The 144179-nt window shown below is 41.7% G+C and overlaps 1 protein-coding gene across 3 annotated transcripts; it reads right to left on the bottom strand.

Annotated features, from left to right (window-relative positions):
- Positions 1-35097: 35097 nt before the first annotated feature.
- PAX3 (paired box 3) lies at positions 35098-136536 on the bottom strand. Of its 3 annotated transcripts, none has more exons than XM_005887477.2 (9): positions 136235-136536; positions 134701-134936; positions 133243-133372; positions 131941-132075; positions 68712-68917; positions 58906-59071; positions 57527-57741; positions 37015-37261; positions 35098-36520 (listed from the first exon to the last, which is right to left on the bottom strand). In XM_005887477.2, exons 1-9 carry the CDS (start codon positions 136317-136319, stop codon positions 36486-36488), a joined length of 1455 nt encoding a protein of 484 aa, XP_005887539.1. In that variant the 5' UTR covers positions 136320-136536; the 3' UTR covers positions 35098-36485. The 3 variants fall into 3 exon arrangements, with proteins under 3 accessions (XP_005887539.1, XP_005887540.1, XP_070236155.1); XM_005887478.2 differs by having other exon boundaries at positions 133243-133369; XM_070380054.1 differs by lacking the exon at positions 35098-36520 and having other exon boundaries at positions 36540-37261.
- Between the last annotated feature and the right edge of the window lie 7643 nt (positions 136537-144179).

Below are 144179 nucleotides of genomic sequence, written 5' to 3'. Positions count from 1 at the left end.
TCAAAATAATAGAGCATGTTTGATCACATGGCTCTCATTAAAACATAAGTAGTATTAATTGAATTAAATATGTTAATAATAATTCTAGTGAGAGCAAAAAGAATAAACCATATAGAATAATGAATAAGATAAGGCTCAAAAATTTATAAAATATAATTTGTTTCTTCTTGAGAGCATCCTAAAATGTTTAACTTGCATTATTATATATGCTTTATGATGAACAGAATGTGCTTACATAAAAAAGAAGTATGTAATTTTAGGTAATTTATAAATAAAGTTACTTTGTTTACAAATAAAATTACTTATTTTTAAATAAAGTTACAAATAAAATCACTACTAGGAGTTTAGGTTTTAAAAAAAAGGAGAGGTAGATAACCCACTCCAATGAATATTTCTTAAAATGTGGTCCTGGACCTACCTGCCTCTGGATCACCTAGGGTGCTTGTTAAAAATTAAAATTCCAGAATTTCACCCCAGAACCGCTGATTCATAATCCCTAAAGGTGCAGCTCAAGATTTTGCATTTTTGGCAAGCTCTTCAGGTGATTCTTGTACATGTTACAGCTTGAAAACCAGGGCCTCTGGGCCAGAAAAGTATGCCTATCTCTAAGCTACCATACGCACTATTTGTGCCTGAGACCAAAGATTGAGTATAAAAGGTCCATCCTCTTGGTTGACAGTAATAAACCCATTAGCCCATTCTCACACTTACTAAGATTAACTGTCAGGGTAAGTAGCAGCTATATGTCCAGGAGAAAGAGATCACATCACATATACTCACCTGAAAGAGAAAAGAATTGGTTTATTGGGAAATTTTTAACTTTTCTAAAACTTATCATTCCTAGCATTCATGTTAATTCATGGATGTTAACTTCTTCAACCGCACAGAATCCTATGGGCTTGTCAGAAGGCAAGACTATGAAATTCTTAACATAAACTACCTAAAGGATAATACCATAAAGAAATATATATATTAAAATAGGCATCTATACTAGTTTATCTCCAAGCAAAATTACAAGGAAATAAAGTGTCTTTTGCATCCAATAGTAAATACATATTTCCCCCCATTTTAGAAATAAATTGGACTTTGCTTCACTAATGTATAACCAAGCAGAGCAATTCCAGTGCTTCCTGAGCGCCTCCCTGGCTTTATAACCACAAAGTCATATGCTTTTGGGATCTTACCTTACAATTTGAAGGAAAATCTCAGTTTTCCTCGTCAAGCAAAGACTTTCTGCATTTTCTTAGTCCTGTTCTGTGTCATCTGCCTGTCAAGAAAGCAGTTGCCTGTTTGATTGTTAATTGCCCTTGTTTTTATTATAGAACATATTTGAATTTTGGTAACTAACATGTTCTTCTTTGTAATTAGATACAGTAGTTAAAACATCTTTCAATTCACCATGCCATTTTCCTTTAATCAGCACATCAGCCGGGCTTTATGATGATGGAAGTCTATCTGTATTTTGCCATAGCGGTACAGCTCAAAGAAAATTGTGTTGTGAATACATGTTATAATTGGAATGAAATTCAAAGGTAGGAGTGCTTTTATTTTACAGGCCTGAAATGTGTCAATACGTAAAATAAAATGCAGATATTTCAATTATTTAGATTTCTGAGATTCAAAGATTTCTGCAGGCCTTAGGACATCGATAGCTATAGTTACCTAGTGACCATGTACAAGGTCCTGCTGAGAGGTAACTTAGTAGAGCAGATAGGCAAGCTGGAAATTCAGGCAGGATCGATGCTGCTAAGAGAATTTCTCCTTCTCCAGGAAACCTCAGTTTTTGCCTTTAAGGCCTTCAATTGATTGGAAGAAGCCTGCCTACATTATCAAAGGTAGTCTCCTTCACAAAGGTCAGTGAGAAATAAGTTTATTCCTGTAGCATAAAAATCTGTGCCTTGGGATTTGGCGAACTCTCAGAAAGCATGCTCTGCCTCCTGCTGCTTGTGGAAACATTTTCCCTGCAAAAAGTTGTTGAGATGCTTGAAGAAGTAGTAGTCGGTTGGCGAGAGCTAAGGTGAATATGGTGGCTGAAGCTTCGTAGCCCAATTCATTCAGTTTTTGAAGCGTTGATTGTGTGATGTGCAGTAGGGCATTATCATGGAAAAGAATTGGGCCCTTTCTGTTGACCGATGCTCGCTGCAGGCCTTGCAGTTTTCGGTCATTCTTATAGATTTGCTGAGTATACTTCTCAGATGCAATGGTTTTGCGAAAGCTTTTCAGAAAGCTGTAGTGGGTCAGAAAGGCAGCAGACCACCAAACAGTGACCATGATCATTTTTGGTGCAAGTTTGGCTTTAGGAAGTGCTTTGGAACTTCTTCTTAGTCCAGCCACTGAGCCAGTCATTGTTGATTGTCGCATAAAATCCACTTTTCGTTGCACATCACAATTGAATCAAGAAATGGTTCTTTGTCATTGCATAGAATGAGATAATGACACTTCAAAATGATGATTCTTTTTCTTTTTTTTTTTGGTCGACTTATGAGGCACTCAAGGGCTTCCCTGGTGGCTCAGACAGTAAAGAATTGGCCTGCAATGCAGGATACCTGGTTTCAACCCCTGGGTCAGGAAGATCCACTGGAGAGGAGAATGGGATCCCGCTCCAGTATTCTTGCTTGGAGAATTCCATGGACAGAGGAGCCTGGAGGGCTACAGTCTATAAGTTCACAAAGAGCTGGACACGACTGAGCAACTTTCACTCACTCATGAGGCACCCACTTATCAAGCTTTTTTCACCATTCCAACTTGCTTCAAATGCCTGAGGACCGTAAAATGGTCCACATTGAGTTCTTTTGATGATGCTCTCAGTTGGTCGTTAACAACTTCCAGTGGCCTGCCATTATGTACCCCATCTTCAAGCCTCTTGTCTCCTTTGCAAAACTCCTTGAACCACCACTACACTGTATACTCATTAGCAGTTCCTGGGCCAAATGCATTGCTGATGGTGTGAGTTATCTCCACTGCTTTACGACCCATTTTGAACTTGAATAAGATGTTTGCTTAAATTTGCTTTTTATCTAACATCACTTCCGTAGTCTAAAATAAATATAAAATACACAGGAAGTAATAAGTCATTAACAAAAAAAAATAAAGGGAGAAATGCACATTAAAATGGTCTATAACATAACCACATTTATTTAAGAATGTATTCCAGTATCAAACAGCAAAGTTCAACAATGCAAAACTGCATTTACCCCAACCTCATAAAAAAAGATAGTGGGAAGCTGCTGTTTAGCACAGAGAGCTTGGCTTGGGAGGTCCAAGAGCGAGGGGATATGTGTATACATAGAGCTGATTCACTTTGTTGCACAGTAGAAACTAACACAACATTATAAAGCAATTAAACTCCAACAACAACAACAACAAAATCTCAAGGTAACAGCCTAGCTAAGATGACATAGAAAACGAAGCATCACAGAAGATGAGAATGTTTTAAACACTTCTCATTACATCCCCTTTCACGAATGTTTTATTAGCTTCATTTTAGGGGTAAAGAAATTGAGGATTAGATAGGTTAAGTGATTTGTCCAAGATCAACCACAAAAGGAAAGAATAAGCAAATCAGTCAAGCTTCCCTGAGTCAAGCTCAGGATCCATGGAGTATCCATCTTATGTGGTTCTCTCTCTGTCGACCTGGAAACCATAGGAATGGAATTCTATCATCCTTGCTTCCTGTGTTTATCTCCTAGTGAGCTAAATCCACTTCCTCCCTTTACCTTGGAAGGAACTCGTTCATGAATGAAGGATCAATCCCAGTGACAAACTGGAAAATAGGAATCACTGGATGCAGGAAGTGATTGAAAAAGTTCTGGAGTCAGTCTCCTCTAGTTCAAATTTCAGTTTTGCCATTTACTACTTGTGTGATCCTGGGCAAGTAACAGAATCTTTCTAAGATTGAAAAAGCAGGATGCTCAGTGCTTAGATGCTAGAGCACACACTGCCTGGATTTGATCCCAGCTCTACCTCTGATCAACTGAGCAACTCTGGGCAGCTCCCTACATCTTTTTGCCTCTTTCTGTCTATGAAATGAGGACAGTAATACCAATCACATTCCTTGCATACGTGTTCAGTCATTTTCGACTCTTTGTGACCCTGTGGACCATAGTTCACTGGTCTCATCTATCCATGAGATTCTCCATACTGGAGTGAGTTGCCATGCCCTCCTCCAGACCCAGGGATCAAACCCACGTCTCTCGGTCTCCTGCACTGACAGGTGAATTCTTTACCACTAGTGCCACCTGGGAAATCCACCAACCACATAAAGTTGGGTTTTAATGAGAAAATGTATGTGGGGCACTTAGATCCAAGTCTTACACAGACTAAGTACCCAGTTATCATTAGCCATTACCTTAAAGTTCTACTTCCAGTCTGTAAAATGAGAATAAAAATAGGACTTCAAGGGGTTATTGTAGGAACTAAGTATGATGTTGAGAATGGAGTGCTGAACCCAGTCATGGCTCACTGGTAGACGTCAACAGCCAACGTTGACTGTCCAGTTGTCCACTGAAACGCAAGTTCCTAAGAGTAATGACCTGTCACCACTCCTTGCCACTGTATCCCCACCACCTGATATCGGTCAGGCAATTGGAAACGTTGAGAAAGACACTTAATATTATCTGCAACTGAAGGCCACACCTAGCAGAAGGGTGAACTGGGATTAGCACTCACTGCAAAAGAAGGGGGCTAGAATGTATCACTGGGAGTAAATACACAGATTGTGTTTTTTGAATTAAAAAAAAAGAATTGGAGACAAACTATTATTTTCCTTCATACATACACATTTTAAAACATGTATATTTCTCTACTTTTGTTATGCTTCTTCAGAAAGCAGAAACAAACACAAGCACAGCACTTAGAAAGAAGTGCCTAGGATGGGGTCCTCGGTGAAACACCTGAGGACCAAATCCCACCGCCACCTGTTTGCATATGATCCCCTCAGTCAAGAAGAGGTCCTACAAATAAACATTTACAAATGATTTGATGATGAACTGCTAACTTTGAGCCCCAATTAAATGAAATGCTGAGTAGTGGTGGTGGTTTCGGACAAGGCAATGGCACCCCACTCCAGTTCTCTTGCCTGGAAAATCCTATGGATGGAGGAGCCTGGTGGGCTGCAGTCCATGGGGTCGCTAGAGTCAGGCACGACTGAGCAACTTCACTTTCACTTTTCACTTTCATGCATTGGAGAAGGAAATGGCAACCCACTCCAGTATTCTTGCCTGGAGAATCCCAGAGACAGAGGATCCTAGTGGGCTGCCATCTTTGGGGTCGCACAGAGTTGGACACGACTGAAGCGACTTAGCAGCAGCAGCAGCAGCGGTAGTGATTTAGTTGCTAAGTTGTATCCAACCCTTGCAAACCCATGGACTGTAGCCTGCCAGGTTCATCTCTCCATGGAATTTCTCAGGCAAGAATGCTAGAATGGATTGCCATTTTCTTCTCCAGGGCATCTTCTCAATCTAGGGATGGAACCCAGGTCTCCTGCATTGCAGACAGTCTGCTGCATTGCAAACAGATTCTTTACTGACTGATCCACCAGGGAAGCCCACAAATGAAATGCTATTCCACCCCCCAAAAAATACATTCTTCTCATTAGTGGGCCTGCATTACAAAAATTATACACAGTGAGTATTATGACTATTATATTTTTAATCTTGCCAGTTAAAAAATCTATGGAAAATATTTCTGTCTTGTGACATGAGTACTATATAATATCCCTGATTTTGTCTACTAGCCTGCAAAAATTAAAATGTTTATTCTCTGCCCCTTCACAGAAAAAAATCTGGTGTCAGAGACTCTGCCTTATGACTTTCTGTTTCCAACAGCTGGTTACCATGAACTACAAGCTTCTCACTAAGGAGCACATCTGCTTTGCAATGGGAGAGTATAACAGAGCTTCAGAACACTTCTTAAACCACAGGAAAAAAAACAAGTCCTATGCCTTGGTATCACTGACTCAATGGAGATGAGTTTGGGTAAACTCTGGGAGTTAGTGATGGACAGGGAGGCCTGGCGTGCTGCAGTCCATGGGGTTGCAAAGAGTCAGACATGACTAAGTGACTGAACTGAACTGATGCCTTGGTAGTTTTAAACTAAGGAAACTTTAAACACCCAATTCCAGTCCCACGCACTTAGGCGTGAAACATATTTATGAAACCATGTGATCAGAAATATTGTGTAGTGTTTTCTGGTCGTGGGAAACAGGGTCGCCTTGTTGCCTAAATGGACCCATTCTTTGGAAAGAAGTTATCTCATATCACATGGTTGAAAGTTAACTTCCAGGAACCTCTATTGAGGTTCAGGAGGCCATCATCCTCTAATTTATTTCACTTATTCATTTCAAATGTCACCTTTTCCCAAGAGCACTTAAAAAGTACACTCTACTTCAGTTTCATGCTGGATTAAGACATTTGGGCTGTTGATATTTCTTAAATGATGAAAGCTCTTCATTTCAACCAGCTTCAAATATTAAAAGTCTATTAAAGAAAAACATGAACTGAATCTTCTGTGAGGAAAGACAGCTCTTGCCCAATAGCCAGAAAGTTACAATTTTGGAGCTCTGAAGCCTGAATGGAAGAGAAATTACAGAGACAAAGTCCTTTATCAAGATCCTTATGATCCAAACAAGGTTCTTGCTGGAAATTAAAAAATTAGGATCTACACCAAGTGGAAAAAAAAAAGGGGACCACCAAAATAAGCTAGAAATTTGTAGCAGTCTCCAGTGAAATGGTATATATATACACATACCATTTGTTTATATACACACACGTACATATATACACACACACACATTATATTAATATATATTAGCAAAATATCCTAAAATATGTCAGAATATGAGAGAAGCAGGAGTGCAGAAGTGTAGAAAGAGAAAGGCTGTACCAGATGGGCTTGTCTTGTGTTCCTCAGAAAGTCAGTAGGAAAATGAGGTTGAATGCCAATTATGACACTCCTCACTGTCAGATCTGCAGATAATAAGAGAACATTGCAAACACTGCTCTCCCAAAATAGAAACTCTTCACTTATAGAAGGCATAGGTCATGACCTCTGGGGTTTTGGCCCCCTTATGTACCATCCAGTCCTAAAATTACCCTCCACTTCTGCCTCAGGGGTCCATGCTGGGAAAAGAAACAAAGAGGTTTTGATGATTCTTAAAAAGTAGAAAAAGAAAAACAGCAATGTCTTTGCCTTTTTCCCCCCTTTTCACCCCTTTGGACAGGGAATGTTAAATTCTATATGTAGATAGTTACAGATAATTTATTAATACATCCAAGCGTTTAAACAGTTTTGGGGGGTTTAACATGTCTTAAGCACCCATACATCTCTTTAAAAAGGCAAATATGTATAATTTCTCACCACAAAAATTCAAAATACACATTTAAACTAAATAATGTAAACTATCAAAAGACCTTTAATGGTGCCTTACATTGACTTGAAGTTCTCATAAAAGGGTCTCCATAATTCCATTGCTTCTATAACAAGTTTTACTACAGAAAGGAACAAAATCAAAGAGAAGCCACAGAACCACAAATTGTAAAGATGAAATTGACCTTGAGACATTAATTACTTCCTCCCTCCCTGCTTCTCCTGCCTCCAGATTTACCCCACACCACAACCCAAAGAATATCTTTCTGTTTAAGCCTCAAAATATGAGATACCACAAATTTCCTAAACACGCAACTGCCTCTTATAGAAAATTCAACTTACTAGTGACCTACGTATATAAATGGCCACTTCCTGTTCCCTTTTGATTCCACACTCACAGGTAGCAGTGCTAAACCTTCCTAAGGAACCCCTCAACCCCCTCACCCTTCCTGGGACGATTCCCCCCATCCCACTGTCCTCCTTCAGCCATTCATGTACAATTCTCATGGCAGCACCTTCCTAGAAGTCACTGGAGTTTCCAGACCCTATTCCCAGTGGACAAGTCTCTGCCTCACACCTTCTTCAAGCCTGTACCTGACTACACCTCTGTACTACAAGTTTGTCTAAATAGACTAAAAGGAGAATGGGAAAAGCACCAAAATTAAAAGGCATGTATTTATAACCATACAAATATACAAGTGCACAACATATACATAAATACAAAGATTCGTAGGTTTATCTTTACATGTGTTATATGCACATGGAATTTACAGATACAGATAAACGTATGTAGAGGAAAGAAAATTTCTTGATGTGTCAAGCTAGACAAAAGTGTAGTAGACACAACTGGTCCTCCACTAAGTTCCTCATTACTGAAGTGCTGCTCCCCAACTAGTTGAGATGAGGGCTGTCAGTTCAGCACTGTACCCTTCTCCATCAACTTACTCCTAACTAGAGGAGAGGCAGCTTCCCTGGTGGCTCAGAGGGTAAAGAGTCTGCCTGCAATGCAGGAGACCAGGGTTTGATACCTGGGTTGGGAAGATCCTCTGAAAAAGGGAATGGCAACCCACTCCAGTATTCTTGCCTGGAGAATTCCACAGACAGAGGAGCCTGGCAGGCTTCTGTCCATGGAGTCACAAAGAATATGCTGCTAAGTCACTTCAGTCATGTCCGATTCTGTGTGACCCCAAAGACGGCAGCCCACCAGGCTCCCCGGTCCCTGGGATTCTCCAGGCAAGAACACTGGAGTAGGTTGCCATTTCCTTATCCAATACATGAAAGTGAAAAGTGAAAGTGAAGTCGCTCAGTCATGCCCGACTCCTAGCGACCCCATGGACTGCAGCCCACCAGGCCCCTCCATCCATGGGATTTTCCAGGCAAGAGTACTGCAGTGGGGTGCCATTGCCTTCTCCAAGAGTATGCTAAGTCGGTAGAATTCCAAACCAAAGGCCTGCCTCCCTTTCTCAAGATGGGACAACTCTTGGTGTCTTTCATGCCCCAGAGGTCCATGTGGGGTCAAACTGAGGTTTGGGCTTCAGCTAAAGTCACATTCTGCCTGTCTCCCATCTCACTCTGCTATACTTACTCCCTGCCAGCGCCCACTTGAAAGCACTGCCTCAATAAATCAGTTGCTCAAGAATTACTGTCTCTGGTTTGGCATCTAACAAATCCAATCAAAGCCAGGGAGCAACAGAGGAAACAACCAAACATAAAATCAGAAGAAAGATATGTATGTTCATACATACAAAGTCATCTGTTACTTTAGACGTTTGCTAAAGAACGTGTCAGCTGGAGAAGAATCACACACTGAGAGGTATTGCTGCTATTGTGCCCAAGAAGGAATTGAACCCAGGGAGAATTGTAGAAGAAGCACAAACCCTAGATTGGGGTGAGGGGTGATGGTCGTGGCCTGCTGCGCTGCAAATGACAGATACCCACCCAAACTGGTTAAAATTAATGCAAGTGGTGGTGGTGGAAATAAAGATACAGACTTACGAAATTCAAAGGAAAGCTTGACAATCAGCCTCAAAAAGAATAAAGAAAAGGAGAGCACTAGGACCTCAGCAGGATTTTGTGAACTTTTCCTTTCATGTGCCACCAAATGTTGTTCCTTTTATTTTTAATAATATCTGATGTAGGCATTTAAAACCTCAAGTAAAACTGCATAGGACTCTAGAGAGATGGCTGAAATGACAGCAGCAGTTTGGGGATCTTCCTGAATCCCTACACAAAAATTACAGAGCAACTGGAACGCAAAATCAAAACTTCACAGACATTTCAATAAAACGAAGTGACAAGGATGAATGAGTAAATAAATCATAATATGTATCTGCAATGGAATATTACCATATTCCATTAAAAGAAATGCAGTAAGAGTACATGCTACAAAGTGGTTGAACCTTGAAAACATTATGCTAGGTAAAAGAAGCCAGGCACGAAAGGTCACGTGTATATGATTCCATTCATACGAAATGTCCAAAGCAGGTAAATTTACAGAGATAGAAGGCAAATTGGTGGTTGCCAGAGGCTGGGGCCCTGGGAGAACAGCGAAAGATTGCTTCACAGCTATGGGATTTTCTTCTGGAGTGATGAAAATGTCTTGGAAGTAGATAGCAGTAATCGTTGCCCAACATGGTGAGTGAACTAAGTGACCTTGGACTGTAAACTTTAAAGTAGTTAATTTTATGTTCGGAGAAGTTATATGAATTTCACCTCAATTAGAAATAAAACATTCCCAGCCAATGCACTAAATAAATAAACATTTTTTAAAAAGAAACTGAAGAGAAAAACTAAATTATGTGACAAGGCAGTCTTATACCCCAAAATATAAGTATTTGGGGCCAAATTGCCAAAGGCTTCTAGATCTGTATGTTATTGGTTCTGAATAGATGAAAGCACAGGGGAGCATCAGGGCATCTGATAAACCTGAGAAGAGGAAAATAAAACAAAAAGTAGACAGATTTCCCTGGGAAATGCGAAGGGTCCATTTGAAGTCCACAACTTGAAAGGGTCATGGCTACCCCAGCAGTGGATTCAAAAAAGGAGTTTCCCAAGGATTCTTGAAGAGGCTGGGGCAGGGCAGCCCCTGTGAACTCTCACGACTGGCCTCAGGCTAACTTCCAGAACAGAGGTCCAGCCTGAAGGGAAACACTAGAAGAAAAACAAACTGAATAGAAACTGGGACAATGGAGATGAAGAAAAGAGGTGGTTCAGATGAAAAGGATGAGAAGAAGAACAGCCAGGAAATCTCAGAAAACAAACTGCCATTTTTATTGAACATGTGAAAAATGAAAGAAGAAGGAGTTCTGTGAAGTTGAAAAGCTTTCTGAACCCAATTTCTGTCTAAAGTTCAGGAAACCTGCATAGGCAAGTAGATTCTTTGCCACTTGTGCCATTAAAAGAATCTGGCTGCAACGGAGGAGACCTGGGTTCCATCCCTGGGTCAGGAAGATCCCCTAGAAAAGGGAATGGCTACCCAATCCAGTATTCTTGCCTGGAGAACTCCGTGGACAGAGGAGCCTGGCAGGCTACAGTCTATAGGTTCACAAAGAGTCGGACACGACTGAAAGACTTTCACTTTCACTTTCACTTCATTTTGTGGGAAAATGAAACTCTCTTGTTACAGCCCTGCTGATACCATCCAGGGTTCTTTGCCTTCCCCAATCAATAGAAATTCACGAACACACACACATGCACCAGAAAGAAAGAAAGAAAGAAATTGGCTAGAAACCAGACAAGAAATTCAGACAAGGCTTAGTGGTGTTCCTGCTACAGCGGAGGACAGTGAGAACCAACAACAGGTTCCCTTGCTCACCGAGGAGGGGGTGAGCTTGTGGAATGTCTTTATATGGGATGAGGGTAGGGGTGTGTCCAGGGCTCAGGAGGAGGGGTGGCTCAAGTGGTTTGCCCAGCCCTCTGGTGTTGCTGAGTGCAGGGAACATACACGGTACCAACACCCTGCTTGTGCTCCTGGCTCTTCCAAAGTTGCAGTTTAGGTCAGGAGATCAGTCCTGGGTGTTCTTTGGAAGGAATGATGCTAAAGCTGAAACTCCAGTACTTTGGCCACCTCATGCGAAGCGTTGACTTATTGGAAAAGACTCTGATGCTGGGAGGGATTGGGGGCAGGAGAAGAAGGGGATGACAGAGGATTAGATGGCTGGATGGCATCACCGACTCAATGGACGTGGGTTTGAGTGAACTCCAGGAGTTGGTGATGGACAGGGAGGCCTGGCGTGCTGCGATTCATGGGGTTGCAAAGAGTCAGACACAACTGAGTGACTGACTGAACTGAACTGAACTGAAAGCCTCCTTTTATAATGCTTCTCAACCACAGGGAAAACATGCTGACTGTGTGGCGAGGTGCTTTTCTTCTCTGTGACTACCTCAGTCCACTCAGGTGTGTCCAACTCTTTGTAACACCATGGACTGCAGCACACCAGGCCTCCCTGTCCATCACCAACTCCCGAAGCTTGCTCAAACTCAAGTCCATCGAGTCAGTGATGCCATCCAACCATCTCATCCTCCTTTGTCCCCTTCTCCTCCTGCCTTCAATCTTCCCCAGCATCAGGGTCTTTTTACAAGGAGTCAGTTCTTTGCATCAAGTGGCCAAAGTATTGTAGTTACAGCTTCAGACTGATTTCCTTTAGGATGGATTGGTTGGATCTCCTGCAGTCCAAAGGACTCTCAAGAGTCTTCTCCAACACCACAGTTCAAAAGCATCAATTCTTCAGTGCTCAGCTTTCTTTATAGTCCAACTCTCACATCCATTCATGGCTACTGGAAAAACCATAGCCTTGACTAGATGGACCTTTGTTGGCAAAGCAATGGCTCTGCTTTTTAATATGCTGTCTAGATTGGTCACAGCTTTCCTTCCAAGGAGCAAGAGCCTTTTAATTTCATGGCTGCAATCACCATCTGCAGTGATTTTGGAACCCCCAAAAATAAAGTCTCTCACCGTTTCTATTGTTTCCTTGTCTGTTTGCATGAAGTGAGGGGACCAGATGCCATGACCTTAGTTTGTTGAATGTTGAGCTTTAAGCCAACTTTTTCACTCTCCTCTTTCACTTTCATCAAGAGGCTCTTTACTTCTTCACTTTCTGCCATAAGGGTGGTGTCCTCTGTATATCCGAGGTTATTGATATTTCTCCTGGCAATCTTGATTCCAGATTGTGCTTCATTCAGCCCGGCATTTCTCATGAGGTACTCTGTATATAAGTTAAATAACCAGGGTGACAATATACAGCCTTGACGCACTCCTTTCCCAATTTGGAACCAGGCTGTTGTTCCATGTCCAGTTCTAACTGTTGCTTCTTGACCTACATACAGATTTCTCAGGAGGCAGATAAGGTGATCTGGTATTCCCATCTCTTTAAAAAAGTTCCACAATTTGTTGTGATCCACACAGTCAAAGGCTTTGGCATAGTCAATAAAGCAGAAGTAGACGTTTTTCTGGAACTCTCTTGTTTTTTTCATGATCCAACAGATGTTGGCCACTTGATCTCTGGTTCCTCTGCCTTTTCTAAATCTAGTTTGAACATCGGGAAGTTCACAGTTCACGTACTGTTGAAGCCTGGCTTGGAGAATTTTGAACGTTACTTTGCTAGCATGTGAGATGAGTGCAATTGTGTGGTAGTTTGAGCATTCTTTGGCATTGCCTTTATTTGAGATTGGAATGAAAACTGACCTTTTCCAGTCCTGTGGCCACTGCTGAGTTTTCCAAATTTGCTGGCATATTGAGTGCAACACTTTCACAGCATCATCTTTTAGGATTTGAGACAGCTCAACTAGAATTCCATCACCTCCACTAGCTTTGTTCATAGTGATGCTTCCTAAGGCCCACTTGACTTCGCTTTCCAGAATGTCTGGCTCTAGGTGAGTGATCACAACATTGTGGTTATCTGGGTCATGAAGATCTTTTTTGTCTAGTTCTTCTTTGTATTCTTGCCACCTCTTATTAATATCTACTGCTTCTGTTAGGTCCATACCATTTCTGTCCTTTATTGTGCCCGTCTTTGCATGAAATGTTCCCTTGGTATCTCTAATTTTCTTGAAGAGATCTCTGCTGCTGCTGCTGCGAAGTCGCTTCAGTCGTGTCCAACTCTGTGCGACCCCATAGACGGCAGTCCACCAGGCTCCCCCGTTCCTGAGATTCTCCAGGCAAGAACACTGGGGTGGGTTGCCATTTCCTTCTCCAATGCATGAAAGGGAAAAGTGAAAGTGAAGTCACTCAGTCATGTCTGACTCTTCGTGTCCCCATGGATTGCAGCCTACCAGGCTCCTGCGTCCATGGGATTTTCCAGGCAAAAGTACTGGAGTGGGTTGCCATTGCCTTCTATTGTTTTTCTCTATTTGCACTGATCGCTGAGGAAGGCTTTCTTATCACTCCTTCCTATTCTTAGGCATTCTGCATTCAAATAGGTATATCTTTCCTTTTCTCCTCTGCCCTTCGCTTCTCTTCTTTTCTCAGCTATTTGTAAGGCCTCCTCAGACAACCATCTTGCCTTTTTGTGACCACTTACAGTGGGTATTTATCTTTCTTGACCCTTTCATGCCCTAGAATGCTACAGGGGAAGAGGTTAACCATGTTGAATCTATGCAGAAACTCTAAGCTCCGGATGTGCCAGAGACACAATCTATGATTACTTACGCACTGGTTGGGATTTGAACAGGCCACTTATGACAAATGTATTCTTTCTTTTGAGATGGTGAGGATTATAAATCAAGACTTCACATCCCACCCGTGTAGCTCAGAGAACCTAGGTGTAGTTGAGGCTGATGTGGGAAGCTGCAAACAGCTGAACCTCCTAACACGCATCAGACCTTGCAAGAAACTGAAGGTGAATGCAGAAGACTTGAAACGCCACCCAAAAGCCTTTTAAGAGAAATATAAGTTTTTAAAATGCTACATAAGGAGTCACTGCGAAAGCATGAAAAAAAAAAAAAAGACCCAGGACTTCCCTACCGGACCATGGTTAACACTTCACCTTACAATGATGGGGGTGCGGGTTCCATCCGTGGTCTGGTAGCCAAGATCTGCATGCCTTGTGGCCAGAAAAAAACAAACAAACAAACAAAGAAACAGGAGCAATATTGTAAAAAATTCAATAAAGGCTTTAAAAATGAACCATATCAAAAAAAAAAAAAATCTTTTAAAAAAGACCCAGTTGGGTGAGGGGCAAAGATTTACAGAGTAACAACTTCTGTGGTTGTAAATTACTTCCTCTGTATACTTTGTTTTGGAACCCTTCATCACCTGTGTCTGCACTGATTACTGATTAGATGGCAGGAAATAGAATGCCCATCTGACAGTTGTGCTGGCAATTACTCTTAAAATTTAGGTAGTTTTTTACTTTGTTTGAAGTGCCCCCTACTCCCCTTTTAAATTTGAAGCCATAAGTACCCATCTAACCCTTCTTGATTTATTGGTTGTAATTATATTGTAATTGGTATAAATAAAATTTAACTGTGCTGGGAAGAAGTGCTGACAGGAAGATCTTTAATTTTTTTAAATAAAAACATTTAAACAAAACAAAACTAAAACAACATGCCCAGCTCTTCCTCTTAACATTGCCTTCACAGTTTCTGGTCCCTTTGCCTAGAATCTTCTTCCCCCAGATCATCACATAGCTAACTCTTTCTTGTCATTCAAATCTCAATGTCATCAAAGCTCAAATATCACCTGTTCAGACACACTGGGTCTAACCCCTTCCCTAAAACAGCACCCCCAACCTTAATCACTTATCTTGCTTTATTTTTCTCCTTTCCATTTTTACTTAACCTCTCATTTATTTATTGTCTGTCTCTTCTCCTAAAAGGTAATCTCCATGAAGGTAAGTACTTTGTTTTGCACCTCCCTACATCCCAGCTCCTAATGTGTGTCTGTCACAAAGTAAACACTCAGTTGACCACAACGCAGTCATTGTGATGCACTTGTAGACAATGGTAACCATCCTTATTTACTTACAATGTTAGCAACAAAATGTTTGTTAATATAGATGATGTTATTATTATTCTTATAATCCTCTTAAAAGTGCCATTCCCTGACCAACCCAGGAATCTCCTGCATCACCTTCATTGGCAGGCTGATTCTTTCCCACTGTGTCAGCTGGGAGGTCCAAAATTTCAGATGTTCAAAACAAATACAAAACGTTTATAAATCAATCTACAGTGTCAAAGAAACTGATAGAAAGAGTTAGATAATCTGATACATTGAAAACAAATCATATTAAATATACTGTATTTTGCATTAATTTAATCAGTATTAAAAATATATTAAAAAAAAAAATTCATGGGAATAGCCCTGCAGAAATAAATGACCACTAGTGGCTACCAATGAAAATCAGAGGCACACTTGTGTTATAAGATTTATGAATGTTTTCAAGTCATGGAAAGAAAAAATGTCAGCTTTCAACTCCTAGGTTTCCAGTAAAAAGATATAAAACAGCAGTGTAATTATGTTCTGCAGATGTTGTGCTAATAATTTTCCCATTGCATATGAACTCAGCTGAGTAATGGGGGCGGGGGCATGGAGGGACTTGATATATTCCCATATTCAGTGGTATTAGTTCATAAAGAAGGGTAAAGCACGTTCTGCTGTACTGCTTGTGCTCCCAGAGTTAATTTCCAATGAAACCAGAAATTCATGGGCTTTATCACCAGATAATATCATAAGTAACAAATTCCTTCAAAGTATTCACTATACTTGAGTCGAGCTGGTTTTTTCTTCTTTTTCTGCCTATAACTTAAAAGAATACAGTCCAAAACATTCCATTACTGATGCTCTGTGATGAATTAGTGGCATGTTAATACTGATTTATAAAAAGACAGAAAAGCATTATAAGTTATACCTCCTCTTGAAAATTCTTTTGCAAATAAATCAGGGCTTTTTTTGTTTTTTGGTTTTTTTTTTTAGAAAGTCGGTCTTTTTCTGCATTCAGGCAATAATTTGGCTTATCAGGCTGGAATTAGCTGAATAAGGTGTCTACAGCCCCCCTATGATAGGAGCCTTCTATGAGTATTTAGCACAGTATCCTGGTTTCAGTGTTCAAAGAAGGCTTTTCGTCTTCAAAGTAATGCTTCTCCACCATCGACGGGTCACATTCTTGTTTCAGGGCTCACTCTCATTGAACTCCTGGTAAAGATCTTTCTTTGAAATGGCTTTCTTGGAGCAACTATAACCCAACAAGACAGTTAATGCCAAGAAAGAGTAAACCAACATGACAAAGAAAATGAAGAAATAGGCATTGTCATATGGTTTGGATTTTGAATTTTTTTTTCTCTTTAGCATTTTTTACTTCGCTTTCCAGTTTTCTTTCCAGTAGTTGAAAAACCCTGAGAGATGCAAGAACCCAGTTCTCTTGATTCACGCTGTAGTTTTTCTCAAAAATGAAAATGGTAACATCAGCTTGAGGTCAAACTAGCATCCTGTACATTTGCTTCTTTGAAGGCAGTGACTCTCTACTTGCTGAGTTCCGGATGAGTTGCCCTAAAACCCTGAGAACACTAAGAAGAGATCTCATTTTTAAAACTGAAACTAAAATGCACTTATAGACTGAATACAAATGTAAATATTCTTTACAACTTTAATTAAAATAAGTTTTAACTTTAGGGTAACATGCAGACTTGACTTCCCTTTTTTTATTTTTCCTAAGAAAAATAAACTGAAGTGGAAAAGGACACACTGGTTTTCCTTATATATTTCTTATATATTTCCTTATATATTTTCTTCAAACAAAAGTCTGAATCAAATTTTTTCTTTCTTATATTTGCCCGTGAACAAAATAAGGTAGAAAAAGCAAATTCTAAAATCTTCAGAATAGGTCCAAATTTTCATATTTTCTCTTCAGTTCCTATACAAACAAAACGGGGTTCTCACTTTACTCCCAAGAAAAGGAAATGCTTTTATAAATTTCTCGGAAACTGAAATCCTGAGCAAGTCAACCACATGGGGACGTTTCAGATATCTTTTTGTGTGGTTTGTCCCAGATCAGTCCCCTTGCTTGATATTAGTGACCTGGGCTTCTGTGGACACCAGCTTCCTATTGTGTTTTATCAGCACAGCCTCCTAAAGTAAATTGTTGTTCTACAAAGTAGTGAAACCCAATCTTGCCTACAAACACGCTCAAACACACACAAGCCTTCCATCTCTGGACAAACGACAATCCCAGCTGTTTCTGCCTGGGATCCGAGTTCTCGTGGCCAAGCACGCCCTCTTTGAAGTGGAGAGCACCTCTGCTGACCTGCATTTTGCAAACTTTGCACTGTTTCTCTAAGCCTGACCCCTGAACTGATTGTCTGATGACTAATTCACATGCTAAGCTTGCGGTATATCAGTATCACTGGTCTGCCTGCGTTTGTCATTAAGGGTTTGTAGTAAAAAGAAAGATGAAAGGGAAAGGTGTAATATTAGACCAGGAGCCAAACATCTTATGAGTGTGTTTTGAAAATGTGACTTATAAGAGAAATAAGCAACTCATTTTAAATATGTCTTTCAAGTTAGAAGGAAGACCTATATATTTTTAAGTTCCCAAACTTTCATTCCTTTCTTTCCAAACTCTTGGCTACTGTTAAAAGTGTACCTTATGCATAAATAATGTCACTGCTATGTGAGTTTCAAAATTGTGTAAGAAAGTAAAGATTAATTCAATAGTGCTTGCATTTGAAACTAAACTGCCCTTCTGCTCCATTTGTTGCCACCAAAGTAGTCTAACAGAAATTAAAGATGTATATGGATGCCCCTGATTGAAAGAAAAAGCTAAGTGACTTGTGAATTACCAATTTTTCTGAGTTGTTAGGATAACTTTTGTCTTGCGTGTATATTCGGAAGGTGAAAAATCGAATATATTTTAACGTTTCATCACAAGAAAATAATTTCACTAAGCATCATTTTGTCCACAAGATTTATGTGCTATTAATACTGTGAAAGATAGTCTGTTGAGACATCTTGGCAAGTGTTGCAATGAAATTCTTTAGAGAAATAGTAGGGCCTCTAACTGTGGATAATGGCTCTTTGAACAGCCTCTGAAGAACCATTTCCATAGACTGGACCGATTCTTTTAAAGGAGTACATAACGAGAAGTCAAATAAAAGGGGTGGGGCAAAATGAGAAGATTAAAAAGAGAGTAAAAGATTAAAAGAGAGAAAGAATATAAGGAAAATTCAAAAGGAAAAAAGATCAAAAAGGGGATTAACCGTGTTACTTGTTGTTTTTCAGAAATTAAAAAAGTATGGTGGATAAGGAATTTGTTTCCTTTTGGCCCAAGAAAAATGCCAATTATGGTAGCTAAATGGCCTGGATCACATATCAGCATGCTTTGGAAATGTGAGAAATGGATGGGAAATATAAACATGGAGCAATAGCTTACAGTTATGTTATGAATTAAGCCAGAAAAATATCAAGATTTAGTCACTGAATAAGCTGCCAACGTTAATTTTCCCTGATGAACTTGAGCAAGATCAGAATAGAAGCGATAGCACTGTAGTTTCATGTTTTGTGCGACACCCCCACTGCCTTTGAGAACCAAATTCTTCATTTTCTCATCAAACAAACAAACAAACAAAAAAACTCAGGCAAAGAGAACACAGTCAACAATAATGTCATGAAATCTCCTTTCATTTCTTGATTTTTATTTGATCAGTGCCCTAGGTTCTGAGTTGAAATCTCTGATACAGTGAAACCAGGTAGCCAACACTGCCATGTAGAGTCATTTTAATAGTGGTCTTTGTATATTATTACCTTTTGGCTTTTTTATTATGTCATTTTGATATCAGGAGCTAATCACTTAAATTTACTTTAAAATATAGAAAGTGTTTCAGATTGTATTAATTTTATATCAAATTGATTTGAACATCTTAAAATGGAGTATTTAGTTTATCATTAAATATGTGTAGGTATTAGACTAGTTGATTTTAGTCCTGGTGAATTCATTGGCAGTTTTTTCATTATGTTTTTCCTGGTCCACATATTTGCTTTGGCTTTTTTTGGTGGTTGTAGTTGCTGCTCCTTTAACTTCCGTTAACCGAAAACTAAAGATTTTTTAACCACCAAATCCTAATTGCCAAATACTACTTGCTTGAAAAATACAAAAACTAAGTAACTTAGAAGCTCTAAAAGATAAAACTGAGAACTAGTAAATCATGAAAGAGAAGCCAGGATGAAGAGACAAAATCAAAAAGGTTATTCTATTACCCTAATGCCAACTGAATTCCGATAAAAATACAGATTTGAATTCTAAATCATTTGGTGGAATTATTTAAACAACTGTTTATGGCATTTAGGTGCTCTAATGGTGTATTTCATATATTCCTTCTCAAACACTCGGGGGCATATATTCCAGCGACACAACTGAATGGGACTCAAAGCAGCAGCACTTTCCCCTGCTCTTTTATGAATGAACTATGTAAAAATTTTCCAAACTTCCCCATATGTTTAGTTTTATTCAAAGTTCTCTTAAAGGCAGGTAGCACAGAATTACAATCCAGAAAAGCACATGAATTTCATATTAATTGCCCTCTTTGTCAGTGGTCAAAAGGAGCACACTGCTTCTGAGGTGGGGTCACTATAAACAAACAGCTTAGGTCAGGAGCCACAACAGCTACTTTACCTCCCGCTGTCGCCATCTTGTGTGCACTTAGGTGGGGCCGTTGGGGTGGGAGCCATGACCAAGCTAAGAAAAGAGGTCAGGCCTCCTTTAGCTTCACTAGAAGGACTGATGTTGAAGCTGAAACTCCAATACTTTGGCCACCTGATATGAAGAGCTGACTCATTTGAAAAGACCCTGATGCTGGGAAATATTGAAGGCAGGAGGAGAAAGGGACAACAGAGGATGAGATGGTTGGATGGCATCACCGACTCAATAGACATGAGTTTGGGTGGACTCTGGGAGTTGGTGATGGACAGGGAGGCCTGGCGTGCTGCAGTTCATGGGGTCACAAAGAGTCGGACACGACTGAGCAACTGACTGAACTGAACTGAAGCTACTGAAGTGTTGGGACACTGACTGAAAATGAAGTAGCTCACCACAGCAAGCCCATTTCTAGAAATCCACCCTATAGAAACTAAAGTGCCAATATGGAAAGAGATACAGATAGAGACAGAGGTGATAGAGAGATAAACTTACCCCAGTATGTTTGTGTGGAAGCTATGTGCTCAGTCAGGGGCTTCCCTGATGGCTCAGATGGTAAAGAATCTGCCTGCAATGTGGGAGACCTGGGTTCGATCCCTGGGTCAGGACAATCCCCTGGAGAAGGAAATGGCAATCCACTCCAGTATTCTTGCCTGGAGAGTTCCATGGACAGAGGTACCTGGTGGGCTACAATCCATGGCATTGCAAAAAGTTGGACACAACTGAGCAACTAACACATTATGTGAAAATGATATAGTTACATCAGAAAATGGTGTAATTAATTAAGATAGATCCACCCTCTCCAGTATTATGCAACACATACACACACAAATAAAGCACAGTAATGCGCCAGAAACAACTCCGTATATGCAAATATAGGCTTATACGTTTGTGTAAGCATAAGGAATAAGATTGTCGGGAGAAATATCAGTGACCTCAGGTACGCAAATGACACCATCCTTATTGCAGAAAGTGAAGAACTAAAGAGCCTCTTGATGAAGTGAAAAAGGAGAGTGAAAAAGTTGGCTTAAAGCTCAACAGTAAGAAAACTAAGATCCTGGCATACAGTCCCATCAGTTCAGTTCAGTTCAGTTCAGCTGCTCAATTGTGTCCAACTCTTTGTGACCCCTTGAATTGCAGCACGCCAGGCCTCCCTGTCCATCACCAACTCCCAGAGTTTACTCAAACTCATGTCCATTGAGTTGATGATGCCATCCAACCATCTCATCCTCTGTTGTCCCCTTCTCTTCCTGCCCTCAATCTTTCCCAGCATCAGGGTCTTTTCAAATGGGTCAGCTCTTCTCATTAGGTGGCCAACGTCCCATCACTTCATGGCAAATAGATGGGGAAACAGTGGAAACAGTGTCAGATTTTATTTTTTGGGGTTTCAAAATCACTGCAGATGGTGACTGCAGCCATGAAATAAAAAGACGCTTGCTCCTTGGAAGGAAAGCTATAACCAACCTAGACAGCATATTAAAAAGCAGGGACATTACTTTGCCAACAAAGGTCCACCTAGTCAAGGCTATGGTTTTTCCAGTAGTCATGTATGGATGTGAGAGTTGGACTATAAAGAAAGCTGAGCGCTGAAGAATTGATGCTTTTGGACTGTGGTGTTGCAGAAGACTCTTGAGAGTCCCTTAAACTGCAAGAATATCCAACCAGTCCATCCTAAAGGAGATCAGTCCTGAATATTCATTGGAAGGACCGATGTTGAAGCTAAAACTCCAACACTTTGGCCATCTGATGTGAAGAGCTGACTCGTTTGAAAAGACCCTGATGCTGGGAAAGATTGAGAGCAGGGGTAGAAGGAGATAACAGAGGATAAGATGGTTGGATGGCATCACCAACTCGATGGACATGAGTTTGAGTAAACTCTGGGAGTTGGTGATGGACAGGGAGACCTGGCATGCTGCAGTCCAAGGGGTCACAAAGAGTTGGACACAACTGAGCAGCTGAACTGAACTGAACTGAAGAAATAAGTGGAAAGATACTGTTAATTTGGGGAGCTGGAGGGAGCTAGGCAGATTCTAGACTTTTTATAGAGGTGCCTCTTTCTAGTTTGGTAATAAAAATTATAGAATCTTATATACATATACCAGAGAAGGCAATGGCACCCCACTCCAGTACTCTTGCCTGGAGAATCCCATGGATGGAGGAGCCTGGTAGGCTACAGTCCATGGGGTCGCTAAGAGTCAGACACAACTAAGCGACTTCACTTTCACTTTTCACTTTCATGCATTGGAGAAGGAAATGGCAACGCACTCCAGTATTCTTATTCTTGCCTAGAGAATCCCAGGAACAGAGGATCCTGTTGGGCTGCCATCTATGGAGTCACACAGAGTCAGATATGACTGACGCAACTTAGCAGCAGTAGCAGCAGCATATACACATACTAATAGATGATCATAAGAAAAATATACTAGCTTTGCTCCTCATCCATTTTTTTAGATCCTTTGTCCTAGAATTTAACTTTTTGAACCAGCCTTTAGGCTTCTGAAAATGACAAAGAAAATGGAAAGTTTCTAAGGAAGGTTTCTAAGTAGGTAAAAGAAACTGAAGGTGCTGAATATCTGGATGATTAATGATCCAACACAAATAAACAGCAAGTGCAGATGTCCTGAGGTGATGGGTGCTTGGAGTGCTAAGAAACAGCATGAAAGGCAGTGTGATTAGGGCTGAATTAATGGGAGAATTAGAACAAGAGGTTGCAAAGAGATCCAGAAGCCAGATTATAAAATTGAGTTTATATTTTTTTTTCTATTGCAACTCAAAGTAAGAAAAAAGCGTCTGCATCAAAAAATTGCATAGGTTTAGATATACGTACCACACAGAAACAGGCACACACACACAGAGATTACAAACCAGTTTGAAAAACACAGAACTTTGTTCTAGGTGTGAGAGAATGTCACTAGATTTGACCTGCATTTAAAATAATCACTGTGGCTGTTGTTTGGAAAACAGACTAGGGCAGAGTGCTAAGACTGGGAACAAAGATCACATTTGAAAGGTATTGAGGTAGTGGTTCAGGCACTGAGAGAGAGCAATGACTGCATTAGATTGTTAACAACAGAAATATTAAGAGGTGATTAGATTTGAGATATACTTTTAAAGTTACTACAATGTGCTGATAATTTGGATGTGCAGCATGAGAGAAAAAGAGAAGTCAAAATGACTCCCAATTTGGGGGCATGATCAACCAGGTGAATAGTGTTGCTGTTTACTGAGATGAGGAGCAGTAACTGTAGATAGAATCAGACTGTAACCAAAGGAGAATAGTTTGCCTCCAGATACGTTATGTTTGAAGTGAGAAGGACCATGTGACTTGCTTTGGCTACTGAAAAATGACCAGAAGTGTGTCACTCTGATGAATGTGTAAATTCAGGTGGCATCACAATTTACATGGTTGGCAGTGTGTGTGTTCGTCTCTCAGCTGTGTCTGACTCTTTGCGGCCCCATCCTAGCAGTAATGCTATGAAACAGAAGGAAGACTGAGGGCAAGATTTTCTGAATTAATTGTGGCCATAAAATTAGTGTACATTTCTATTGAAACCACGTGGACTACACAGTTATAGGACATACTTATAGGACATACCCCAGATTACATAGCATGGATGTGCTAGATAATTATGAGTTCATATAACAAACTATGAAATTCTGTTTATTCTTGATCAGAAATGGACTTAAGTTAATTGATACATTTTTAATAATGAAAACTATTTAAGATTGGCCAAAAAAAATTCAGGTTTTATACAATAAAATAGAAAAAATGAATGAGAAGACCTCCATGGTATTTATACATTTGAGTGCTTACTAACTCCTACCTACTATTCTAGTACGATTCCGTATGAATAATCCTTTAAATTCAAGTTCAGTGACGAAACAGTCACACATAATTTTTATTGAAAGGCCATTAGGTTACAAGAAATTATCTCATTTACTTCTCACAAGAGTGCTGTAAAGGATGCGTTAATATCTCCTTTTCATAGCTGAAAAAACCAAGATGCATGAGGCTTGAGTTGCCTATTCAGGTAATCAGTGGGATTTAGGGTTGAAAACAAGATCTTTCTGAAGCCAGGACAGGCTTGTTCTTATTACACCACAGTAGTTTCATCGAAGTGCACTGTTAGCACTGCTGTCAAAGGAGGCGATTGGAAACTTCCTACCATCAAAAGGGAAGTGATTAAATGAAATGGTTGGATGGCATCACTGACTCAATGGACGCAAGTCTGAGCAAGCTCCCCGAGTTGGTGATGGACAGGGAAGCCTGGTGTGCTGTAGTCCATGGGATCGCAAAGAGTCGGACGTGACTGAGCAACTGAACTGAACTGAACTAAGTGAAGCATGGTACATACAGCAATGGCCGCTAATGCAGGAGAACTATATGATATTTAGAGAGAGATCTTTAAAACTATGTAGAAATAAAACAATCCAATAACCAAGAAAAGAAAAGACAGAATAGCATTTATTGAATATTCTTGAGTATTCTTTTTGGGTAAAAAAGGATGCATGCATACATCTATATATACATTACATATATTTTTATATGAAGAGAAAATTTTTGAGCATGATATATCAGAGTCTGTAAATAGTGGAGAGGCTGGAATGAAGGATTGGGAGTCTAGGGTAAGACACAGAATTACTTTTCATCGTCTACCAAGTGTGATATTAACCCACATTATCATCACAAGAGCTCTAGTTAGAGTAATTTCTTTCCTCCATCTTTTTTGAGATTAGGCTGCATGGCTTGCTTTGGTCAATTAAATGTGAGCAGATATAAAGCATGTCTCAACTGAGCAGAAGTTTTAACAGCCAATGTTCAACTTATCTTGGCCCTTCTCCTGCCCCAGGTTTGTAGAAAGTATGTGCAAAGATAAAACTTCCATCAGTCAGGGCTCCTGAGTGACCACGATGAGCAGAGCTTATTGGACATATAGAGAAAGTTAGAAATAAATCTTCATTGTCTTCAGTCATGAAGAAGAGACTTATGGGCAGCACTGTCCAGCTTCTCCTGGCTGATACGACATCAGAAAGAAATCCTGATGTAAACCTAATAATTACATTAGTTCTTTTTAGTATTTTTAGATGTTTAAGAGAAAAAAAGATGTGTTTGAAAATATAAATCAGTTCATTTATTAAACTAGGCAAATATTTATTGAGGACCAAATATATCCCAGGCCATCACAGGCACAGGAGAAGTACCATTAAGTAGGAGAGACAAAATCCCCACTGTCACAATTTACACAAACAAATGAGTGAGCAAGAAAATATCAGGTAATGGGGTGCCCTTGGATGAAAATAAACTGCACAGTGTTGCTGGGAGGTCCAAGAGGCCTCTGGGAAGAAACCACGTCAGCTGATGGTTGCCGTTGTGATGACAGTTCTCAACCCATAAGGAAGTTTTCTTTTCAACGTCTTTGTGGTCTCCAAATTTTCTCTGCATTTCATTTCAAATCAGAACAACACCATAAAATAAATAACAGGAAACGGAAGGATGGGGTGATAGAGGCGTCAGTGAGGAAGCCTGGGAAGGACAGCCCTTATTGGGAAAGTGAAGGACCAGATTCAGTTACACCTGCAGATGGAAGCGATCGAGTCCTAAGTGGATGCAGAAGCCAACGTTGGCACCTCTCTAAGCGGAGGAGGCCACCAATGAAAATGTATCCCATAAAACATCAATCAAGATAGCAGTAAAAGGGGTGAAATGTGTACACACGTAAAAACAATTGAAAACATATTTGCCTAATTATGTAGACAAAGATATCAAGATGAGTGCTGAAAGGGGATGAAAACGTAGGAGACGCGGAATCTCTGCTCTAATGGAACCCAACTCCGGGGCTGATAACACGGCCTCAGGGACAAATGCCACCAATTACAACAACATTAAAGAGTTAATAAGGCCTGTGAAGTGTTTCCAAAGAAAGGAGGATCTGAAAGAAGGAAGCCACAAGTCTGCTTTTATCAGCAATTACTTTTTCATATTTTTGTATCAAGCTAACTTTATTAAATCATTCTGCAAAGGTCAAGTGGGATGTGTCTTTCCTGAACTATTTTCATATTTCATGACACAGACTGAGTAACTGGATAACATACACTGTATTTCCAAAGACTGGAAGACATTTACGCCCAAGTGCTGATTTCCTGTGGTGTGCTATTGGTCACTTAGACAATGGGGTTTTAGGCAGTGCTGTGTGTGTGTAGTAACTCAGCCAATTCCTTTTTTGTGCTTGAAAATCTTCCAGTTACCAGCTGTCAGAAACACAATTTAACTGCTTATCATTACAAAAATGAATTAATTCCAATTCATCTCTGCAGCAGGAGGGCATCAGATCCTCAGGTTGCCATAGTCAACACTTTTTCTTAAATGAAAGAAATTATTTACAAGGCATAATATCCATTTAGGTGCTAGGATAATAATTTATGAGATACCAGAGTTCTCTTCCTCAAGATGTCTGCTTTTCCCTAATATTGAAACAAGGCTTGAGGCCCTAAAATACTGATCAGTCCAAAATAGAACCCCAAAATTTAAATCTTTACAATAATTCTGAAAGTGGCAATGAAACAACAGGGCGTTATATTTGCGTAGAATCTTTCATCCAAAATTTTTGAAACTTTTCACAAATATCTCAATTTTCTTTTAGCCTCCCTAACAAGTAGACACTGTCTGTCATATTATCCTCAGTGCAAAGAGGCTAAGAAAACCAAAATATTACCAGTGGTTATGTTTGGCTTCTGTTTCTCTCAGTTCAGTTCAGTTCAGTTGCTCAGTTGTGTCCGACTCTCTGTGACCCCATGGACTGCAGCACACCAACTCCCGAAGCTTGCTCAGATTTAGGCCCACCAAGTCGGTGATGCCATCCAACCATCTCATCCTCTGTTGCCCCTTCTCCTCCTGCCTTCAAAATCTTCCCCAGCATCAGGGTCTTTTCAAATGAGTCAGCTCTTCACATCAGGTGGCCAAAGTATTGAGCTTCAGCTTCAGCATTAGTCCTTCCAATGAATATTCAGGACTGATTTCCTTTACTATTGACTGGTTGGATCTCCTTGCAGTCCAAGGGACTCTCAAGAGTGTTCTCCAACACCACAGTTTAAAAGCATCAATTCTTTGGGCTTCAGGCTTCCCTGGTGGCTCATCTGGTAAACAATCTGTCTACAATGTGGGAGATGTGGGTTCAATCCCTGGGTTGGGAAGATCCCCTGGAGAAAGGAACGACTACCTACTCCAGTATTCTGGCCTGGAGAATCCCATTGACTGTATAGTCTGTGGGGTTGCAAAGAGTCAGACACAACTGAGCAACTTTTACTTTCTGTTAATTTAGATGGCCTTTTTTTTTTTTAATCTTTCTACTTTTCTATGGTTTCTAATTTTTTTTAATGGTCCATTAGTATTTTTAAAATGAAAACATAATTTTTAATGTTGTGAATACTAACAGACATTGCTACCCCTATAATAGACCAGGGGCTTCCAGGTGGCACAGTGGTAAAGAGTCCACCTGCCAATATAGGAGACCCAAGAGACACAGGTGTGATCTCTGGGTTGGGAAGAACTCCTGGAGGAGGAAATGGCAACCCACTTCAGTATTCTTGCCTGGAAAATTCCATGGACAGAGAAGTCTGGTGGGCTGCAGCCCACAGGCCCACAAAAATGTTGGACACAGCTGAGCAACTGAGCACATACATGTATAATAGACCAAGTAAGGAAAGCAGTAATATCTTTTCTTTGTTTTACTTTCATCAACCCATTGGCCTCAATGCCACACACACACACAGACACACACACACACACACCTTCACTAAGAAGTAGAGTATCAGGTCCTTTACTACTCCCAGTGGGGACGGAAAGAGAATTAACATTTCTTGGAAGTTCACTCTATGCAACAGTCTGTGTGGAAACACATAGAATTAACTCAATTAATCTCACTATCCTATGAATTCTTATTCACTTAATTTTGAAAATGGCAGCTCAGAGAAGCTATTGCTTGGAGGGAATAAGTAAATAATTATAGGAGATTGAATCAGTATTGAAATCCACATCTAAGTATTCACACAGGACAACACATGCAAGTTAAGTCTCACTATGTTACCTCCCAGGATCTCCAGTCCTGCATCCCTCCAACACGTCCTCCACGAAGGATGAAGATTAGATAATGTCCTTCCTCTGCTTGAAAGTCCTCAGTCCCTTCCCACTGCATACAGAATCAAATCCAAGCCCCTTACTGTGGCCTATAGGGGACCTGGCATGACCCAGCCCAGGCCAGCCTCATTTTTCCGCTCCGCGTACCAGATGAAGGACCTAATTTCAGTACCTCAAACAAGCAAAGTTCGTTCTCAAACCCAGGCCATCACAATTGCTGTGCCCTCTGTTTAGAAAATTTCGCTGTTCCCTTCCCAAGAGTCACTGTTTCTCATTTTCTGCCAGGCCTTCCCTAAAGGCTCAGTCTAAGTCGGTCCCGTTAATCTCTCTTTGCATCTTATTCTTTTCCTTCCCAACACTCAGCACGATTTCTAATTATATGTTTGCTTCTTCTTTCATTTATTTATTTCGGCTGCACTTGGTCTTCGTTGCTGCGTGTGGGCTTTCTCTAGTTGTGGCAAGAGGGAGCTACTCTCTAGTCGTGGTGTGTGGGCTTCTCATCGTGGTGGCGTCTCTTGTTTCAGAGCGTGGGCTCTAGGGAGCCTGGGCTTCAGTAGTTGCAGCGATCGGGCTCCACTGCTGTGTGGTATGTGGGATCTTCCCCGACCAGTGTCCCTTGCATTGACAGAAATGGATTCTTAACCACCGGACTACAAGGGAAGCCCTATATGTTTGCTTCTTTATTTGTGTAGATCTACCTTCCCTACATGAGCTTCTGAAGCCAGGAACCACTGTTTGTTGAACAAAACATCATAGACAATAAAACAATTCCTGGCTGGCAGAAGACTCTCAAAAAGTGTTTACCAAATAAATGAACAGAAGGGTTAGAACTCAGATCTCAATGGCTCCCAGTTCACATTCTAACTGTTAGCATAATACTGAGCATTTGCCTCACTGTCATCTCAAGAGAGTGTCAGTGGTATTGCTAGAACCCAGTGATTCTTCCCTCCCTATCTATGCCCTGGATTTCACTGGGTTCTACTGACCCCAGTATCTGACGGCAACACAATTGAAAGAAGTTGGGGCTTTTTCAACAAAGAAGACAGATGGGAACCACCATTTAGGTAGTCAAACCTGCCCTGGATCATGAGGTTAAGAGTCCCCAGACTTGTGCCTGCAAAAAATCTACTCACACTTTCTCCCCTGACAAATACACATTCCTATAAAATCCAAACCCAAAAGAACTAGAAATGCTTCTCCCACCAAACCCCTGATATCCCCAATAACTGTTCCTCACTGCCATCATACACTGCTAAGTGTCAGTCTTGCAATGAGATAGCCCTCTGTGTATAAACATGTATTGGAGTCTACTGTCTCTGACTGACCTTTACTGTACTTCCTTTGCATCTTAGAAACATGCCTGTTTTACCATGACGAAAATTGCCCTGATAAATGAGCCATCATCAGTAAGAATTTTTTGGAGCAGAGGTCAGCTTATTATTTTCTTGTTTGTGACTTCAGCCCCATTATTTGGGGAACTCTCAGTGGTAAGAGAGAATCATTTAAAAACCATGACCATATATGGCAAAGAAAAAAAGAAACTATGAATACGTCTGCTCAATAAGTTACATTCACATAAAAGAGCTATTTTCTGACTTCTCTATTCATAGTCATTAAAAATAATTCCTCATTATTTTAGCAACTTGGCTAGGTTACTGTGGAAGTTAAAAGTCCAGGAGCACATTTTATAATCTGCATATTATGACCAAGGTGATTAACTAATAATATCAATAGCTAAAGATTTATTTATTGCCCACCATCTGCCAGGCATGTTCAAGATACCATTTAACCCTCTATAGAGTCCAATAAAGAAATCATCACCATTTTTTGTTCTTTAGAGTAATTTAAATTAGTTTAGAGAAATTAGATGACTTATTAGTAGCACAAATTTTAAAACTGCCCATGGAGAATTTAAAACCTAGGTCTAGCGTTCTTAAAATCTATAGCATTAGGCTACACTGCCTTCAGAAAACTACTTTTAGAGCAGTATGTCATTCTTAAAGACATGAGGATGCTAAGGCATAGGAGAACAGTTTTCTCAGAAGATTGTCCCCTATACTTTGTAACCCTGTCAAGTCTAGGAGCTTGAGGTCCATTGTATCTCTGAAATCTCTAGGCAGAGATGTCATCTCTTCTCTGGTGTGCAGTGGATCCCATTTCAGTTCTCATCACCAGCACCAAATGGCAGCTTTCCAAAATGATCTTTCCAACAATGTATGTCTAATTGTATTTCCCCCTGCTTTAAAATACTACCATGTGTAAAATAGCTATTTTATAGGGAACTTGCACAGGGAGCTCAGCTTGGTGTTCTGTGATGACCTAGGGGAGGGAGGTTCAGGAGGGAGGGGAGATAAATATACATACAGCGATTTACTTCATCATACAGCAGAAACTAACACACTGCAAAGCAATTATACCTCAATTAAAAAAAAAATCCTAGTCTAGCAGTCCCATAGGTACTAAGGAGGAAGCTCTTAGAATGGCCTTCAGGGCCCTGCAAGACTTAGCCTCTTCCATCCTCTCCAGCAGCCTTTCCAGCACTCATTCCTAACTGGCGATGCCGCAAATGCCCCTAAAAGAACCAGTCCAGTCTCCAGTCCACTCAGTCCCCGTGCGTGAGCCACCAAGCACAGCTGAACAAAGTCATCCTGCCCTCTCCTGGGTGCTCAAGGTTGCTCCACATCCTGTCTGTGTCCCACGACAGGTCCCTCACTGTTGCACTGAGGCTGTTTTAAATGTCTGCCTCTTCCCACTGTGTTCAACTTCAGAAAACACAGAAGCAGCAGAGGTGAACTCCTGCAACTTCATAGTCTCCTCATCCACCCACCAACATGTCTATATTCTTCCTTACTTCCCTTATTTAAGTAGAAAATGTTTTAAAAGCTGCTCTTTGTCCTGAATAAAGCCTGTCCCTAACTGATTCCATTCCTACTATAATTCACACACCCTTGAGGTGGAGATCCTCCTTCAGAAGATCACGTTGGGATAGTTTGAGACACTTTTCATTCATTTATGTATTCAACAGGCAGGCACGGAGTACTCATTTGGGGACACACATGGGACTAGGTACTTGGGTACCTATCAGAAATACCAAGGAATGGGTCTATGACAAAGAGAGAACTCGCTTATATCACTGGCATTTAGCAAGAACCCTAAACCGAGTTCTTTATTCCTATCTTCTCGTATATCATCTAACACTGATTGAAGATCCATGAGTGCTTGTCCAAGGCCAAGGCTTGTCCAAGACCTCTGGATCTCCTTGCATAAGTATTGCCACATGTCACTTTTTGATGTCTGATGCCAGTTCTCCTTACTCCCAGATGGCGCTAGTGGTAAAGAACTTGCTTACCAATGTAGAAGACCCAAGAGATGCACATTGTATCTCTGGGTCAGAAAGATTCCCTGGAGGAGGGCATGGCAACCCTCTCCAATATTTTTGCCTGGGGAATCCCATGGGCAGAGGAACCTGGTGGGCTACAGCCTGTAGGGTCACAAAGAATCGGACACAACTGAAACGACTTAGTATGCTCCTTACTCATAAATGATTAAACATCAAAAAACCAGATTCTCAGAATGGTTGCAGCCCAAATCTTCACCCCCAAAATGGATTTCCTTCCAAAGAGATCTCAGTTCGGGTTCCATGCAGCAATTATATAGTTTGAGGAGACATTCATCCATGGTATGTCCACACAAAGGGCATTAATTAATCCATCTCGCCCCCATTTAAGTCTCTTTCTAAATTCACAACCAGTGACCTGGTCAATTACACTGGTTCTGTATGCCAACATTAATGAAGATCCCTTCTAACAAAGGATGTTCTCCAAATATCTAAGTGTGTGTAAATATGCATTTTCAAATTGGGCTAATTAAAAGCCTAAAGCAATATGTTTGTTTCCATCACAGGCACAAAATGTGTCAGTTTCTAGGAAAATTGCCAAGGAACGACTCAGCAGTTAACATTCATAATCCACTGTTTAATAATTTTAAGTTCTAAATTTCAGTTTTTACATTTAAGGTTTTTAGATCAAAGTGTATAACTACACGGACAAAGGGGAAGCCCTTCATACAAAGTCAAGTTTGAACTCAGTTGAATGCTGAAAGTTCAAAGTCCTGAGGGCTGCCTGTCCTAGAGGGTGAGAGTAGAGACCCCAACTAGGGTTAGGACTGGGGGAAGTCAGAGCCCCAATACCCTGGAGACAGATTAGATGCCAAAAGAAGTCAGGGGGAAATGATCTACAGAGACTTTCAACATAAGAAATACAAGCAGAGTAACAGATCTCAGAGACATGTAGAAATAAGAGAAGGGCATAAAGAAGTATCAAAAAGAGGTATGAGCCACATATGGCAAGTTCTGAGATCAGGAAGGAAGGGAAAATGATATGTAAGATCAGTTTCTATTGAGTAACCCCACGGCCTGGTAGCATTTCTCTCATGTGTTGGGAGTGAATGATTTTTCCTTTAAATACTTTGTTTTCAACTTGAGTTTGGCATGAGGATAGGTTGACATAATGAAGTGAGTACCGCAAGCAGGATATGCAGAGATATAGTAATAAAGAGTTCCACCACCAGATTGAATGGAAGTCAAAGTCTGCTTCTGCTATTTCTGATGGTGTGACCTCACCCAAACTAATGAACAATTCTGGACCTCAGTCTGTTTATTTATAAATTGGGGCTTATTTTGTGAAGATTAAGCTAGATTACAAGAGTAGGCATTCAGTAAGGATTACCTTCCTCTCCTTGTATTATTTTTGGAATAAATAATTGTCAGAAAAGGGGAAACATATTGACTTGGAAAGATGGGTGTCCATGCTTAAAAGACCTTAAGGCATTTAAAGAATTTGGACATCTTTATCTACAGGACTATGAGTCCTTGGAGTTTTTACCAATGAGCTCAGGTGGTTTGTTCTCAGGTGGCACTAGTGGTAAAGAACCTGCCTGTCAATGCAGGAGACATAAGAGGTGTGGGTTCCATCCCTGGGTCAGGAAGATTCCCTGGAGAAGGAAATGGCAACCTTCTCCAGTATTCCTGCCTGGAGAATCTCACGGACAGTGGAGACTAGTGGGCTACAGTCGGACATGACTGAAGCAACTTAGCACACACACAGGTGCTTTTAGATCAGTGCTGAACAACAGAACATTCTATGATGGCGGGATGTTCTTTATCACTGCCCAATATGGAAGCTTCTGGCCACACGTGGCCCTTGCACACTGGGGATGTGGCTACTGCAACTGGAATCTGAATTGTATTTACTTTCAATTACTTGTTTAAATTGCCATACATGGTTAGTTGTAGCTTCCCTGGTGACTCCGATGTAAAGAGTCTGCCTGCAGTGCAGGAGACCAAATCTGATGATATTCCTTTATTATAAGGTTCTCTCACAGCAGTCTGGCCTTGGGGAAGCAGAAAGAATGAGTTGAAGCTCACAGGCTCTGAAGTTGGATTGCTTGGGTTTACATCCCAGCTGTGCCATTGGGTGATCTTACCTAAGAGAAGAATGCTAATGACATCACCTGCCTCAAATAAGATGTTGGAAGTATAAACACAAGTCAATACAAGTAAGGGAGAAGGCAATGGCACCCCACTCCAGTACTCTTGCCTGGAAAATCCCATGGACGGAGGAGCCTGCTAGGCTGCAGTCCATGGGGTCGCTAAGAGTTGGACATGACTGAGCGACTTCACTTTCACTTTCATGCATTGGAGGAGGAAATGGCAACCCACTCCAGTGTTCTTGCCTGGAGAATCCCAGGGACAGCAGGGCCTGGTGGGCTACCGTCTATGGGGTCGCATAGAGTCGGACACAACTGAAGCGACTTAGCAGCAGCAGCAGAAGCAATACAAGTAAGAGCTTCAAAGAGTATTATGATCATTTCCCCAGTAAAGAGTCCTCATGCTTTACTACAGCCATGTATTTGCTTCTCTGTCTCATCCACGAGGTTATAATTACTGCTGTAACACCAAGGCCAAGTACTTGCCTGGTGCATTTAGACTCTCATTAAATAAGTGTTTAAATAAAGTGTTGAAGGAACAGAGAAAGGGAAAGGGAGGAGGGGGAACAGCACAAGAGGAGGAAGGGAGGGAGGGAAGAAGAATGAATAAAATAGGCAGTAATGCTTTTTCATGAAGAGTAAAGCAAGCTTCCAAAACAGAAGAACAAAATACGAGAGCTTTCAATAAAAACCTCAGTGGACATGACTGCTGGCAATGAAGGTGGAATGACGTTCTCTGCGGGAAAACACGTTTCCAAGTGACTATGAAGGGAGCTGATATCTCTGAGGGGGATAGGAAGCTGGCCTCGAAGGGATTGTCTACGAAGAGATTCCACACCTATTAAAATACAAACTTCAGTCCTTAAAAGTATTTTCAACCAATCTTCATCAAGAAAACAGGTGTGGGTTGTGTGACCTTGTATGTCCATGTGGTAGTCTAATCCAGGGGTCCCTAAACCCCCAGACCATGGACTTTTAAGATCCAGGCCTCATGGTGGGAGGTGAGTGGTAGACTAGCAAGCGAAGCTTCTCTGTATTATAGCCACTCCCCATGACTCACATGACTAAGTTCCACCTCCTGTCAGATCAGTGATGGCATTAGATTCTCACAGGAGCATGGACCCAACTGTGAACTGAGCATGCAAGGGGTCTAGGTGTGCGCTCCTCAAGAGAATCATCCCAAAACCAAGCCCTCTGCCTACCCACCCCGTGGAAAAATTGTCTTCCATGAAACCAATCCCTGGTGCCAAAGAGGGTGGGGACTGCTGGTTTAATCTAAAAGGCAGTAGATTAGAAGTGAAGCATAAGCCTTGATGGTTCCACATTTCCACGTTATTGTTAATACTGCATTCACCAGTTCCCCCAAAAAAAATCAGTGTTGGGCAAGTTTTCATAACTGTTTATTCATTATAAATAGTAAATATTTACTGCACTTTTTTACAGGAAAGACATTTTTACAACACATCGTTGTTGGTTGAGGCTGCAACACGAAGATAGCTCTTCTCTCGATCCATCACCCCCTAAGACCAACGTAGGAACTAAACTCAGTACTATGTCTAGTCTCGCTAACTCACTACATAATAGTTTTTAACTCTAAAAGGAATGTATTTGTGCCTACCTCATTCATGGTTCCAAGAATAGAAAGAAATAAATAACACTGCCTTCCACCGTCCTGTTCCTCTGAACATCTCAAAAAACAAATTTATTGACATTCTAAAATGTCACCACACAAACATATGTAAACCTCAGTTCCTATCACCTTTCCATATTGGATATTATTGTATAATTTAAAAGTACATGAGAGCCAACATGGACATCGGTATTGCTGCCCTGCCTTTCATAGAAAAGAGAAGAATGTAAACGTAGTCATTTAAAAAGGATTATTCTCGAACATGTTCTCTCATCAAAAGGGGCAAGCCGGGTGTTGGTTGTCCAGCAAATGGCAAACGTCACTGCATTCTACCACAATGAATCATGGGCTGCGAAAAATAAAGCACCTGCAAAAATAGAATTCTGCTTCTGTTTCTAGGGCCCTGGACTTTGCCAAAGCATCCGTGAGGTACACAGTATTGCACTCTGATAAGCAGCTGTGGGAATGCGCACCACTTTTTCACCCCACCGCACCCCCCACCCCAGGTTGGCTTCCGAATGAAAATAAACTGGGCACATGTCACACACCTCTTCCACACTGAGAAAGAAAACAAGCTTTCCTCCTGGATTTCCCCACCTTCCCGTCCTGTGACAAGACGTGTCCACCCAGGTCGTATATTGACAACCAAATTACAGATGAGGGTAAGATAACAAATAATTTATTGGGGACGTCCTTTACATCTAGTCTAACTTCCTAAAAACGGTGGGACTTATTCTTATATCCATTTCCAGTGTGTCAAAGACTCCTCCGTTCCTGCTTCATGGAGCGAGCAGTTTTAAAGTTGTAGAAGTGTCAGCATCGGACGTCAAACTTGTTCTACTTTCTTCTCCGACTATATTTTCAGAACGTTCTGCTTACCCAAACCAGTTAAAATAAATCACACACACACACACACACACACACATGGAATGTTTTAGCTCCTTGATCATCTGCACTAGAGTTGGGATATTTGATATGTAGCCATGTTAAATCATTGCCTTAAAATGTTGCATTTGTCTTTTATTGTTCCAGATCTTCCTTTTCTCCACTGCTTTTGTTCGACACGTTCAAAAGAATTTGAAACCAACTACTGGAGAAAGAAAATCAATCATTCTCCTTTGTCTCCTGTCGAGATTGCCCCCCACAAGAGGGTAATTTTTTTTTTTTTTTTTCTGAGAAGATTCTTCATGTCTAGGCCGTGGAGACCGGATACAGGGCCAGTTTACGCTCCAAGTGGACAGTTCACTTATGCGATATCTGGCTTGAGATAATGAAAGGCACCTGTAAGGAAACACACGCAGCTTTTCAGGTCAGGCTGGGACAATTCACAGCAAGGGGCAAAATCAGCTACAGGCTGACAATGTCATATTTAATACCGGGGTATCAAAGGATCGAGACTAATATTTTTATTCCTGAGACAAGTTTGACAGAACTCTGTGTCCTGGGGATTATACCCCGTATGATCCTTGGGCTGACCTCATTAAGAACATGTGTTTCTAATGCCAGGGGTTATTTCGTTTGGGCCAACACTTGTGTTCTACCTAGTGGCAATCAGCTTTCACGTCTCAGCAATTAATAACCGCAAGAGGTTGTTGACATCAGTTAAGAAAATAATTATACAAGGAAGCCCTTGCTGGAACGACCAGCTGGCTTTGCCACAAAATTGATACCGGGATGGAAGGCTTAATCATGTTGGCAGCTCCCCTTTCTCCAGGAAGAGTTAAAGTGTTTCACTCTTCCAGGAATAATCACTCCCTAGAAAGTCCAAGGCTTACTTTGTCCATACTGCCCATATTGATAGCCCGTGACAGGGTCCATACTGTAGCCCGTGGTGCTATAGGTGGGTGGACAATAAGATTGAGAGGTCGGCAGACTGTCCAAGCTCTTCATATGGTCTAGTCTCTGACTGCAGCTGGCCGACACTGTGGTGGTAGGTTCCAGGCCCCCAGTGAGAGGCGAGAGCGCGTAGTCCGTCTGGGGTTGGTGGGGTACCCCGCCGTGGTTGGTCAGAAGTCCCATTACCTAAAATAAACAGGCAGATGGGGAAGAAGTGAGAATGCAGGGAGGACCAGACCCTAGCCTGAAGCTGAAGGGATAACTGGAAAAAGCCAAGTTTGATTGCTTTGGAAATCTGCTGTGAGAGGGCTGTCCCGAAGAGGGTAACCTCAATTCAAAGTGGCAGAGCTATTACATCATGCCCAGTGATAACATCGGATTGCAGTTTCAGAAAGAAGGAGAGAGGGTGGAAGAGAGCGGACACCATGCCCCTAGTGATAAGATCAGGCTGGAAATTCAAGGAAGGAGGGACACAGGGACACAAGGATGGAAGGAGGGAGAAACTGTAACTGTTCATTTTGAATAATGTTTAACCATGTTATAACTGGGAGTGTCACGTGTCATTTTAAACAGGCATTTGCTTATATTTTTTTAAGTGACATGAATCTAAATCAAATTCTCTTTGTGTATTTTGAGATCTCTGTCTTTTTTCATAGAGTTCCCTCTCAAGAAAATTACTCTCCTTATGTTGGCCATCCTTCAGTAGTTACAAATAAAGTACTCCTTCTCTGACATTCCCTTGTGTTTTCCCCATCCTTCTTACTGTGCAATTAATACTTGGTCACCTACTTTGAATTGTGAGTGTTCTGAGAGGAGTGAACTACTGAGTCTTATATTCTCAGCCCCTAACAGTTCTTAGCACTTATCAGGCAAATGATTCTTCAAATAACTTCCTCCATTTACCTAATCCTTTCATTTCTTCTCCAAACTAACATTTTCATAAGAAATGTCAAAAAAAAAAAAGAAAAGCCTGAAATGCAAACATATTATAAGAAGTCCGTTTGGCTTTTTAAATAACCCTGGAGAGCAAGCGAACTTTTAAAACAACAAAACTGTAATAACAGAACAACTTTCTGATTAGCACGGTGACGAGTTTCACAAACTCAGGCTCGCTGACCCTTACAACACACTGTGATGGAAGCAAGTGGATAATTAATTTTGCAGCTGGAAAACTGCCACCCAAGAGAGGAAGTGATTTTTCTCAACTTCGTACAAGTCAGTGGCAGGGCTCAAAAAGCAATCGCAGAAGAAATAGACTGCTGGGTAAAGAGCTTCACCTGCTCACAAAGTATTTCAACGCAGGAGCCCACCAGGGCACAATACTTCCATCCTAGTCCCGCTGTGTTTTAGGAAGTCTGAAGCATATGGAGATGAAAATGCACAAATAAAAGCAAGACGAGAGGGCAGTAATGGAACTCAATCTTGACTGGAGGCCTCTGTTACCCACTAAGGTAATTCAGGCCACAGAATCCTGGATGGAGGTGCACCAGTGAGGCAGGAGGGAGGGGTGAATCTTGCATTCCAGAAAGCTTCCTAAATTAGATTCCAAAACCAGTGAGGCCACAATCCCCTTTGGGAAGGGTTTGCGTAATCCTCATAGCTAAACAAAATCTTCTTGAAACAAAGCTTTAAACTGATCCATCTTCAATTAGCCCCAAAAGACCAAAAAAAGGGGGGATGGGGTAAGAAAACAAAAGAGAATCTGTTCACCACCTTCTATGGATTACGCATTCTTCCTCCAATCCTTCTCACCTCCCTCTTCCCCACACACCCAAGTCTCTGTTCTCCATTTCCTTGTCTCCCTTCACTTGAGTTCTTGTATAAGATGTGTGAGCAGATGGGAAGGGGGGCCAGTGTAGGGCAAGCAACGCAGTTGTTCCCAAATTTTAAAAGACATTCCAAGGGATCTAAATTTTCTTGAGCTTGAGATTTTTCAAAATCTCTAAAATTATATTCAAAAAAATAATTATATGTTTCAGAGCATAGTTCTGTTTTCTTGGGGATTAGAGAAAATGAGAGTCACAAAGTACAGTAAGAATCAATAGGATTCCCAGCTCTAGGAGGATGAAAGTCACCAGAACTTGGGCTCTCATATAATGCTATTTACAGTAAGTTGATTACTTCATTTTCTCATTTAAAAAAACCTAAACATAATGCAAAATGCATTTATTTCCTGAATGTTCTTCCACCTATACTTTTTTTTTTGCCTTTCTTTGAGCTCATATAGGTGATTTTATGGTATATGTTAGGAAAATTTGTAAAGGTCAGTTGACATACTAATTTATTAAATATTTTCTTTCAGCCCAAATTACTAATGTCTATTAGAAGAAAAAAGTCTTTAAAATAGAAGTTGCTCAGTACCAAACACAAACCTTTCAAATCAGGAGTACCTCCCTGTATACCAGCCTAATGGACAAGAGTGGATAAGGAAAATAAAAATACTAAAAATGTACCATTCTGGGGAACCCTCCTACCCTGTTAATGGTGATGTAAACTATTACAGCCACTATGGAGAACAGTATGGAGATTCTTTAAAAAAAAAACAGCAATCCCACTCCTGGACATATACCCAGAGAAAACCATAGTTCAAGAAGATACATGCACCCCAGTGTTCATTGCAGCACTATTTACAATAGCCAAGACATGGAAGCAACCTAAATGTGCATGGACAGATGAACAGATAAAGAAAATGTGGTACATATATACAAAGGACTATTACTCAATTATTAAAAAGAATGAAATAATGCCATTTGCAGCAACATGGATAGACCTGGAGATGATCAACCTAAGTGACGTCAGAGAAAGACAAGTATCAGATGATATGAAGAACCTTAAAAAATGATACACTGAACTTATTCACAAAATAGAGACTTACAGACTTAGAGAATGAACTTACAGTTACTAGAGGGAAGTGTGGGCAGGGAGGGATAAACGAAAGCTTAGGATTGACATATACACACTGCTACATTTAAAATATATAACCAACACAGCCCTGCTGTAGAGATCAATACACTGTAATAACCTAAATAGGAAAAGAATTTTTAAAAGAATAAATATAGCTATAGGTATACCTGAAGAATTTTGCTATACATCTGAAACTAACACAATATTGTTAATCAACTACACCCCAATAAAAAATTAAAAAAATTTTTAAAGTATGATATTTTTAATGAAAGGGGATTTTAACACAGGGCACAAATATTTTACTGTGTAAATAATCTGTGGTAAGGTTTTTTCAAAAAGCACTTAGGAAAAGCAACTTTGTAACTATATCAAATCAGAGAAGAAAAATATACAGTGTTACTGGATAAAAAAGAAGTATATTTTTAATAGTGTTTTTCATGAAGCTGCTGCTGCTGCTGCTAAGTCGTTTCAGTCGTGTCCGACTCTGTGCGACCCCATAGACGGCAGCCCACCAGGCTCCCCCGTCCCTGGGATTCTCCAGGCAAGAACACTGGAGTGGGTTGCCATTTCCTTCTCCAATGCATGAAAGTGAGAAGTGAAAGTGAAGTCGCTCAGTCGTGTCTGACTCTCAGCGACCCCATGGACTGCAGCCTACCAGGCTCCTCCGGCCATGGGATTTTCCAATTCTGTTAATGGTATATCACTTTAAGGAAGAAATGGTATACTCTATGTACCATTACAGTTGAAGTGTAAGAGCAGAATTTTATTCAAAACATGCCCACTCTCCCATGAGCTATATGTACATTTTTGTGATAAACTTTTTTAATCCTCTGCCATATATTTCTTGTTTGCAAAACTCTGAAGGCAGTAATAACTTTGTCCATGGGGAAAAATACATGAAGACCCTAAAAGAGAAGAAATGAGTCCTTCCGAGAAGCAAAATTCAACTAATGCTGTTTATGTACCAACTTATTGGAGTTGCTGAATTAGAAAATATCTTAGGACAGGAAGACCTTAAAACATTATCTACTGATGGATGGAGAAGATAGGGTACTATCTCCAAGGCTGTATTCTAGGGCAAGAGAAACAGAGTTCCTTAAAGGTGCCAGGGCACAGTATCCTGAAGACATCCTGGGTCCTGATCCAATCAGGAGGAGTGGCTGCTGTGTGAATGGAACAAGAAGGATTCTTGTTAGGTCTTCTTGTCGCTATTACCAATGTCACACACCGGAAGCTAGTGACAGCTTCTGTATCAGCAGCTGCCCTTAGCTCAGCAGCCCAATATTTCCAGAGGCTAATGTGAAGAAATAAAGAGGACCAGAGACCCATTATCCCTTTGACTTCCCTGAGCAAGCCCAAGAGACAGATAGTCTCCCATGAGTTTTTCTTTCCATTGAGATAGTCACACATTGTAACCATGACTTCTTTCTCAGGAATTGTACAAGGATGGAGAAAGAAACACTAATATAACCCTACATTTGCTCTGAAATGGAAGTTAGTGAATGATGATAACTAACACAATTAATTTCAATGTTTCATGCTGAGAAAACATAAGATGTATATACGTCATTTTACTAACATATTTAAAAATCAAAAAGGAAATCTGTGTTAGGAAAGAAAAATAACTGTATCAATACAAAATGTATTACTTTCCCCTAACATAATTTAAAACCTCAAGTCTCTATGGAAGGGTCCCATTACACTTTTATGTACGTTTCTTTGAAAGCAATTTTGCTATTCCATGTGGTTCAAGGGAAGCTATGGAAATTTCTTTTTGCTGCACAAAGTTGGGAAAAGAACTTCTTAGAATTCCCCAATATGGCCACAGAATATCTTCCAGTCATATTTTAAAGAATGTTGTCAGGATCTTTTTTATATATGTTTTTCCTAAAGCAAATTGTAGTTCAAAGCCTAAAATAAAATCTTCACTGGTTGCAAAGTGGGGTTTTTTCCTCATAAGCCATCAGTAAGGTATTTCTGCTGCTGCTGCTGCTAAGTCACTTCAGTCGTGTCCGGCTCTGTTCGACCCCATAGATGGCAGCCCACCAGGCTCCCCCGTCCCTGGGATTCTCCAGGCAAGAACACTGGAGTGGGTTGCCATTTCCTTCTCCAATGCATGAAAGTGAAAAGTGAAAGTGAAGGCGCTCAGTCTCTATTTTTGCCCGATTTTATTTTTTAATTTGAGATAGAAGAAACACAATTGCCTGGTTTTCACAAATAATTTCAAAGGAAAAAAAAAAACTCAGGGCTACTCAGTTCTGTCAGTTGAACACCAGTCATATTCTTATTAAATGTCAGATAAGTCCGGGAACTGCAATGAACAAGAAAATTATTCCTTTTATAAAGATATCTGTCTATCTCCTTGGGAAGGGAGATAGGAGGAGGATATTTAACTTTTAGTTGAGTACAAATCTAAGGTGAAGCGTATAAAAATCTATTAAATATATTGGTAAATATTTCCCAGATGTCATTTCTAAATTGTTTTATGGACAACCTTTAAAAATAAATTCAAACCTTAGAATCGTCAACCGGGACTTCTGCTGGTTCCTTAGTCATTCCCATTATTAGAGGCCTTTTTGAAGATCCTTTTAAACTCATTCTCAAGTTTCAGAATTCCAAATAGGTTGTTTATATCTTGATTGGAAGATTATATGGTTCAGGAAAAACTAACTTTACAATTGCTTCATGCCGTATTTCTTGAATTAATTTTAAATATAAAAGATAAAAAACTATGAGCCAAATTAAGATTTACATTTAAAACAATGTGTCTGGAAAATATTTGTCTTGGCTTACGTGTTATGATTTTGCCATCAGTTAAAAGTGCTTAGAGCTTATCAGAAATCTAAAATGATTTAGCATATTACGGTGTACGTCTAGGTACTTCTTTTTTTCCTTAGCAGGAATCCTGGTTCATGTCTTTATTTTCTTTTTTGCTCCTAAGTAATCAGATGCTCTTCTAACTTAACATTTACTAATACACATTTAGTTGCATTTTGGAAAACCACTGGGAGTTACAGCTTTGTATGATACAAAGAGGTTTTATTTTAATAGCTTCTACACTTTTCTTGAACTCTGGGAGATGGTGATGGACAGGGAGGCCTGGCGTGCTGCGATTCATGGGGTCGCAAAGACTCAGACACGACTGAGCGACTGAACTGAACTGAACTGAACACATTTCTTAAAAATCTAATGATTTTAAACTTTTAAAATCTGGATATAATTTATTTCCAGAACCAAACAAAAAATCCAAATGTTTATGCAAGTGTATTTTTCAATACGGGTGCTACTGAAGTTATCTGATAGTTAAATTTCAGCAACTATATTTTTAAGGCTATACCTAAACCTAAACTTGAACAGTGGAGACTTTCCCGAAAATGTTATCTTCAGATTCAAATGCCTTAGGAATTATCCTGCAGTTGATTAGCATCTAAATAATTAGATTTTTTTGCCCTCTCTGTTTGAAAGCTGTAAGAAGGAAGTTGCCTTAAGGCAGAAGTTTCTCTTAAGGTAAGAATGGTGACCTTCTCACCCATCCAGATTTCGGGAAGGGCATGGCTGATCTCTGCCTAACCAGAAAGAAAACTAGGACATGTAAAATGTCCAGCCAAATACATACTTATTGTGTTGGCCAAAAAGTTCGTTCGGGTTTTTCTGTACATTTATTTAAAAGCCCAAACAGAAAACCTCAAATGAAATTTCTGGCCAACTCAATATTTTTCTTTAATGCTAATCCTCAGCTAACATTTTTAAGTAGCTCTGTTTCATGCATGATGAAAAGGTATGAGTGCCAGACAAGTGTGGTTCATATGGTACATACATTTCCAAGATTTATTTGAAAAAAAAGCACTGTAAGTACTGTATAAGCTAAACTTTTAAGTGTTACACGTGCTTTAATCTCCAACTCTGTGATCAGTTACAGAATGATTTTTACTTTATCAGTTCTGTAGAATACCTCTTTCTCAATAGACCTAAACTGTCAAATGGACAGCAACAGAGATTTCTTTAGACACTGATGACTAAAATATAAATCTAGGCAGAAAATTCGGAGAAGGCAATGGCACCCCACTCCAGTACTCTTGCCTGGAAAATCCCATGGACGAAGGAGCCTGGTGGGCTGCAGTCCATGGGGTCGCTGAGGGTCGGACACGATTGAGCGACTTCACTTTCACTTTTCACTTGCATGCATTGGAGAAGGAAATGGCAACCCACTCCAGTGTTCTTGCCTGGAGAATCCCAGGGACGGGGGAGCCTGGTGGGCTGCCGTCTATGGGGTCGCACAGAGTCGGACACGACTGAAATGACTTGGCAGCAGCAGCAGGCAGAAAATTAACATAGAAATGGCTTGCAAGAGACATATATACATATACACATACATATAGAGTGTATTTCTAGACCATGATGGACAATCATATCATGTCCATCTATTATCAATAAAATAAAGCCCATTAAGAAAAAGCTCATTTCACCTAAATGAACACTTATGGTTAATACAATTGCTATTTGACTATGTTAGACCCACCATGGGCTGTAATAAAATTCTCATATGTTTTAATTCATTTACGCATGCCTGCATTTAATATGCTTTGTGACCATGTCTACAATTAATATGATTTATGAGAAAAGAACATGTGTGATATTGGAGGGGGAGGGGATAGCATACATATTTTTTCTTCTATGAATGAAAAATACAGCAAAACGGCTCAAGGAAAATTGTGGGCCGTTAGCATATTAAGATGGACTGACAGAGCCCTGAGTAAACTTGAGGGAGTTAATGATATCCTCTTATCTGACCCTGACACATTTGCAGCATGTAATTTACAGAAGCTCTGTCCAGGGAATCTTGACAAATGCTCCTAACGATGTCAGGGCAATGTTCCATTCTAATGTAAAACACATGTGGGTCAGATACCCTCATTCATCACTTAGCACAGAGAGTCTCCCACTCTTTCTGGGAGGAATGACATTACCTGCTGTTAACTCTTCTCCTTTCAGGAAATTTCTCACCACCACAGTAGCCCTCTGAAGAGTAAGTACTCAAACTTATCACTGTTTCAAAAACCTGTCTAAAAAACATGACTGTGGAAAATCAAGCATATATCTTGGTTTAATTTCATGACTACTTCTGGACACGTTTGCTAAATATTAATTGACCTTTTGAGACCTAAGAAACCAAATATAGACAGGGAAAAGCTCTACACCTGGGCATTCCACAGTCCTTCAATGAAATGGCGTTTAAAATTCTAATTGCCTATAAACTATGCCTGCATTCAAGGACATGCAGGGCTGATGCACCCTAATAACCATTCATAAATACACACCTTTCTGAATCTTAACTGCCCAGTTTTGTTTGAGATTCTCATACAACCTTACAATAACCTAGCATCCACATTACCTTTTAGAAAGAAGGGCCTCAACACTGCCCCCTCTGAAGCAGAAGGATGCTCGGTTATACTACATCTCCAATCCCCCCACAAACTTGGAAGGCAGACATTCCAGGCTACTAAGGGAGGAAAAAGTTGCCCAGCTCAACAACGAAATTCCTTCTTTCTTCCAGACCATGTGTGATGTAGGCAAATATTTTTGTGGTTGCCCAAAGCCCGTGTCATAAGACTCCATCTACTAAATGCCTAAAGACTACAGAAAAGGACCTTCCGATATGGCCTCAGGACAGAGAAAAGAGCCAACTGAAAAGATCAAGTGATACTGATTTAACAAGTAGGTATCAGGGAAACTATTTCTATTAACCATGGGAAAGCAGATCCCAGCCTCAAAAAAGTCTGAGAATGAACTTACCCTTCAAGAAGAGTTTTCTGGCCTGTTTCATAGGTTTTCGTGTTAAGGCAGAATAAACTTTCATTTAAAATGCTTGGAAACTTGTAACAACTGTATACATATGGGACAACATCTGAGAATGCAGTCTTCTAAGAATCAGAAGCTACTATTCCAGTAAGCTAAAATCCTACCTACTTTAATTCCCCCACCTTCACAATGCCAGAGACACTGGACCAATAAAGACATGGTGATGCTTTTTCACATCTAAACTTATTTGTGTCCTTGATTATAATAGGCAGGGGCTAGATATGCTGATGACACCACCCTTATGGCAGAAAGTGAAGAGGAACTAAAAAGCCTCTTGATGAAAGTGAAAGAAGAGAGTGAAAAAGTTGGCTTAAAGCTCAACATTCAGAAAACGAAGATCATGGCATCTGGTCCCATCACTTCATGGGAAATGGATGGGGAAACAGTGGAAACAGCGTTAGACTTTATTTGGGGGGGCTCCAAAATCACTGCAGATGGTGACTGCAGCCATGAAATTAAAAGACGCTTACTCCTTGGAAGGAAAGTTATGGCCAACCTAGATAGCATACTGAAAAGCAGAGACATTACTTTGCCAACAAAGGTCCTTCTAGTCAAGGCTATGGTTTTTCCAGTGGTCATGTATGGATGTGAAAGTTGGACTGTGAAGAAAGCTGAGTGCCGAAGAATTGATGCTTTTGAACTGTGGTGTCGGAGAAGACTCTTGAGAGTCCCTTGGACTGCAAGGAGATCCAACCAGTCCTTTCTAAAGGAGACCTGGGTGTTCTTTGGAAGGACTGATGCTAAAGCTGAAACTCTGATACTTTGACCACCTGATGCGAAGAGTTGACACATTGGAAAAGACTCTGATGCTGGGAGGGATTAGGGGCAGGAGGAGAAGGGGACGCCAGAGGATGAGATGGCTGGATGGCATCACCAACTCGATGGACATGAGTTTGGGTGAACTCTGGGAGTTGGTGATGGACAGGGAGGCCTGGCGTGCTGCAATTCACAGGGCTGCAAAGAGTCGGACACGACTGAGCGACTGAACTGAACTGAACTGAACTGATGTCTCCTATTGCCCAGGCAACCTGAAGTAGCTGGCAAGATTCAGAGCCCATGTACATAGATAGTTCTTTTATCTACAGAAATGAACTCTGCTCCTACAGATCTTGACAAAATAGAATCTGTGTAATTTAGTGATAAAAAGAATACTCCCCAGTCAGTTAACTCAGAATTACTTAAGGTTGTCCTTTACTTTCTAAAACCTTTCTATTGTACCTGTTGTTTTAGCTAACTTTCTCCTTTGCTGGTGAGAGAGTATAGTTCATCAGATTCTCCTGCCTTTGAGGTATCTAGTATCACAGAAGCAGAACCACTGATTTTTAAAAAATGAGTTCATGTCACTATTGCTTGCTTACTAAGTCACTTCAGTCGTGTCCAACTCTTTGCAACCCTATGGACTGTAGCCCACCAGGCTCCTCTGTTCATGGGAGTCTCAAGGCAAGAATACTGGAGTGGATTGCCATTTCCTTCTCCAGGGATTCTTTCCCACCCAGGGATTGAACCTGTGTCTCTTGGGTCTCCTACATGTGCAGGCAGCTTCTTTACCACTAGCACCACCTGGGAATGTCAGAATTACATTTCAATAAATCAAAACAAGAATGAGAATAGGAAACAACAAGACAACCCTGTCCCATCCCTACTCTTAGCCCCATGTAATGAAGGATGGTTGCCTCTTGTTTTCATTATAGTGCATGCTCCGTCACTGAGTCATGTCCAACTCTTTGAGACCCCATGGACTATAGCCTGCCAGGCTCCTCTGTCCATGGAATTCCTGACAAGAATACTGGAGTGGGCTGCCATTTCCTCCTCCAGGGGATCTTCCCAACCCGGGGATCGAATCCACATCTCCTGTGTCTCCTGCATTGGCAGGCGGATTCTTTACCACTGAGCCGCCTGGGAAGCCACAGGTGATCTGAATTACTCAAACAAAACTAATTTTGGTACAATGTATGTTGGGGCAGTGTCATATCCCAAGTATATTAATTACAATGACTGCATTCTGAATGGACACCACTATGAGTCCTTGGGCCTTTAAAATGTGTAAGTAGAATAACTGAAAATACCCCAGTCACCAAGAAACTGCTTTTCCTTTGATGGTATTCAGCTTCCACATTTGCCTTCTTCATCAGAGACAAACAAAAGTATGTTTTTTTTGTCAGAGGCCCACATGATTGTTTTTTTAAGTAAACAATAATGAAAGCTCTATTGCAACAAACAGTATTATCTCTTGACCAAAATGCATTTAGTTCTTTTAAGTACTATGTTTCTCAGCATAGCTCTATAGGGTGATTCTTTTTCAATACCTTCCAAGTTTGACAAGAGAGTGGAACAGAAGATGAGATAGTTTAAGCAGCTTGCCCCAAGACACACAGCTAGTAACTGGCTGTCAAGTATTGCAATCTAGTGCTTTTGACTCTGGTGTTCCTGCTTAAATCGATGAGTTACACCCACATGGCCATCAATTCACTAAACAGGAATTCTCTGTATTTACTCATTTTCATACCTATCGATATTATTAAGCAGTTTATAGCTTCTTTTCTAAAATTACCCTTTTTCCCCCTAAGGTCACCTACAGAGGATGACAATGTATTCAAGCAGAAGATAATATCAGACGTTAACAGAAGAAACATTCACTGGTGAAAAAAATGTAAAGAACAATTCTAGAAATGGACAAATCATGAGTTGGGTCTCTACTCTCCACTGCTTTCATTCAGCACTTCCTAGAAAATGTTCCTCAAAATTTGGTAGTCTGATACTCAACAAAAGGGATCCAAAGTCAAATTAGAGAATACCAAGTTAAACATGTTTTTATACTGCAAGATTTGTCAGAGCCTTTAGTAGGCTAACATGCACTGGACTCTGAAAGATAAAGGGATATAATTTGAAATATTTACCAGATTTTTGATTCAAAATCTTTTTTTCCCAAACCACCATTCCACAGAGCCCACTTTGGGAACAAGCCTTTATTATGAGACACTGTTTGGCTTCTAAGCATTCAAAGATGATTACTACCTAGTATCATGCCTCTAGAAGCTCATGGTCTGAGGGGGATGGATATATTATAGTACAGTGTGGTATGTGTTTTAACAAGGCATAAACACACTACTGTGGCATCAACAGAGATTAAAGAAATTCTGCCTAGAAGCATCACAAAAGGGTTGACATTGAACTAGAAATTTTCCCATGGAATTGTACATATAGAGGGGCATTTCTTTTGAGGATTTTTACACTTCATCTTAGCCAAAAGGCCAAGAAGTGATACAGACTGTTTCTTTAATCTATAACTATCTAATTAGATTTTTTAATGCAAGCAAAGCAAAATGAGACATCAGTATTTCAAGGGGGGTGGGGGGGAAAGACGGTTATTTCTTTAAATAATGCCTGCATCCTTCATTAGTTTGGTGCTGAGGACTGCCTGCCCAGTCCTCTCACAGCTAAGAAATATTCCCTACAAGTAGGAACAACTCTTTGATTCTACAAAATGCACTGTTTCAAAGGGTCTCCCAAATTTATCATCTTTTCCATTGATCAGTGGAGACAATGCAATCACTAATCTCAGAAACTCTAGTTCACTGAACTCTAGCTAAATGTCAAGAGTAATTTTTAAATATTATACTACACATTGAAAAATATACACCTCTGATGGAACCCAGACTGTTTTGCAGAGACAGATTCTTTAAAAAAAAAAAAAAAAAAACAACAAAAAATAGTACACAACTAATGACTGAATCCAGTCTTCTGCGTCTGCAGTACAAAGCACACATTCAGCCTCTAATTGAATAAATATGCAAGTATTCAGATTTCTGTAGATATTGCCGTTTTGCGAATGCAGTAATAAATTAAAAGCTTTACGTTGCATTCCAACCACATATAAAGGGTTGATTCAGACCGTGGCCTCACACTAGAACCCAGCACAGCTTTCCTATGTTTTACTGATTACAAAGAAAAACTTTTGATTCTAGTAGCTTAATTACAGACCAAGCAATCACACTCAATTTTTTCTCCTCGATGGCTAACAGAATTCAAATGGGCCTAAAAACCATGGGGTTGTTACATTTGATTTGTTCAATGTACAAGAGAAAGTAGCTGATAGAATTTCTATTTAAATCAATATAATTCACACACACATACAAATTTAATTCAGCAACAAAGGTTTTCTCGTGGCTCGTTTCAGTGACATGAGTTAAGATTCAGTCATTGGAGGCTGCTGCTCCTTTCTTCTCCTAAAAAGGGAGATTTTGGCCAAGGACTTGTTTCTCTCACAATTCTTCAACTCTGTATAACTAACGCAAGAGGCTGTGGCTAGAACTGATATAAACCAGTGCTCTCCTCATACTCTTTAAGGGTAGCAACCACAGCCTTCGGAGAAAAACCAAAGGCACCATGTCAATTACAGCCTGCCTTGATTCAACAAATGGATTAGCAGCAATGTTTTCACCACCAAGCAGGACATCTTGAAAACCTAATATGGCAAAATGGAAACCTGCAAATGGTCAGCGGCTACTCTGGTGTAGCTGAAATGGGCTTATTGATGAGCATAAACATCCTTGAGCCTTCATAAACATGTAAGGCTTCTGCACCTCATGAATTGCTTTAGAAATGAAACAGAAAGAGGCTGAAGCTTCAGAGAGGTTGCCACTTTCTCTCTCCAGGCTTTGTTTGACACCCAACCAATCTCTTTAATCAAAAGCACTCTTTTCCGTCCACAGATGAATCTCTGGAAATTGTAAAAAAAAAAAAAAGAGAGAGAGAAAAGAAGTGCCTCTGTTGGGAAATGAGTTGGTCCAGGCCACCTGCTTGCCTGCTCCTTCATGATGATAAAGGTAAGTTGAGGGCAGAGGATCTGCAAACTTGTGTGTGAAATGGACAGAACAAATGGCCTGGCATCAAGTAGCTTCTGGATGTGTGCCCAAAATGTCCAGAAAAATAGCTCTCCTGAAACAGGAGCTGCCACGAGGGTAAGTCTTACTGCTTTCACATGCATCAACAGTACAAAAGAAGGTCAAGGAATTGCCATGCCACAGTGAAAGGGATATTCTTTCTATAGGAAACAGAAGAGTATCCATCACAAGCATTCTTAAGGTTGGTACCCCATTCACATAACAAACTGATCTGTAGTAAACCCTTACACCTTCGATGGACACAGATCCCTCATCTTGCCTTGCAGCTAAGGAATTTGAGATAATTAGGAACACTGTGGTCCAAGAAATGACAAGCAAAATCAAAAGCAGTCTTGAGTTTGGTGTATACATATTAACACTTAAATGCATCTCCCTAATAAGTTTCAGGATTAACAAATGTTTGTCAAAAGAAACTGTGCTGAGCAATTGAAATCTGATTTGAAATGGAACCACGACAGTCTAATACATATATGCATGAAATGGAGAAGCTGCCTAACAGGCGTAGCTGACACCAAATATGCAATTTACATACATTACACACTAATAATCTCAATTTTAATATTATTCTTTAAAAGCAACTGGATGGGTGGTGAAGTTAAAGGGTTCCTTTTGTAAAATGTGAATAAGAACAAAAGTTGATTCTGGCGTCTTCTGCCATTAACCGCAATCTCATTAGTATAAAGATCTATCTGCTCTTTCTTGGGTCTGTTTCAGAGACAGCATCTCATCCCCACAAAGCTGTGATGATTCAACCAGACTTAACAGAGGTATGGTCCATAAACTTGATGAGATCTGCAGACCTACTCTTTGTTCCTGAGGTGCTGAGTGGTGAGCAAACATTCAAGCATGTTGAAGCCTGGTACACAAATCTTTATGAGAATTTTTTTTCTTTCCTCAGTAGATTACCCATGAAATAGGACAGGTGTACTGGTTATTCAATTACATCTTACCCAAGACCTGGACAAAATTTGCAGTGAGGTCTGTGAGCGTAGATCTTACCACGGGGATTTATTAATAACAGTTAAACGTTGTCTAAAACAAAACGTTTTTTGTAATTTAAGCCTATTTTCTTATTTTACCATTGGTTTCACTCATAAAACCAGAAACAAAAATCACTCCATCTGTTCTAAACATAAAATGTGTTCATAATAATCCAGATTTATACCAAATGTATTTTTTAAATATTGCTGAATTGAGAGAGTACTCAAAATTTATAGCCTCTGAGGTTGCAAAGAGGACTTCCTCTTTTTAAGGAAGAAAATGCTTAAAATGAACACAGCAAAGGCTCAGAAAGCTTCTTGGATATCAAATGGCTCCACAGGAAAAAAAAAAAATGTCAATGATATAAGAGTAAATGAATCAAAACCATATGGATCAAATTTTCCCTAAAATACACAGTTTGAAAAATTAAGGAGGAAAAGTGCTTGGCAAAATGTGTTTTAGGTTTTACCAAACCCAAAACATTTGAAGAATCATTTGCAATGGTTGACGAACTCTAAATGCAGCCAAGTTGGCCCATTTTTGCATACTACATAACAACAACCAAAAAAGCTTCCTAGAAACCTGTAACCCACTGATACTGTATTTCACTCAAGAAATCGTTAGAAGCTGTCACCAAAACCTGTGGAGTTTTGTAGGATTTGGGTCGTGGGGGTTGAAATGATATAAGTGTGCTCATTTTATTGGCCTTGTTTTGGAGGTTTAGCTATGTGCATTTTGGAGGTGGGGGAGCAGTCAGGGTAGTATTTCTTGCAAAGGAAAGTTAATTAGAAGAACATGGGCCAAATGTTAATTAGTCTCACGTCTCGAGCATCTGGTTGTATTTCCTTGGCTCCATATTCCAGTCGGCGTTCCTTTTTCTCCACTGCACATGCAGGAAGGTGCTGGGAACATACCAGCTGGGTTTGGAGGGAAAATACATGGTCTCTATTTCCCTGTTTTCTTTCCGTGGTGTCCCCACACCAAGAACACACAACTTTTCAAAAGAGGGCGCTACTGCAGGGTATAGTGAGTTGAACGGTTTTCTTAAGGGGTGTTTTGTCATTTGTTATAAAAGCCTCATCTTCTAGAATGGTTACATAGAAATTCAGAAACAGCAGAAAATTTCAAGGAAATTATCCTATTCTCCTTCCACCCAACACTGAGAATCTCAAGATATCTTAACAAATCCAGCTCTGGAGGGAGTGTGAAGCCCAGTCATTCATCTGTGAAGCCTTTCCATTCTTCCTGCTGGAAAACCAAGTTGAATATCAGCGCTGGAGCCCATGGAAAACTTTCTACGACATCATGCCTCTTTGGCAAATTAAATGTGTAATTTGGTTTATTAAAGAACTAGTGAAACTGGAAGAGAGACTTCTCTGGCAGTCCAGTGGTAAAGAATCTGCCATCCAACGCAGGGAACGTGGGTTCGATCACTGTTCAGGGAACTAAGATCCTGCACCACGGGGCAACTGACACTGCAAGCTATAACCAGAGAAGCCTGCACGCCACAACTGGAGAATCCCATGCACTGAAACCAGTGAAGCCCACACACGGCAACTGGGAAAGCCTATGTGCCGTAATGAAGACCCAGCACAGCCAAAAAAAACCTGGAAGAGACAGACCTGGCTTTTACCTCTGCCGGTGACTCTGACTGTGTTGCCCTGGCCTCAGCTTTTCCATAAATAAAATAGATACAGTTATGGAGTCCCTCAGAACAAACTACACTTGCCAACAATTCAGTAATGCACAGACACTTTAAGCAACTTGAGGAAGGATATGATCAATGTCTCTAAAAGTTTCCATCAGGATTCTGAGATTCAGAATGTCACACATGTTTGTCAATCTGTTGCTACTCTTATCTGACCAACTGGACAGTGACCTTTTCCTCAGTCCCTGCTTTACACCCATCCCTCCGAAAGCTGAGAATTTCTCTGAGGAAAGCACTAAGGGCATCTGAGAAACACCCTTTGACTCATGGCTCTGATGCCAAGCCTTAAAAGAATCTTTGTTTGAGGGAGCAGATAAATATGTTAGAGGCCTCAGAGGAAAATCAACTAAATCCCACACACAAACCGTAAGGAATAATTTGCTTATCATAATGCTGTCTATTAATTCCATTAACTAGAAAGCTGATTTTACAATAGTTCACACACATTCTAACGCATGATTTCCAAGTCTGAAGGACAAATGATACATCAACATCAATGCCACTAGGAAAAATATCAAATAAGATGCACAAATAAAATGGCATCTACTAAAGAGATCTACAATGAACTGATCATAATGACTCAAAAAACTTTAGATCCAATTTCATTTAAATTAGTAGATAAGAAAAGACCTATGATGAAGTGCAAAGGCAGGGAAAAGGCAGGATGGAAGCTTACATATTTTATGAAATAGTATATATATACTATCTCAATTATGTATGTATTTTTAAAGCATAACACCCAAAAAGAGCTGGAAAGTAAAATGCAAAAATATTAGCAGTGGCTGCCTAGGGGAATTTTTTCTATACTCCAGAGAAAGGAAATCTTAAAAAAAAAAATTTTTTTTCCCCATTTTCTACAATAACCAAAAAGTACTTTTTATTACTAGGGGAAGTTAAAAGATTGATAAGAAAAATGCATAAAGCAAAAAAGCATTTAAAGAGTGCATTAGAAATGAGTGTTAATTAACCTAAATGCAAAAGTTTAGAAAACTAGATTCTATAAAATGATTTTAAAATATGAATAAAGTCCCCACCTTTATTTTTTTTTAAATCTGTCTTCTCTCCACCCAACTGGGTGCTGTAAGTAATGAGGTTCTAGACGAGGAGCCAGGAATTTTGTCTAGTCCCAGCTCTCTCACTATCAGCGATATGGCTACAAGTTCTCTGAGCCTCAGTTGATTTGTCTGCATATCAGGCTTTCAGCCAGAGATAGGAAGTGCAAGAGTTGGAGAAGAGGAGAAATAGCAGTTGTAGGATTAGTTTCTTTAAGATTTTTTTTTTTTTTTTTGATGTGGACTATTTTTAGTGAATTTGTTACAATATTGCTTCTGTTTTGATTTTTTGGCCCTGAGGCATGTGGGATCTTAGCAACCAGGGATTAAACTCCCACCTCCTGCACTGGAAGGCAAAGTCTTAACCATTGCACCACCAGGGAAGTTCCCTATATTTAATATTATATGATCCAATATATTAATAAGCACTTCCCTATAACAAGCAAAAAGACTTGGCCATCACCATTCTTTACCCTTTTCTTTAGATAACAGGTAAACTAGCTGTTAAATGTGGACTCTTTTCTTCAATTTTCTTTACAATATTTTTTTAAACTTTTTTTTGGCGTATAATTGCGTTACAATGTTGTGTTAGTTTCTGCTGTACAACAAAGTGAATTGGCTCTATGGATACACATATCCCCTCCCTCTTGGACCTCTGGCCACACCCTGTGTCATGGCAGATCTAGTTTCGCGGCCAGGGATCAAACTCACACCCCCTAGCACTGGAAGGCAGAGTCTTAACCACTGGACTGCCAAGGAAATCCCTATGATATTTTTAATAAAGACAACCAAAACCAGTGGACACATCCCTCTTTGCTTAAATAGAGGCATTCCTGAGAAGTGGTCAGTCTCAAAGGCTATAGAAATCTAAGTCCTAATTCCCAATTCCCCTAATGCTCCTATTCCATCTATTTTGTAGATACGTCTGGCAAGATGTTGATGCACTCAGCTATTTTTCTCCAATTTTGCCTAAGGAAATAAGGAGGAACTTCACATTATTCATCTCTCTTCTAATTCACTAGAGATGCTACAGTAACCAACACAAGTGGTGGTTTGAGGAGGAAATATATGGTAGAAATGCAAAATATTCTGGATATCCGCAATATAATAAGTAAGAAGTTAACATAATGTACAAGAGTATTGTAAAGAAACACAGAAGTTGCCTGAGGAATTTTCCATTGCTTGATAATGGAATCATTCCTGCCCTACTTACTGCCAACTCTAGAATCATAGCCAGTCTTCTTGAAATCAAGGACTAACAGTTTCAAAGTCAAGTGCTAGTACCTCTGCTTAAATAACACAGTATAATACATGTGTTATAACATAAAAGGGTAGACATCTATAATACAAGATACTAGCAGCTTCAGTGTCGAGAATACAGATTCGTGTCATTTTTATCGTACTCGACCACTGACAAATGCCAAGAGAATCCTGGGTCTCACCTTACAGAGTTAAGTCTACTTTTATGCAAACTCTCAACCGAATTATGTTCATAAAAAACTTTTCTGTGGCCTCAAACCACTTATGTTTTAAACTGCACAGGCAACAACTACTTCTGATGTTCCTTGTAAACTGTGGGAGAAGCTTCTATGTTCTAAATGCAGGCCTTTAAACATGAATCTATTAATATAAGTCCATGATTTTCATGCAAAACCACATTCACAAATGCCAGTACTTGGAAATTAAGTCTATTAAAGTCCTGTAGGAAGCACGTCCATTGTTTTCATGTTGCTATTTTGCAGCCAAGGTTTAAAGCCACCTCTTAGTTTTTATCCCAGGATGTGCTATAGGAATCTATGAAACTTAATTACATTTACTGTTACAAAAAAGGATTTATGAACTTTTGCCTTTAGGCAGAAATGTTTATTTCATTGCCTTTGCTATTCATTCTTTTCAACTGCAACAGCTTTGAACTTTTCAGCTGCTCAGAGTTATCACCGTTGTGCAGAGCCCAGGAACTCCACTCTCAAGACGCAAACCACAAGTTGAAGAAAACGAAGAAGGCAAAGATATATGAGTCCTTATTTTGGCCACCCTTTGTGCCATTAAAATCTCATTTTCTGCCTATTAGAATGCCCTCTTGGTGCTTAGGCAGTGGTGATAGCCAGTGATTAGTGTGTAATTGAGTATAATTGTCTTTTCACTTTTCATTTGTGTCATTCTGAGCTTCTCTCTGTTTTTCTAACCACCAAGAGGAAAAAGGGGGTTAAGAAAAGATAAAGCTGTTAAAACTCTCACTCTCAGCCCTGAAGAGATTCTTGATTGCAATTATAGATTGCAACCCCTTCGTGACACTTCTCCAAATTTAGCGGGCAGCTCTCCTCACCACCTGGGCCAAGTGCTCTCTAATAAAATCAAGTGATCTGTATTTAAACAACTGCTAATAATGTCAACCCCAGACAGATGCCACATGTAGGAAATTTAACCAACCCTCTGACATGCAATTATCAAGGCAATTTATTAATATAATCTCTCAAGAAAAGCTCATAGTCCAATGCAAATTAGAAAAACAATTACAACATTCAAATTTCTATATATTCCCAAGGAGCAGTAATTCTCCTAATTTTTGCATTTATAACTCATTTATCCCAGAGTTCTGCAGCCATCAGATGGGTCATTCTCCACACAACTTGTTAACCTTCTCTATGAAAATTATAGAAAAGCTGTGGTGTTTTTTTATTAAGCATTCTTGCTCACAACCCTATCAGCTGACCAAATACCATTTTAAAAAATATGTGTGAACTTCTTACCCAAAACCCAGAACTACTACATGTGGAGAAGATGACACCTTGACAACTAAGTATAAACAGAGAATCTCCCTGATTATGATAAAAGTCGCTTGAATTTTAAGTCTAAGCTCTAACTTTTGATACAGCCCGTAAGAAGGGTGGAGAGAAAGGAAACCAGAAAACTGAAATCATGTGGCTTGTATAAAGAATACATTATGGTTTAAATTTGGCAATTCATTATATGACTGCCTCGGGGAATTGACTATTTGGTTCTGGTATACAGCAACTCGTCTGTCTGGAAACACGGGACTGACCTGAGGTGAAAGGCCATTGCCAATGGCGGGGTTCATGGGGTTGGAGGGCCCGGATGGAGGCACAAAGCTGTCTGTATAGCTGGAAAATCCATGCCTGGTGCTGGGGAGGCAGTAGGCAGAGCTGCTGTCCGGGTTGGAAGGAAGAGTGCTTTGGTGTACAGTGCTTGGAGGAAGCGGCTGAGGTCTGTGGACGGTGCTGCTGGGGTCTGACACGGCTGCAAGGAAGAAGGTTATCGGCCATAAATCTCCTTTGAAGGCTGGCAGAGAAGGTTCAGTGCAAAAGTTCGCAGTCACCGAGCCATCAGCATATCCACTGGTCAAGTAAATGTAAATTTCATACTGTACTTCTTGATATGTAAGTATAGAACCACTCCTAACAAATAGAGCCACATCTCTTCTGCACGTATGTTCAAGTACATAGTTTATTTATATACTTCCAAGGAACACTTAACCAGAACAGAAATTCAGAAATCACCTTAACAGTGAGAACAAACCTATATTAGTAGTGAATGTTACTAATCAACATAAAGATTAACAAGTGTAAGAATTGCATCTTAAATTTCTTTTTTTTTAACTGTTTTATTTATTTTTTTACTTTACAATATTGTATTGGTTTTTAAATTTCTTATCAAATAAACTTCCAAAACATCTAAATATTAGTGTGAGAGTATAGTTTCAAATGCCCACAATGCTATCTTTTGTAATCCAAAATAATTTAGTCTTCCTATTTATCCCATTCACCTCTATGCACTAACATTTTGTTGCTGTTGCTAAGCTGTGTCTGACTCTTTGCAACCCTGTGGACTGTAGCCTGCCAGGCTCCTCTGTCCATGGGATTTCCCAGGCAAGAATACCAGAGTGGGTTGCCACTTCCTTCTCCAGGGGATCTTCCTGACCCAGGGATCGAACCCACGTCTCCTGCATGGCAGGCAGATTCTTTAGCACTGAGCCACCTGGGAAGCCCATGCTCTAACACAGAAGGACTCTATCAAAGTTTACCTACCCTCAATTCCTACCCCAGTGAGGAGCCATCAGAACTTCAGTTAATTGCAGACTGGAGTACAAACGTAGAGGTTTTAACAAAGGAAAAGCCAATTGCATGCTTATTTTGGGAGATTGCTTTGGTTCATTGTTTGATTTTGTTTTAAAATCCTGAAACAATATTATATTACAACACAGTTTAACTAGAGAGATTCAGACATGTCATAGAACAAACTATGTTTCTGAAAGGTGACAGGTATTTTCAGGACAACCTGATATAATGTAACAAACATACAGACAGCCACAGGGACATCACAGAAGATTTCACCTTATAAAGTAAGCAGTGGGGAACAAGACTGGGGATTACATTTTAACCCCTTGACTGCCTTCCTCCATACCTTGTGGAATAGCTGTGGGCTGGTAAGAGGTCTCTGACAGCTGGTACGTTGGCAGGGTCGGCATGGCTGTGGGAGGGAATCCCCCCGGAATGAGATGGTTGAAAGCCATCAGTTGATTGGCCCCAGCCTGCTTCCTCCATCTTGCACGGCGGTTGCTAAACCAGACCTATGGATTTAATTTAAAATTTGAGAATTTCACTGATGAAATAATAGTACATTCTTAATGAATTTTTCATGCTAAAACAGATTAAAGGCCCCTTACTGACAGGACAAACAGACACAAGAGTCCTCTGCCTTCTGGCTTGTATTGTCAGGGAAGAAAGGAAAGTTAGATGTCAGGGGTCAGTAGAGGGACTTCAAGGGCTTTTCAAGGTCTGGCAAGAGCCCCCACATGAACTCTGGGGTGACTGTGGGGAGGGATGGCTGAGCAGAGGTGCCATCACCACTGGCACCCTCCCACCATCATGAACTACAGCACTTCAGGGAGGATCCGGGAGTCTCTATGGCCCCCACCATGACATGTGTCCTAATTTGGCCTTGCCTACTGCACTAACCCTTGTATTTCACAGTCTTATCAATGTGTCTGTATTTCTATGGACATTATGTGCACAGCTCCTAGAGAGTCTTATAAATTGACCAGAAGGATAAGTGGAACGATTTTTTACCATCTCTTCCAAACTGTGAGACATTATACTGATCTTAATAGAAATAAATGTTGAAGAGGTACTTCAAAAAAGAAAGCATTTTATCTATGAAGATCCCTTACAAAATGAGTTTGTTTTATTATTTCTTTCCATAACAGCTGTAAGCACCTATCTTTTTATCAGAGGAAAAAAGAAGTAGATAAGATAGGATCCCTGAGCTCAAGGAGCTTACTGTCTTTTCTTCAGGGAATTCACAGAGTGGTCAAGGTCACCAAACTAACTGCTCACTAGAGGTAGAAGTTCCATGTTTGGAAATGCAGAGAATCAGGAAAACTTTAGATGAGAGACAGAATGTCAACTCATTTTAAGTTTGGATGTGACTCCAAAAAGCGGTCAGTCCAGATGGAAGAGATGATGCAAGAGACCAGCATGCTTGAGAAAAGATGACTTGATTTCCCCACAGAACAAAGTTAACACTTAAACAACTTAATTGTAAATTTTAAGTCACAAAATTTTTAAAAGAGTGGAGAGAGCAATGTCTCCCTCCCTCCTTTCTTAAACAAGAAAGCCCAGTTTATAATAAATACTTTACCAAGGCATTTGCTTAAACTTTTGCTATTCACTCAAGCATCTGTCTGAAAAGGAGTCTGGTCTTCTCAAGCCATGCTGCAAGATACTGGTAAGGAAAGCTGTTTGAACTTCCTCAGAACACTAACATTTAATACTCCTTAAGTATCCCACAGGAAAAGAAGGTAAGTCAATATTTTCTCAAGTTGATACATAACTGAATTACAGTTTTACTTAATAAATTGCCACCTGGGATAAGAGAACCAAGAACGGCATTCAATTTCGGTTCTGGATCAATTGTGTTTTCTCACTGGAAGTCTAAGTGTCTGTTACCATGACTCCCAGAGGCATCAGGGGAAAAAAACTGTTTTCAGGGAAGTGCTTGGAACAAGCTGGTTAGTCACACCTGGCTCAAGTGAAGGGCCCTCACACTTATCTTGACCAACCCATGTATAGTGAATCTTCAGCTGCCTAGGCAGGGAGGAGAGTTGAATTTCCGAAAGTTATGATGTGACTTCACTCATTCAGACTTACTGTCACCAAACCTACTGGTGAGATTCATTATGAAGATCTCAGAAGCTTGCCCTTCTGACATTATCAGAGCGTGTCTCCAATCTCTCTGTGCCAACTTCCTGCTGTAACCTTTAGATAAGTAAACCAAATTTGATTTATCCAGTGGGTGGGCTCTGCCTGGTTACTCCATCAATCCCAACCTACTTTTGATTTATGTTCATGATAACTCCTCCATAACCCAATTTTTAAAATCAAAAATGTCTTCATTCAGATAATAAATTAGAAGGAACATCATGACTTTCTACAATTCCCTTCAAAAGATTAAACCCAAAAGGCTAGGTGTACAAGGCTGTTTGGTTTTGTTTCATTTTTCCACAATGATACAAGTAAACACTGATGACATGGAATAAACCCACCAGGAGGTGGATTTATAAGTTCTTATATTTACCATACAGTATATATTATAACTACCACAAAAGACGAGGAATAGTTGGAAAGCAAATCTTTACTGAAAAACAAACCTTTAACAGGAGGTCTAAGAGTTTCCCAAAGGAATGAATTTAAAAGTTGTTTAAATTCAGGCTAAATAAATCCAGAGGGCTATTTCTGAGAGAACCAGGGCTTCTTGAGGGCTGAACTGCCTGTCTCTGGCCAGTTAACCAGAGTTTTCTATCATCTTGCCCCTGGCAGCCTGTGCATCTCCAAGAAGCAGCTGAAACTGCCAGAAGCAGCACTAAAGTTGCAAAATACACTGAAGTTGCAAACTTGGAAATGGTCCTTGCCTTCTTTAGGCTTTGAAACTCATAAAACACACATCTATTTTTAATAGGAAAAAGGTGCCCTTGAAATCACCTTCATTTTAAGTACCCAAGCCAAGCACAATGATTCTAGGGTGCTGTTATTACCCCATCTGTGACTGAAAGACATTCCCTGGCACTCAGAAGTCCTACCTAGCTCTTCCAATATTCTATCACCTAATTCCTAACAGACAATCAAAGAATAATCTACTGAATGACACGTGTAAGCGCATAAGACTGAATAAAATCACTTAAAATGGGTGGAAAGTGAAAGTGCGAGTCGCTCAGTCATGTCTGACTCTTTGCAACCCCATGGACTATAGATCACCAGGGTGCTCTGTCCATGGAATTCTCCAGGCAAGAATACTGGAGTGGGTTGCCATTCCCTTCTCCAGGGGATCTTCCCAACCCTGGGATCAAATCTAGGTCTCTGGCATTGCAGGGAGATTCTTTACCACCTGAGCCACCAGGGAAGTCCCCAAATCGATAGAAGCTATTTATGATTTGGTTTTTACAGTGTCTAGAAACTTTTCTTTGTTTTGAAAAGAGTAACAATAGCAACAATCTGGCCTTTGAGGTTCTAGAGGAGAATATGAGTATTCCACCAATTTCTTAGCCAGTAGGGCAGAAAGAACAAGTTTACAAAGTCAGCTTGTAGTTGCTGTTGTTCAGTCAGTAAGTCATGTCTGACTCTTTGCGACCCCATGGACTGTAGCCTGCCAGGCTCCTGTCCTTCACTATCTCCCAGGGTTTGCTCAAATTTCTGTCCATTGAGTTGGTGATGCTATCTAACAATCTCATCCTCTGCTGCCCCCTTCTCCTTTTGCCTTCAGTCTTTTCCATCTCAGAGTCTGCTACCTTCCTGTTAAATGTTACTTTACAATCTCTAATTCAGTGTGATTTCACTCTCCCCAGCATCACCTGGCCTTCCAATCACATTTCGCATAGTAAGGAAGTAGAGCAGGAGGCACATATCAGTGGATAACTACTATCAGACACAGTTGTTTATAATTGCCTGTGCAATATCACACAACATCAGAACCTTCCCTGGCAGCAAGTTTTTATTTCGTTTGATGAACTGCAGCCCGGTTCAATTTCACCTGCTCCCTAAATCTTTCCCTGCTTGTATGTCTCTCTTCATGCTTTTGGAAATGATCTTCAGGTCCATTCTGGAGTAACAAAACATCCGATGATTTTTTGAAGCAAAATTGAAATTGATTGAAAGATCCCTATTATATCACAATAACTAAGGGGAAAAGATAATCACAAAAGAACAGGTTTTTATAAATTTTCCTCTTCCTGAATAAAATAAGTGACCAATTTGGTCTCAGCAATAAAAGCTGGACAAAAACTCAGTATTTTAAAAAATACAGTCATACTTTACATTCACATGGGAGCGATGCAGGCAAGAGTTGAATCCCAGCTTTTCCTGTCTCTCACTACCTCTGTAACCTTGAAAAATTTGCTTAACATCTGTGGGCCTCTGTTTTCTCATCTACTAAATGGGAGAAATAAAAAACTCCTTCACAGGATTAAACGAGACAACATAGTTAAATGAGACAATACAAACAAAGCTTATAAAAGAATACTATAAAAAAAAGTGTGTTCAGTAAATGTTAGTTATTAAGTAAAAATGTCACATTGAGAAATCCAAGAATTAAAGCCTTTGTTTTCTGAGTTCTGTCTATAGCCAAAGCCTTTCATGCCCCTGAGCAAGCAGGAAAGTGCCCAAATAACACCTCAAATAATTGAAAGCCAGTCTGGCTTGAACGGAGGCTTAGGTCCAAATTGTTTCCAAGTTTCATGGATTAGTGCTAATTGTCCCATGGTGTAAGCCTAATTTTGCTCTCAATAAATTACTGGTTCACATTTTTGGTGTGGTCCTCAAAAGCAATCTAACCTACATTATTCCAGATGGGTTATTTCAAATACAGTTTGAAAAATGGGAAGAGAGTGTAATCGTTAACCCTTAGAATTTACAACAAGATTACAAAATGTTTCATTAACTACCAGAGCTGATACTAAAGTGTCAATTACAGTACTTTCCAAGTAGGTAAATTCAGGACAATCTGCTTGTTCCGGAACTTCTTACTCACTCCACTCGCCCAGCCCTCCTACCACGGCTGCTACCCAGCCTTGATCACCATGTAGAGAGCAGGTTGGGGAGAGGACAGGCCCGGCTGACAAGAAGAAATGCCATGCTGCCGTGAATATCACACATGAGGGCATACACAACTTTATACATCACAAGAGCAAACTGCAGCAGAGAATGGCAGGATGACCACATTTTTGCTTCATTATGGAGTTCAGGACCAAATATTTCATACCTATCTTAACTTCTGAACTACAAAGATCTGTTAGATGGTTTTAAACCATCATTGGACGTCCATGAGAATCCCAAATTATCAATGTTAGAAGGGTCCTGAGAGATCATGCATCTTAGGGGCTTTTAATTAATGAAATGATCAAGGGGTGGTGATTTGTAAGAATATGAGGAAAGCTAGTGGCCCTCTCCCTACCTCACACTTGTGTGCACACACACACAGGCAAAAGCAGAACATCTGTGTACAAATGTCAAGTTTCCCAGGTCTCCTGAAATCCATTCATGATTATCCTAGTCATTCATGGACCCAGCCTAAGGCCATCTGATCTAAATACCATATTTTAAAAATAAAATTAGAAAAAATGAAGCCCAGTAGGATTAGAGCAAAATTAAGTGACTTGCTTGACAAAACCCTTTGGGTAAAGCTGAGACCAAAACCCACATCTTCTGACTCCTAGTTAAATCCTTTTTTTCACAAGCAGCTTCCTTTCCTGTCTTCCATTACCTGGGTTGCAAGAATAGTTCTTGGATGGAATATTTACTAAAACGTCTACACATCATAAGTGTTTGCAAGTCATTCCTTACAAAATTGTAGTTTTTGCCATTATTTGCATAACAACAGCTACCAGGGAGGTGAATTAAGCAAATTAGATCTTTGCTGTACAGTAATTCTTATATTGTGTACTCAGATTCAGCCCTGATAAATATAACATAGTTATTGTTCAAACAAATTTTTTCAAATACTGACAAAGTTCTACATTATTAAAGCTTTAATCATCTTTATCCACAAGAGCTTAGAAATTTTCTTCCATGGAGGGAGGGGAATGTAGACACATTTGGTTTTTTTTTTTTTTTTTTGGTTTGGTGTTGGGTTTTCCCAGGTGCCCCAAATTAAACTAACACACTCTCTGGCTATCACTCAAACTGAACTGACGCTGCTACTGCTTTCCCAGATCCTTCTAAAAACTAAAGGATTTTGTTCTGGCATTTTAATCAGTGATTAACTACTCCCTTCTTTTTCCTGCTGGGTTAAGTAAAAGATCCATATGCCGGGTGTTGTAGGGAATTTGTTAGGCTGTAGATCATAGCTGTGGTGCAAGACATGATGCGTCTCAAGGGAACTAATGAAGCCATAAGGAATGTAAAGAGTCACCGGGTTAAAGCCACATTAGGACAGCTGTTAGGTTAATGAGGGCCCTGCTTTGGAGAGGAGGTCACTGTACAGAAAAATATGAACCACTCTTTATTGGTTTGATCCCTTGTCCTCTGGAAGTTAATGGGCCATTCTTACTCTCCTCCACATTTCCTGAACCAGACGCGAGTGCCCGGCGCTGTACAAGCTGCACGCGGTTGGGATGAATTCTGTCTCCACGTACTTGTCTTTGGCGAATGCAACAAGGAGGCAGAGGAACAGGGAACACTCTTCTCAGTTTTCCATCACTCTCTTTGTTTGATTTCTTTAAATCCAATGTTTGTTTTTTGACTCTGAGTTCAGAACTGATCTCCAGTCTATCTTAAGGGCAGATCCAGTATGTGGGCTTGGCCAGCCTGGGGGGTTAGGGACCAGACCCTGGGATATAGAGAGCACGCAATAAAGGTTTGTCGAAAGAAAGGAAGAACGAATGGACCTCAACTTCACATTTAAACTAGGTGATCACAGAACTATAATAAAAGCAAACAGATTTGATGTAAATAATACATATAGCATTGTTATATCGGAGAAGGCAATGGCACCCCACTCTAGTACTCTTGCCTGGAAAATCCCATGGACGGAAGAGCCTGGTAGGCTGCAGTCCATGGAGTCACTCAGAGTCAGACACGACTGAGCGACTTCACTTTCACTTTTCACTTTCATGCATTGGAGAAGGAAATGGCAGTCCACTCCAGTGTTCTTTCCTGGAGAATCCCAGAGGCGGGGGAGCCTGGTGGGCTGCTGTCTATGGGGTCGCACAGAGTCGGACACAACTGAAGTGACTTGGCGGTGGCAGCAACAGCAGCATTGTTATACAATTATAATATGTACACTGTATATGTTACTATAAATAATATGATATATTATGATACCATACATTATATATGCTATATAAATATGAGTATATGTTACTATAAATAATATGTGATATATATATACATCATGATTTGTGGTTGAAAAAGTGTTAGTCATTCAGTCATATATGACTCTTTGAGACACCATGGACTGTAATCTGCCAGGCTCCTCTGTCCGTGGGATTCTCCAGGCAAGAGACTGGAGTGGGTTACCATTCCTTTCTCCAGGGGATCTTCCCAACCCAGGAATCAAACTCAGGTCTCCTGTATAGCAGGCGGATTCTTTACCATCTGAGCCATCAAGGAAGACCAGTTTGTGGTTAGAAGTGGTCATTTCTGGGAAAGAGCACTATATCCCAATGTACTAAATACAGGGATTGAATAGGTCCAGCTGCAAAACATTTGTGCTATAAATCCCAGCATATCTGGGACTCTTCACTGCATGTACCTCCAGCTCACACAATCAGATGCCTACATTCCACCTTCCACAGCAGTTCTCTCCTTTCCATTCCCACTGCCGCTGACCTATTTCATGCCCACCACCTTCAATGCCCTTTGCGTCAAGTTTAGCTGCCTTGCCTGAAACCCAAGCTCTCCACAAAATGTATGTAAGACTCAAAATTTCACTATTGTTTATCCACCACCCCTACAGTCCACAGAGTGCCTGGTACATAACAAGGATCCCTGAAATGGTGAGTGAATAACAAGAATTGACACACCTCTCTATATGTTATGTCTGATAGAATCATATTCTGCCCAGAATGATAACTGAAGTTAAGAATGCACATTTCCTAAGTATCAAAAAATAAACACTAAGAAAAGACCCTGATGCTGGGAAAAATTGAAGGCAAGAAGAGAAGGAGGCGACAGAGGATGAGATGGTTGGATGGCATCTCTGATTCACTGAACGTGAATCTGAGCAAACTCTAGGAGCTAGTGAAGAACTGGCATGCTGTAGTTCATGGGGTTGCAAAGAGTCAGACAAGACTTAGTGACTGAACAAAAACAGCAAGGATACAAAGAAAGCAAACAGATTTCCAATCAGCTTCCTTCCTGCCACCCTACCACTCCCTCTATTTAACCAAACTGAACTGTTCACTGTTTCCTCAACATGACTAGAGAGAAAATGAAAGTTCATCTGACATGTAGCTCGTGTGCGTCCAGCCCTCTGTGCTTCTGCTCATTATTCTGTTACTAAAATGCTCTCCCACCTACCCTGCCCCTTGAATATCTATCTAGACCCAGAAGTCCATCTGATCCCTCCCTTCTTCATGAGCCCCCCTTTTTTACCCTAACAAGATCTCACACCTTTCCTCCTCTCAGCTCTCACTGCACTTGATCTCTCTCTAATACACTTACCATATCAGCTCTGCTTTCAAATTATTTGTGTGTTTACTTTATTACTGCATTAAACACTAGTTCTTTGAGAAATTTGTCTTCATTCATCTTGGTGTTCCTTGACTTTTCTAGCACTGTGACGATCAGATAGAAAGTCAAGCTGAGAAAAGCAATCTGACTTGGCTCTACAGACTATAAGAGGCTATTCCAGAACAATCTGTGATGGGAGAGATAGTTAGAAGCATAGGGGAAGGTGTCAATCAATCTAGAGACCACACCAACTGCCTAGTTCACTGCTGAGTCCTCAGTCTGACTCTGACTATGAAAGTCAAGTATCTGGGAATAACATGACATTTCCGGATAAGGTAACTTCAACTCCTGGGCCAGTAAAGAATTCCAGGATACCCTGAGGCACTTGTAATCTTTCCATCAGTGCTTTTCTATGTTGGGGAGACTGTTTATCATTCATAATGAAACATTATTCAATCACTCAATAGAAACAAATTACACCCAAGTAGCCTTTCTCCAGGGTTCAGAACACTTCTAAGTTGAAAAGGTAATTTTACATGTTCTTAAAATAATAGTTACTTGAAAAGCTTCTAGACTTAAAGAAAAGGATTTTACCTTATACAGCTTTGCACTTCATCATGACTGAATGGCTACAGAGAAGAAATATATGGAATCCAATTACCGTGATCACTTACTAGCTACATGACTTTGGGTAGTTTACTTAAATTCTCTGAGTCTCAGCTTCCTCATCTATAAATTGGGGATATTCATAGTACCAAACTAGGTTTTAATTATAAGTAAATGAGTTAATCCATACAAAGCATTTAGAACAGTGCCTGGCACACAACAACCACTCAAAACTTCGTTGTCGTCCATGTACCACCCCCAAAATCTATGCATTCCCTGATACATAACAAGGATCCCTAAAATGATGCATGAGTAACATGAATTGACATACTTCTGTGTTACATTTGATACAATTATTAACACATTCTCCTCGTAATGACAACCGAAGTCTAAAATAAGAACGTACATTTTCACAAATACAAAATATACTAAGAATAGAAATAAAGCTAATTAAATAGATCACAGTTTTAAATCAATACATATAAAATACTCGTATCAAACAATGTGACAGAAAAGCCAAATATAGACATCATATCAATAATTGGACTTACCGAACTATTAAGAGGAAAAAGAACATTTTCTGACTTACGGTTAGCATAGTAAAATGTTGCTGTATCCCACAGACATACCTTGAGGAAGGGGGCAGGGGCTGGGGAAGGGGCAGAGGCGGGGTGGGGGGTGAGGAGCAGTGGCCGGAGGTGGTTGGACCACACAAGTGCAAATAAAAAGAAAAAAGACATGACGATATTGTTATCATGACAAGGCAAAATGTAAAGGAAAGAAACCAGAAAGGGAGAACTTTATAATGTGAGAGGCTACCATTCACAATGAAGGACCATTCCTAACATAGTTACTTTCTTGGTTTGAAATACACCTTAGAGAAGAAGATGCTCTTGTTCTCTGTCTGGGTTTACGCAGGACGGGATGTTGGGACGTCGGTACCTGTACTCGGGCCTCTGTAAGCTTTGCCCTCTGGGCCAGTTCCTCCCTGGTGTAAATATCAGGATAGTGGGTTCTCTCAAAAGCCCGCTCCAGTTCTTCAAGCTGTTCTGCTGTGAAGGTGGTGCGGCTCCGGCGCTGTTTCCTCTTCAGGGGCAAGTCTGGTTCAGAGTCGATGTCAGAGCCTTCATCTGATTGGGGTGCCGAGGCTAAAAAGCACAGGAGAAAAGAAGTGATCTAATGTATGTCAACAAACAAGTCAGTGGCATTCCCTGCTAGCCTCATGGTTAGGATTCTGGACTGTCACTGCCAGGCCCAGGTTTGATCCCTGGTCAGGCAACTGAGATCCTGAAAGCCGCTTGCTGGGGCCAAAACATGGGGGGAAAGAGGTCTGACCAAGATATAATGACTCAAATCCTAGTCTAAAGTACACTGCCAAAGTCCTCCCATGGACACCAAGCCCCTCCTTGCAGGAGTACATTAAATAGTATTCAATCTCTTCCCCAACCCCATCTCCAGGCTCCCCCAGGCAGAAATAATTGCTTTCTGCATCTGTCATTCTAAGTGCATTACAAGCTCTTAAAAAGCAAGGACAGGCCTCCTCCATTTTTTCTGGCCCTCACCCTTAGCATTTAATGGATACTTGGTTCTTGTCCAATATGAATCACATTTCAGTTGGTTCCTGATAAATTTTCACCAGCTTTTAGACCAGGAGAAAATTTGTTAAAGAGTGATTTTTAAAAATAAATATTCCAAAACTGACTTTGTATCTAAAAAGGCAATAACAGTAAACTATCACAGGAATCCTATAAATCTGTGGACTGTACTGCTCTTATTGACATTGTACAGGAGATAGGAATCAAGACTATCCCCAAGAAAAAGAAATACAAAAAAGAAAAAAGGCTGTCTGAGGAGGCCTTACAAATAGCTGTGAAAAGAAGGGAATTGAAAAGCAAAGGGGAAAAGGAAAGATATATCCATTTGAATGCAGAGTTCCAAAGAATAGCAATGAGAGATAAGAAAGCCTTCCTCAGCAATCAATGCAAAGAAATAGAGGAAAACAATAGAATTGGAAAGACTAGAGATCTCTTCAAGAAAATTAGAGATCACGGTGTGATCTCACCTAAAGCCAGACATCCTGGAATGTGAAGTCAAGTGGACCTTAGGAAGCATCACTTCGAACAAAGCTAGTGGAGGTGATGGAATTCCAGTTGAGCTCTTTCAAATCCTGAAAGATGATGCTGTGAAAGTGTTGCACTCAATATGCCAGCAAATTTGGAAAACTCAGCAGTGGCCACAGGACTGGAAAAGGTCAGTTTTCATTCCAATCCCAAAGAAAGACAATGCCAAAGAATGCTCAAACTACTGGACAATTGCACTCAACTCACACACTAGTAAAGTAACGCTTAAAATTCTCCAAGCCAGGCTTCAGCAATATGTGAACCGTGAACTTCCTGATGTTCAAGCTGGTTTTAGAAAAGGCAGAGGAACCAGAGAGCAAATTGCCAACATCTGCTGGATCATCGAAAAAGCAAGAGAGTTCCAGAAAAACATCTATTTCTGCTTTACTGACTATGCCAAAGCCTTTGACTGTGTGAATCACAATAAACTGTGGAAAATTCTGAAAGAGATGAGAATACCAGACCACCTGACCTGCCTCCTGAGAAATCTGTATGCAGGTCAGGAAGCAACAGTTAGGACTTGACATGGAACAACAGACTGGTTCCAAATAGGAAAGGGAGTACGTCAAGGCTGTATATTGTCACCCTGCTTATTTAACTTCTATGCAGAGTACATCATGAGAAACACTGGGCTGAAAGAAGCACATGCTGGAATCAAGATTGCTGGGGGAAATATCAATAACCTCAGATATGCAGATGACACCACCCTTATGGCAGAAAGTGAGGAGGAACTAAAAAGCCTATTGATGAAAGTGAAAGTGGAGAGTGAAAAAGTTGGCTTAAAGCTCAACATTCAGAAAACGAAGATCATGGCATCCAGTCCCACCACTTCATGGGAAATAGATGGGGAAACAGTGTAAACAGTAGCTGACTTTATTTTTGGGGGCTCCAAAATGACTGCAGATGGTGATTGCAGCCATGAATTAAAAGATGCTTACTCCTTGGAAGGAAAGTTATGACCAACCTAGATCAGATCAGATCAGATCAGTCGCTCAGTTGTGTCCGACTCTTGGCGACCCCATGAATCGCAGCACGCCAGGCCTCCCTGTCCATCACTAACTCCTGGAGTTCACTGAGACTCACGTCCATCGAGTCAGTGATGCCATCCAGCCATCTCATCCTCTGTCGTCCCCTTCTTCCCTCCCAGCATCAGAGTCTTTTCCAATGAGTCAACTCTTCGCATGAGGTGGCCAAAGAATATTCAAAAGCAGAGACATTACTTTGCCAACAAAGGTCTGTCTAGTCAAGGCTATGGTTTTTCCAGTAGTCATGTATGGATGTGAGAGTTGGACTATAAAGAAAGCTGAGTGCCAAAGAATTAATGCTTTTGAACTGTGGTATTGGAGAAGACTCTTGAGAGTCCCTTGGACTGCAAGGAGATCCAACCAGTCCATCCTAAAGGAGATGAGTCCTGGGTGTTCATTGGAAGGACTGATGCTGAAGTTGAAACTCCAATACTTTGGCCACCTGATGCGAAGAGCTGACTCATTGGAAAAGACCCTGATGCTGGGAGGGATTGGGGGCAGGAGGAGAAGGGGACGCCAGAGGATGAGATGGCTGGATGGCATCACCGACTCGATGGACATGGGTTTGGGTGGACTCCGGGAGTTGGTGATGGACAGGGAGGCCTGGCGTGCTGCAGTTCATGGGGTCGAAAAGAGTCGGACATGACTGAGCAACTGAACTGAACTGAACTGACTGCTCCTTATAAGAAAAACCATGTTAAATTTACTATCTCATTACCAGGTATTAGGAAATGCTTTAAGGGGAGTTTAGATATTGTTAATGTAAGTCTCAAGAACAGAAGCAGGCATAGTCTAGTGAATTGTTTCTAAACAGAGATTCAGAGTCTGGATCTCTGCTGAATGGATAGGCAGCTGCTCAGAACAGCTGCCTAATTTGAGGCATAAACTGACAGTAAAGAATCTGCCTGTAGCACAGAAGATGGGTTCTATCCCTGGGTCAGGAAGATCCCCTGGAGAAGGGAATGGCAACCCAGTCCAGTATTCTTGCCTGGAGAACCCCATGGACAGAGGAGCCTGGCAGCCTATACAGCCCATGGGGTCGCAAAAAGTCAGATATGACTGAGAGACTTAGTGGACAAACCAGTAAACAATCCACCAGCCAAGTTAAAAATTAAAAAAAAAAAAAAGAGAGTGATACCAGTACTCTAACTTGAGGAATGCAGTGCAAAAATGAAAATGCAGGACCCTATGTTCAAAAGTTCATCATGAATTCCAAGATGGCAGCAACAGAGCATAAAACTAAGCACAGGGCCTCTCTCTGCACAAGCGGGCCTGGGTGACTGAATAGTTCACATGGCCCTGAAGCCAGCCTTGCTGCAGCCCCCTCCACCAAAGCTTGAATTTGCCTGTGTATGAGCACAATCAGGGAAGACCTCCAAATTGAGTATGCAGGTGCCTAAGAAAGAGGAGCAGGAGCTGGGAAATTTAAGTAGAAGTTTGTGTTCGTGATGCAATTTGGTGTGTGTGACATAACAGTAACCGAGCACCTGTTGGCCAACAGCAGGTTCTGCAGTTTGAGGACGCATCACACAAGGGTTCTCAGTAGGAGAGCAGTCCTCTCTCAGAGTCCTGGACCTCAGGGCAGTGGCAGAGGCTGTCAGGGGGCTGTCAGACCATAAACTCTGAGCACAGCACAGGAGCTGGAGCCACCGTGCTCCTGAAAATATCCAAATGCACTCAGAAAACTCCCCAAACAACTGGGGGATCCTCTGGGGAAAGGGCCTATGTATGCTGCCAGCCAGAAAATTGTAGATTACTAATGGGCTTCCCAAGTGGCACAGTGGTAAAGAATCCACCTGCCAATGCAGGAGATGAAAAAGACGTGGATTTGATTCCCTGGGTCAGGAAGATTCCCTGGAGAAGGAAATGGCAACCCATTCCAGTATTCTAGACTGGAAAATCCCATGGACAGAGCAGCCTGGTGGGCTACAGTTCATGGAGTTGCAAACAGCTGGACATGACTGAGTAGACATACACAATGTCAAGGTAATTCATTTGCCCCCTCAGGCCGGAGGACTTGGGGAAATGCAAGGGGTGCTAGAAACAATCTTAAAATGTAGTATCTCCTACAATACCAATTTTCTTTTCTCTTGAGCTCAAACCTAATTCTGCCCCATAGAAATTTTGAATTTCATTCAACTTTAGAATAAGCTATAATTTGCCCCAAAAATGTACCCATACAAAAGAACTCTTAAATATAATTCTAAGTTTTCTATTATTTTAATACTTTTACATTTTATTCACATTCAAATACTGTGAAATTAAGAAAGTAAATTAATAATATATATAACTAATTAAAGAAAACCAATTCTGGTATATAAAAGCAAAAGGTAATTATAATATATAATGCTCCACTGTGTGTTGGCCATTATACTTGGTTTTTCAATTATGTTATCTAATTTAATATAAAATGGTCTAATTTAATATAAATCTTATTTTAGGATATTTTAGCATTAACTGAAAGAAAGAAAAATAGACTTTCTTTAAGTATGGGAGTATTTTACAGGAGTATTAACATGCTGACTGCATGCTGCAGTCCATGGGGTTGCAAAGAGTCGGACTCAACTTAGCAACTGAACTACAAACATTAACTTGCTAAAAAACATGTTGTGCGTTGCGTGCTAAACTTCAAAAGCAGCCAATACAACTTACATGTGTCTACCTTTAATAAATGTGAACCAAATTAAAAGAATAATAATTTGTGCATAATTGTAGGGCAGTGGTTCTCAAACCTCTAGAGCATCAGAGCCACTGGATAAACTTGTTAAAACTCAGATGGCTGTCCCTTCGTCTGATTTCATTGGTACAGAAGGGGCTCTGAGAAGTCACATTTCTAAGACATTCCCTGGTGACTGATGCTGATTTTGCTGATCCTGGACTGACACTTTGAGAACCATCTCTATAGAATATTCCAGACTAGTTATTTGCTTCCCCTGCAAAATTCCTGAGTATATAAAATATTTTTCCACCACAATTTATCCAAAAACTTGCCCCTACTTGCCCCTTCAATTATAAATAATATACTCAAGAGACAAATTACTCATCCGCCTAAGAAGAAAATAAATTTTTATAAAAGGTATTCCTTCCATACTTTCAGTTTTTGTTGCCTTTTTTGTCTAATGTGAATTCAAGTAAAAAACTCGACAGCATTTAAAAACTGACCTAAATGTCTCCTCTGCCTGTGAGAACTTTAAATCTATGCTTGCACTTTCTCTTACTCTGATCCCATTAGGATAATAGTATGTGGAAATTTTCATGTTTCCTTTGGGAGTCTCTGGGGCTATTAAATCCTCCCAAGTAAATATGATGTGCCATGCACTGTCAGGTCAATTAATCAAAATCACCGCTAGTTTCTAGAGAAAAATGGCTGCTTAGATGTACAAGAACCAGCCAGAGCTAATTCTGAGGGTCAAGACCACTGTTTCAACTTAACAATTAATGCCCTTCCACCTCTACCCCCCGCAGAATATAAACTCTGTGAGCTTAAGTCCCTTCCTTTGACTTGTTCATTGCTAGAACTACTGCTGAAACATAATATGTGCTCAATAAATACATGCTGAATGGCTAGAAGTACAGGAGAAAAATTCAGTTTTGAACTAAAATTTACTTCTCTGCCATCATTTTAGATCTTTAAAATGGAAATTCTGCTCTTATGAGTCACCCACCATTTAGATGAGCTTTGAGGGTGGAAGTTTTGAATCCTTAAAAATTACTTGAAAACTGTTGCAAGCATTTGAATGCAATTGAATTTTTTTCTGAAGAATAATTATCAATTCAAAGAGGATTGTGATTAAAAAAAAAAAAAAAGGTGAGGAACTATCAAAAGCCAGTGATGAAAAAGACTCAGACTATCTAAGAGTTCAGTAACACAGCCTTCACCACCAAAAATAAATTTTTCTTTAACAAGTTAGCAAATTACTACTTTTACTTCTAGACTATATATTCAAAAGCAATCCAAAGGTTCCATCTAACTAGGAAAAACTCCAAACAGCATAATTTCAAAGGCACTGAGGAAACGATTTGCCTGATTTTTCTGCTGGAAAATTATCTGAACAAACTGATCATTTTTGACACTGTGAAGCCACAGTCTTACAAGCTAATTCTAACTTTTCCCCATCTGTGAATTCCAGAGGGATGTGGGCTTTAAAAAATGTTCAGTGAACCACCCTAGATTAATCTACAAGCTAGGAAATACTAGCTCTTTCTAAAGACAGAAATACTACCATTTCTTGTATCACTCAACAGAATTAAAATGTATTAGTCACACAGAACATGGTTTGCAATAATGTCCTGAACTTGAATCAGTTTTTACCAAAAACAAGTCTAAAACTTAAATCCCATTTTGATAGCACAAACTAAATCATTCCATTGAAGTTCTAGTTTACATATTTAACTTTGTTCAAAACTGGAACAAATTAGATACTAGACACCAAGTTTCTAACCTTGCTAAATATTACAGCAAAGTAAAAACAAGACTTTTTTTTTTTTCAGACAGCTTGACAGAAAGAAATTATATATATTTTTTCTGTGTAGAATATTTAAGCTATGACTTTGAAACTACAAGCAGCATTAACAAGATGATAATCTAAATGTTCATAAATTGCCAGGCTATAGCAACTAGATTAAATATAATTTCTTCAGTCTACTTGTACTGTCTGGCCTTAATACTGAAGGGAGATGTTCGTACATATAAGTTGCTCTATCACATTCTACACCTGCCTTCACAAAGTTTGTTTTATCATTCATTACAGATACTATCCCCCAGTTTGAAATTCCAGAATGGTTCTTATAAGAAAATCCGTATCGATACATAATGTAGTTTTTTAAGTGGAAATTTTATTATTTTAAATTGTATAAAAACTCTCAGATTTTATCCCAATCCATGTTATCAGACTTCGAAAGTTTTGACCCTATTACCAAAACCTCTTCACAACCCATTCTCTGATTTATACGTTAGTTTAACTCAATGTCACCAATGGACCTGGAACAAATCTTACCAAGAGGTTGAGAATTTCTCTCCTTTCCTTATGTAACTAGACAAAAATCCTGTAAAGTAAATACTCACCCCATTGCACAGGAAATGGAAAGACTCAGAGAGGTTATTCAGATCATACAGCTGGGAAACTAGAATTTGACCCAGGTTTATAGGACTTCAGAGAACTCTCCCTTCTAGCCTGGAACGTCCTAAATAGGTGTTGAGTTCCTCTCCCTCTCTCTCTCTCTCTCACACACACACAGTCCTTTTGAAGAGGAATACCAGAAACACACGAAATCAGTAATTCCAATATAAATCATTTAGCTGATTGCCACCACCATTCTCATTTGTCTCAAATTTTCAAAACTTAGACTCAAGCAAAAATCGACAGAAATACAACAGTTTGACAGTTAAAATGTGAAAATGTTAGTCATTCAGTCATGCCTGACTCTTTGTGACCCCATGGACTATATACAGCCTGCCAGGCTCCTCTGTCCATGGAATTCTGCAGGCAAGAATACTGGAGTGGGTTGCCATTCCCTTCTCCAGGGGATGTTCCCAACCCAGGGATTGAACCCAGATCACCTGCACTGCAGGCAGATTCTTTACCATCTGCCAGGGAAGCCCCCATACTTTGAATATACAAAGAATTCAATAAATATTTGTTGAATTAAATTCAATTGGAAAATTGATAAATCAATTGAATTTAATTCAACAAATATTCATTGAGTTCTTTGTATATTCAAATAAAGCACTAGGAAACTAATCAATTTTCCAAGATATTGAATCAATTTAAGAAATTAAAATTGTCTGACCATTTGCAGTCTCCATTAATAATCATCATAGGCCCTTGGTCCTAAGTAAGATCCAGGGTCAAGCTGGAAAATATTATTGATCACAAGCAGTTGAACTGATCACTCAGTTTATATCTGTATTAAAGCCTCTTTTTTATATTAAAGGCACCCTGATGAAAGGATATCAAGAGCTATAAGGTAACCTCAAATTCTTTTAAGACAAAAAGGACAGGAATAAAAGTTTGAAATCTGTTGGGATATTCACAAGTTATTCAGCAGAAACCTCAGTGTGATCGCTGGAAAATGTCACCTTTCACCAGATGCCTAAGTATTTCAACCTTGTGTTTTATTCTTAATTTTGAAAGAAGTTCATTTCTTCTTTTTCTATGTCCAGCTAATTCTAAGTGTTAGGAGCAAAAATTTTAGTTATCCCAATGATCTCACACTAACTCCCAAAACCAACCTTGGGAAAATGGATATTTTCAGCTTAAAAAAATAAAAAAGGTCAAGCATAGGCAACAATCATACCCCACAGGATTACAAATTCTTCCTTCAGAAACAAACTGGGAGGAGAAGGCAAAAGTCTTACCACCAGCGACGGACCATGAAGTTTAATTAAAGAAGGAATTACAGAATTAGAGAGTATGTCTTTGTCCGTTAACCCCTTGTGACCTCTTCTGTAGCCTCAGGAAATATTTCATCCTAGTTAACGCTATTATACATGAGATCTTACCTCAATTTTATAGGGATTTAGTCATGTGGGATTCTATAATTACTGGTTTCCAGACCAGTATAATTCAGAGATGGGAGACAGGCAAAAAATGGAGAAACAAAATAACTCACAAGAGTGCATTTGGCACTGTCTTTCTTCTCAGCAAGACCTTTCATTTGAATAATTAAAGAATCAAAACATGACAACCATTTAAACTCTATGTTTGCCCCTGATATAATACAACGCGATTTACAGACATGGGAGGAGGCCCTGCAGGTTTTGAGGCTGAACTTCCTTGGTCATAGGTCATTTCTTCTTAGACGGCCTCAGACTGAATCACGCGGTCCCGGTGTTTATACTAACCTTTTGGAGCTAAACCTGTCAGCACCGGTCCTCAAATCTGTGTTTCACTGATGAAAGAACAAAATAAAAATAAAAATGGTTCCTGAGAGCCCCACGAGGTGGTTTCACCCTGTGTTCGACACTGAACGGGTATTTCAGAGTTATATCCCATGAGGTCTTTAACGGGTCAACTTGAAGTTGGATGCACTTTACTTGGCATCCAATCGTAGAACGTCTCGTGTGTTTGCGAGTTTCACTATTCAACACAGGAGGAGACAATGGGACAACTAACTGTTTTCTGATCTGAAGTGGTCCTTTTACACTGAGAGAGATGTGAATGACCTCTCTCGTGTTTACTCGGGTGAAAGCCAGGAAGAGTCTGATATTCCCTCACGGCCCCAGAGTAAATGACAAATGACATTTTCCCTTTGTGATCTTTGGGATTTTTGTTGACTTATTTGGAGGCTTTTGTTGGATCCCCAGAAATGGCCTGTGGCCGAGGCCTATTCTACCGATTTCCACGCTCCATCTGTGGAATCCATCAGCGGAGCGTTTACCCTCATTCAGGGCTCTGACACCTGCCTGGCAGGGAGCAGCAGACACAAAGAAAGCCGGAGTGGATGAGAAAGGGGAGGTTGGGTACTTTTTTTTTTTTCCAGAGGCGGGAGGAGGGGGAGGTTGAAATGGACGCACAGTAGGGGTTAATCCAAGCCAGTAGAGAGACTTCAGCACCTGGAAGCTTCTCTTCCACATTAATTCACAAGCTAAAAAGTAATCGGCGATTTTATTTAATATTTAAAGTTGTATATACGTCGAGAGAAAAAAACTCCGCTGAAAAGAACAAACCAAAGTTTTACAACAAAATCCTAAGGTATCTAAGATCTAGCCAGTGTGTGTGTGACCTAACAAATTCTCGAACTTTCCAGAATTCCTAATTCAGAACTAGAATTTGAGTAATTCTGACTGTGTTCGTTGATAAACTAGGAGAGACGGTTTAGTCTATAACCTGATCAGCGGCTTCATGGGCGAGATGGGCGGGTAGAGGTCTTGTTTTGCTTTTACAGCCACTACAATTTCTCCCGCAAAATGTGCCAGCCAGCCCAAAAATCTTTAGCAATTACAAAAAAAAAAAAGCAGGACAGTTTATGGGAAGGATATTCTGGGCTCCCTCGGAAAGGTTCTTTTAGAAACTCTCAATATAATTAAGACCCTCCGGCCCTTCACCTACCCTTGTTCCCGCCCAGCAGCGCCCCGCACCCCCACTTGGGGGCTGCAGAAACGTAATGCCGGTCCCCTCCCCTCTGACCCAAGCCCTTCCCTCGGAAGCTGCCTTCTCACAGCACGGGGTCATTAGAAGGAAAATAAGCTCCTGCCAGGTTGGTGCTAATCAAAATAGCACAAATAAACCCTGACACTCAACAACTCCCGGAGTCCCCGCTGCCCTGGGAGGAGAGTACAGATTGGTTATGAATATGGCCGGCCGCGGGGGCAGCCCAGAAGGGCCGCGTGTGCTCCGGACCCGGGAGTCACTTGAAAAGGACAACGTGCACCATTGGGTGTTTATGTAAGATAAGGGCTGCGAAGCAGAGGCTGGCTGTACAACCTAGTTGCCTGGCCCACAAGACCCCCCTCCCCACCCATCCTGAGGTTCCAGTAACACTGAATTTCACGTGCGCGTGAGGTCTCCATCCACTTTACACTAAGGAATCGTATTGGGGGTGGAGCTCTCTTCTCACAGCCACTACCTGACCATGAGTCACTTACAAGGCCTCTTTTGTAAAAATACAGGTTTATTTCTCTCATCCATCTCAGCCCTGCTATTGATTATTTTTAGGAGCTTTAGAAATGATTATTTTGTATTCCTTGATATGATGAAGTAAAAACAGGCTTCTGCCCTTTCTTTTCCCCTGACACAAGCAACATTTTGCTTAAGGGAGCTACAAAAGCCAAAGGAACTGTTTCCGTATTTCCCTCCAAAAGTATAAAAAGGAAGAACTGGTTTGGCGGGACTCTGACAGTGACTCAGATGAACCCAGTGGCTTCTTAAACCCTTTGAGACTTACCTGGAACAAGAATTCTGGAAGGAAATGAATCTCTCTCATGGAGCAAAGATGAAGTCACACCTATCTGCCCCCTGCAAATGATTTCTACTGGCACATTTTTTTTTATTAATAAATTGCTTCTTTAAATTCTGTGGTAACCAGAGTATTTCAGCCACCAGAGTATTTCAAAGAGGAAAAGAGATAAAAGCCCCAAGAAAATGTATTGCTATTCAATTAGGAAAACTGATTAGTTAACTAATCAGCTAACAGCTTTCTAAGAATAGTCTCCCTTGATAAGAACTTTCCTCCCTCAAGAGCTTAAAAGTCAGTCATAATTAAAATTAAGAGCCAGAGCTCCCTCTCTGCTGAAGTCTCTGAGTCTCAAAAAACAGTAAACTAGGTTTTGCTTTACTGGGATTGGATTGCAGGGAGCAAAGAAAGGTAATTTGCACACTGAAGGGGAACAGGAAAACAGTAGTTCTGGTGAAAGGAAAAGGGCCAAGTGACTTTTATTTACAATTGCCAAGAGAGAGGCCATTATTGACCATATGTGCCACAATTGCCCTCTTATCACGGGCTGGCCATCATGTCCTTTGGGAGCTGTTAATGAACTGGGTAATTGAGCTGCTGACATGTGTTACCAAAACAAAACAATAGGAAGAAGAGACAAATGAACATTTTATTTGCCAATCAGAGTAGGTTCAGCTTTTCACTGAGCCGCAGCTAAGTAACTGACTGAATACATAAAACAGTGCATTGAAAGCAAGCAGATGCAGACACAATAATAGTTAACTGACAGCTTATGGCCCATCTGTGCTTAACATTTTGTTAAAGAAATTACTTGACTTGCTAAAGAGACAAATCATACAGCTGCCCCAAGTGCTGCATTATAAGAGATAAATCATTGGCTAAACTGTTTCATGCTTAAAATGACAATGCTTATTAACAGTTATGTGGGGATATTTTGTCATCACAGCTTGACACAGTTATTACTTACTAAAAATGTGACAACTCATAGGTATTCAACAGAATTGAGTCAGGAAAGAAAAGCTGGACACAGCAAACAATTCGAAACAACAAGAGGCATTTTTCATCTCTCGGGGTTAACTATGCATTTCTAAGATGTCATGAATGGAAAAATAAATAAATAAACCCAATGAAACAGAAGATTGTGTTCCCTATGGTAATTATATCTCTTTCTTCCACTTATACCTTATTCATTCAGAATTGTAGAATATTAGAAATGCTCTCATTCTGGGTTGCTTACTATTAATATCACCAGTGATATCAGTTTAAGAAATAATTGTGTCAAGCTCTTTTACTCTCCCAAACATACTCACTTTCCTTTCCTCCTATGGAAAAATATTTAATAGGGAAAGAAAAACCATGTCACAAAACACTCTCTTTATGAGGAAATTTAGCTTATGTTTCTGTTCCTGCATCTGAATTGAAACCACATTTTTTGATCCAAGTGTGGTTCATCCACTGCAATGTAGAACAATTTAATTCTGAAATCATTTCTGTGTCAACTGGTTAACTAGAGGCAGAACATGGATCTCTCAAAGACCTTCTTGTGATCACTTCTTCAAAGTTCTGGGCAAAATCAACTCAATAATAATAATAAAGATATTCTTAAAAAGCTGTTATTCACTGATTTGCTGACAGCTTAAGATAGCCCACCTCTGCTTCTGGCATTCTTTATGTGCATATTCTTTCAAAGTTCCCGAAACCCCGTATGAGTACTGTCATCCCCATCTTATAGATGACAAAAAATGAGATCTCAAGAGTCCTGTAACTTACCTGATCCATAAGAACTAAGATAAACTGCCTAAATATTAGATCTTAAATATCAAATATACACTTTTATTAGCATTGTCTTTTGAGGAGTAAGTTGGTTCAACCAGTGAGGTGGGCTGAGAAAAAGACTGGCCAGTATCGACACATTTTTTCTTCCTGGTCACAGTCAACTCTATAAATTCGTTGTGAAAACATGACCATAAAAGGTGAGTGATATTTTCCATGGTGGTTGGTGTATGTGAAATTAGTTACGTGCAGTCACTAAGAAAGAATTTTGCTTATGAAACTCAAACCTTAGCCATATTTACAGAGCTTTAAATAAAACACAATTGACAAAGAATCACCCTGCCTTAAATCATGATTTAAGGCATGATTTAATCATGCCTTTCCATGATTGAATATTTTTGATATTATGTGCATTGGTCATTTAAAAGTCAACAAATAAACTAAGGTTGAATATATAAAAGAGGTGACAAGTTACACAGACAGCCTTTCAGAGGGCAGAAAACAAAAGAACGCTGTTGCCACTCTTATTAAGACAAGACAACCTGCTGCTGCTGCTGCTGCTGCTAAGTCGCCTCAGTCGTGTCCAACTCTGTGCGACCCCATAGAGGGCAGCCCACTAGGCTCCTCTGTCCCTGGGATTCTCCAGGCAAGAACACTGGAGTGGGTTGCCATTTCCTTCTCCAATGCATGAAAGTGAAAAGTGAAAGTGAAGTCACTCAGTCGTGCCCGACTCTTAGCGACCCCATGGACTGGAGCCTACCAGGCTCCTCCATCCATGGGATTTTCCAGGCAAGAGTACTGGAGTGGGGTGCCGTTGCCTTCTCCGTAAGACAACCTAGAGATGCACAAAACCTAAACAACCAAACTTTGTCAGGATCAGCATGACTGAAGATGTTTGGAAAAGAGAAGAAAGGCAGGTTTAAGAAGAAAGTTAAATACTGCACTTTTGGTGCCAGAAACCTACCAAAGGAGGTAAGAAGATAAATGACTAAGAGACTTGAAATACAGAACAAAACACTTATAGAATTACAGAATCATCAGAAGAAACTTTAGGACAATCCTTTCATTCTGCAGCTGAAGCTCAGAGAGAGCAAGGGGGGTTGCCTCAAATCACACATCTTTCAGTAAACATTTACTGAAAGCCTAAGGTTTGTCTGATATTGTCCTTGGCACTGGGGATGCAAGTATGATGCTTAAACTCAGAAAGTAAAACTTAAATCACCTAACTCCCACTCCAGTGCTCTTTCCACTGAATCCAAGTCCTGTATCAGTATATACGGAAGGTAATACAGCCATGCCCCAAGGCAACAGAAAGATTAAGTGGTCTCTCAAGGCTGAAAAACTCAGATACATTATTTACTAAATAATAGAGCCATAGATTCTGTGTGGCTGTGATCTTTAATATAAAGATCAAATTAATACATAAATGCTTTAAGTGACACCCCCCATATGGCATTTCAAGATTGTTTTTTTTGCTTTTCGTTTTCTGTCGGGTTCCATAACGAAGAAAAGAGACAGCGCAAGAAGCTTGTTTTGAAAATCCAAATCTTATCTGGGTCAATTACTGCTTGTTGGAAGATAGGAAGAGGTAATAACTGAATATAAATGAAAGAGGAAACTTCCTGGAGGCAAAAGAGGGAGGCTGAGCTTAATTCTTGCTGGCAAAAGCATTAGTAGCAACATCAAGGTCATCATCAGAAAGCATTCATGGGAAACCTACTGTGCAAGTAGTACTTTGCCAGAGGCTGGGACGAAAGGGATAATGAAGAGGAGAGTGGGGTTTCTCTCTTTCATCCTGCAAAGGTATGATCTCAGGCTTGAAAGGTTGGTTTCCAGATTGGTGTCCTATCCCACCAAAACCCCAGGAGGAACTGGCAAACCAGTCAAGATGATTAAGTAGATAATGTGAATGATTTATCACTATCCTTAGTTAGATAGGGATGGCTGGTTTATGAAATTTTCTCTTTACATCTAAGCAACAGTCACCACTGAGTTCAGAAGAGATGATACCAAAGGTATGAGCAAACAAAGTGGGCAAAAAAAAAAAAGCTATGGTAAAAGACCTCCAGTTCTAGAGAAAAGTCAATCTACTTCAAACGCCCACCTGGCCACTTCCTCTCTGATTTGGGGCCAGCTGCTTAAGCCTCTGATTCAATTCTTTCATTAGTAAATGTGGTTTTTAAACACCTGCTTCATAGGCTGGTTTTAAGGAAAGAAGAGTTTCCAAAGCACACAACAGCTCCCAATGCACAATAGATCCTCCAAACATGTAGCCCTCTGCATACCTTCACCTTCATATTATCCAACCCCCAACCAGGCATTAAAAAAAAAATTAGCATGAGAAGAATGCTATGTTCTAAGACTGAGGGAGAAAAATGATCACCAAAACTTCGAAGATGTTTGTAGAACTTCCTGAGTTTGTGAAATAAGATCATCATCCAATCTCCCATCTGCTTCTCTTCTGAAGATCCTGCCCACTATCAGCTAGTATATATGTATCTGCTTTAAAAGGATGTTCAGCTCTGCATGAGAACCTACTACATAGCACAGGTTAACTCTACTTAATGCACTACGGTGACCTGAATGGGATGGAAATCCAGAAGAGAGGGCATGCATGTATAGGTATGGCCGATTCACTTTGCGATACAGTAGAAACTAATACAGCATTGTAACGCAAATGTACTCTGGTAAAAATTAATTTTAAAAATACCTAAAATGTAACCCAGCGCACTGTACTCATCCTGGCCCAGGACATGCATCTGTGCTGCAGAATCAAAGATTAAGGTAGCTATGACAGTAAATAAATTCTGTGCTCCCAAATATCTCAGGGCTTAAGCAAGAGGGCTGAGCTTAATAAACATCCAGCAAACAGCCTAAAATAAATGAAGGACACTTGGCCTCTACTCTGTGCCAACATTCATTTTGGTTTCCATGGGGAAGAATTTCCACAGGCAAATCCTCATCTTCATTTTTGTCTACTGATATGAATCAACATAGGTAAAATGAAGTATAGCTTTGAGCAATTCTCTATCTGCTCATTTTAGTGTCCCTGGCCAATGTGAATAAGTCAGGCTCCCATCTCCACGAGAGATAAAATGAAGAACTCCTTCAAAAGCAGGCTTCCAGGTGAATTTTTGGGCCACTGCATTTCCTCTCAACATTCTCTTTCCGGAATTATCTTGCAGAGCTGAAAGGGAAAGAATGGAAGTACTAGGTAGGACAGAGCAAGGGAGGGGAGGAGAGAGGAAAGAACAGAAGAGGGTCCCCTTTCTCACAAAGAAGAGTAATAACACAATAAATGATTTCAGAATTAGAGGGTTGACCCCAGGCACTCCTTTCTCCAATGGCTCTGATGACAAGTCTTATTGAGTTAGGAATGCCTGCTCTGAGGGGTTTGGGGTTAAGGGTCTAAATGTGTGTCTTTATCTTTGGCATAATTCTTGAATAAATTAAGGATCCTGGATGACCTGGATGGACCAAAGATAGTCCTATTCATCCTTCCTACCCACACCAACCAATAATGTAACCGGAAATCATCCCACTGACATGTCAGTATAATGCCAACATCTAAAAACTATGTTGCCAATTTAGTTCAAACTGAAGCCCTACTCCTCATCACCCAATTCTAAGTTTATTCCTAAGAAGTGTTTCCTGGACAAAACACATTTCTTATTTTGTTGTATATTTTTGTCTTTACATTATAAAAACACATTACAAATTAAAATTTGAGCAGTATATAAAAATAAAAAACTATAGTTCCAGATTTCAAAATAATCACTATTGATTTTAAATTAGGGAATAGATTATATAAATGGATGGATGGATGCATGGATGGATAGATGGATCAAGAGAGAGAGATGAATTAGTCAAACTCCTTCATGGTGTTTCTTTCCATTCTTTTGTTCCATGTATACTATTAACAAAATGTAAGTTTTTAAAACCTTCCTCTTGATTAGCTACACAATTAAAAAGTAAATAAAATTCTTTCCTCCAGTAAGTATTCAGTGAATTTGTCTCTGTTGTTTTAGTAATAACAACAAAACTGTTTGGTAGTATTGCTGATACATGAACATTTCAATTCAGCTCTGAGATTACATAGGGTTCTTCCAATTTGCTCATCTATACTTGTATATATATTTGAATGTACAAATACAAGCATCTGCCCATCTCTATACATGAAGACCGAGATAAATGATATGTACTCATATTGCATTCACATAAAGCAGTGATATAATTAATTCAAACAAGCACAGAAGCCACTCTCATACATCTCTCTACTCTCATAATAAATAAACCACAGTTTTAAGAAAGTCTGAGACATCAGAGATGGTTGTCCTTGCTAACCATCCTCCCAAATCCTCATTTCTAATCATGATTCAATTAAGTAAGAGGAGGCCCTTAAAATGCTTTCTTCTTCCTGGTAGAAGAAGCCAGAGCAAGATCCGTGTGTGAATGTCTGAGTATAAGATGGGCATGAAGAGAGACAGTGGCTACAGAAGAAAAGCAACTGATACAGGAAGGTGATGTTCCAAGTAACTAATCATGTAAACTACAGGAGGAAAATATCAGGAATATTGTTTAAAGTATTTTTTCAATTATTGGCTAGAGACGTTCATGTGTGTGTTGAGTGCATGCTCAATCACCCAGTTGTGTCTGACTCTTTATGACCTCAAGGACTGTAGCCCACCAGGCTCCTCTTTCCATGGGATTTTCCAGATAAGGATACTAGAGTGGTTTGCCATTTCCTTCTCTAGGGATCTTCCCGACCCAGGGATCAAACCTGCATCTCCTGCTTGGCAGGTGGATTCTTTACCACAGAGCCACGTGGGAAGCCCAGAGATGCTCCTGTTTTGTATTAAAATGTGCTGCTGAACACAGAAATTTAAAAGCTGGAAATCACAGCTTTTAAAAATCATCAGACCATGTTTTACCTTACATATAAAATAATAACTGAGTTTCAAATGGATGAAATGATCCATCTATCATCTGCCTTTTTAGTGGCAGAGTTAAATCTCAAATGTAGATCTTCAAATTCTAAATTATTCTTGTTTTTCAAATGAAGATGATACTCAGGGTGTTTAAAAGGACCCAAAGTCTCAGGAAGCCAATGAAGTATCAGAACTAAGAAGATAATCACCGGTCTTCACTCTAAAAATGCATTAAAGTGATTTCTAGATCATCTATTTCTTAGTATCATTCTCAAATTTCTTTGGTCAAGTAACGTGATTATTCAAATACCAACCACTAATAACCAATCTTTATAAGAAATAATGATTCATATATTCCTGAGTAAATCAGCTTTAAAAATTAGAAAACTATTCATTAACATGAAATTGAATGTGTACATGAGTATCTGCGAAGAGTTCACTGAGTAGAGTTTAAAGGTTTCATTCGACTGAAACAAACCTACTTCCCCGAATCCCATGTATTTGCCAAAATGGACCAAGGATTGGTCATATCTTGACCTTTCCACCTTAACCCATTATCTGTTCTACCTAGAATGCCCTTTCTACCCATGTCAAAGGACTCAAAAGCCCATTCCACAAAACTTCCCCGAACCTTCCAATCCTATACACCCCTCCTTCCTCTGCACTCAAGAGCACTTCATCTTTTGCATTCCGCCAGCACTTTTCCTTCTTAACTGAACTACTGACTAAACTTCCAGATCAACTCTTTCACAACCACACATTTCTCTGATTGAGCACATCCTTGAATGTGTATAAATTTAATTATGTGTCCCAGTGGTGCTTTTTCATTTAAAAGGTCAAACAGTCAGAGGTCAGCGGTATGTTTTTACAGACAAAGCTGATGAATGCAAACACTGCCTTACTAAGAGTAGGTTTTGAGGGAACTGAGTTCTTTGCTTGCCAGTCGAGTAGTTTTGAAAGCAAAAATTAGAAGCCACTTGAAGAGAAGTAAACAGTTTTGTGTGTCAAAGTTCAATGGTTATTTTGACTGTCCCAATGCTGAAGAATTCACAAAAGAAGAGAAACTGACAGGTGTCATGGTTTTTATCACAAAATAAGGGAAAAAATAGGTGCTTGCCTAGTGGGTCAGAGGCAAATAATCTGCCTGTAATGTAGGAGATGTGGATTCAGTCCCTGGGTCGGGAAGATCCCTGGAGAAGGAAATGGCAACCCGCTCCAGTAGTCTCACCAGGGACTCCAGTAGTCTCCATTGAGACAGGAGCCCGGTGGGCTGAGTCCAGTAGTCTCCACTGAGACAGGCAGCCCAGTGGGCTGCAGTCCATGGGGTCGCAGAGAGTTGAACACGACTGAGAGCCTGGGCACACGTGCACGCAAGTAGAGAATAATTACAAAGACCATAGACACCATTCCATCTCAATCTTTCACAGGATCCCAGTTAATTCTGGAGGCATCCAAAGACCATAAATAAAGAGATGCTTTCTTGGCTTCAGTGGTTACCAATGAGAGAAAGTATGTGAAAGTGTTTTATAAATGGTAACATTCATGTAACATATGTATTTTTATCATCATCATTACCAGCATTTCATCATCATTATTATAGCAGATAATGCAGCACTAAACATTATCAGCCAGTATCAAATTAGACAATATATGAAGCATTCAAAAATATGAGTATATGAGGTTCTTTTCTGATCAGCTTAAGATACCTGCCCTTCTTTTTCTCAGACATCCTGATTTTTCTTTTTTTCCGGAGGTGGTGGGGTGGGGAACACAGGAAAACACCAACAATGTCATTCCTCTCTCAGTTTCATGCCCCTTTCCCTAAGAAAATCTTTTACATTTTCTTCAGTCTGAGGCCTTAAGGAAGATTTACTCACAAATCCCAGAATCCTCCTAATCTACTAACAAAGGTGTTTTTCTTCTCACCTTCCAAAAAGGTGTAAGTCAGTCCCAGCCTACAAATACAGAGCCTGAAGCAGATCCATGTTTTGTGGGGTCTAAAGCTTTTACAGTTTAGAAGGGCAGAGTTCTTTAAAAATAACCTAGTAAACTAGGTTATTTTTGCATATTTCACAAAATTGCAAGACCACATGACACAGTTTGGGGGCCCTTTGCAAGGATTTGGAAAGGGGGTTCTGAAGTTAGCTTCACTGTAAATCTACTTTTGCTCATGAACCCCTGACGAAACTAGAGTCCTTAAGTGCAATGAACAAAAGAAAGACACTCTCTTTCTACACTTCTTACCATAAATATAGTGCAAAGATCCCTAAACAACAGCAATGAAACCCAGTTTACCCCCCAAACAGCAGGGACAGACAAGTCAACCAATACTCATGATTGTGAACTTCCTTGAGTCTTTCATGGGGACATGGGGTTTCTTCCTCAATCCCAGTAAAATCACCCTTCAGGGGCAGCCACGTCCCCCACCTATGAGCAAAACCCATTCTATAAACTATGGTAACTGAGTTATAAGGTCACAGAGAATGCAGAGAAACTCATGGCAAATAAAGACATTCTGCTTTGTTTTCAAACCTTAAAGAAATATCTTGGGAACCTGGGACATGTCCCTACCCAAGAAATGCATGTTTGCATTTAAAGAACCACTTAGTCCATCACTTCAGTTGTCTCCTAGAAGTGTTCCACGTGGTGGATATAACCAGTCTCCAGTGAATGAGGAAGTACTGTTGACACCCCATCACATGCTTTGCAGCAGAACCAGCAGTGGCCAACAGAACTCTAATAATGGGCATCTCCACAAGCACAGATGTGGCCCTGTGCTGTGCTGTGCTCAGTCGTTCAGTCATGTCCAGCTCTGTGCAACCCCAAGGCTGTAGCCCACCAGGCTCCTCTGTCCATGGGGATTCTCCAGGCAAGAATACTGGAGGGAGTTGCCATGCTCTCCTCCAAGGAATCTTCCCAACCCAGGGATCAAACCCAGGTATCCTGCATCATAAGCAGATTCTTTAACATCTGAGCCACCAGGGAAGCTCACTAGGCAAATAAGACTTCCAAACTGAAGATGTGAAGGTCTATAGCAGAGGTCAGCCAAACATGACCCACTGCTTGTCCTTGCACGTCCTGTGATCTAAGGATGGTGTTTACACTCTTAAATAGTTGAACAAAATTATAAGACGAATAACATCAGTGCATGAAAACTAAATGAAATATTCAGTTCAGTTGCTGAGTCATGTCTGACACCTTGAGACCCCATGACTGCAGCACACCAGCCTTCCCTGTCCATCACCAACTCCTGAAGCTTGCTCAAACTCATGTCCATCGAGTCAGTGATGCCATCCAACCACCTCATTCTCTGTCATACCCTTCTCCTCCTGCCTTCAATGTTTCCCAGCATCAGGGTCTTTTCTAAACAGTCAGTTTTCCCCATCAGGTGACCAAAAGTATTAGAGCTTCAGCTTCAACATCAGTTCTTCCAATGAACACCCAGGACTGATCTCCTTTAGGATGGACTGGTTGGATCTCCTTGCAGTCCAAGGGACTCTCAAGAGTCTTCTCCAACACCACAGTTCAAAAGCATCAATTCTTCAGCACTCAGCCTTCTTTATGGTCCAACTCTCACATCCATACATGACTACTGGAAAAACCATAGCTTTGACTATGTGGACCTTGTTGGCAAAGTAATCTCTCTGCTTTTTAATATGCTGTCTAGGTTCATCATAGCTTTTCTTCCAAGGAGCAAGTGTCTTTTAATTTCATGGCTGCAGTCACCATCTACAGTGATTTTGGAGTCCAAGAAAATAAATGAAATATTAGTGTCCATAAATAAAGTTTACTGGCACATACCCACATCTATTCATTTATGTATTTTTATGGCTACATGCTTGAAGAAAATGGCTCCCATGGACAGAGGAGCCTGGAGGGCTACAGTGGGGTCATAAAGAGTCAGACATGACTGAAGTGACTTAGCACAGAGCACATGGCTACATGCTACAAAGGTAAACTGAGTAGTTGTGACAGAGACCAGTAGTCCACAGAACCAAAAATATTCACTATATAATCCTTTATTAGATAAAAAAATAGCCAACATTTTATGAGTACTTACTATGCTCCAAATACTGTGTGAAACATTTTTACTTGCTTTTGTTCATCTAATCTGCAAATTAAGACTATTCTGGACTTTATGGGTGAAAAATCTGAGGCACAGAAAGAGTTACTTAAGTAGTATGGAGTGGAAGTAGGTTTGATATAATAATTTTCTCATACAGATGCTCATGTTTATGAATTCTGTGCCAAATTTCTTCTTCACATCCCCTATTACCATCCAAGCCCACCACCACTCTCATTACCCAGGGGGAGGCAAAACATAAAGCCCACACTCTCATTTTTCCATAGCATGGTTCAAGTCCCACTTGCTCTGCACTGTGGGTGGAGGGCTCCTCATCCTGTCTCCCGCTGCTGTCATTCCCTGTCTCCAGGCATGAACGAAGCCAGAGTTGCAGCAGAATTTTTTTCCCATGAGAGCCCAGGTCCATGTGATGTTACTCAGCTTTACAGAGTTGAGTGCCAAACCTAATTCATGAATTAATTACATCCAAAACCAAAGTTATTACTCCGTTTACAAGGAGATAGAAAACGGAGAAATTCTTTTAATTTGGACAACAGTTTCCCAGGTGACCTCAAGTCTTGCTGCTATGGTTACTTTAGCTTAATGTTCACCTTGGCTTTGACTTTAGAGCCTCAGATTGTCTTGGAGCTCCGTGCCATGAACTCAGTGACCTCTGACACAAGCCACTGGCCACACCTGCAGAAGTGCTAGAACCATACTTGTCCCCTGCCTCCCCCGTCCTATGCCCTGATGCCCCACACACCACTCTCATCCTTTTTATCTAAGTGGCCACCACCAAGGCAGCAAATCTACCTATTTTGTAAACAAGGAAGTTAAAAATAACATAAAGAACTAGTATGCTACCTCTAGGATTGTATTCTCAACCCAGACCTTCAGATGGACAAACGGTTGCCTAAATTGTATCATTCTTAGATATGCCATCTGTTAAGGAGTCATAAAAAGCCCACAGGTGATTGTAAAGAACAGATTTACAGAAGTATGAATAAACCTTGAAAAATGTAGAGGACTGTAGAAATGTAAAATAAAAGTAATCATTTTCAAGTATAAACTATGTATCCTGGTTTACATTAGTGTGCTAACTTTCTCAAACACTAAAGACATTCTAGGCTGTGATTCAGGATCCAAATTTTAATGCTAATCAAGGCCTTATTTACACAAATAACCCTAAATGATGCACCACCAGAGACAGCAATAAAACAAGTTGGCAAAGATATAACAAGAGTCCAGACAACAGGACATAATCTACCCAAACACACATTTGGACATATGTTTTCCCTTCCAGTAAAAAGAGACTGAAATTTTAAATAACCTCATCACAGAATTTTTCTCTAATTCCTCATTTATTATTCACCAAACATTTAGTGCCTACTCTAGGTCCAGGTTTATCCAAAGCAGTACCTGCAGAAAAGTGAACAGAACAAAGCTCAGAGTTTAGCAAATATCAAATTTTTAAGAATCTGACATCCAACCTCCAGGAAACGTCAATTGCAAATTTTTTTATTGGAGTTTCACTTTAAGTTTTCAGTCAGACATATTAGATGGTTTACCAAATAATAGTTGGACTTCTAATCCCACTTTGTGTGCGGTGGATATATTATTTGCCTGGTTGGGGGTGGTGGTGTGGTGAGTAGCTGTCACAGTCTTTTTTCACTTTATATTTTGTCAGTCTTTTCTCACCTTACATTTCAATTTTGTTGTACTGAAATATGTTTGTCTCTTCTGACATACATCGCCCCACCATAAGTACTGTCAATACTTCAGACATATATGGTCTCAGAAGACCTTTGGAAATCTGGGTTTCCCATAGTCTCAGTGTATTATTTTATCATGAAGGCATCTCTGAGACCCATCTCAGGGTCTGCCCTCAAACTTATGTCTCCATCAAGGCCAAGTTTATTTAGGATGTAAGAAATTATTGTGGCTGGCTGAGACCACTTGGAGATCTCTGAGATCTTTTTTCATATTATTTTCATGTCACTTTACAGTGTATGCATGTCAAACATCTCAGTTTATATCAACATGCATTTATCATATACTTAAGATTTACTATCAAACTTCCTAGGCGATGGCACCCCACTCCAGTACTCTTGCCTGGAAAATCCCATGGACAGAGGAGCCTGGTAGGCTGCAGTCCATGGGGTTGCTGAGGGTCGGACACGACTGAGCGACTTCACTTTCACTTTTCACTTTCATACATTGGAGAAGGAAATGGCAACCCACTCCAGTGTTCTTGCCTGGAGAATCCCAGGGAGCCGGGTGGGCTGCCGTCTATGGGGTCGCACAGAGTCGGACACGACTGAAGTGACTTAGCAGCAGCAGCATTCTCAATTTAGCCAGTTGGGCAAGTTGCAACATTAACAGAATTAGAGATTTGTTCAATAGTCAAACTCACAAATTTCACTAAGGATAGAGGGAATGTGTGGTGTTTAAACATGTAAGTCATGGGATCTGATTTTAATACTGAAAATGAGTTAGTTTGTGTGATAGGAACCTACTCTTGAGGTTATGAGATAGGAAGTACCTGCCCTGCCTAAATATGGTCAAGGAAGACAGAAGGAGGACCTCCTAGCTGGAGAGGCCCCATTAGGTAATTAAGCCTTCAAGCTCAGTCGCTCAGTTGTGTCTGACTCTGCAACCCCACGGACTATGGCCCACCAGGCTCCTCTATCCATGGAATTTTCCAGGCAAAAATACTGGAGTGGGTTGCCTCTTCCTACTCCAGATAAAGTCTTAGCACTGCTATTAAATGGGGACATCATGCAAGTCATCTACCAGTATAAGCATCAGAATCACCTGACATGTTTGTTAAAAATGATGATTTCTGAGCTCCACTCCACATATGCAAAATCAAAATCACTTGAAGATGGTCCCAGAAATATTCTCTTATGCAAGAAGCCCAGAAATCAATTATAATAATATTAACACTTATCTAGCACTTACCATACCAAAGTTCTGAGAATTTTTTTTAAAGTATTAACTCATGTTCTCTATGTATGACTCTTAGTTTCTGTGAAGTTGGACCACCGGGCTAGGTTTCAGAGTAAAGCGCACATGGAGTTAAATCCTGGAACTGCCATTTTCCCAGCAGTGTGGCTGCCAGCAGTTATTTAACCTCCCCCGCCGCCACCCCAGGGAATTCAAGGGTAAAACAGGGGCAATAATTCCTATTTTGCATGGTGTTGTGATGATGGAATTTCTAATTACACATAAAGCACCCAACAGGAGCGCCCTAGAACTCTGCCGAGGGGAGCGTGGGGTCTCACAAGGCGCATAAGTACCCTTAAGGAAAGTTCCAGCCTTGAGCAGCAATGACAAGGCCAGTCGGTTGCACTCTTTGCTGGTGGCTGTGAGATTCTACCTTGAGAATGAGCAACTTCTTCTCTATGGTTTAAGCCTGACCCTGCCCTGGGAAGCCTCTGAGCTCCTGGGCCTTTTTTTTTTTTTTTTCCTTCTGGGATTAGGCGTGTGCTGGAATCAATCACATTCCAGGAGGCAGTGCTCTTAAGTGTTTTTGGAGTTTCCACGAAGTACTTTTCTCTGCTCACAGAAAACCATTCTTTCCCTTCAACCAACCCCCAAGGACTTTGCTCACCGTTGCCTGGAAGATGCCTTGATCTGAGCAGGACCTCCTCTCGCAGCTAATACCATCCTCCTTCTCAGAACCCCCTGCGGTCCCTCCTTGATCCCTCGGGCTCGCACCGAGGCAGGCACTTCCTGATCTCTCCCTCTCCCCCTCCACTCCCACTGAGACAATCCCCCGGGCACAAAGACCCCCTAACCTCCTCCAGGCCCTCCGCCCGGGAGACTCGGAAACTGCGCTTTGATTTCTCTACTGCAAGGAATTAACTTTTCTTTTCTAGTAGCCTGGAAGTCTCATTTTTCTCATGAATACAAAATTAAATACTGTATGCAACGGCGCTGTTTAAACGAATTATCTTTTAAATTTCCTTTTCCTAAAAAATCAGAAAGCGAATATGAATACGGAACTCTTTAAGTTGGGCTTCAACGAGGTAACTTGTTTCAGGGAACGTAACTTGACTCCACCTCGGAAAACAGGCGTGGAATTTGATGGATTTGTTCTCTCTCCATTGTGAAATGCTGCACGATCCCTAGACGGACTCCACCTTGAAAGGTACAGATGTGGCCACACAGGTCTAAACTTCAGTTCAGTCTGAAAGGGGGGGAAGTGGACTCTGCGATTGTGAGGTAGTTTTGTTTATGAGGTAAATTGGAAGCAGTATAAATGACTACTGATAGTTGAATATTAGGTATGGCCTATTGGTTAAATCTAGAAAATATTCACAGAATGGTCACACACAGGTTCACCATAACACAGGCTCGTTTTTTTGGTGAGGAAAAACTACCAAATGGGGGGAAAAAAAAAACTTCCATGTAGATGTATATTTTGCTTCATTTGTCTACATGTGCTTTCTCTTAACAAGGAAATACAAAAAGTTTGTTGACTAAAGGGCTCAGCGTTTTTAGACCTTCAGATAATATCTAATTCCTCACACTCTCTGCCTGACTATTGATGCTATGAGGTCATGGTAATTCAAGGTGTACACTGTTTCCCTTTACTTTTTACTTATACAACTAAACAGCCAATTAATAATAGGCTTTTATGTTTTAAGCATTAGTAATTTGCCAGAACAATTGTTTTCTGCCTCTGCAGCTACCAGAAAAATTAAAACCAGCTTAATCTGTGAATTGTTTTAATTACTATTGGAGGTTTTACCACCCTAATTATGGAGACTTCTGCTCTCAGCAGCTTCCACTGGGAAACTATTTCCCAGACATTGGTTCCAAAACATCCTTCCTTTAGTGAAGAAACAAAATAATCATTATCAACTAACTGTCTTGGTTGATCTTTTTGAATCAGATTGCCTATAATCACTGGTCCAAATGCCCTCCCGAAATATTTTTCTAAATCAAACAAGAAGGGCTGCTGAGGAGCGAAGGGCCATTAGCATCTGCGAGCAGCGCAGGCGTTGGGAGGCCGGGCCTCCAGAGGCTTTTGTGTCCTTGGGGCCTCCCTGCACCATTGCTGGTGCTGGCCGCTGCCACTGCTGGTGTCCCTGTACAGCTCAGAGTCACCACCAGGACTGGCCGGGCAATGTCCAGGCAAAGGACAAAAGGGGCTTTGGACCGATATGGACAGCAAACCCTTCTGGGGAAATGAGAAGAAAAAAAGAACCGCTTCAAGGAAGAGGAATACTTAAGAGACATTTTCCCTCCTAAAACCAAGTGCGCTTAAGAACATTTGTATTTTATGATGAATCAAATTAGGACTAAATCAATATCACACCATTCAGTTTTGGGGGGAGAACTACAGTGGCGGAAAGAACAGTATATTTACATGCCCCTATGACCTTGGGGCTTTCCTGGTGGCTCAGACAGTAAAGAATCTGCCCTCAATGCAGGAAACCTGGGTTTGATCCCTGAGTTGGGAAGATCCCCTGGAAAAGGGAATGGTTACCCACTCCAGGATTCTTGCCTGGAGAATCCCATGGACAGAGGAACCCAGCAGGCTACAGTCCATGGGGTTGCAAAGAGTCGGACACAACTGAGTGACTCTTAACATAAATGACCTTAGAAGAAGTGTTTCAATTATTTCATCTACAAATGGGAATAATAATATATACCTCACACCATTCTTTTGAGGATTAAATTATATAATGTATGTGAGGCTTTATTATTATCATTACTTCATATTTATTATAAGTGAGAACAATTTTTCTGATTTCATTATTAAATGACATTTAATAAACCAAATAGGTTAATTTTGCAAAATACTGAATACCTTGTCACAAATTTAAATACAAAGCTTATATTCAGAATCTGAATGATGACCCTCCCCCCACCCTTTTCATTGACCTAGAGATAAACTTTGACCTGTTGTTTGATAATCACACTTTTTCTGAAGATGCCTTGTTCCTTTTAGGCACAATAGCTTGACCCCAGAATCTGGAAACTGACATGCATCAATATACCTCTTTCCTCCCTCTTTCACTTGCCAGCAAGAACCTTTAACCTTTGGACTTGATTCCTAACCCTTGCATATTGTTTGCAATTAGGGAATATTTGGGGCAGATGGAGGATTCTTTTTAATCTGAGTTTTACTGGGTACTGACCCTATCTTTCTGAAGTGTGGATCTGCAATTCAGTTCTTAAAAAAATAAAAAAAGTAGTTCTCTTATTGATAATGCTGAGATATTTTCCCCCTGGGTCTTATTCTCTTGGATCAGATCTGGGATTGAGTGCATGGCACTGATTTTATACACACTATAAAAATCTCAAACCCTGAGGCATTCTGTGAAGTGAGCCACTAAACTGACCTCAGCAAGGAAACTAGAATGAGAAAAATTCTTCCTGCAGATTTGCCCCTCAATGGGTTCCTTTTTAAAAAAATTAAAGTTTTAAATTTTCCTAAACCTAATTTATTCTATATTTTATCTCATCTACAGCTGCTGAGATCTACCTTCCAAGAATGGCTTATTGGGAAAGGAAGAACCTATTCTTACTGTTTTTAAATGAACACTCACACTTGTGCACAAGCACACACACAGGGCAGGAACCAACACACTGTATCCAACACAAAATGGTTGTTGAATAAACCCAGTCCCCACTTCCTGATACATTCTAAAATGGACATTCCTGATTCCTGTCATCATATTACATTAAAGGCAGGAATTACATTGCTTCTGCCTGTTTTATATCTAGATCAAAAGGTTAAGACCAAAAGATTGTACAAAACAAATAAGCATTTTGCAGGTACTATGTGATACATCAAATATAAAGACCTGGCATAGCATTATACCAATCAACATCTATTAAGAATATCAAAATACAAGGGTTTATAACTACTAGCCCAAACAGAGAAATTCCACTGGGAAGTAACACTGATTGTGTTTAGAGAAAGAAAAATACAAATGCCTATGTTTTTTAAAATACTTCAAAGCCAGAGCTGATGCTACAGAATTCAGCATTTTTGTCCTTTTAGTTTTAATGGAACAACTCAAAAGTAACTTTTGCCATAGAATCTGAACTGCAGTATTCTGGAGTCATTCTCTCCCTTTTCTCACAGATATACGATAGGAATTTGTTTTATTTAAAAGTAAAATGGCCTCAGGAGAATGAGGTTTTCAGGCTGATTCTGCTACGTACTCCTAGCTCAATGACTTCAGATCGACCACTTCTCTGAGGCTCACTTTCATCTCTGAGGTGGGGAAAGCCATGCCGTTCTGCAGCACGTCACAATATGAAGTGGCAAACAAAAACTACATGTAAAGGAACCGCAGAGAAAAAAAGCATTATAATTATTTGCTGAATGGTGTTAGTTTCACTGAACTACATGCCTATCTAGTCTTTAACTAAGAAATCGAAAAACTAATGTTCATTTACCTGTAGCTATGTTTCAACACCATAAGGTCTTGGTTGAGGAACGAAAAAAGTATTTCTGGAAACACAAAATTTAAAAATGATGCTCTCAATGTAAGAGAGCATTAGCAAGAGCCACCTAGACTTGGTATGATTAGAATGAACTCAAGTAGCCACATCCTTCACTTCTCAATGTAAAATTTCTAAAATTACTTAACTGATAAACTTTAACCTTGGATATTCATCTCAATATACAGTTTTTAAAGAGTAACTTGAAATAAGCAGACTTTAACCCAAAGCTTCCAAAATTTAGATCAACAAACTGAACTATTTTGGCAGACCCGGTATGCACATAATGAGCTGCCAAGAGTTTCAAGATAATTGATTTTAACAGCATCCCTCAAAAAATCAACCTTCTACCTGTATGCCAGGTATTAGTGTGTTGAATCCTTAATTATATTTTAAGCTCACTTTCATAATGCTCACATTGACTTAATAAGTGTTAAATGTTCATTTTATTCTAAGTGTTAGAAAATGGATAGGACAAACACACTAATACCTGGCAAACATATCATTCTGCATAAAACATAAGGACATGGCAGTCAAAGTTCACTGGAATTTTGCAATGAAGTTCTAGACTCTAAGGAAAAGATTCCAAGAAGATTGTGACATCTTTCTAAGAAGCCTCTTCTAAAGTGGGGCAGAGGGTGAATTTCTTTCTTCCTTCAAACCAGAAAAAGAAAGCAAAACTTCCTATCTTCTACTTCCCTTCCTGAGTTCTCGGTGTTCTAGTTTTTAACTCACGGGACGAAGACTTGCCTGGAAACCCCATAATGCTGCACATTTGCAAATGTTTTGAAAGGACCCAAAGGCCTAAAACTGTATAAATTAAATAAATGATACACAAGCCAAGGGCAGGTTGACCTGTTCTTCATGAACATACATTAAATGTTTTACGTATGCCTTCCTTGAGACTGAAACTGATTCTGAGTGTTGCGTGACCAATTCAAAAAGCAGGTTAAACATATGTGGTGTTTCAAAGTTTATCTCTCATGAAGACCTGACTCTGCTCAATTTCTCTGACTTACAGCCAACCATTTCACTAAAACTGAGCACTTTACATAGAGGAAGAATTTGTAATAGAATGAAATCTGCAATCTGATAATTTCATTAATTTTGCGTGAAATAAAAATAGACTTATTTTATTTTCACTCGCTCCTTTCCAAAACTATTCAAAACCAAAACAAATGCCTTTCAAAAAATTAATTTGCTCCCAGGAGGAATTTTCATAGCTATAAGATTAGCTATAGTGAAAGTGTATGTGGAAAATCATTAGAATAGCTAAAAGCTATTTTGAAAAAGAAGTTTAGAGGAATCATATCACTGAATTTAAAGAATGACTACAAAACTATAGTGATGAAGACATTGTGGTACTGGCAAAGGAACTGGCTTATAAATCAATGGAACAGAATACAGAGTTCAGAAAGAGAGCCACACAAACACCACCAGTTGATTTTGACAAAATGCAAGCACAATTCAACAGAGAAAGAATCATCTTTTCAATAAATGGTGTTGAAACATTTGGACATCCATATGCAAAAACAAATAACCTTTGCCCTAAACATAAAACCACATGCAAAAATTAACTGAAAATGGACCACAGGCCTAAATGCAAAATCTGATATATAGGAGAAAATCTTCATAACCAGGGCTATGCACAAGGTTCTTACACATGATACTAAAAAGCACAACCATAAAATTTTAAATCGACAAACTGGACTTCACTGAAATCAAAGTATTCTGCTCTGTAAAAGACACTGTTGGAAGAATGAACAAACAAGCTCAGATCAAGAGCAAATCACACATTTGACAAAGGAGTTGAATCCAGAATAACAAGAACTCTCAAAATTTAACAATAAGAAAACAACATAATTTTAAAATGAGCAAAACACTTGAACAGATATTTCACTCAAGAGAATACATGGATGATAAATAAACACATTCAAAGGTGTTCAGTATCATTAGTCATTAGGGAAATGTGAATTAAACCATGATTAGATATCTCTAGACATCTATTCAGAATAGGTAAAATTTTAAATACTGACAATATTAAGGCTAGCACCAACACAGAGCAGCCAGACCTCTTATCCATTGCTGGTGGAATGCAGAATGGTATAGCCATTGTAGAAAATGGTTTGGCAGTTTCTTATAAAGTTAAACATACATTTAATATATAACCTACCAATCCCACACACAGGCAATTTACTCAAGAGAAATGAAATTCTGTGTTTGAACAAAACTTTTACACAAACATGTATGCCAGCTCTATTTATAATGAACAAAAACTGGACATAATCTAAATGTTCCTCAACAGGTAAATAAATAAACAAACTGTAGCACAACCAGTCAGTAGGACAGTATTCTTCAATATGATTTTGAAGGATACATGCTCCCCCATGTTCATTACAGTGCTTGGCTACAGCAGTAGCCAAGACATGAAAGCAACCTCAATGTCCATTGACAGGTGAATGGATAAAGAAGACGTGGTACACATATACCACGGGGTACTACTCAGCCAGTAAAAAGAATGAAATAATGCCATCTGCAGCACCATGGATGGACCTGGCGATTACCCATAATAGGTGAAGTAAGTCAGAGACAGAGAAAGACAAATATCATATGATATTGCTTATATGCAGAATCTTAAAAACGATATAAGTGAACTTATTTACAAAACAGAAACAGATTCACAGACTTAGAGAACAAACTTATGAGTACTAGGGGGGCAAGGGGAGGGATAAATTGGGAATTTGGGATGGACATGTACACACTGCTATATTAAAAACAACCAACAAAGACCTACTATATGGCACAGGGAACTCTGCTCAATATTCTGTAATAACCTAAACAGGAAAAAATTTGAAAAAAAAATACATACATGTATATGTATAACTGAATCACTTTAGCTACATACCTAAAACTAACACAACACTGTTAATCAACTCCAAACTAAATACTTCAAACTAAATACTAATTCCAAACTAAAATAAAATAAATGTCAATTTTTTAAAAAGAAATGAAATATTGACACATTCAGTGTCTTGGATGAATCTCAGAATAACTATACTGAGTAAAGGAAACCAGTCTGAAAGAGTTAAATACTGTATGATTCCATTTATAGGCTATTCTTAAAAGGACAAAACTGGAGAACATACCAGTGGTTGCCAGAAGCTGGGAGTGGGAGGAGGGTGTCTGTTCAACGGGAGAGCATGAAGGCATCTTGGGGGATGATGGAACTATACTGTATACTGATCGTGATGGTTGTTACATGAATACATACATGTTTTAAAATTTTTAAAAAGAATAAACATATGTATATACAAGTTCACAGAAGTACTATTCATAATAGCCAAAAGGTGGAAACAGCCCAAAGGCCCACCAGCGGATAATTAGATAAACAAACAGGGGTTTATGCATACAAATGGAGTATTATTCAGCCATAAAAAGGAATGAAGTTCTGACACACGCTACAGTGTGAATGAACCTCTGAAACATGATGCTAAGTGACAGAAGACAGACACAAAAGGTCATATGATTCCGTTCACATTAAATAATCAGAATATTTAAATCTACAGAGACAGAACACAAACTGGTAGTTGCTGGGAGATGAAGGAAATGGGGCGCAACTACTTACTGGGTACAGGGTCTCTTTTTCGGGGTGATGAAATGTTTTACAACTAGGCAGACCTTGTGGTTGCATCACACTGTGAACGTTCTAAATGCCACTGAATTGCTCACTTTAAAATGGTCTGTATGAATTTCACCTCAACGCAAAAAAAAACTAAAGTCTATTTTACTATATGACCATTTCAAAATATCATTTTAAGTCACAAAAAGAAGGAATCTAGAAAAAATAGAATTTGTAACTCAGATCACCTCCTTGAACAAAGTGTAAAGGAAGAGTTTGAGTCAGGCTGTTACATTTCCAAGGACCTCACTTCTGTACATCAGGCTCTATTCTTCCCAAAAATGCTCGTCAAAGTGGTCACTCAGAGTGGAAGAATGTTTTGGTTCCATTAAAAAACAATGCTCCTCAAAGTGGTCAGTTAGAGTGAGAAAATTTTTGTCCTGTTTAAAAAAAAAGAACTGAAGTATATGAAATCCATTTTCTTTTCAAACAACACGTAACAATAAATTTTAGAGACATATTTTGATATGGATGGACACTTGAAAGCATCATGCTAAGTGAAACAAGTCAAGTAGAGAAAGATAAGTTCAAACTCTCCTTTACATGTGGAACCTAAAAAAAAAACAAACTTACAGAAACAGAGACCCAAATGGTAGTTAGCAAAGGGCTGTAATGTGGGGAGAAAAGGGAGATCTTGGTCAAAGGGTACAAACTTCCATTTATAAAAATAAGTTCTGGAAACCTAATGCACAACACAGTGATTATAGTTCAGTTCAGTAGCTCAGTCGTGTCCGACTCTTTGCGACCCCATGAATTAGCAGCACACCAGGTCACCCTGTCCATCACCAACTCCCGGAATTCACTCAAACTCACGTCCATCGAATCGGTGATGCCATCCAGCCATCTCATCCTCTGTCGTCCCCTTCTCCTCCTGCCCCCAATCCCTTCCAGCATCAGGGTCTTTTCCAATGAGTCAGCTCTTTGCATCAGGTGGCCAAAGTAGTGGAATTTCAGCTTCAGCATCAGTCCTTTCAATGAACACCCAGGACTGATCTCCTTCAGAATGGACTGGTTGGATCTCCTTGCAGTTCAAGGGACTCTCAAGAGTCTTCTCCAACACCACAGTTCAAAAGCATCAATTCTTCGGCGCTCAGCTTTCTTCACAGTCCAACTCTCACATCCATACATGACCACTGGAAAAACCATAGCCTTAACTAGATGGTCCTTTGTTGCCAAGGTAATATCTCTGGTTTTCAATATGCTATCTAGGTTGGTCATAACTTTCCTTCCAAGGAGTAAGAGTCTTTTAATTTCATGGCTGCAGTCACCATCTGCAGTGATTTTGGAGTCCAAAAAAATAAAGTCTGACACTGTTTCTACTGTTTCCCCATCTATTTCTCATGAAGTGATGGGACCAGATGCCATGATCTTCATTTTCTGAATGCTGAGCTTTAAGCCAACTTTTTCACTCTCCTCTTTCACTTTCATCAAGAGGCTTTTCAGTTCCTCTTCACTTTCTGCCATAAGGGTGGTGTCATCTGCATATCTGAGGTGATTGATATTTCTCCCAGCAATCTTGATTCCAGCTTGTGCTTCTTGCAGCCCAGCATTTCTCATGATGTACTCTGCATAGAAGTTAAATAAGCAGGGTGACAATATACAGCCTTGATGTACTGTACTCCTTTTCCTATGTGGAACCAGTCTGTTGTTCCATGTCCAGTTCTAACTGTTGCTTCCTGACCTGCATACAAATTTCTCAAGAGGCAGGTCAGGTGGTCTGGTATTCCCATCTCTTTCAGAATTTTCCACAGTTTATTGTGATTCACACAGTCAAAGGCTTTGGCATAGTCAGTAAAGCAGAAATAGATGTTTTTCTGGAACTCTCTTGCTTTTTCAATGATCCAGCAGATGTTGGCAATTTGATCTCTGGTTCTTCTGCCTTTTCTAAAACAAGCTTGAACATCTGGAAGTTCACGGTTCACATATTGCTGAAGCCTGGCTTGGAGAATTTTGAGCATTACTTTACTAGCATGTGAGATGAGTGCAATTGTGCAGTATTGTGTGAGCATTCTCTGGCATTACCTTTCTTTGGGATTGGAATGAAAACTGAACTTTTCCAGTCCTGTGGCCACTGCTGAGTTTTCCAAATTTGCTGGCATACTGAGTGCAGCACTTGCACAGCATCACTTTTCAGGATTTGAAAGAGCTCAACTGGAATTCCATCACCTCCACTAGCTTTGTTCATAGTGATGCTTTCTAAGGCTCACTTGACTTCACATTCCAGGATGTCTGGCTCTAGGTGAGTGATCACACTATCGTGATTATCTGGGTTGTGAAGATCTTTTTTGTACAGTTCTGTGTATTTTTGCCACCTTTTCTTAGTATCTTCTGCTTCTGTTAGGTCCATACCATTTCTGTCCTTTATCGAGCCCATCTTTGCTAAGAGAGTAGATCGTCAATGTTCTCACCGCAAAAGAAGAAATACTCATTATGTGATATGATGCAGGTATTAGCTAACATGCAGTTACAAGTGTATGTTCTGGTAATCACTTTGCAATATACAAGTGTATCAAATCAACACACTGTACATCTTACACTCACACCATGCTATATGTGAATTATATCTCAGTAAAGCTGCAGGTAGGGAGAAAGCAATCTATCTAGCCTTTTGAGAATGGTGTTGTGTTACAGAGTATCACTTGTTCACTTTCAACAGTGGAAAGATGAAAGGGGGTGCTTATTTTGCCTTTTAAGACTGAGTGAATCTGGCAACAGGACCCCTTGTTGCCTTCAGCTGCTTCCCAGTCCCTAGGTACACCATGGGTCTGACTGCTCCATGCCTTTGTCGTCCATGTTGTTCCCTCTGCCTGTAACGCCTTTCCTCTAGTTCTTGTTCTGATCAACTCCTGGTCATCCTCTAATGCTCAGCTCTGACATCTTCTCTTCCAGGAAGCATCTCTGAACCTGGAGATGTCCAGATGAAGGGTTCTCCGCATTTCCTTGGTGCCCTGGACTTTAAAAGTGTAGTTGGTGCTGATTGTTGTATATTTCTCATAAAACAGTCTGAATTGGTTTCTGAACAAGTGCTGGTATCTCCTTATTCATACAGGATCTGTTACTCTTGCTTTAAAATGACTTCTAATTCCCTAGGTTCTATACTTTCCCAGTTGTTTTGAGTTAGCCTCCTATGGACTCTTCATACTGAAAGCAAGATTTTTCCTCCATCTCTCTCAGGATATTGGGAATTAGAACATTAAGCTAACTATACTTCAAACAATTCCAGAGTAGGACAGTGGTTTTGACATCTTAGTGCATGTACATAGAATCTGATGGAACAGATAGAATTCTCAGTTAATGCCTCTGAATAAATCAAACTCTTAACTAACCCATCAGTAAAGTAACCATTTCCCACTCAGGCCTACCCTGGCTCACTGGTGCCTGGAGAGGATATCTCTCCAAAGGCCAGCCCAATAGTATGGCAACACCCAGTAGCTGATCCAGGTTTGGCAGGACCTTCTTAAGAATATAAATTTACAACTACAAAAGCCAGGTACAAAGGAAGTATTTATTTTGAATGGGAGAAAAATTACAGTAAGTTATTACTGGAGTTACCTGTTGTGTTTACCTCTCAAGGCAGTTTAGTAGGAATTCTTACACAAAAAGTCATCCTGATTTCCTGTCCCCACCCAGGACTCTAGCACCTTCAGGGGCTCATGGACCTAAAAGCCCTATACTTGAAGCTTTATTTGCTTCCTGGGAACTCACCTCTGAGCCATAACCCACAAGTAAGATGAACAAAGACAGTACTTGACACTTACCGAGGGGCACTTATATCCCTGTGTAGTCTCTCATATAATTTTTTTTCTCATATAATTTTTATCACAATTTTGTAAGGCAAATATAATTATTGGCCGGACTTCATAGACTTACCAGCTGCCAGAGTTGCTAGGCATGCTCCCTGAAAACAGACCCCCTTCTCAGTACTTTCTTATTGTCACCTGCCTTCCCAGAAGCCACAAGCCAGTAACACAGTGGCAGTTCTGGATTGCAATGAACCTGGACCAGCTGGTCCAAGCCCAGCTCTGCCTTTACAAGCGGTGTTACTCTCCCACTTCTGTATCCTTAGACAGAAAATAGGAATACATTTATATTGCTGCTTTCTCATTACCTGTCTGGCCCCTGGAGAACTGACTGTTGATCCAAGGATAGGGATAAATTCTGATTTGGGGGAAATTATTAAAACCACGAGATCCGAAAGATCATACAGATACTAGGAATTCCTCATGTATCTCTAGGAAGCAGCCGAGGGGATGACAGAATGGAGTTCTTTGCATTACACACCTATGAAAGGATACGGCATTGAACCTGAATGTAGCAGGGGCTGTAAGTGTAGTAACTGCAACTGGTGCTCTGTAAGCTAGACTCATCCATTTCAATTCAAATTCTCCACAGGTATAAAAAGAGCAAATGATAAAACGTATCTTCTCTCAATTCCTCCCACCCTCTCCTTCCATCTCCTGTGTCAAGCCTGTTCTCTATGTCTGTCTCCATGTTTCTATTCCGGTCCTGTAAACAGGTTCAGCAGTACTATTTTTCTAGATTCCACATATATGCCTTAATACATGAAATTTGTTTTTCTGACTTACTTCATTCTGTGTAACAGGTTCTAGGCTCATCTACCTCACTAGAACTCACTCAAATGTGTTCCTTTTTATGGCTAAGTAATATCTCACTGTATATATGTACCATCCATTCATCTCTCAATGGACATCTAGGTATACATTATCATATGTAAAACAGATAGCTAATAGGAACTTGTTGAATAACACAGGGAGCTCAATCCAGTGCTCTGTGACAACCCAGAGGAGTGGGATGGGGTGGGGGCTTGAGGGGAGGTTCAAGAGGGAGGGGATATATGCATACTTGTGGCTGATTCACAGTGTTGTATGGCAGAAGCCAACACAATATTGTAAATTGATTATCCTCCAATTAAAAATAAAAAATTTTTTAATGTATTGTCTTCAGAACCAGTCTCCTAGAGACTGCACAGGATTCTGAGTTCAGGAAGGGTGGGCAAGGTTAACACAGGAAACAAAAGGGAACCCAAATTGTTCTTCAGCACTATTCTCCAGCCTTCACTTCTGGCAACAAAACTGGGGGTTTGTGTGGGGAAAAGAGGCTAGAAGGGTAAAAGTTGGTGAAAATCTACAAATCACCCAGGATTAGGAAAAAGACAAAGAATAACAAAGATGTCCCCAGTCTTTCTTCCCACTTTGAGCTGATTTTGATCTGAAAGTTTTATCAGTTTTTAGCATTCTAAGATGATGGACATTTCCTAATATGTCCAGATACCGTGATTTTTTAAATCATCCTGAAAAACATAAAATTGAGCTTTAAATTGAGTAATTTTAAAACTAAAATAAAACAATTTTTCAAAATCTGTCTGAAAAAAATTTCTCTAAGTGGAAAAGTTTCCACAGTTTTTTATTGGTGAAAATATCCTAGATTATTCTATTTCTATTGCCTGAGTTTCCCCTTCTGGCTTTGCTGGTGGGCTAGAGGGTAAAGAATCTGCAAGCAGGTCACCTAAGGAAATTTGTAAATTCAGTGAATTCCAGTTTCTTAAGCAGCTACTGCTCTCCATTTGAACTTTGTTTCCAAGTAGAAATGCCCCTTAAGCCCCCAAACATTGTTCCATCCTAAGTAGCATTACACAGGGCAAGAGAGAATTTATGTGTTGACACTACTAAATAGCTGAAGTTATTAATATATTCAAAAACTGACCATATAATTTGTTTTCCTAGCTCTGTTTACAATTCACCCTGGGTGACCTTCAAATCAGATTTTAAGAAGGCAGTTTTCAAGTGCCAGGACTGGTGTGTTAAAATGCCAAGCAATTGAGTACTTAGTTCAGTAATGGACTTTTTACAAAGGCAGAAACTTTTATATTAATAGATACATTCTGGAACAATATGTCAAAAAGCTGCATAACAGACCCTTCAGATCTATTACTGTCCCTCCAAACAAAACCCATTATGCACAAAGCCAACATCAAACAGCAATCCACAGCAGCCTGTTACAAAGGATCCGAATACAGTCCTCAGCGGCCCCTTTAAAAGGTGGCCACATTTTGCAATTCGGAGATCAGTTCGACCTATCTGCAGACATTCCAACGGGGGCTTGGGGTTTCCCGCTCTCTCACCCAGACACCCCTGAGGGAGTTGGAAATCTTTGTAAATCAGTTTGCTCACACCATTCAAAGAAGCGTGTGGTTGATGTTCTTCTTTTGTTTTTTACAATGACCCCATAAAAGTGGAATCCAAAAATATCCTTCCTAACCCTAGGAACAGAAACCCATTCTGCCTCCAATCAGTCCTCCAGTCCTGCCTCCTCCCCTCGACCATCTACTAAGGTTAAGGGCTTATTCAGGACTTTTCTTGCAAGAAAGTGTCTCAACAGCCAGGCACGGAGGGAAGAGCTAGGGTCCCGGTGGCGGCTTCACCCAGTTTGCACGGAGGCAGCAGGAACGCTCAGCCCAATCCTTCATATTATTTGAGCACAGCTTTTGCAGGTTAAGTTTTTTGGCTGTTTGTTTTTTTTTTTTTCCATGAAAGAACTTTTCTTGGATGGCTCAACGCGTTTGTCTTTAAGGGTTGTGAAAGGAGAAATCATGCATATTTCAGCCAGCTCCAGATGAAACGAGTTAAGTGATTCTCCAGCATGCTAATGTTTGAAAATGCCATATTTGTGCCATATTTGGTCCTTTGACTAGGAACACAACTTCAACGCGACCTCCTCCCCCCTGCAGCCCCCTTCCACCTCCTCCCACCCCCTCCTACTCCTTTATGTATATATGTTGCATAATTATGGAGCAGTGAGTATTTATCACCTTTTCTGGGCAGTAAGCAGAAAGAAATACAATACCATTACTTCCAGTTACTGCCTTTCCCAAGATAATTAGGTAACACAGTGGAGGGAGCTCCGATCGCCTAACGCTGTTCAAGTTAAGTGATTGACATGGCTCTGTCTGGCTGCTCTATTAACTGTTTCATTTTGTTGCTATTTGCAGTTTGCTTGGCTAATACTCCGAACAAATACAGACTGTTTCTTTAGCCCTTTTTTTCTCTTTGACCTTCTCCTGCCCATTTTCTTTGACTCACTTCAAACTGTCTTGAAAAGGCCTGTTGAATACACACAGTCCATCAGAGGCCCAGGTTCATCCCTACCCCTGCCCTGAATGCCTTACTTCAAAGATGGGCCGCATTCTTTAATTGCCCTTTGAATTAATATCAAAGGGTCACAATGCGAGTGCCAAAAGAGAAAGGGGCTTTAATGAAGCAAAGAGCTACCATTCATTTGCAGATAAGCACGTTTTTATGCCTGAACGGTCACCAAGCTACAGGCTTCAGGAAGAGGAGGCTGTCCGTCCTGAGAGGACTATTTCTTAAGTAGTGATTAGTTCAAACAAACAAGAGTAAACAAATAAAAGAAAAAGTCTACAGACAGCGACAACATACAATAAATAATAAGACGAAAATCAGGAGCTGCACATCCCCCTCCCGTACTTCCCTTAAAAAAAAAAGCTGCACCGAATTAGCAAATCCATTCACCATTTTTAATCCCATATTTCAACACTGAAATTCCAAGGACGAGGTTCAGTCACATGCCTGAGATGAAATACTTTCAGTCTGAAATTTTGCACCACGGGTAACACAGAGGGACAAGCATATGACTTTAAAATGCAGGAAAGAAACAGTATCTTTCAAAAATATATCCCAGTGCTCAAGACATAATTAACTTTCAAAGTGAATATTTGTGCTTAAATAATTGATTCTTCATGAACACTTTCAGTACAGAGACTGTCGTTTGCATCTAAAATAGGAAAATACCTCTGTGTATCTTTTTATGCATGAAGGTCATATTTTCCAACTCTCCCAGATAAATCACCATTTAGTGGCCATTGTCTTCATGGTGGCCCCTGTAATACTGTAGCAGCAAGTCTAGAATGATCCACTAACAGCACCAGAGGTCACTGTAAGGTAAAATACAGCTCAAATCATAAATGATTACAGAGTGAAACAGTAATCTATGCTTCCCCTCGTCATCACTCGCCTTTTGGAGAGCTTGGTGATTAAGGAAGGATTTCAGTCCTGGTGAATTATCATCCTAGCTGAAACTCAGACAACATTCTTGGTGCCTAGCTACAAAGTACATGGCTGGCTTCTGGTAGACATAACATTTGGACCATTGCCTGGACATTTCTCTTCCATGGATGCCTTGGTAAACAGAGTTTATGTTACTCTCAATGACGTAACAAGGAAAGTCCTTGTTCAAATGTTCCAATCAGTCTCCAAAAGTGACTTGCCAGTTTTGATCTGTGCACACACACACACACACACACACACAAATTGCCACAGCTATGTTAAAAGAAAGAGAGAAAGAAAGTGTTCTCCCTTATCTTTGAAGAAATCAAAAGCATCTTCTCTTCACTGGCCTTCATTTCCATGGGCTTGTCCATCTGGTTCAGAGTTGCCAAAACAGTGAGAAAAGGGCAGCAAATAAATGTCAGACAGGCAGCCAATCTGCATAAATCTCCAACTCCTTCCAGAGAGACTCCTTCCTGACCTGCTGGGCCTTCCAATTTTGTGACATGAGCCAACGGGCATCGGAACAATACGGAAATCAAAAAGACTTATTTTGCACAAATCCAAGCCTTTGAAGCAGCTTCTCCCGTACCACTTTTCCACTAGATGTACACCAGTGTGCCGCTCTGCAATAAAGCGGAATCATCCCAGCAACCAGGTCCCACATGTCCTGGATATAGAATTATTTCAGGGTATTCTGGACTGACCACAGGAAGACCCACTTAATTCTTGTTAAACTGTACCCTAAGAAAGCACATTAAGGCAAATGGACCACCAAACCTTCTTTCACTGAATACAAAAGCGATGGGTAGATTATAAAGAAGTAACTCTTTATACTTGCTCAGAACTTGAAATGTATTCAGGGCCACTAACACATCACAACAATCCTTGGAGACAGCAGAGCATCTTACTGTCCACCTCACTTCAGAGGAATCCAACTCGGAATGGCTACTAAGTTTCCCTTCATCACTCAGCTAGCTAGAGATTGAACTGGGACCTAAAGCAAAATCTTTTAACGACAACAACAACAAATCCTTCATAAAAACCACAGTTATATCTGGTGCAGAACTAGATCAGCAGTCCAACTGTGTGGGTTTTTGGGTTTTTTTTAACCAAAATCCACAAGTGGAATAAACTTCAAGACACTGCAGATCCAGCTTCATGAGCCACAGGAAAATTGTTTGGATCATGTATTTCAATACTTCCTCAGGATGCTACAGTCATACAAATACAACCATTGAGAGGCTCCATTCAAACATGGTACTGATACTGATGATAAGGGTACTGATGATCATGATGAAGTCTTGCATTCCTCCAGGGCTTTAACTCTTTCATATCCACTATTGGATGGAATTAAATAATTCTTTGACATGAGAAAAAAATTTTTTTTCACTGTCAAGTGCCAAGGAATACAGTAATAGAAGTCTCTAATATGTCAGGTGAAGTAAAGCAATGTGAAGTTTTTAAATCAAAACAGCTTAGTCACTGAAGCTACCCCAGTCATAGGTTTCTTATCACCTCTGTTACTCTCAATAAAACTAAGGGGCACTTGGTACCCAAGTAAAATTTGTATCCCCAAGGGACAAACTGTTCACGATAGAGTTCTTTCCCAGCCACCTACTCTTTTGCAGCTTCTGAAATTCAGGTTCACGGAAAAGACCCCTATCTGAAGCTTAATTTGCAAGCTGAAAAAATGCAACAGGAAAGGTATTGCAACTTCACGAATAGCTGTTTTATTAAAGGGGCTTTCTAGACTTAAAGCCTTGTCCAGATGCAAGCTATATCTCTCTCCCAAAGATTTCCACTTTCTCTGCGTCACCAAGTCTTAACCAACAGCGCCGCGGTTTTGCATGCAACCTTCTAGGCAGACAATGTTGACCTGAGAGCTGATGATGACTATTAATAGTTTAGGAAATACCACATAGCAGTCTCCACTGTTTATCCCCATTAGGCATTGAAAGCACACTTGGAAGACTCTCTCACCTTGAAGAAAAAGCAGAGTAGGCTGTCCTGAAATCTGGAGACTTACAAAAGTGGTATTAGCTTGACTTCTTTTAAAATGTCAGTCTACCTCTTCTGTTCTTGCTGCCACTTCTCCCAAGAAGCAGCACGGTGCCCAAGTAAGGAATAAGTGTTATGTCAACTAAAGAGGCTTAAAGGGGAAGAAAATGTGATCTAAACAAACCTCCCTGAGCAGACATCCTGCTGTAGGCTTCAATGGGAAACATTTGTTATGAAGTAATAAGAATTTGCATAATTTTGGGGAAGACTTTGTTTTCAAAGTAATTCTCTTTTTCACCTGCTTAGCCCTTTGCCGTGTATGGCTTTGGTTAAGTTTTGTTGATGGAGGCTCATGTTTAACCAACTGTTTTTAATTTACAAATTAAACTTGTCAGAAGTAGAAATCCTTCCCTTGGAACTCTTCCAATATGTCAAGAATTAATTCTAATGAAAACGGCATTGCCTAAATGCAGGATGGCCAGCCACTTATTTTATTTACACAAAGTCCTTCTCAGTTTCTTTGATAAAAGCAGCTAAATCTTTTTCCTCTTTCATGTTTTGTCAGCACTTGATTCCTTTTGTCCCTTGGCTATTTGCCTAGCTGTGGACAATAAGGCAGGAAGAATAGAAGCAGATTGTTGGAATGGCCCTCAATAAACCTAATTATGACATGTTGACTGCCCTCACCATGACACAGTCAAGGGACCCAGGCTTATTCAATTACCCTTGCCAGGTTTCTCTTTCAGACCTAAAGTTATCCTTTGACTGTTTGTATTTCTGAACAGTATTCATGTTCATTGTGAAAGAAAATCCCCTGGACTTTGAGGGGTTTTTAAGTTGATGCTGTTATTGTAGCTAATTTTTATTAACTGAATGATAACATGATAAAGAAATAGACTTTTGTTATGTAATAAGAACAAATCAGTGTGTGCTTAAAAGTTACACCTCTCTTTCCCTTCTCTTCCAGCCAGCCTGGCAGGACATGTAACCTGAATTAATAAACAAAATAATTTCTCCAACCTGCATGTCCCTTTCAACGTGATACTGAGTTGAGCTCCACAGATCGGCACTGTTGCTTCAGAGAGTCTTCTTAACTTAAAAAATAATAATCACATAATTGGGGGTAGCTTGGAGTTCTGTTTTTTGTTTTTTTTTAAAACCACCAAGAAGGTTCCTTGCCGTATTAACCCCAGAGAACATAAGTTCATTGGTACCTTTATGCCAACAGCAATTTCTTCAGCTGTTTGAGATAGACGGGATGCACAGTATTTAATTAAAACGCTGGCTGCTGGTTGGAGGAGCCCTTTCCTCCTCCGACAGATTGTTCAGAGATCATGCCAGTGGTTCCTGCAAAGCCAGTGTATAAAAGCTGCGTGTCAAGTGAACAAAAGAGTGAGAAAATGAAGGAATGCCAAAAATCAGCTCCTGATCCATCCTAGCTTTTAAGTCAACTAGGTCTGATAGAATCAATAGTCAATTGCATTTAAAGCTATAGGAAGCCTAGCAGGAGAGACTGTTTTGTAAGTCACAGCATCTCTGGGTAATTTCTTTTTCTTTTTCCTTTCTGTTTTCTGTTGAGAAACTCATTGTTCTCTTTAAGTAATTTGACAGCTCTTGGGACTATAATAGAGTAAAAAAAAATTCAGCCACAATATAACAAAGTTGGTGCTATAATTTCTTGAATTTGTTCCTCAGTTCACTTTCCTCATTAAAAAATTCCCATCATTTGAGTAAAAGCAAATCTAAACTATTTTCCATCCTGCAAGTGAATGTGGAGTTTGGTGGGGTTTTGTTTTTCACTTTCTAGGGAAATTATCTTTTTAATCTTAATGTGAGAAATCAACTTCAGGAAGGACTCTTCATTCTGTATATAAAGATACAAAATCCTTAGCCTCTGAAGAAGAAGTTTAAATATTCCTTTTACTTCCCTAGAACGTGTTCTCTGTGGGTCCCTTTCCTTGCAAATAGCAACAGTTTCAATTTCTCCAAATCCTAAAGGGATATTTTTCCTCTAGAACATTCAAACGGAATTGTAGAACAGTCTTTATAAGTATTATTAATATAAATACTTAATGTATATATTATTATATGGCATATATATTTACTTTATAGAATGTCATCTTACTGTTTAGTTTTAGCATTTGTTGATTTCATTTTCTTTCATTCGTATACATTTGCATTCACATTGACTTTCAAGAATTGTCCCTCTGAACAATTACAAAAATGATCATAATGGTACTCTATCTATAAACAAATAGAAGCATGGAAAACATTAAAAAGTCTTACCACTAGAAAGTTGAGTGTCCTTCCAAAGTGTTCAAATTACTTTAATCAGCAAATGTAACCTCATGTATAAAGTTTTTAAAAGTCTGCTTTTGCTACTTTAGAGTGGAAATGTTATTAAAATATCCAAGATGTCTCAATATTTTAACCTGAAGCATATGTATTTTTGCATTCCCTAAAATGTTTTAATGTTTTTATACAGTTAAATAGAATAACAAGTCTTCTTAGAATCTCAACTAGCACTTCCCTAAGAAAACATGAAAAAAAAAATAAGTACAAGAAATCAAATACTCAGATCGAATACTGCTCACCACCCCAAACCTGGCATTATAAATGCCTGCCGTTTTAAAAGTTATAGTTATCTGGCTATTCAAGCTATGTTAAACAAATGGATGCCATAACTCTCACAAATTCAACTTCTTCAAAGCTGATGGAACTCAATTCACGTGGCAGTGTAAGTCAGAAGTTTGCTTAGGGATACAGAAAAGGGAGTCAATAATTTGAATTGTTTTGATTTGTATGGAGTTACTCAACAAAAATTCTAATGTTGACTAAAAGTAGCTGAGATCAGATTTCCTCTTTAATCTATAGGTCAAGTAGTGACTTTCTCTCCTATCAAATAAAAATTTTAATTTGTGATTCAAAGTTCAAAATTGCAATACATTTGATCTGAGTACAGGATAATCACTAAGAAAAACAGAAACAAACTCTTTCATATGGTAAACAGTAGTACTTATTATTCTGAATGTATAAAGGGGTACAGTTTCTCTTCCTGATATTCTCATTTTATAATGTTCTGCTTCTATTTTTAAAGATTGGTAGATACGTTGTAGCGGTATTGGCTTACAAAATCTATTTGCTTAAGATAAAACTACAACAAAATTAGAGCCAAATATTTCAGAAACATAAGAAAAGTTATAAACGCAAATATTAGATTGGCTATTTTATATACTCTAAAAATTCCTCAAATAAAAAATGACTTTTCACAACACATTTTACATTGTTAATTTTATCATTTGGTCTTTGTAATTAAGGACTGTAGCATTTGAATGAACCATTGTCTATTTTCAGAATATATATTAAAAAGTTGATAAGTAGTATGTGTTGACTTCTGAAATAATTATCCTCCACAAAAATAAAAGTTAAAAAGTGACGGGGGAAAAACTTACTGAAATCTTCCCTTGTTAGGCTAGGACAGCTTGCTCTGAATTGTTTTCAATGTAACAAAAAATACTTCTTACATCCTCTCCAAGTTTCTAAAACGCTTCATAGCAAAGTTCTCAAAAAATGATAAAAGTTTTTAGATGTGGATGATCTCCCATTTAATCTTGAGTTTCCTCACCAAATGTTTGGTATGGAAATTTTTAATTGATTCAAATATGATTTTTTAAATTTGTATGTGTATAGGCATGTATTATAACTCAGAAACAAAAAAACAAATCTTGTGAGAACTACGAGTGAGGAAGCTAATTTAAATTTAAGAAATGACAGCAGAATTCGATGAAGTGAACGCACCATTGTCTTGATTCTCTCCTCAAGCCCAGGCAGTTTCTAGCTTTGACCTCGTGGGCTGCCAGAAATCTGTGTCCCTCTCTGGGTGTTGGGGAAAATGTCGAGGCATAGATGATGTGAAAGAAGGAAAGTTACTGTCCTGTTTAAGCAACTCCAACTTAAAGCAAAGTTCTCTAACCAATACCCCCAAGCCTTTCCAGCCTCATCTGGAAGCTGCAGCTATGAGAGGAGGTCCAAGAAAGCAAGCGTTTCCCCACATGGGGAAAAGCCAGTGTGTCCACCTGCTGAACAGTACAGCAAGGCCCCACTGCCACTATCCTTTCCCTGAGACAGAAAACAGGCAGGAGCTACTCACCTTCTAAGACATTGAGGGCCCACAGGCCTCTCCATTCTTGCCCTGATTCCCTGACTGCCTGAGGCCCCACTGTTTCCTCAAACAGCTGCCCGGGCCTTCCCAAAGTCTATCAAGAGCTTCATGTGACCACAGCTGCCACAACCTGCCAGGCTGAGAAAGACCATCACCTTTACCTAGCCTATGCTTCCATCTTCAAGAGCAAGGGAGAATGAGGTCCAGAGAGGGAATACAACCTGTTCACAGTGATAGCTGTAAAGACCTAAAAGAAATATCTAAAAATTGCCAAATACACCTTAACAGCTGAGGGCACCAAGCCCCCACCCCATCAGAATTACAGTCATACCCACTGACCTGTATGCAGTGAGTGAATGGAGGTTCCTCCAGATTGATGGAGCTGGTGGTCTATGATCCCTGTAAGGGTCTCCACGCAAGGATTGAGAATACTGTACAGTCGAAGGGCCATGTGGGTGAATTCTCAGCACCTCTGGATTGCTAGACACAGACTTTGGCTCCATAAATAAACAAGGTAGGGCATAAGAAACAAGGAAACATCCTGGAAACTTTTAAAGTCAAAGATACAAGTGGAGGGTAACTGAGTATCAGAATTATTATTATCATCATTGCTTTGCTCTCAAACACAGCTGTGCCAGGCCTTTACTGTATGTACAGGCAGCCTCTACCTTTCCCACACTAAACTGAACAAGGACAAGGCTAGATGCAGTTTCATGAGCCCCGAAGCTTTTATAATTCAGAGAGCCCCTGTAAGGAACACACACAGGTGAGGGGCTCTGGAACTGAAGGTTCATCAGCTCTGTGGCAAACCCACCTCTGCCCAGGACTCCTCTCTCATCCTCCACTTGAGAGGGCCTGGGAGAGACGGGGGCTGTTTCTAGGTGCTCGTATGCACTGTTGTTAATACTTGCAAAACATTAATCAAGTCTAAGTGTCAACTTTGGGGGCTCAGCAGTAAGCCAAGATCATCAGAGTCAACAAACTTAGCAGGATGTTTCTGAACCCCATATATCACAGGTGGACCAAATGCCAGGGGTCCCTCTGGGACCCTAGTGGCTTACATCCTCCAAAGCCACATGTTTCTGAGGCTCTCCAGAATGCCAGCACTGAGACTTTAGGAAACTCTTGCGTTCCGGAAGACTCCTGGAAGTGCTTCAGAGCACTTTCCAGAAGCTCTCCTAGCCAGTGGATCCATCATAAATGCCCCTTGGGCCCTACCTGTTTTGAGGAGGAGAACCTCACTTCCTCTGACCACTGACAATTATCCAGGCACCACTAGAAGCACGGATACCCAAATCAGATATCTGCTTCCTGGGAGGGTTGTGAGCACAGAGGCAGGATGGGCCCCAAAGTGCCCTCCCTGGCTCCAAGCCAGAACAGATGCTGTACGTCCTTCCTCTGGCCCTGCTTTTTGCCAGAAAGCCCAAAAGACACAAGCCAAGGCCTTGCCCTGGCATCCTGGATGTATCAGAAATCCACCTGCAGGGGAGAATGCTCTTGAGCCCCACCTGGCCCTGCCTCCCCCTGAGTACTCAGTGGGGTACCATGCCCTGGAAAACCAAACTCACCAGCAAAGAGCTTCCTCAGAGCAGAACTAATCCTGCCCATTCACAGTGAAGCTGGTATCTGCTGGAGTGTGACCTGAGGGGCATCAGAAACCTGCCCCTTGCCTCCACCAAAAAGCTGTCCTACATGGGTACCTGGAATTCTGCCACTGGAGGTTCATTCCTCTATGCCAGGAGACCAGCTCCCAGGGGCCTGTAGGTGTGTGTGGAATCAGGGTACACAAGCGGAGAGTAAACCAGGCACAAAGAAGCGGGATGGCAGGGAGACAGGAAAGGAGAGGGAACAGCAGCTAAGACTGACCTCCCCCTTGTTACCCAAGGTCAGCCCCTAAAGCCCTTTGTGAAGGGCAAGTGACAAAAACATTTTCAAGGAGTTTGGGAACAGAGGATTGAGGGCAGGGAGATTATCAAACGTCCCTGTAAAAAAACCCAAACTTGGGACTTCCCTGGTGGTCCGGTGGCTAAGACTCTGAATTCCCAATGCAGAGGATCCAGGTTTGTTCCCTGGTCAAGGAACTAGATTCCATATGCCACAACTAAGAAATGGTGCAGCCGAATAAATGATCTTAAAAAAAAAAAAAAAAACTTGTTCCACTAACATCACTTCTTATTAAACTATGGTCTGAGTGACCATCTTCTAAAGTTTTTCCAAAAGGATTTTCCAAGAACCAGAAATGTCAATGTGAAAGATAGTCAGTGTCTTCCCAAATGAATTTAATTTGAGCTTTCTATTTTAAAAATAAATAAAAAGGATTCATTTCAGGGGAAAAATCGTTACTTTTAAACGAGTAACATTAAATTACAGTAATTCAATAAAATGATGAAAGTTCGCCAACCAGCAAAATGAAGACCAAATTCAGCTCTCTATGTCATTTGTATTTTGTAATAAGGAAATTGTTCCTCTCCTTATCTGCCCAAGGTATCTGCTAGGACTCCACTGGGAATAAAAGCTTATGCAGTGGCTGTCGGTTTCAATTTTTCTAAAAAGACAAACCACATGACACAAAGGTGTGCCAGGGAATGAGTACTTGACCTGAACACGATGTGTTTGTTTCCACATCCATTTATTGAACCTCTGATGAAAACAAAATTAGGCAGCCTTCCCAGCCCCCAAAGAGCGTTATGCTCATGACGACCCAAGAAAACCCACTTTCCACAGGCAGGATGAAGGCAGAGATTAAGGCTCAAAAAATTCAGACAAAAGCCCAGGAGCTAAATCCAAAATAAGCCAGGGCTTGAGTTACCATCCAGGCCCTCTACCGGGAACTGATTCCCTGTAGAATGGGAGAAATTCCCCGAACCAGGCATCCCGCCTCACCCCTGCACTCTTAGCCAACCAGGTTCTTCACGAGGTTCTTCATCAGCCAGTTTCTGATCCGATGCTAAGTCCGCAGTCCTTCATTTCCTTTCTTCTTTTACACAAAACTTCAGCGAGATTTCCGGGCTTGGCAGGACTAGCCAGTCACCACAAGCAGACATTGGCTTCTAGTAAAAGACTATACAATTTGCTTTTCTACAGGCCCCTGATAAATACGTGTTGCGTGCACACGAGCCCCAGATGTGTCCTGTAGGAATAAAAGTTAGGGCAAATCTACTACCTGGAAAGTTTCCATCCTGGTTAGTTTCCCAAATCCTATTCAGCCCTGGAATCTTACAGGTTCCCCAGATGCATCGAGGAGACCCAAATGCACTGTGAGGAGACCCAGATGCACTGTGTAGCGAGAACGGCAGGTTCCCCGGATGCACTGTGAGGAGACCCGGATGCACTGTGTAGCCAGGACTGCAAGTTTCCAGGATGCACTGGGAGAGATCCCCATTTATCTGCTCAACCTCCTGACATGGGCTATCATTACCCTTTAGAAATAGTATGAGAGGCTGTAGTAAGTTCTAAACGTTATCAAAATATATCCAATAATTCCTGGCACTGAGATCCCAGTCACTTGGGATTCTTGCAATGGAAAGTTGATGCGTTTCTCCAGATGAATTCATGGGTCTCCTTAAAAGTTATAAATCTAAAATTCAGAGGGGGCAGCTCTCCAAATGAAACCCCTGCTCCCTAATATTAAGCCAATTCCCCAGAGAAACCTCAGCCTGCTACCTTCTTCACCACTGTGATCAGAACAACGTGAGGATATGTGGAGAATCTGAAGTATGGTTACTCTGCTGACATGGACCCGAAAACCACTGATTTTATATGGTCTAAATTTCTGTTGAGAGCGTCACAGCAAGCTGACAAACAGGTCAACAATTTTCCTCATTGGGATTAACCCTCCTAAGATCCTCCTTCCTACATGGAGGGCTGCATACTTTTGCAGGTAGTAATCAGATGTCACAAATTATGGGTCTGATTCAATCCAAATTATGCACAGAGCTGGGAGAGGGGAAAAAAGCTGCTTTTGATTCTTCTCAGCTCTTTGCAGATGCTCTAAATGCCAGGCCTGTTTACATCCCCAACTGACTCCTTTGGAGTTCCATAAGCCAGTTGGAGGGGAAGCAGGAAGAGAACCAAGGCATCCAGATAGCCGTTTCTATCCAAGCACAAATAAAAGCTCTAGCGTTAGGAAAACCCACTTTCCTGCCTCCTGTCTAGTAGAACACTGCTACATGCTGTGGGGCTGGCTGTAGGAACAGTCAAGAAAGAAGACCTGTGTTTGTTTCTGTTATTTTAAAAAACCGAATCAAGATTTTGATTTTCAAAAATAAATTCTGAACATTTAATTTGTTCTCCTGTTTCTGAAAGGCCCAGTCCTAAGAAGGAATGACTTGAAATATTGACCTTAAAATATTTATTGGCATTCACATCTCCAGCTTTCTCAGAGGGCTTTGGAGAGGGTTGTTTTTCTCATGTAGTTGGAGCACAGTTCTTTCTGGCTCATTCTGCAGATTCGAACTTCCAGCTTAGGTAAGCCAGGTACTCAGCAGCATCAACAACTGAATTCCTGAGCATCAAATTTAAGGGAAAATGGGCTGAAATGATTTGAGGGAGGCAAGGTATGTGCAAAAATATAAAAAGTCTTTTGTACCTAGAAGGGAATGGATACATACCCCCTTAAAAGTTCATAAAATTAAAAACTAGCCTTTACCAAACTCAAGAAAACCCTAGAGAATCAGGCCAGCACTTTTTCAAAAACGAGAAATAGAAGACTGCTTTATTATTCATAACCTGCTGTCTTACCAGTTCAAACCTAATTTGGTAACCCTGAGAGTCAACAATTTCTCTTGTAACTAAATAATCAGAATAAGTTGTCTTTGAATTGTTCTGAAAACTACCAATAATTTTTCCAGTAAAGAAAGAAAAATAAGTGCTTAACATATGTGTACTAGTTTCGATGGAGGCAAAGTGAAATAAACAGTAGATAAAAATAGAATAAAAAGAGGCACCAATAAGTCAAGGCAAAAACCTTTCCTTGGATTTAGAGAATGTTCCATTTGGAGAAATACCAAAATACTGGAGGAATTTCCAAGCAGAAATTTCAAAACCTATGTTCCTACCTACATACAGTGGTAGAAGCAAGCGTCTCGTACAAGGGGCCACAGGCAAACCTGCACACGCTCCATGTTGACTAAACCTTCCTTCACCATTTGTTCTCAACACAGAACCCAAATTCCACTAAAGCTATCAAGATCACTAATATCGTTCCCTTTTTCCCTACCATGGAGGAATTATTTTACAAATAAACTCACACATGTGCCAAATGGTGCTGTGGAATTGGAAACACTCTAAATGCTGGTAAATAAATCATTTGCCAACAGGATGGAATACTATGCAGCTATACAAACAGGCTGAGGAAACCCTCAGCCTCTGATGTGGAGTGATGGCAGAGATATATTCGAAGGTGGGGGGAAAAAAAAAGCAAAGTGCAGAAAAGTTTCTACAGTGGGCTACCATTTGTGCAAACAAAGGAGAGAATATTTTTAAGAGAGAAAGAAATACAATTGCTTGTTTATACAGGCTCTCTAGAAAGACAATCAAGTTACTGAGTGACTTGGGTGAGAGGAAACTTGTCCCTGTACACCCATTTCTATCTTTTGAATTATGTACAGAGTGAAGGGTTTACCCAGTCAAAAATAAATGTGATTTAAAAATCTGGGGACTTCCCTAGTAATCCAGTGGTTAAGATTTCATGCTCCCGATGCAGGGGGCAGAGGTTCGATTCCTGGTCGGGGAACAAAGATTCCACATGCCACGTGATGCAACCAAAAAATAAACAATTAAAAATTAAAATGCCATCTGACAAAGCATATATTTCACTTGAGTGTTCAGATGGACAAGAGGGCAATCCTTGGAATAAAAGATCGCTTCCCTTTTGAGGCTGAGCATTGGCCCCCATAATCCTGGAGTCCTCTTGCCTCTAAAAGCCTTCAGGGGGCCAGCACGGTCCAGAAGGAAGGCCCAGGGCTCGCCAGCGAATTTTTTATCAGTTCACTGGGGGCCGACTGGCCAAGGAGCCGGGCTGCCTGCTGAGACGCCTAAGCCGTGACAGCTGCATAAACTGGCGGTGCCCCAGCCTGACCTATTTCAGAGACAGGTCAGCCCAGTGCATGCGAGGATAAGAAAACAACCTTCCTTCTCTCCAGTGGCTGCATTGGCAAGCTGCTCCAGCGGGGGAACCATGGGGCAGGAGCTCTCCAGCCGCGCCCCTCATCCCAGTCTTACAAACCAGGCTACTTTCTTTTCACCCTCACATAGCACCTCAGTCACACAGAAGTCCCCAGCTTTGGGGACTAGACAGAGTACAACTGAATAGCGAGGTCACTGAAATGTATCGCCACCCCCTAGCTTAACAAATGCTATTTTGGAAAATTTCCTTAATATTTCTGAACTCAAATTTTAAAGGAGAGAGATTAAGAATCATGCAGAAAGCTTTAAGAATGCACACCATCTCACATGCAGAGCCATAAAGACATTTTAGAACAAGGAAGCAGGCTGAAGAAGGGACACGATGAGGAATTATACAAACACAAACAAAGGATTGTGCCAGGATTTCAGGAGTAAGAACGTATAGACGAGATCCATTTTCAAAATGCAATTTATTTGTCAGATTACTGGGGGGAGTGAGGGAAGACTTGTGCAAATACACAAAGAAAACAAAGTTTGATTTGGAAGAGTTTTCACCAACCAAGTTAGTCTAAGAGAGAAATAGAAAAAAGTAATTAAGAAATATCTTTGACATCCCAGCAAATGGTTTTTGAATTTTGTTATTTTTCATATCTATTAAATCAATACAGACTTTTCTATTAAAGAGTTTCTTATAAACTCAATTTTTTCTGACTCAGTGAAAGTGGATTTTGTGGTGTGCGTGAGTGTGTGCATGTATGTGTACTGGTCTTCATTGTTGCTCCTAAGCCTGAATTAAGCTTTTATCTGCCCTTGGGCAGAGCCCATCTGCCAGCAGACTAGTCACTTTCTGCAAGTTCAGAGTTTTTTTTCCCCTACAACATTTTGAGTTTTCCTATGAGCTAGGTATAACTTGCACCTTCTCGTTTCATTCTCATATCACTCTGGGAAATTGGTACAGTATAATATGCCCCCATCTTACCAGCTGTCAAAACTGAAGTTCAAGGGATCACACCCAAAATGTGCTTGGTCTCAATTTTAGAGCAAAATTAGTGATGTAAGACAGACTACTTTTACCTTGGGTGCTATGCTCTTAAAGGCAAGCAAAGACATGATAAAGGACTTTGGGGTATGTTTAAGTCAGACAAGAAACACTCAATTGTATTAGTGAACCTCAGTTAGGAAACCAGCCAAGTGGGGATTCAGAAAGAAGGAACCTGTTGCTTTTTTATATAATAAAATGAATTGGACCAATTAATTTTCTTTAGTTCAGGTTAAGCTCAACCATGGTAATTGGGAGACACACACCCTGTGGCCAAGATTTTCTTAATCATGATAATATATTTGAATACTGGAAGAATTTTTTAATATGTGTTTGAAAATAGACTCTATGGGTCTATAATTGTTTAAAAATAAGATTTTTTTTTCAAAAAAAGATAAACCCTATAAAAGAAACAAAAACTATGCTAATACCCCCAGACAATGCCTAAGTGCCTGTTGACTGGGTAAATTAATGCTTATATTAGGGCTTGCAAAAAAAAAAAAAGATATAAGTATGGTGGCTGTACTTCTCCTTTATCTGTGTACTTGTAAAAATCATAAGCCAGGCTTTCTGTTAAAAATGTAAATTTGTACATGACCATGTAAGCGTTGACTGTGAAAGTATACAAAAACCAATTCCATGTTGTAAGGTAACTTACACAAAGCCATTAACTTTCCTTTCTTAGCTATTCTATCCTAACATACTTATTGTTTCCATCTAATGACATAAGGCCAAGCACACTGAATTCTGCAGTTGTTTCCAGAAATATGCCTACCATCTGATTATAAAATCTTTTTAAATTTCCACTTAAGCCTCCTTAGCTGTACTATTTGAATTCCAATATGATCCTGAAAATTTTTAAGGCTGAAAGTCAGTGGTATTTCCTTTCCCCCAAACCTATGTTAGTCGGCCAAGAAGAGTCTCCCACTCTTGTCACAAAGCATTTTGATCAGCTATTTTAAAACAGATCTAATGGAATCAGATCCAGAATGAGTGGGAAATTGGTTCCCAAAATCAAAAGTTTATATTAATATACTATTGTAGATACAGTAAAGCTGGCCAAATAAAAGTACATAAGAATCAAGAAATCACTAAGTGAGTTGAAGGAGACAAACACGGCTGGTTTGCTATTGCCTGTCATGAGTTCCAATTTGTTTTACGGAGGAAGACTCGTTTCCCAGCCACAGCAGTAAAAACTCAGACTACCTACTTTGACCGAGTTGCTTCATCAGAGAGAAGGGGTTCTTTGTTGTTTGGGGTTTTTTTTTTTTTTAACTTAAAATCCTGCAGCTAAAATTTAAATGTTATGAACTTTGTTATATACAACATCTAAGGTAAAACTCTTCCTCAGGAGTTTTTTTCTAGGACAAATGTACACCAAATCAAATTCTAAATTTTACACCATTATCCTTTATTAAGATGCAATTACTTCTTTAAAGTGAAGTGGCCATTGCCGTGGCAGAAATTATGTCAGTCTCCTTGGTCTTTATCAGGAAGGAAGAAAAACTGACTTTGACAATAAAAATTCATAAAGCCTTTTATTACTCAACTGTCTTCAACAACTATTTTCCATGGTTTTCATAATTCCCTTTGACAATGGTGAAACTTCTAACTCATCTGTCTTAAATAAAGGTTTTATAATCCTAACGGGCATTTTGATAACTGCATGTTCCAGATACAAACTGGAAAGTATATTCTGTTCAGTTGAGGGCATAATTCCATCACAGACAATCTGAGAGGATGCTGTCTTAGAAAAGAGACAACCCCATTCCCGCAAAAGTTCAACACTACTGGAGTTCAGCATTTGGCCCAATACCACAACATAAAGCTGAAAGCTGAACTGTGCCACTTTCCACGCAAGACTGGGACGAATGGGGTGAGGAAACCTTTCCCAGCAGAGTAGAGAATGGTCCTCTGTCGCCACTTTGGTGTGCATCTTCCAAGAGAATAGCAACTTCTGAAATTCCCTTTCACTTTCTTCAATCACAATTCTCCAGCTAAGGCAGCCAGCACTTTTCTATTTCAACAATAACATAAAATATTTTTTCTAACCTTATTGAGATATAATTAACATAAGCCCACTGTCAAAGTCAGTAATTCTGCCTTGGTACTGAGGTCAGGCTCCACTCAGAGTATGACTCTGTGTCCCCCTGGCAGTATATGAACACATAGCCTGATATCCAAGACAGGACAGTCACTTTCACTCCACATGTATGTGAAACATGAAATACACATATACGTGAAAAATGTAGCAAAGAATTCTCTAGCATTGCATCTGGATCCAGGACAAGGCAGTCATAATCAATCTGCACTGACTCACATTTCCAGCTTAATCTATTTCAGGCAGTTGTCCCAATGCCCAATGATTGGGACTATTTCAAAGGACATTTGAGCACAGATAGATTATTAATTAATTGGGAATTATAACAGAAAATGTTAGAAAATACTCACTAATGATTCTGACTGTCAAGATTCATCTTGCTCAAGAGTGAATGACATAGTAAAATAAAATCAAATGAAATAAAAATAAGTCTCTAAGCACAATTATTTAGCAGAGAAATGAACAGAGAAAGGGCTTCAGAAAATCTCCCCCACAGGCAGATTCATGATGCTCAGTTGAATATTCAAAGCTGAATCTGGCATAAATTTCACAACCTCAGTTAGAGTGATTTGTTGGAATTTGCAAATTAAGCACAGAGATGGTATTTCCAAAAGAGCCTTTGCAGGAATTTTAGCTCTCATAATAAAAGAAAAATCTTTCCAAATATATTGAATTCTTAAACCAAAAAAAAAAAAGTCTAGCAGTTCATCGAAAAATCAACAGTCCAAAAAAGTCATAAAATTATTCAGGGAAATATTTTTCCTAGCATTCAACAGCAGTGCTGAGTATGAATTGGGAAGCTGTACTGTTACTTCAAATTCTGATGACTCTAGAAAGTGTAATCCACAGGACAAATAAACCTTTCTGTGTGTGTGTGCAACGGGGTATAGTTTACTGCCAGCATAATTCATAGTGACCGACTTATAAATAAACTCTAACGATGCACAAACTACACACACAAACACACACATATCTGCTCCTACATTGTAGGAGGTTTAAAAATATACATGGGACTCATCTAACCATCCATAAACAGAAAAATTGTGGAAACATATGTAGGGAAATGCAGTTAATCTAACTCTCAGTTTCCTGTGTATTTAATTATTCCCCACCTAGTTTTACATAAAACTCTGACATCTTGCCTTTGCATCATTCCAGCTTGGAAAGCAACTTCAGTAAAACTTCCATATTTAGAAATTTAGTGGACACTGGGATCTTAGCTTCCATGCCTCCCACCACCTCCAGGCCAAGGAAAATCTATTTGATGATAAATTCACCATCTTAGCTTAAGTTTTAAACAAGAAATCACCATAGGATAATTAAAAACACCCCATGAATCTCTTCTCTACAAACCTAGGACATGTAACTGGTTTCGGTTCCTATTTCTTAAAGAGAATTCGGTCAATCCTCCTTAGAGGTTTCAGAGGAAAAGGGGGATTTTCCAAGACAGATAAGTTGAAATGATCCCGCTTTGATCCCAGTGGTTAAGAATCCTTCACAATGGAAGATGGCCACTGAGAGGCCGCGATCCTGGCCTTTTAATGCGTAACAATGGTATCAACAAACAGCTACTTAATCAATATTTGGCCAGAGCTGCTGAAAACTTCCTTTTCAGATTTTAATTCCTTGTTGTAAAACAACCCCAGAGCAGCCAGTGAGATAAGGCATTAAACTGACTGCTTAATTGCCTTTTACTGTCTTGTTAGTTATATATGTACATTCTTAATGGTTCTTTAATCTTTATTTACCCGCATAAATAAATTACCTGGGGTGGGACCCCACCAAACAGAACCTCCTTTGCCCCCAAGCCTGGCGAAAGTCTCACCGTGTGTTTGTTGCTGTTGTTGAGGCTTTTAACATTTATTGACTATCTATGTACGTTAACATTTAACCTCGTGGTTACGAAGGATTTTTGTTGTTGTTCTCAAAATACAAAATACTCGTTAAAGTTGAACCTGAGTTCGGCGGCAACACTGCTATTCACCTGATGAATTTCCGCATATTCCACCCCTTGAACCCAGGCGCACTTGCTGGTTCCACCTCGCCGCGCGGATGGGTTTTATTGCACAGCCCTGGGGACTCCTAAATGACCCTTCAGTAATTATTACGCACTTGAAGCCCCAACGTCCCCGTTCCGGTGCTATCACCCAGCAAATCAAACTTCAAAATAAACATACAATTTCAAGCATTAATTAGAAAATCTGCATGTTTTCAATAAGGCTATAAAGTAAGCCGACAGCAGTCAACCAGACAAAACCAACCAGCGAAAAAGAAAGCTACAATCTGATCTTGGTTGCTTCCTTTCAAATCGGTCCAACGGGAAAATCGTTACCGTTACCTCTTCGAAAAGAACACAGCGTGCTGTTTCAATTTAACTCAAGTTCTGGTATTTCCCATAGATTTTTAAATGGGTGATATTTCTTTGTTGAGTATTTTAAGCGCTGCAGAAAACATGAAATTTACCCCCCAAAGACAAGAGACGACATTGGGGTCAAATTCGTGATTCTGACAAATGGAGACCGGGCTGTCCACTTTAATAAAGGTTCCGATGCCACAAACCTAAGATCTTATAGCTCATGATTTTAATCTGTGGGAAAGATTTTCCCCCTCCCCCCGCCCCGCCCCCGCCTGACCCCCGCCCTTTGCCTCGCGCCAAAAAGTCCTTCCCTGCTAACTGGTGGGGTGGTATAGAGGGGGAGAGACACGAAACTGCCTTCAGTTCCCCTCGATTTCAGTAGTGCTCCCGTTAATGATAAAATGTTCGTGATCCCACAGGAAACGAAATCGTTCCAGAACCTTTAAAATGTCAGTACGTGTTTAATTGTTTTATCGTATGCCCGGCTGAAAAGATGACGTCGTCTTCGTTACTTTTAGAAAAGCTCACAAGTTTGCAAACTTGAGCAAAGCTTTTGTCACTTTTACTTTCTCAAATCAAAAAAACAAAAAAACAGTGCTTTTCATAAATGTCAAATTGAAAGGGATCGATATAAAAGAAGGGTAAGCTCCAACCGACTATGCTTGGGTCTCTTGGCTCAAACTTTGAAATTGTTGCAAACCTCCCACGCTAGCTGGTGATTCTTAAAAAGGGTTAGGGTCCTATGAAAGTGTATCTCCAGCCCCAATCAAAACATCAATTTGGCAATCTGGCCTCTTTCCCCCTGCACCCCCGAGCTGCCACTTCAAAGCTGCTGCAACAAGTCAGTAATTGTAACTTTGCATCTAAATATTTAAGCGAGAGTCTTGCAGTCGCGTGTCCATTTACAGTCCTCATCTGTCCTCTAATTCCATTACGGCACAAAGCAAAAATGTTTCCCAAAACTCACAAACAGGAAAAGCGTCACCCTGCCGCTGGTGGAGGAGGAGGAGAAGGCTGGGGGGAGGAGCTGATGAAGGAGCAGTTTCTATTGATTAGTCACCGCTTTTGTGTTAAGGGCTTTCTTTAAAATAAGAGGGGAAAAAAAAAATAGGGGGAGGTTGCAGAAATTTCACTAATGTGAGCCTCAGGCAAGGAAGGGGGAAAAAAGAGGAGAAGAAGGAGGGGGAGGCGGGCTGTGTCTAGATGAAAGTGAGAAGGACATAAAGGAGGCAATTGAGTCGGCTGCAGCCCGGCGAGCTAAGCTTCGAGCCGGCCAGAGCGCAGGGGAGGGGGCGGCGCGGCGCGGCGCTTTGGCTCAGGGAGCAAGAGTGGGGGCCGTGCCCATTGTGGCGGCGCCCGCGGGCCCGCTCCGCCACGCCGGGGGAGGAACAGAGGCGCCCATTGAGTGGCCGCGGCGCGGGCCGTGCCCATAGCCCCCCGTTGCCGCGACCGGGGCTGGGTTTCTCCGGCTGCGCCCGGTCGGCTCTCGGTGCCGAGTGGGGAGGGGAAGGAAGGGGAGTGAAGAAGGTCCTGGGAAGGGTGGGGGATTCCTGGCCGCCCAACCCTCTCCTTCCACACTGGCAAAACAGCTGGAGGTGTAGATCCAAGGAGGGGTGCGCAGTCTGTTGCGTGCCAGGGCGCACGGGCCTGCGCGCACCGGGTCGGTCAGCCACGGTCGTCTTGGATGGGGCGAGGCACAAGGCAAAGTTGGGAAAGTGAATGGGGCCATCTAGAACGCGACCCTGGGGAGAAAAACGAGAGCTGTTCTGACCTCTTTCAGGGTGCCTCTCACCCTATGTCCTAGTCTCTGACAAGTAGAAAGATGCACCCGAGAAGAGCCAGTCAGCAACAGCCGGCAGGCCGAAAAGGAATCTGGAACCTTCAGAAAGCGCGCGCCGCCCTGCTCAGGACGCCCAAACGGCCTTCCTTAGGCCCGCCTGGGAGCTCAGACCCCTTTATCAACATTCATTCTATTTTCCAAGCCGGGAAGCCTGGGACTTTTGCTGCCCAAACGACCGGGAATCTTTTCTCTTTTTTTGAGATTTCTAAACTTCCCTTCCAACTCCACTCCACTCTGTCCTTTCTCTGGGCCCTCTTGCCCTCCAGGGCTCATCTGGAAAAGGAGCTAGAGGCGCTGAAGAGACTGACGCTGCCTCTTGCTTGACAACCCCAAATTAAATTAAACTTCAGCCTCCGAGTTGTGTGTATGTGTGTGTTTTCAACGGTTCAGCCCCGCTGGGGAGAATACTCTGCTTTTAAAAATGGTAGCAATTGCCCTTGAATGGCAGCAGCCCCAGCTAGACAGCCCGAAAGACTAGAAACATTTTGTAGGTGAAATGGCCACTTTTTCCACGGCTGGAGAGTCCATAAAACTTCCTGGCACAGCAGCTCTTGGGGCTCATTGAATAATTCATCCCTCATTGCAAGCCCATAATGTCTATTCTCAGCCCTTTGTGGGGCTGTTTTCTCTTCTTTTCTCCTTGAATTATAAAAAGGTTGCCTTCCTTTGTTCACATCAAGCTGCTGCGAGCGGGAGCTTTGTCTGGGCCGAGCTAAAGTGTGAGTTTCAATGGACTCTCCAGGCTTTGTCTCCCAAGTTCATCTCCAAGTGTAGATTGTGTAGAGAAGGCCTTCTTTGTAAAAGCTGGAAAAGTTGTACAAATGTTTGACCAGCTCATTTGGGGCGTTTTGTCTCCTGGGCCCTCGGTTGCCGGTGCGGCGAGGGAGCGATGGAGCTGCGGCGCAGGCGCCTCCAGCAACAAGTAGCAAAGCCTGGCCACCTCCACCCTCCTTCCCAAGCCTCCCTCTGGGTTCAGTGCCTACAGGGGCCCATTGGGTTTGGGGTTGGCTGGCTTCTCACCTTCTTCCCTCCCCAGCACCTCCAATACAGCATCTAGACCAGGACTAAAAGCCAGGCATCCTCTCAGAGACCAGGGCAGAAAGGCACCCCTTCAAAAAGAAGGGCTTACACTGAGTCTATGTGAGACCCCTGCTTCAAAGGAGGGAACCCACAGGGTATGTGTCTTCTTCACTCAACCTGCCTTGGGTTTTTATGTCTTGATTGCCTGTGTGTGCCAGAGCACCTAGGCATCGGTTTAGCCCTACAAACTGTGGTTTGGATTTGTAACATCTAAGTATGTGTCTCTTCGAGGTTGTGTACAGATTTCGTATTGATTTGTAAAGCTGTCGGCTCCGGAGGGCCAGTGGTCTGCGCTGGAGTTGAGCAATGAAAGTAAAAAAAGCGACCAGTTTCCCGAACCACAGTCCTACCTGGGACACCACTGGCGGAGGGCTCAGATCCAGTAAGTCGAAGTGGTTGACCGCTCCAAGCCCACCTGGAGAGCCGCCTGCCCTTCTAGGTCAACTCAAAAGTCCACTCAGCCTCAGAAGTCTCAGCCCCCAGCAAGGGAAGGCCATGCATGGGTGGGGACACCGGGCAACTCCTGACCCTTTGGGCCTTGGAAGAGGTGCAACCATCCCCCAGGCCAAAAGTGCTGAGAGGCAGAACTTCGGAGACTCTCCTTGTGCCAGGATCCCTTCCCAGTTCAACTCCCACGGGGTTGACTTTTTCCGTGGGGCTCTGAAGAAAACCCCAAGGCTACATGTAAGGCTCCACAGGGGAGGTTTTTCTCTTGAGGCTGACAGATTTGCCAAGGAGAAGACACCCCTGGGAAGAGAAAGTGCGCCCACATTGCGAACCCGAGAACCCAGAGCCCCTCGCTTGTAACCAAGATCTTAGGATTGTTTTTCTTCCCAGACACACACAGTTCAAACCCTACCGCACTTGAAAACCAATTTAAAACAAAGGAAAAACCACCGACGTACACATATACATTTATAAGGCAATCAGTGTGACGCAACTTTGAGAACCTACTGCCTTCAAGAGTTTTGAGTCTCTCTTCCTCTCCCCCGCCTACCCACCCCCTCAACCAAGGAAGCTCTTTGGAGACTCTGGGCCTTTCCTAAGGGCACAAAATGTTCCTTTAACCTCGGGAGGCTCAAAGACTGCCCCCCAGGCCCCAAACTGCTCAGATTCAGTCTTGCAAGCCTGCGGGCAAGAGGGTAGCCCCTCAGCCAGACCGCAATTTGTAGTTCTAGATTCCGAGGGACTGTGAGTGGTGCGGAACAAAGATTTATAAAACAGAAAAGAGAAAGAGAGAAAAGATTTTTGTATTCAATGAAAGTGCATCTCGGGTCTTTCTCTTCAATGCTCTTACCCGGGTGCAGTGGATACGAGTGAGGAGGGACCGTGACATGAGCCGGGGAGGCGCAGCCCGTAAGGCTCCAAGGTCAGAGCGCGGAGTCCGAGAGGCGCTGGCCCGCAGGGCGCCGCTCAGCGCGCCGCCGCTTACCTCGCTCGCTCAGGATGCCGTCGATGCTGTGTTTCGCTTTCTTCTCACTCTCCTCGGCCTCCTTCCTCTCTAGGTCGGCCTCCTCCTCTTCGCCTTTCCCGAATTTACTCCTCAGGATGCGGCTGATGGAACTCACTGGGGGCGGAAGGAAGAAGGGGGCGCAAACGACTGAGATTTGCAGGATCGTGCTGGAAGGGGCTCCCCAGCCCCTAATCGGAGTGGGGGTGAAGAAGGCCTGCCCTGCACAGTTTGCTTCTGCCCCCTCCTGCATCTTTGGGCATCCTTGTCCTTCTACACCCCGCCTCACCCTCCCACTCAACCTGCCCCCACCCCACCCCCATTGTATGATCGTCTTCTAGGATCTCGGAGACCGCAGCCTGGAGCTCACACCTCCGGGTTAGGGGCCGGGAACAGCCGTACCGGTCCTCTCTCCCCGGTAGGAAGCCTCCCTCCTGACTCCACAGACGGGTCTCTAGATCTCCAGTCTCAGAGAATTCTCCCGCCAGCCCACCCGGCACACCCCCACCCCAAGCTGAAGGCCTTGCGCCCCGCGGTTCGCGGTATGGCAGGAAGAAGGAGAGCGGCCCCATCCCCTGCAATTCGACTTTTTTCTTTTCTTTTGCGACCATAAAAGGTTTAAATTTCAACTGCAGAATCGTTTCCTATTGTAAAAATCAAAAGAAAATGCACTCTTCCCCGTTTATTTTTTCCAGATTCCAGTCTGGTAAACAAATCCATCCTCTGAAATATCTCGTTCTCGCAGGGGGGGAAAGGGAGTTTCCTTCTAATTAAAAACAAACCGTGCGCCCTCGCGCTTGCCCTGCTCTCGCCCCTATTCTTCCTTCGCCTCTCCCTGGCCGCCGGGGGCGCCGGATGGTCCCTGGGACTCTCCCGTAAAATAATCTCCCGGCCATTGCCGAAGCCTTCCCTCCCGTGCGCGCACGGAGAAGCCTCGGCTGGCGCGGCCCCATCTCCCTTCGGTTAGGGTTACCAAAACATTTGTTTCTCTTTAAAAGGGAACATCAATATTAATAAGCGCTTGGCCTCCGCCTCGCGTTTCCTGCCCTGCCCCTTCGACAGAAACCCTCTTTGGGGAGCCCTGAGCGGCGATCTCTCAACCCCAGGACAAGCAGCTGATCACTACCTCCATAAAACGGCTAGTTCGTAAATATTTCAGAGCCCCTGGAGGGACCGCCTCCCGATCATCCAGATCGATCACTGGGGGTGGTTATGGTTCAGATGGCCCGCCCGCGTAATAGCGACTGACGCCTAGCCTTTGGAAGACGCAGATGAGCCTGGTACCTGAGGGTACGGTGTTTCGATCACAGACCGCGTCCTTGAGTAATTTGTCTCGAATTTCCCAGCTGAACATGCCGGGGTTCTCTCTTTTGTATTCCTCTATTTTCTTCTCCACGTCAGGCGTTGTCACCTGCTTTAAGAGAACCGGCAGACCGGCGTTGGTACCCAGTTCTCTGGGCCGGATGTGGCGGCCTCACCGCCTCCGGGCCTGGCGGGATGCTCCTTCTTGCGCCCCGTGGCAAGTTTCCCCTGGTTAGCAAAAGGACCCCAACTCTCTGAGCAGTGTACTTTAGAAAAGGGCAGAGAGAAAACCATCCCAACCCTCTCCTCCCCAGATCAGCTCTCACAGTTGGGATAAAATAAGAGGTATGACCTCTTGGAAGGGGTGTACTTTCTGATCCGTGGGAATAAAGAAAGGCAACCCCTTATGCTGAATCAACAGGAAAACGAAACTAAAAAAAGTAAGACTTGAAAGAGGAGCAGAAAAAATCAGGTTAGATCTGTAACTTGTGCCTTTTCAAAGGAACTCAAGGTTTTAGCTCAAGTGAAGAGCAAAATGAAACGCAAAAGTTGAGTGTCCATTAAAAATCAGAGTGGTAGCAAATATGATTAATCAGAAAGACAGGCTCTTTATTCCACCCCACCCCACCCCCCAAGAAAAAGAGTTTCCAGAGATTCTTAGAGAGGTTGCAAAGCGGGCTGGCATGCGAGGAAAGGCAGTTGTCTGGAAATTTTCAGTTTACCAGACCCCTCCTTTTGGTTTTGCCCTGTGGCAACCAGAAAATTATATTGGATTTTCCCCACATCCAGAAAAAAGGGCAGCTGTAGGCAATCCCCTCCCACTCAGCCATAGCCAGTGTGATTCTCTTTCCTTTTGTAAGGAGAACCAAAATAATTTGAGGATAGCACCAAACTGCCTTTTAAAAGCCAAGTCATCGGCTCATTACAAAGAAAGCAAATCACCCTAGCTTTTGATTCCTTGAAGACAATTTGGACTGGAGGCAATAGGTGAGAAGAGTTGGAAGTGAAACCATTCAAAAACCCAAAGTGGCTCCTTGGATTACATTTGGAATGGGCAATGTAGTCGCTGGGAGCTGGGGAGATACTTGGAGAAGAAACCAGCAACAGGTGAGCACGTACAGCTTGGACGCTTTGGGTGTCTGCCTATTAAAACAATTTGATGAGAATTTCAGGATTCTGAGGCATACAAAACAAAGGCTTTATCTCCTTTGCAAAAAGGCTAGAGTTTTTCCTTAGCATTTATCAAGGAGTACCAGCTCAAACAGCACCGTAGACCCTTCTCTTCACCACCACCACCCTCCCCAACACGCACACACATACACACACCTTCCCAGACTTGGAAAAAACACCTCAGAAAGTCCCAGCTGGCAGTCCTTTCCTGCTGCCCACTCTGCCCTAACTTCAGACAGGAGGCCCCCAGGGCCAGGCCTGCGAGCTCACCTTGGGCTTGCTGCCACCAATGGCACCAGGGCGGATGGAGCCAGTCTCCTGATACCTGCATAGGATCTTAGAGACGCAGCCATGGGACACACGCAGCTGGCGGGAGATGACGCAGGGCCGGATGCCATGGTGGGCCATCTCCACGATCTTGTGGCGGATGTGGTTGGGTAGTGGCCTGCCGTTGATAAAAACACCTCCAAGCTGGTTGACCCGGCCCTGGCCGAGGGGAGTGGACACTGGGAACAGAAGCCAAGAAGAGAGACAAATGGAAGATCATTTGGGGAGAGAGGAGAGCCCCCCAAAAGATGAACCCCAACTTCACACTCTTCTGGCCAATCGGTATGTTACAGCCTTAGCACTGAAATTGCTCCATTCGGGCTCCCAACCTGAGACCCTTCTTTAACCACACTTGTTCAAACTATTAAGCAATTCAAGGGCACATAATCTTGTGTGAAAGGAGCAACCAGGGCAAAATAAACTCGCTATAGTGAACCTGTCTTCCCTTTGGACCCAAGAAAGGGGACAATTTGCAGGGGCAGGGGGTGGGGTGGGGAGACCTAGAGGCTGGTGAAAGAACAGCCTCCCTGCAGAGAGAGGCCTTCTGCGGCTGGCATTACACCCTGTCTAACTGGGGGGCCTTTCTTTCTAAGAAACTTGGAGGAGTTGACAACCCTTTGGGTTTTGGGCTAGGAGTACTGCAGCCAAAGGTCAAAGAGGGTACTGAAAGCAAGCCGCAGGTGTCATCGTGAGTCACCTGTTACACCTCGGGCCAGAGACAACAGTCCAGTCTGCTCACAGGCCCCTCGCCTCCGCTGGTGCTCTGATTATTATTAATAATACATCCTATTTCAGACTGAGGGCCAAGCCCAGGCACCGGCAGGGTCAGCAACCCGGCTGGGGCGACCGAACCTCGCAAACTGTCTAGAAAGTCCGAAAAATGATTTGCAAGGTCTCCTGCCTCCCTGGAGTCCAGAACCTTCACTCTAACTGAAAGACAGTCCCCCAAATGGATTGTGGAAACTTCCAGATGAAGCTGGAGATAAATGGGGCCCTAATTAAGGAATCAATAAATACTAAAAATTCCCCAGCACGATTCTGCACGGGTATGCGCCACCACAACTTCGCACCCCCTAAGAAAATCCTTCCAGAATTAACAAGAGTTTAGCGAATACAGGAACAGCCGGGGTAGTTTTGAGATGCCTTCGGGGGCACAAAGTGCTGAGAAGTTGCTTGCTGGTGCTCAAAAGCCGGTTGATTCCTGCCCCACCAAGGCATTTCCAAAACAACAGGGGAAAGCATACCCGCCCAGGAGCAGGCCTGGCCACCAAGCTCCGGCAGGAGTTACAGAGAAAAAGGACGCTTCGTTTACCCAGAGAAACTCGAGAGGGGACCTCGCCCAACTGTTCCCTCCTGATATGGGGGTACCCCGGGAATGCGCTCCTGGACGCGCCGAAGGAGCCCGTGGAGACCCCGGCTGGGTGGAGCAGCCTGGCCGCGGATCCACGATCTGGGCGGCGCTGAGGCCCTTTCTTACCTTCCAGCGGGAACCCGCTGCGCGGGTAGTTCTGTCCCGGGCCCGGCCGCATCATCCTGGGCACAGCTCCGGCCAGTGTGGTCATCCTGGGGGCAGCTTCGCTTGGAAATTATATCCAGGTGAAGGCGAAATAGATGAGACAGGCGCTGGTGACCCCAGGCAACTCCCCCGAGCGTGGAGAGTCCCTCCCCAAAAAGGCTGGAGAGAAAGGAGGGACCCGGGAAAGGGGAGCTGCTCGCTCTTAGTCCAAAGAGAGGCTCGAGGTGGAACCGGGGGAAGGGGGTGGGCAGGGAGGCCCCGGAGTCCAGGATCCCGAGCCCAGGGCGGAAAAGTTTGGTGCGAGTCTGGGCCGGCGGCCCCGCGGCTAGGAGCGCTGGGGAGGGGTCTCGGAGTTCGGCAACGAGCCGGGGAGGGGGGGTGGGGGCGGGAGCGTGGCCGGCCTGAGTCTCCTCCCGTCGTGACACCGAGTGCGGGGATCTGGGCTCGGGAGCATTTATTAGTTCTTTCACCCAAAGCTTGGTCAGGAGCCCTGAGCTGCGATTGGCCGACGGGGAGACCGTCCCGGGTGGCGGAGATACGCGCTGATTGGGCGACAGCGGCCACTTTCTCTTCCCATCCCCGGCGGTGCCCAAGCCTCGATCGGCCCAGAGAGGGACCCGCGCTGCGCCTCTAACCTGGGGAAAGAAGGGTAGACCCACGGAAACCCGGAGAGACAGTACCGAGGCGATGCCGAGACTGAAGAGGGATCCGTGCCTCTCTGTCACTCCATGTATGTCTCTCTCCTTGACTTTCTCTTTCTCTGTCTCCTCATCTCTGTGTATCTCTGTATGTCTTTCTCTCTGACTCGTCCTCTCATTCTGTCTCTCTGTGTGTCTCTATGTCTCTGTTTTTCTACCTGTGGCTCTCCCTCTCGCCCATTCTTCTTGGCTTACTGCCAATGAAGGGGGCGCAGTTCCAAGAAGAAGGCATTGGAGCCCCCAGACCTCTTTAGTCTTCCTTCCTCTGGCCCATGCCCCTCGGCCTAGGCTTATTATGAGGGTCTTCCCTATGGGGTTCCTCCCAGAAAGAGCCCAGGATGTGCTGATAAGTTCTTTTGTCTTCACCGTCTGGCAGCCAGGACACTGAAGCTTACTTAGGTAGTGGCCGGAGGCCCCAGTCCTGGTTACCCGAAGCCTGGGAAGAGGAAGAGAAAGAAAATTATCTCCTCTTCTTGATTAAAAATACCCTCTCTCAGAAGCCCCAGCTCTAAATCTAGAGGTACAGATCCCCCAATGCTTCGGCAGAGATTCATCTATATGTTAAAGTTTTGCCCGGCTGCAGCGTTTGTTCTCAGGAATTTATTATGGTATTCAGACTAAACTGCTGGAAAAATAAAAGGAGCAAAGTCTTGGCTAGGAGCTGAAGTGTCCCCAGCAGGATATGACGCCAGGAGTGTTGTAAAGACTGTCTGTCCTTAGAGAAGGTGCTATTGTGCATAGGCTTTTATTTATAACTTGGTAAGTGCCAGCGAACTCGCCTCCTTCACACCCCCGAGTGCCAGCCCCGCGCTCTGCACTGCGCTTTATTCGCTCGAGTCTATTCAGAGACTGTCACTCTGGGCCTGCGAGGTATTCAGGGCCTTAATCAATCAAAAGGATGAGAATCGGGCAGGTTTTTCCCTTTGAAATAAAGGAAACAATGACTTCTGGGCTTCAAGTTCCCCCTTTTCCTTTTACGATTTTTGAATTTTTTCTGTGTTGGAGTTCTCCACCCTCTCTCGTCCTTTTCCCCCTCAACTCATTTGACAGTTTTTACGTGAACTCAGCCCCCCCAACCCCAACTCTCCACCCCCTAATTAAGTCAAACTAAGAAGGCAAGATGGGGGGTTGGGGGGAATATAGCTGCTCAACTGTGTGGGAGCCGGCTTTTTAAAACTCCACTCGCAAGTGGGAAAAGTAGGCAGCTTTCATCTCACCCCAAAGTCAAAAGGTTTGTTTGACCCTCTGAGCAATGGGAGATGGGCAATGGAGACACCAGAAAAAATCTGGACACCCCCTCACCCACCCAAGGGGGGAGGCCCTGTGCACTCACACTACTCTGGAGGGATGCTGCTTAGCACACAGTCCTGTTTAACTTGGTTTTACACAAAATGATTCAGTTTGTCAGGGGGAAACATTCTCATTTCCTTCTTGCACACTTAAGGGCCACCAAAGCCTGTGTCTTGTTTCCTATGCTACTTCTCAAGAGCTGGGCTTTTTCCAAGTTTTCTGCCACTAAAGTTTGAGCAGTGCAGCCAGAGCACCTTCTAGGGTCCCTGGTTCTTGTTGGAGGAGGGAGGTACCCAAATGCAAACTCAACTCGCAGTTAAAAGGAACCCGGGAACCACTCCCCACCGCCGGTAATGACGGTGTGAAAAACTTAAAGAACGGCCAGGGCTGTGTCTCATTTGTTGCAGAGCCGAGGGCTCGGGCTTCAAGCTCTCCCCATGGACCCAGTGCTCTCTCCCTGGGCGTTCTCTCTCCCCAGGGCCCGTGGATCCGTGAAGGGACACGAAGCCAAAGACTCACTCTCCCAGGTTTTGCATCCTCCTTGCAACCATAGAGCCGGCAGGACACTTGAATGGGGATACTGCCGATTGAAATTGATTTCGAGTTCCCATAAGTGCCTGGCTAGCACGCGCATCCATAAACCGAACACCCCTTGCTATGAAAAAGTACAAATGGAAACCAGAGAGGGTGAAGTGGAGACCTGCGGCCCAGGAGTCTCTCTTTCCCGGACTCCCCCACCCCCACCCACCAGAGCGCTCTGGAGTTTATATGCCACCAGTTAACTCGACTCTTCCGCACCCTGGCAACAGCTAGAGGAACCTGAAGACCCAGAGATAGGTGGGAGGACATCCTCAGGTGCTTGGGCCCATAAGGTTATGGGATCACTTCCAAATTCCCCAGAGTCCAAATTCTCTGAGGTTGGTAGACCCAAAGTCTGACTCAGGAGGGCCAGGACAGCAATGTTGCTTGAGACTCTCTGGCTGGTGGTGCCCACTGCAGTCAAGTCAGACAGAGGGGAGGGGGAAATGTCTCGCATCACGTGAGCAACTGGTCACCAGAGGGCGGAGTGGTTACTGGTTTCCTACCTGGTTTCTCAAGAAGGCACCTGATTCTGCATTCCAGCCACTCCTTCCCTGTCTTCGAAAGCTTTGGCCTCCCCTTATTTCTTTCCAAAGTCTCTCTGGAAGCCAAAGCTAGCCCACCCCCTGACTCCTACAGCAGGAAGCAAGTCTCCTCCAGGCCCCACCCCTGCCTGGAACCTGTAGGCCACGGAGTCCCCATTCTACTCATTGGCAAAGGAGTGACCCTGCAGTGGGCTTGGAAAACGAATGCGCCTGCAGCCCTGAATCCAGGTTTGGAAGGCAGCGTCATTTCTGCTGACAAATTACTCAGAAAGCAGCCAGAGAGCCTGTAGCTCAGTTTTGTGAAGGAGGGTGGTGTCCACCCGCACTATCTGTGCATACGCAAGATGAAACTGGAGCCTTGAGGACAACAGTAGGATAATTCAACCAAAACAGGATCATAACTTACCACTGCTTCCTCCGCTGGCCCCCCCACCGCTCCCCTAGTTTCAGAAGCCCTTCAGGTGAAATAGACAGCAGCTTCCCCTCCCAGCTCTGGGGGAGGGGAGGACAATGCCCAGCTCCTAGAAAGCTCTCCCTCCGGGCAGGATTGGATGCAAGGGTCCACAGTCAAGTCAGGTTAAGTGAAGTCTGCCTGGGCCAGGTGACACCCAGAACACAGCTCCCGCACTTGTGGGCCCCAGGCTACAGTCTTTCATGACCTATGGACTTCTTGGGCCTCTGAGAGATGACGACCTTATTCTATCCAGATACAGACCTTAAGAGGAAATTATGAACTATATGAAATAATGTGCCTGAACTAGAGGGTCCCTGCCACCCAGATCTTTTTTTGCCTTATCTGGAGGGAGTAGCCTCTGAGGGAGGCATCTGACCTCCCGCCGGGTCTCAGGCATCTCAGGAGGCAGCCCTAAGGCTTGAGCAAATGCAACGGGAAACCGTCAGTTTTTGAGAAATGTTCCCCAGGAAGAAAGCAAAATGCCAGATACTGACCACGCATTTCTTCCGGGCACCAGATTGGTGATTGCTTGAGGCCTATCTCAGAGCCGGACTTAGCAACTGTCATCGGCTCCCTGCAGTCTTTCGTGAAAAGCTGTGGCGCCTCTATTCTCCCGAGTTGGAAAATTGGTTGGGATGGGGTCCGATTTAGGGACTAGACGGAAATGTGGGCGTCTCACTGAAACATGGAGTGGATCAGCTGCAGTGGTTTTGCCCCTGTAGCTGGGGGAGCCACCCCAGAAGGGGTTCTCAATAAAGAACATATGGTTTGTGAAAAAAGAAGAAAAGGAGGAAAGGAAAAAGAAGGGAGAGAAAGAAGAGAGACGTAAAAAAGTATTTTTTGAAAGGTGGTGAGGGAAGGAGAGAATGAATGTCACAGCAACTGGTCTCCTATCCATGTTCATTTGGTTCTGCAAAAAATTATTTTTTATGCAAATAAGGAAGGCAGGATGCCAGAGCCCATTTGGGGCTGGGGGCAGGGTGGTGGGTGGGGGTGGGGAGTTCAGGAGAACAGTCTTATAGAATACTACCTTAAAAAAATGTCCTGCCCAAATAGGAAAGGGTGAGTATGTTGGGGGCTGGGTGGGAGGTGTTGTTGAAATTTAGAAGAGAAATTCCCGGTAACTGCTCTGCTGGTGTGTGTACGAGATGAGAACACAAAAGACCTCGTATGAAGGGATCCTGGTGTTGAAGGTAAAGATTGAGGGATCTTGGAAAGGGGGTATTATTGGGAGCAGCCTGGGTCTTGAGGAAGAGAGGAGGTGAGCAGGCCAGGTTGGGGGTCTGAAGTGAGTTTGAGAGCAGAGCTGGGAATGTGCCCATGACTGCTGGGGGAAGCAGGAGGTCTTGGGGTTTCCTTGACATTGGGAGCAGAAAGAAAGGCAAATGACCACACCTGGAACTCCTGCCCCAGAGTGCCTGGAGGGAGTGCCTGGACGGTGAGTTCAGATGGAGTGGTGTGGGGTACAGTGTCCAGTGGGGGGTCCGGGGCAGGATAGGAGCAGAAGGGGTGGGCAGGGAAGGAATGGAGCAGGGTGGACTAATAGGCCTTTCTCTTTGATCAGGCCAAGTCTCTCTCAGACTCCACGCCAGCGCGGTGAGCCACCACTGCCTCTCGACCTGAATCCCTTCCAAGCCCACAAGCAATTTCTCTCCCGAGGGATTTCACAGGGAGAAGAGGGAGGCGGGTGACACAAGGAGCAAGAGAGATCCAGCAGGCTGTTCAAACCCAGGATTTCCAGCTGAGCCACAGTGAGGTCCTGGGAGCCTACCGCAGGGAGCCTAGGGCAGCGGCGGCAGCGCTGTGAGTCTGGGACCTGCGGTCCCTGGGTTTTCAAAGCCAATCGAGGGGTGGGGACTGTGCTGCCAACTCGGCAGAGGAAATGCAACAGGTTGGGGAGCTGGAAAAGGCCAGTCTCGGGGATTTGACTAAAGCCCTGAGGAGCACGGGTGGGGACCAAAGGGAGATTCTTAGGAAGTTTGCTTGCAGTCTGCCTCCTGACCACCCCCATCCCTTGGAAGCTCACCTGGCATGAGGGGAGGGGGGTTCCTCATGCTGGGGTATGGCCTGATCACCCTTCCTTTCAAAGGTGGAGGAGAGGAGGAAGAGGAAAAGGAAAGGAGGAGGGAGGAAGAAAGAAGAAAAAAACAGAAAAGGAATTCACCACAACCCAAACCGGTTACCTCAGCCCTTCAGATCTCTAAATACTACGACGGACACCAAGTTCCTTTCTAGGTCTTAAATTTGCTCTCCATTTCTCTTCCCTGCTGGAAAACACCTATTTCCCTCTTCTAAACAAAGTTTCTCTTTCTGGAGACAACCGTTAATCTAGCCTTGGGTTTGGGGTCGAGGAATGGAAGAAAGCCTTTGATTTAGAAGTATAGAGTCAGAAGAACCCTAAGGGGAAACTCTGAAAAGACGAAAACTAATCATCTCATACTGTGAAAGCAATGGAAAGGAGGCGGCCAGAAGAAGTTTGAGCTGGAGCGAGCGTTCGATAGAAGTGCAGACCTGGGGCTAACAGACTGCCCAGAGTCCTATCACAGAAAACTGTCCCGGGTCCCCTGGGGGCCCCGCGCTCAGGTCACCCTAGTGGCTTTTCTTTCCCACCCCACCCCTGGAAAATCCTGCAAGAGGCATGCTGGCCCCCAGACCCCCAACGCGCCCTGCCCAGGGCCAAGAGTTAAGACAAGTAGCCCCAAGAGAAATGAGCTTCGGAAAGCCTTTCTTCTTCTTTTCATTTCTAAACGAAATCTAATACTATCTGGCTGCAAAAATGTATATCACTGGCCCAGAGTCTGAAAGATTAACATTTGGATATGTAGGAAATGTAATCTGCATGGCTAATTGATTCCCAGCGTATCAGTTTAAAGGATAAAGATCAATATCTACATGATGGATATTATATTAATAGGGACATAAATAAAGGCCGAAGAGTCATTCCCCAAACCTTTGAAGCCGCTTCCCGGCTCCTGGGCCCTCCACGCGGCCACTCGGCGTCCCCCACCTGCCGGCCCCCAGCCCCTGCTGGGAGGGAACACTCCCCCCGCCCCCCACCACCTCCACCAGGAGGAAATAAGTTTCCGGCTCAAGCGGGAGGGTTTTAATGCAGCGAAGCTTGAGAGCGAGAGGCGGCACTGTTTTCCGGGTCTGTAGCAGGTGGACAGTAGGCCGGGAGCGGGGCGGTATTTTAGCAAAACCTGTCGCTAAGATACCTAGAAACAGACATAGAAGACCCCCACGGGGACACACACAGTCACAGGTTCACACACAGGTTTGCACACGCACAGACACGTAGAAATCCACACGTGGGCATACTAGCCATACAGATACACAAACATCCATCTCTAGATGCGTTTACACGGTGATACACACTCACACACGCATATTCCCACGCAGGGGTGAATTCCCAGCATTTTCTGCGCGCACTTGGCCTTAAGGATTCGGAACTGGTTTCTTTCCTTCCCACAGCCCTCTCCCTGCGGAGCATCGACAGAGCCCAAGGATCAGCGATCCCGGCTCCTGGAAGTCCTCTCCGGACTGGATGAGGCGGCACCGCCGGGAGCGAACTCGGAGGAGCGAGAGAGAGGCTTGCCTGTGAGGTCCCAACGCATCCTTCGAGGGAGGGGAGGGCCACTTCGACCTAGAGTGGCTGCAGCCTGAGGAAGCGGGTTGTTGAGTCTCGGGGAGCACGTCCCCGAGACGGCGCGGTGAAGGGGTACTGGCTGCGGGACACTTCGATCCGGAATGAGAACGCCTCTGTCCGGGGGTGGCCTGGATACCAGCGGCCCCCTCCACACCGCAAAGCCCGCGCCGCTGAGGGACTTTTCCAAATGCCAATGAATCACCCTTCGCTTCCTCCTCTTCATTAATTAAGAGGGATGTTTGGACAAAACGGTCGTAATCTTTATTAATTACTCAACCCTCCGTGTGCGGTCGCATCCATCAGGCCCGAAGCGAAAGTACCGGGGACGCCTCATATCTTCCCACAGCGCCTCTGGGGAGCGAGCCGAGGAGCCGGCGTTGCCCGCCGCGGGCGCACCTTCCTCGGCTGGCGCTGCAGGGGCGGCCGGAGGAGACGGGTCCTCGGGGATACGCCAGGCCTCCCCCAGAGCCCAGAGCCGGCTGCGCGCCGGGTTCCTGGAGCCCCGACAGAGCCCCGACGTCCCCCGCTTCCGTCCCTCCCGCATCTGGGCACTCGTTCGTTTACATACACACAAACTCGCAAGCAGACTCACTCAAACACATCGCCCGGCCCCGGGTTCTTCTGGCCGCCGCCTCCCACACAGCTCCCCGCCCTTGTCTTCCATCGGATGCTTCCAGGAGCAGCTAAAATCCAT

Source organism: Bos mutus, chromosome 2 (assembly GCF_027580195.1).
Source record: "Bos mutus isolate GX-2022 chromosome 2, NWIPB_WYAK_1.1, whole genome shotgun sequence".
Taxonomy (NCBI): Eukaryota; Metazoa; Chordata; class Mammalia; order Artiodactyla; family Bovidae; genus Bos; species Bos mutus.
This window is presented reverse-complemented; position numbering and strand designations above follow the sequence as displayed.

Excerpts from the sequence above, each read along its gene's own strand:
- PAX3 (XM_005887477.2), bottom strand. The coding sequence starts at position 136,319 with ATGACCACACTGGCCGGAGCTGTGCCCAGGATGATGCGGCCGGGCCCG. Across the intron at positions 59,072-68,711 it reads TTACAGAGGCCCGAGTACAG|GTCTGGTTTAGCAACCGCCG; the intron begins GTACCGACGTCC and ends TTAAATCCATAG. Across the intron at positions 57,742-58,905 it reads GCCCACAGCTATTCCACAAG|CCGTGTCAGACCCCAGCAGC; the intron begins GTATGGAGGAAG and ends TCTTCCTTGCAG.